Source organism: Rhyacophila brunnea, unplaced genomic scaffold (genome assembly GCF_057557595.1).
Source record: "Rhyacophila brunnea isolate RB1 unplaced genomic scaffold, BYU_Rbru_1.0 scaffold_6, whole genome shotgun sequence".
Classification (NCBI taxonomy): domain Eukaryota; kingdom Metazoa; phylum Arthropoda; class Insecta; order Trichoptera; family Rhyacophilidae; genus Rhyacophila; species Rhyacophila brunnea.
The window spans coordinates 3,243,823-3,366,838 of NW_028233276.1; the positions used below are offsets into that span (position 1 = coordinate 3,243,823).

The 123,016-nt window shown below is 32.3% G+C and overlaps 2 protein-coding genes across 2 annotated transcripts in view; both read left to right on the forward strand.

Annotated features, from left to right (window-relative positions):
- Nucleotides 1-35,110: 35,110 nt before the first annotated feature.
- LOC147065102 (putative fatty acyl-CoA reductase CG5065) lies at nt 35,111-113,076 on the forward strand. Its single transcript, XM_085957111.1, has 13 exons — nt 35,111-35,232; nt 37,884-38,022; nt 88,483-88,799; nt 92,582-92,739; nt 102,517-102,607; nt 103,251-103,396; nt 104,605-104,714; nt 106,264-106,347; nt 107,666-107,774; nt 108,969-109,045; nt 110,174-110,336; nt 111,378-111,635; nt 111,814-113,076. Exons 3-13 carry the CDS (start codon nt 88,596-88,598, stop codon nt 111,974-111,976), a joined length of 1,563 nt encoding a protein of 520 aa, XP_085813237.1. The 5' UTR covers nt 35,111-35,232; nt 37,884-38,022; nt 88,483-88,595; the 3' UTR covers nt 111,977-113,076.
- Nucleotides 113,077-117,766: 4,690 nt separating this feature from the next.
- The window catches only part of LOC147065103 (DC-STAMP domain-containing protein 2-like), a 9,322-nt gene continuing 4,072 nt past the window's right edge, over nt 117,767-123,016 (forward strand). The window contains exons 1-2 of the mRNA XM_085956931.1: nt 117,767-118,009; nt 118,601-118,751. Coding sequence (XP_085813057.1) covers nt 117,816-118,009; nt 118,601-118,751 — 345 coding nt within the window. The 5' untranslated portion in view covers nt 117,767-117,815. The remainder of the gene's footprint in view (nt 118,010-118,600; nt 118,752-123,016) is intronic.

A 123,016-nucleotide genomic window follows, 5' to 3' on the forward strand; every position in this document is an offset into this window, starting at 1 on the left:
AAACCCTATGTAAACCAAGCCATAATATATAATAGTCAAAAAATATTTTATAAATAAAAGAATATTTTTTTTTATCTATTATGGCTTGGTTTAAAACATGAATTTTAAAAAACCAACCGACACCATCTGCAATTTGTACTCTTAGTTCAATGAAAATAAATAAGTATGACTGACAATGTTTAGTGTGCACTATATATGTCAGATCTTAACAGCCTTCCTACATACTTCGCCACTGACACATATTACACACAATGATTCAGATGCCAAACTCCTCCGGAGAAGGCATATACAGTGTGCTCTGTAGTATAAATCTCACCACACTCGCAGAGTGACGACTATATCAAGCCCCACTTAAAGCATTCATATAAGCTCCGGACAGAATTAATTGAAAGGATTAAAGAATCGAATGATTTTATTTGAAACATCTCATCTTTTAAGTTTTGGAAGATTAATGTGTTTCATTTTTAATAACATAACATTGATAACCTTTTTTTAAATGTCAAAGTATCCTAGATGCTATCTTCGGTACCCAATCGATTTCGGAATCTAGACTATCCAAATGAATTTTAAGTAACTATTCTATGATGCAGACAGTTGGCGGGATCGCACCTTTTTATGTAATTTGATCATAAGATTATTTGACCTTTAAACCCTCTGATGGTTTTTGCCTGATAGCCGCCTCAATAAGGCTGGTCCTTGATTGGTGTGCGGTTTTACATTATATAGCTATTACAAAACCTCTATCCGGTGCGGTGTCTAGTGCAGTGTTTCTCAACCGGTGGTCCACAGAACTTTTCTGGTAGTCTGGGAATTTCAGCGTCCAAATGCCTATGCTAAAAATTCCATTAAAATCTTCAAAACCCATGCACCTGCAAGCATTGTGTTTTTTTTCTTAAAATAGATTAATGGTTTTACGTGACAGAATCTAATGCGATCAGACGTTATTATACGTTACTGTATAAATAATATATTTTATTTCTGCGTTAGTCCGCAAAACGTTTTTCCTATTTTGAGTCGTCCTCAAGTGCAAAAAGGTTGAGAAACACTCTCTACAGACTTAATAGAGTCTAATGCACATATTGTATTGTATGTTAATTTTTTACCGAAATATCCCCATATTCCCATACTCTTATGCCTGTGAAAACTACATACATTCAAATAAGTTATTAGGCTTGTCACACCATGCGACAAGAAATTATAATATATACTTTTTAGGGACAATTCAGACATGGGGATATTTGGCAGAGAATGCGGAGGCATCGCACAGCCATTAATCCTCAACGTGATCAAAAAAAAATATATTTTCTAATTAATATGCGTGCATCCCTGGCATCATTATGTCCGAACCATCCCTGGAATGTGCACCTATACACTTACCATTGTATCATGGCTGTGAGTTTCTTGGTGGTGATTTGCTGGATTACACCCCACACTTTCACATATAAATCGGCTCCCCCAACCCCCACCAAAATCCTTGATACATAGGTTGCCGTTTATATTTCGGGAATTGGCAACACTGGTGTTGCTAAGTGCAATTTGACTTCTGTATTTTGAAGTTTAACATTTTTAACGGCAAAAGTACTTAGAACGTTTTAACAAACAAACGCTTTTTATTTTTTTTAATTCATTTGAAAAATTTATCTCGGCCAAAAATGGAATTAACTCGTGAAAATTTTCGTGCGATTATTTTTCACAACTTTCGACGTGGATTATCATGGGAACAGTGCATTACTGAACTTAGTGGTTTATATGGTGACGAAGCACCATCAAAAACTACGGTATATCACTGGTTCAGCGAATTTTATCGTGGTCGTCATTTGCTCACACACGAACCGCGTGAAGGTCGTTCAAAATCGGTTGTTTCTCCAGAAAACATCAATGCTGTGCGTGAACTGACAACGCAAGATCGTCATGTGACATACTGTGAGATTGAGGCATCTCTGGGCATTAATAACACCAGCGTGTATACGATCTTGCATGAACATTTAGGCGTGAAGAAGCTATGTTCGCGATCGATCCCGCATAATTTGACAATCGCACAAAAAAGGCGCGTGTCGATTAATGCAATGAAATGATCAAAAAAATACGATCGAGGTGCTTCAAAAAACGTTTATAAGATTGTTACAGGTGACGAATCTTGGATCTATACGTATGAGCCCGAAAGTAAAGAGCAGTCGACCGTATGGGTCTTCCAAAATGAGCTTAAACCAACAAAAGTTGCTCGCGCTCAAGCACTTCGAAGCAAATGGTTGCCTGTTGTTTTCGAAAAAACGGACCATGCCGCAAATGCGCCTTTAGAAAATCGTAGAACAGTCAATTCTGAATGGTACAGAACCATTTGTTTGCCAGAAGTTTTCGGTGAAATAAGGAAAAGCAACCGCCGGCGTCAAATCATCCTTCATCAAGACAATACGAACTCTCACACATCGGCTCAAACAAGCGCCTATTTGAGTACTCAAAACATCAAATTTATAGGTCATCCGCCGTACAGCTCTGACTTGGCACCAAATGATTTCTTTTTACTCCCGACAGTCAAAGATAAATTGCGTGGTCAACAATTTTCTACACCAGAAGAGGTGGTTGATGCATTCAAAAACCATGTTTTGGAGTTACCTTCTGTAAAGTGGCAAACATGCTTTTCAGATTGGTTCAAACGCATGGAAAAGTGTATAAATTATCGTGGAGAATATTTTGAAAAACAATAAAACTGTTATCATTGATAAAAAAATCGTTTTTGTTAGTTGTTCTCGAAATATAAACGGCTACCCTCGTACTACATAAAGTGCTATAAAATTGCAGCCAAAATGTTATGGTTTCCTATGATTCATGGTAACGTCTAGCCGTCGTAGAAGACTCTTATAGAAGATATTGTCCATTCGAATATTTCTTCTGTGTCGGTTTCTCTTCACTGAAGATCATGGCCCGGATGATTCAACCTTCTGACAAACTCCACCTCAGCTTGTCTCCATCCCACCCTGCAGTCGGCGGCAAGCATGGTCTGTCCTCCTATATGACCAAAAAAAAAAAACTAATATAAATGTAATATGTCTCACAATATAATAATTATAAAAATTGGACATACAACATAAATGTGCACTAACTCATCTATATGGACATTATCATACAAATATTTTGGAGGATAAACACTCTTGTTTCTTGTTGGATTATTTTGTTAGATACTATTTAGTCTTTTTTTATCAATTGCAAAATATTGTATGCTAAATTATATTTTATAATATTATTTTTGTACTTATAATTAATATAAGTGATACACCTTTATATGATAATTTATAATGTAGTTAGAAATGATGTCTAATTATAATATAATATGTAACCATTTATGATATTGTGATGCCTTATTTTTAAATTTTACCAACAGGTCCATTCTAAATTTTAAATTTTAAAATTTGGAATTCAGACTGCAAATTTTGTTTTTGCATACATGTATTTTTTATGTGTTTTCATAAATGTTCAATTCAGCTGGGGGAATAAACATCACTATATCTATGAACACGCTGAATATAGACATAGAGTATACGATTTGTAAGATAATAATGAAATTTGGACATCTTAATTCGTGTATTATTTTAGTATTATCAATGCTATTTTCATAGATATTTTATATATATATAATATATTATAATTCCTCCATTGACAATTCGTGGGGTTGCTGCCAAAAGTTAGTAAGTCATTAATTTAGGTATTTAAAGTTAACAACAGATTCTTCTTCTTCTTCTTCCACGGCGCTACATCCCGGGGTGGGATTTGGCCCCCTCCACAACCGCTCTCCACTCACTCCGGTCTCTCGCCACACTTCTCCAGTTACCGGGTCTTCCTATATGAAGCCAGTCCACTTCTACGGCGTCAGCCCATCTCCTTCTTGGACGGCCTCTGGGTCTCTTCCATTGGGGTAGCCACTTCGTCATGATCCTTGGCGCTCTAACTTCAGGCATTCTCTCCACATGTCCCGCCCATTGTAGTCTTTAGGACTTACAGTATCTTATGATTGTTTGCTGTTCAATCAGCTCTTCCAACTCGTGGTTCATTTTTATTCTGTACTTCCCATTTTCCAACGTGGGTCCAAAGATTTTGCGGAGTATTTTGCGCTCGAAGACAGCTAATTTGTTTTCCTCGTTTTGAGTTAAGCACCAAGTCTCACAGCCATAAGTGACCACTGGCCTTATAATTGTTTTATAAATTAGAAGTTTACTTCTTCGGCCTAGAATTTTCGACCCCACCAGTCGCTTGCAGGCATGCCAGCATTTATTCCCGGAGATAAGGTGGATTTTTATCTCCTCTGCTGTCTTATTTTGGGTATTTAGGCTGGATCCGAGATACGTGAACTTGACCACCCTTAACAACAGATTATGTGTCTTTATATAAAATAAAAATGTACGCTAGAAAAAAAATTCAACGTCATCCGACATATTATAGAACATGGAGATAGAGCACAAATAAATTAGTTAGCATTATGCATGATTTTAGAGAGCATGTCAAACTAAAAATTGCAATTACTCCGTAACATGATTTCGAGACTTACCAACTTTTGACAGTAACCCCACACAATTTATAATCTATTCAATATTATTCCCTCTGAACAAAACTCACCAAACAAACAAGATTTTTAATTATAAAAACAATCTAATAAACTATTTTTTTTATTCAACAAATAATTCATAAGATTTCAAAATGTAACATTCTTTTATTGAACATACATAATACCAGTTATTAATTATTAATCCTTTTTAAATAGTAATTAAATACTCTGCAGTCAACAAGTTAAGGTAATTCAATACTTTTGAAACTAAATTTAAAATACAAAGTCGACTGGCGATAAGTAACGCAATTTAGAAATCGTTTAGAGTATTGTACAGACATTAGTTAAATTTGTCACAATTAGATAGGACACGCTTAGCTTAGTGATCCAAAACACATGGGTTCGAATTGAGCTGGGTGTCGTTTATTTTGTTTGCAAAAAGATTTTTTTATATTGGTTATATTATATTTCTCAGAAATGTTTTCAAATTATTTGTATGTTCAATAAAAATAATAATTATTATACTTCTTTATAATACACATTATTTAAAATAGTAAAACTGATTACAAAAATTAGTGGAACTCTACCAACATTGTCAATTAATTAATTAACACATTTTTTTTAAATGAAATAATATATGGCTAATGAATAGTGGAGCAATAGAAGTGAAACAATTACAAACAACCAGGCTTAACGGGAATCAAGCTCGGACCCCCGGATAAAAATTCAATGCCTTACACGCTGGGCTGCGAGAGCTACATGGTTTATAAACGACCATACTCGTCAGACCTATACACTTAAACCTGAGTGGTCTATTTAGTGGAAATAAGTTTGATGTTTGGACAAAGATTCATCAGACACATATTTAAATATCGTAGACAGATCAACATCTAAAAGGAATGATCATAAAATATAATATAAAAATAAGTTTGAAGTATTTTTCAATTGGTCTACTACCAAATTTTCTTATGCTTTACCTATAAAATGTATAATAACATAACATCAAACCTTCTGACAACATGCGTTGTTTCATGTAATGTAATATATACATTATACTCCGTTTACACATGGATCGATTTACTGCTGACAGTACGTATTATCGCGGCAATAACAAAAAAATGCACATGTAACACGTATTTTCGTGCAAATTGCAAGATAGCATGCATGGATTAAAAAGAGTTCAGAAGCTTCTGAATTTTCAAGCAACAATTGGACTGTGCGATATCTGCGCCTGCGCAGTAAAACAATTGTGGCGTACCTGCCGGTAAAAAAATGAACTACACCGCGCAGAGACCCATTTTGAGGTTAACCTATTTTCAAGACCTGTCAAATAGTAGCATAAAATGACGACATCGCGTCTTGCTTACTCTTGAAGAATGAGATTGGAGAGACAATCAGCACTTATACGTGTAAACAGTTATTATCGTGATCGATTAAAATACCCACTACTTGTGCAAGTAAATCCATGCACGTGTACAAGCGCTATTAGGTACGAGGGTGGGTCAATAATTCCTTAGAAAAAAGCATTAAAACAGTTTTTTTTTTTGTATTTTTTTTTTATTTCTCAACATAGTCTCCTTGGAGCTCAATACACTTGGTTAGACGTTTCTCAATTTTATTTAAACCGTCAGAAAAATAAGTTTTCGGAAGGTCCTCAAAATAAGCATTTGTCCGATCGATGACTTCTTCATTTGAAAAAAAACGTTGTCCACTTAGCCATTTTTTTAAGTTTGGGAAAAGGAAAAAGTCACTGGGGGCTAAATCTGGCGAATACGGTGGGTGGTCGACCAATTCGAACTTCAATTCTTCAATTTTAGCCATTGATCGTAAACATGTGTGAACACGGGCATTGTCCTGATGAAAGAGGATTTTTTTCCTGTTTAAATTAGGCCGTTTTTCTTCAATTTCGTTTTTTAGCTGGTCCAATAAAGATGCATAATAATCCCCTGTTATTGTTTTTCCTTTTTCCAAATAGTCAACGAAAATAATTCCACGTGCATCCCAAAATACAGTAGCCATAACCTTACCAGCTGATTTTACGGTTTTCGCCTTCTTTGGACATGGTTCGCCTTTCGCAATCCACTGCTTTGACTGTTCTTTCGTCTCGGGAGTATAGTGGTGTATCCATGTTTCATCTACAGTCACAAAGCGATGAAAAAATTCATCCGGATTGCGTTGCATGAGCGACAACAGGGCTTTAGAGGCCACCACCCTATTGCGTTTATTGTCGACTGTGAGCAAACGCGGCACCCATCTTGCAGAAACTTTTTTCATGCCCAATTTGTCATGTAAAATAGAAATGACGCTACCTTTTGAGATCCCTGTAACCTCAATTATCTCACTCAACTTTGATCTTCGGTCACTTAACACCATATCGTGGATTTTATTGATCATTTCTGGTGTAGTCACCTCTACAGGACGTCCTGAGCGTGGTTCATCCTTTGTTGATGTACGACCACGTTTAAATTCATTTAACCAGTTATAAATAGTTGCAAGTGAAGGAGCAGATATGCCGTGAACTAAATCCAACTCATTTTTTATTTCCTTTGCTGTTAACCCTTTTATATTAAAATGTTTAATAACAGCTCTAAACTCAATTTTCTCCATTTTTGTAAACAAGCAATTTTTTTTTTTAAATGTACGAAAATAAAAAACAACAACCCGACCAATCTGATTGAAACTTCGCAGCATACTGAATCGGTAGTGCCGCTGCATGAAAACAAACCGCTTACAGTACTAGTCGCGCCACCTGTCGGCTTTTCTAAGGACTTATTGACCCACCCTCGTACTCTAAAATACTGCTACTGCTGTCTGATATGCTATTTTCAAACATACGTATCTATTTTTAGAACTTATATATTTCTTTAATCATAAATTGAATAATAAAATAACTTATTTTATCTACTTTTGGATACATAATTTTACATGATATACAAAAAAAATATATAGTAATCATGAAAACATTTATATTAACCATTGATAGATATGACATTCGCTCACGATGCCACGCGGCTTAAGCATCGGCCTATAACGTCGTGGGTCCCAGGTTTGAATCCTGGGTCGGACAAATAAACATATTCATTTTCAATTTGCGTGAGTCAGAGTAATGGACCTAATAGGTTGAGCAATTGGCTAACATCCATTTCTCGTAAAAACAAAATCTGTTAATACAAATCACTCTGTAGGAACAGATTTTCTGTTTTTATAATAAATGAATGTTAGACACTTACTCAACTTATTAGGTCCACACTAAAAATAAAAATACACACATTTAAATTTTCCAGACCCGCAATTCGAAACTGGGACCGGACTGACGAGTAACCGCTCGTCATTTTTTTATTATCTACACATATTTTGGTTTATATCTCGGCTAGTATAAATACATCTTTTTTCACCTGTTTGACTACGGTGATAATCATATATAGAGTGCCCGGATACATCCTGGAAATTGTACTTTCATGTAAGCATGATATCAAATACCAGGTGGCTGGTTAATGTTTATCGGGGTAGATCTAGCCAATAAATCAATTCTGCGTTAATATGCATTATATTACGGTCCAATTAAGAATTACATCTTATTTGTTTAGAAACATTAAATTCCCCAAACATTCCTAGTAATTTCATTATTCCTAGTATTATCGTTAAAATTTCTAAAATAAAAATATAATTGCTTATAGGTAACTACTTGTTTTAAATCATAAAATAATTATAATAGTAGGTATATTAATAATAATAAAATGATGCTGTGATATTGTTTGTTTATGGCATATTGGACAATGAAGCTTCTAACCCATTCTGTATCAATGTATGGTATTTACCAGTGGCATGCGGTCCATAGATGCTGTAGATACAGAGCATGGCCAGAATTATTTCATAAAATTCTATGAAATTATAAGTATAAAATATTATTTTTGCAGCTCTAAGTATGCTAAATTATATTTTATCTTAAAGTTCTATAAATTAATATTATTAACATTACATAAATATCACACCATACTACTTTGTCGGCTGCCTGCCAAGATTCAATTAGTTACCAAACCTTAACTAGATGATAATACATTCATGCTTATGTAGCAAATAGTAAGTATCTATGTTTTTATTTTGACTGCATCCCTGCAAGCAAAAATCACCGCACGCCACTGGTAAAAAATATGATTATAATGTAACATTCTATAATGGAACAGCAAATAAAATCAAGTTATCGATAAATCGTTCTCTATTTATTGAGTTGATTTTAATTGCATATAATATAGTATTATATCATATAGGCATTTAATGGCCGATTAAGCCTAAAATTTTTCAAATTGTTTATAAAACATTCAATTGATACAGGGTGTTATTCAATAAATAAGTTGCAGACTCTAGGTCGAAAATATTAGGGGTGCTATACAGTATACAATAGTATCTGAAAAATAAACACAAGTAAATTCTACAATATCTAGGGTAGTTCTTATTTTAAAGCCCATATTCATTCCTTGTAATATTATGTACTCTACCTGTTTAAATTTTTAAAATAACATACTCTCATTTATATTAAATTTAGCAAAACCTAAAAGGTTTCAAAATTAAACTAAATCCATTCCCATTAATGAGAATCTTGATTGACGAAATGTCAACATGATGTTGATGACACCATGCTGTGGAATTGAAGGTTGGTTGAAGCAAGTTACGGATATATAAGGATTAAATTAAAAAAATATTTGTATTGAGTTTGGACGTTTTTATTATTAACTGTATATGATTTAATATTTTTAAATGTTGCTTGACTGACTTTCGGAATTATTGAAGAATCCGTCTGAAAATAATAATTTCCTGTAATTATTTTATATAATGACTTCATCCTTGCGGGGGTCGAATCTGAGCTAAGTATATTATTTATTACAATCTGTCATCTCATTAATTTACATTTAGGTCAGTAGATGGCGGCATTCCATTTCCTTCTACACCATCTACATTTTCATAATATTTATTGCCACTGGAAAACATTGATAATATTATTTTTTGTGGTTAACTTTTAATAACAATTGATAAGTATCACTTAAATTTACATTAAATAAATCGTGCGTACCTACCTACTTGTTTACATATTAATTACGTACCTATTTTGAATCACATAATTTATTCATCTTCAAAGACTAATTGTCATGAAGAGAAATTACATCACAATCATGTTTTATTCAACGAATAATTTACAAGATTTTTTTAGTATTTATAAGGACATATGAATGGGTTCAATAAAAGAACATGTTATATCAAACAAATCGTCACTCTATGATTAGTTTGTCCAATCGACAATATATGAAATGTTCAGGAGATGAAAAACAAAGTTATCGTAGTAGATTTTTGGGTTTCCACCGTGAGTCCTTCTTCCTTCTTGACTCGGCGTTTCGGGCTCGTTGCAGAGGCCATTATCAAGAGATGATATGTTTTATCGTAACGATTGACAGATTACTCTGAGCAACGTTTGCTCTTAGCTAATCGGTTTCCTTTTGACATTCTTAGAGCAACGTTTACATTCATATACCTCCATTACATTTTCATCATAAAACATATCATCTCTTGATAATAGCCTCTGCAATGAGCCCGAAATGTCGAAGGAAGAAGGGCACACGGTGGAAAACCCAATAATCTACTACGATAAAAAAACAACCGTGAAAGCCTCAAACATTATAAAAACAAAGTTCCTTACCTGATATTTCCATGCTGGAAGATCTTTCATATTTATTTATTTTACATTGTGAGAGATACATTATATTAGAACATATTAAAAGAATAATCCAGCGATATTATTCATTTAATTGAAAAGGATTTGTATTTATTTAACAGCAGATTTTGCACTTTAGCAGCGTCGCTCCAAAGTCTAGTGATCTGGGATGGTGAGCCATCATAGAGGTATTAAATAAAAAGAGCGGCAAGGAATCGGCTTTCTCATACAACTGAATGAAGCAGGCCAACAATATCCGACAACTTACGAAAAATAGTGACGCAATAAAAAAATGCAGGGAGGATTTACTTCTGTCATTATAGCGTACTCATATAATATAATGTTAACGTGGAAAATTTGCCACAAATTGATTACCAGCCTGCCTCACCATACTTGCCGGCTTCACCATACTTTCATATAACCTGCTGCCCCTAGTGAGCCGTATTTTTAAACGCCAGTCGTCATAAATTACAGAGTGGCAAAAACAGTTATCCAGAAAATATTAAAATTAATTGAGTTATATTAAATACGTAAGCAAAATATTACATAGTTTTTGTTAGGACTATTATTTGTGTATAAAAATTAGTAGGATAATATAGGTAAGAAATATTTATGTGGCAAATAATTAAGCTAACTAAGCTTACGCAACTTTTATTTGTCGGATTTGGTTTTCTGAATTTAATGCTATAAAATATCTAATATACCTACCTACCTAAGTAGATTATAACTAATATATGGTTTAAAAATATTATTTTATGTTTACATTTTAATAAATAGGTTGGTAGGTAATTATGGGTTTCCTACACTCATGGAATTCGGGTCACAGGTAATGGGGCGACTAGTTATCTGGTAAAGGCCGGTAATTCCACTGGGTTTTTTAATTTATGGTATTGCTATTAAATGTGTTATTTGTTACTTAAAATTATCCTATAATTACCTTTTAAGGGTATATAATTATAATGTTTGAGGCTTTCACGGTTGTTTTTTATCGTAGTAGATTTTTGGGTTTCTACCGTGTGTCCTTCTTCCTTCTTTACTCGACGTTTCGGGCTCGTTGCAGAGGCCATTATCAAGAGATGATATCTTTTATGATGAAAATGTAGTGTAGGTATGTGCATGTAAACATTGCTCTAAGAATGTCAAAAGGAATCCAATTAGCTAAGAGCAAACGTTGCTCAGAGTAATCTGTCAATCGTTACGACCAGGGATACCGGCTCGAATATTAGATTTTGCTGATAGTGCCGGAAGCCATGACGTTTTTAACTGTAATCCATCATCCTTATTAATATTTTCAGGGTTTCTATGGATTTCAATTGCCTTCTTTACCTTACTTCTACATTAACATAATAAAATTAAAAAGTTTCAGAAAAACAATTTGGCATAGTAAAAAGTAGGTAGTATTCAACAAAATAACTACCTATTTATCAAAATTAGAGGTATATTTTTTTAAAACCAATAAACACCCACCATAAATAACTAAATACCACTGCATAAAAATACAAAAAGTAAGGTACACATCTAATAATTTTATTATATTTAAAATCAAGACATTGATCAGAAATATGTAAGTAAATAATATATAATATACAATCACTCTGTAGTTCTTATTTTTTGAAAAATATCTCTGTTTCTAATGAAAAATATTATATTTTTTTTAATGATTTCGATGTGTTTATATACAAGAAAATGAACTGCATTAAAAAGTCAATTTCGCCGAAAATGAAGCTTCACCAAACTAATCCTAGAGCGATAAAATGTCAAACTGAGATATCGTTCATTAAAGGCTTTAAATCGAAAGTCAATGACTCTAATCAGGCGTCGGTTTTTGTCTAGCGCTGTTTACAGTGGTCAATGGTCATCCGTTCATCCAGCGTTTCACAGGGGGAGATTTTTGGTTTCCTATGCTCTGTCAAGAGTGTCAAGTCTGACGTGAATATAGACCATAGATAATACATGTTTTTACCATGAACGAAATGGACATTTCTTGTTTTTAGACTGTATGATAATTTTCAATGCTCTATAATGCTTCGACTATTGTTATATTATACTGTTACTATACTATATATTATATTATACTATATGTTATATTATACATATACTTTACATTATACATATTATACATATACTTATTATACATCCGTACCTATATGGCAGAAGCATATAAGTCATTTTTTCGCATTTTACAGGAGAAGGTTTTTAAGGTTTAAAGAAGTGTCACAAATCAGGATATGATGGAAATTGGAGAGTTTAATGTTATTATTATAAAAAAACTAGTATAGTTTTAAAATATATTTGATAAAAAAAGAAAATCAAGTAATTCAATGAGTTATTGAGCATTTAATGACATATGGGGTTTTGGCATAAAAATATTTTCAACATTTTGACATATCATTTACAATATTAGATGTTTTATTATAGGAAAACTTATGAATTAAAACAAGAGCATGGAAATTAAATGAAAACATGATAAAATTAAACTAACAGTGATAATAATATTGGTAAACAGTTGTTTATGAGTATTACTTATAGTATTTATATATAAAAATTAACAGGTAAGTATTTAAATTTATATAAAACGTTTGATAAACTGGATCTATCAATGCAATAAACTGATGAGGTCATCTTTCATAGATTGATTTATTGGCAGAGGACCGTTATAGCATTGCTTAATGTTAACAATGTTCCTTCTTCCTCTTGTCGTACGGCGTAAATCAAGTTGAAGAAATGGGTCATCTTCATGTAATGAATATTCAAATTTTATTAAACCAAACTCCTTCTCATACCTGAACGATCTAATTTTGTTCCAAACGACATTTTCTCCAACTGTATTAATTTTTTTTCGCTTCACCAGTTGATTAGAAAGAAGTCTTGAATAATTGTAAATTTCATCCTGAGACATCTCTTTACCAATAAAAAATTTCTTGCCCCTTACTGTTCTAACAAACTGATACCAATCATGGGGAATATTAATTTCTATGTTGGAAGTTTTCTTGGCTTTTTCAACACGTGAATGGTCAGTGTCACATTCAATTTGCGTATGGCCTGGGAGCAAATATTTATGGTCCATGACCTGGATAGTTGGTGATGTACTTACAAAGTAAGATAGAGCTGCAGTTATTATGTTATTTTTATTTTGTCCCGGACAAGAATCAGAGGATGCAATAACATTTTCAACAGTTGGAAGACTTATCACACAAAACGCTATTTCGTTGGCTCCCCTTGCAGCTATTCCCTCGTGCCACATATAACATGAGGCTTGGTTCGATGTGCAATTTCTTACGGTCAAATTATATGTGTACAATAATTGCCTTTTATACTACACTATACTTGAGTTAAGAGAAGGCGTTGGCAAACACTGCTGCAGGACGAATGCTAAAAAAGCAATTTTACCTTCATATTGGAGAGCTTTGGTCTTATCGTTTTTTTTTTAATTCATAGCCTTCATCTGCCACTTGCAAACTTGTCGGTTTCCAATATTTGTTTTATTTGTAAATCTGTAGCACATTTTAATTTAATATTGTATGTATCATAAGTTTTTCATGTGTTTTTGCAAAGTACTTTAAATATATATCCGGTGTTTTTAAAAATTGAAGCATACATACTATATGACACAGGAATCATATTTTTTCCGTTTGCATATAACAATACATTTCAAACATTTTGGATATGTTTAGCTGCCCAGACAGGTATTCTTTGGATGTGTGACGACGTGAATAATGACTTTCATGTTTAGGAAAGCTTTCTATGTGTGCAGTAACTTCTTCCCGTTCGTTTGTTTTCTTGTTTATGGGATAGTGTTTTCCACGATTATCACTACCTTGTTGTTTTTATTAAATAAAAACAACGATACAATGCAGTTCCACCATGAATTGACAGTTAATAAAATAAAAGAAATTATCATTACCAATAAATCCCTCTGTATTGCTAATTTTATAAATTCAATAAAGACAGCTGCCAAAAAATGCAGAATACCATAGATAAGTCTGCGCATGCGTAATTTTATAATATGCCAAAAGCGTATATGTCAGACATATATGCTTTTGCCTTGTTAGAGTTTGAAATTTTATATTTTGCAAAAACGTATATGTCAGAGATATATGCTTTTGGCTTATTAGAGCTTGACATTTTATGACATGTATTGTTTTTCCAAGTCGTTTTACGAGAAATCTATAGGTTTTAGAGATATATGCTTTTGCCATAACATAAAGTAGGCATTTTTTGATATATTGGCATTCAAATCTCAAAATCGCCAAAATACGACTTATATGCTTCTGCCATATTGGTACGGACATATACATATACTATATGTTATATTATACATATACTTTACATTATACATATTATACATATACTTATTATACATATACATATACTATATGTTATATTATACTATATACTGTTAATGCCGAAATTAAAATACCATCTTGCAGTACTCGGTTCGATCTACGAGACTGCATTGCCAGTTTAAAAAAATCAAAAATTTGACATAGCATGTTCTTTACCAACCTTTCATAAATGTACCTATATCTGAGGTGTTTTCAAAATAAATCATGTTTTAGTAAAAGCTGTCTTTTATTTTTTTCGAATGATTCAGTATTTACTTACCTGTAATTCATGATACGAATAAAAGTGAAAATCCTATGTTTTATTTAAAGTTAACTATAAAAATAAAATTTACATTAATTAGTATAGCTTTAAGTAAATTTGTGTGATTTCATTAGTTTTGTTTTGTAAACCTTATATTTACGGATGCAAATATTTTTTTTAATAAAAATGTTTGAAAAATGTTTTTGTTTTGTTTTATTGAAAACAACATAAACTTCTCCCCTACTAAACAGATCTGGATTTACCAAAGGTACAAAGCAACAACGGACTCCAGAGCTTGAAAAATAAATAAATTAATTCAATTTATTTATTTTTAACATATTGTGGACATTACAAATTATAAGTTTAAGACATTCACAACATGAAATTTAGAAACAAAGAAATATAAAACAGTACTACATAAAAAAGAGATAGATCAGTATAATAGAGATAGATAGTATGTTATTAAACAGTAGAAATATGTACATACAAAAAATATAAATTAGATAGGTACAAGGAAGTACACCGGATGAGTTAAGCAGACCCTATTTTAAGAATTTATAAAACAACGTCCACCTATACTCATCCTCACGTAGGTGGAATATATCAACACCCGAAGCAATTTTGTTGAACATAGTTATCACTCTCCCAATTGGCATTACCAGTGGCAGGTTGGTTCTGCACCTTGGGAGAATAAACAACTGGTGGTCTCTATTTCTAAGATAGTTATCAGGGACACACAGGTCAACACTGCCCAGAATGGCAGAGTTCTCATTTATACCTTGTATAAGTCGAAAAAAATACGTAGCTAAATAAAGATTTCTTCTAAATTGCAGACTGCAGTATGTAAGCATGCCTAAGAGAAAGTCAGTTGGATAAAGCCACGGATAGTATCCATACAACCTCAAGTAAAGGAGTCTCAAGAATTTCTTTTGAACCCTCTCCACCATAAGGCCATACTTCAACTGATGCGGTGCTCAAACAATAGACCCACTCTCAAGTCTGCTTCGAACTAAAGAATTAAATAAAAGTTTTAATACCGTAACATCCGAAAAGACCCGGGAAGTACGCATGACGAAGCCCAACATTTTAAGCGCCTTGTTACAAATGGTAACTATATGGCTAATAAATGTTAGTTTACTCTCAAACCGTCAAACGTAATGCCAAGATCCCTTACAGATGATATTCGTGACAGAACTCTGCCATGCATCGAATATTGGAAAAACAACACTCTTGAGGCTCTGGTAAACGACAAAAGATTGCATTTATCAATATTGAATTCTAGTTTGTTACGCCTGCCCCAATCTAATATAATATATTATTATCTATATCAAGTTGAAGCTGACGACAATCGTCCAAGGTGACAACTTCCAAAGAGACTTTCAAGTCATCAGCGAACAACAACAACATAGCATTTTTATTACCAATGCTATGTCATTTATAAAAATCGTGAACAGCAACGGCCCTAAGTTTGAGCCCTGAGGGACACCAGAAAATGTGTAAAAGGTCTGTGACTGATAAAGGCCGTACGATACGTATTGTTAACGGTTCCTAAAATGACTCCCGAATAGCTTCAAAAATCGATCAGACAATCCAACAAGTTGTCGATCGACTTTGTCAAATGCTTTGTTGTTTTGCAAAATGTGACAGAATGATAGTATTTTTTTTAAGAAATGCATTTTAGTGCCAAAGTCGGAAAGTGATATTTTCTACAAGGTATTTTCTCCATCAATTTATTATGACTACGATCAATATATTTTCATGCTGGTCCTGCGCATCTATTCTATTCACCTGGAAGGCCGCTAAATACTATCTATGGAGTGTATACGGCGGAGCTACGGAATGCTGGTTTGACCTCGAACGAAGCAAGAAGACTGACGAGGGACAGGGATTCTTGGAGGCGCCGCGTGGTGTCCATATTATGCTCTGACTAAAGGGCGTGCATGGAAGAAAAAGAAAGAACAAGAATATATATGTGGTGTTTCCAAAGTTATGTTTGTTCCTAATACTTGTTGATTTGTTGCGCTTACGTATAGAGTGGACGAATTAGTGATGAATGTTGATATTATTTATAATAATAATATTACACTTTTTATATTATAATTGAATACGTGTATTAAATAAGGCTCTAAGTACCAAAAAGTAGTATTGCCTGTAGTTACAAAATACCGAGTCATTGCAGTAAAATTTCATGAAGCAGACCTTTTGAAAAATGTAGTTTTACAGTGTGAAGCAATCACGGCAGCTTCTATAATTTTAGGTATTAAGAACTCGCAAATGTCAACACACCATTGTCAGCTATGTTATACAGGGCTCGAAATGGACCGGAGTGCCGTTCCGGTTCGTGAAATCGGTAAAATTATCGCTCCGCCTCGTGGAAAAATAATTTGACGGTCTAAACTAGATAGGTCATAATATACCAAAAAATCGAACACTAATTTTTATATAGGTAATAACTAAATTTATACTTATGTAATTTGATAATTACGAGTAATGTTAATATCTTCAAAAAATTGTCGAGCGCTCCGGTTCGTTAACTTTCCCATTTCGAGCGCTGATTTTATATTGAATGCCGTTGACCACTGCAGTGCTACTTACACCATTATAAATAAAACACGCCAATGGACTTACAACGTCGACAGGTTTAATAATTTTGCTGTATTTTTTTGACTTGCTTGAGGCACTTAGACTATAGTTGAAGTTATTGGCGTTAGTATGTAGAACATTTTTCTATAAAAATGTCAGTTTTTATTTTTTTGGTACTTAGCGCCTTAATTAATACAAGTATTCATATTACTGAAATCAAAGCTTAAAATTTCCACTAAACTAGTTTCAAGCGGCGCCTGTTGGTTTTCATTCAAACATTTCTCATCACAAAACCACGAAAAATATAAAATTAAAAAATGATATGTTGTATACATTGATAGGTAGGTACTGACATCTCCGTCCATGTCGTGAGCGAGAAGAGGCATTCATCTCCTCGCTCAGTATGATGGTGTTTCACTCACGGATACAGCCGAAAGTAAAGGAGTCTCAAAAATTAGAAAATCTAGACCCTCTCCTCCATAAGGTCGTTCTTCAACTTTACTGATGCGGGGCTCAAATCAAATAACGTATCTCTGGTAACTGCAAGAGACGCGTTCTTCAATGTTTCGATCACATTATAAGAAGAAATCCAAAAAAGCCGGAGAAAAAATTAATCTCTGGTGGCGTCGAAGGGAGGACGTCGCGTGCGTCTTCCGGATGGAGCCACACTATCAAGAAAGCGATTGAACTAACAAGATTAGCGACAGGATATTATTTACAACGCTTGTAAATTTACAGATCACCATCCTCAGTAATAAGTCAAAGGGTATAATAAGAGATAGATACCATCCTGTGTCTAATCTATACTATCAAAGATGGTGGCTACAAACAAACCGCAATGATTCAATTTTAATGCGCCAACTTGCAAATATTTTACCTATAAGAAAGATGCAGACACTTTTAATGACTCGCCAACATAAAATGGAGACTGCCGTTTTTGTTTCCAGAGCCCTCATATATTATAGGTACAGCTGTGGATCTATTTTATACTTATCGACCGCTAAAGTGATAAATATTATCAAACTTAGGGTAGGTTTGTATTAAAGTATTAACACTTATTGTAACAATTACAATAAGTTGGTTGTAATTGTTGCAATACGTGCTATATTTTAACAGCACCTCTTTTGGCTGTGATGAAATTTAGAGCGAGAGTGGCGCACCCAGGGGGGGGGCAAAGGGCCCCGGCCGAAAAACCTGTATTGACATTTTAATTCGGTATTGCAATCCTTAGCTTGAATGGTTGTTCTGTTCAATCGAAATCGATATTATTAAAAAAACTTTTAGTCATCCTTTTTAAATTTTCATACCAATCGGTAGCGTAATTTGCGGCAAGCTGTGCACTGTGACGTCGTCAAAGAGGTATATTTTGTAGGTATCTGTGTACATACCACACGTTGTAAGAAAATTATAAATACGACCGCAGTCGACAATTATTGGCCACACTAAATCGATAAGTTTTAGTTCAAAATTTAGTTCAAATACAATGTTTAAATTTATCTTTTACACGGCTAACCTTTTTCTTTTACCTAAGTGAAACACATGGGAAATTAATTCACGTTATATTGGATAGAAATTTATGATAATCACACTAAGGTGGGTATTGCATTATATTCGAATGATTGAGGTGTATAATTTATCATTTTTAAATGCACGTGCTTTAACGAAAGATTTATATAGGTACCTACAAACAGATTGTATCAAAATGTCAATGGTAGCAACAGGTGATTACTACCTGTTCTACTAAGCCTAGCAGTATGCAGAGGTGTTAAACAACATTATGAAGGCCGAAATACCAGTTAGCCGAATTCCCGAATAGCTAAATGATCATGCGACCCTAAATTTACATTGGCAATAACGACATGCAAATCGTTAAAGTGACTAATCAGCAAATTAATGTCAAACTGTTTGAGGTGAGTGAAAGTCCGTTCAAAGGAAACACTACCGCGCCATCAACGCATAATATATACTTTTTAGATTTAATTCACAATTGTTTTAAAATTCACTACCACATCATCAGGACGCCAAGCCGTCTGCAAGATCTAGCAAGACCGCTGGCTAGTTAGTATAATTATTACTATCCCACCTAAGCCGGTAACAAATTTTGAAAAAAAAAATTTTTACAAAATGAAATATGGGTCAAAATTCATGGGGATATTCGATTCGTCCACCAATTATACACAATGTATTTTTTATGGATTTACCGTTAAATGCCAAGCTTGGCCGGTATTTACTCATAATAAATATGTATCAATAAAATGTAAAATTCACTAGATATTCATTGTATGTAATTTTTTCAACAAAAACTTCTGATATATCTACCTAACATTGTATTATTCCAAGGTCATTTTAATAGTATGCCTACTCCTCATTTCAGTGGCGCTGTAGCACTGCTCAATTTGGCCCTTGACCTCCTCAATCACCTTCCAGCCCAAGTTTTAGTTCCTTATTCCTCTTATCCTTTCTCGACTATACCAACAACTCCGAAATGAGTAAAATGTCTGACACAAAATCATAAATCAATACGATGTGTAATTAGTATTATGATCCTTAGTACGAAGGTGGGTGGGGGCCTATTAGAATCACACAATTACGACAGAAAATAAAAATATATCAAAATATCAGTGACGTCCCGTGGGGGTAGGCAGGTCATGCGTTGCATATACGCGGCATATTGTAAAGGGCAGCAATAATGTCAAAGGACAACGAATAAAAATAGTGAAACTTTTGAAGTGATTTTCCATAGAACAAAAAATGATGTCGCTTTATTACAAAGTATCGGCATTAGAAACATAAAAAATCTTGACGGCATAACTTTTGGTGCCTCCAAACATGTCAGAGCCGATACCTTCCTGAGACCGTGGCAAACAAGAACGAAAGTGATGAGTTTTTTTTTTAATTTCTGCGTTGAAAATTAACGTGTCCGGAAATTTGTACGTATACAATTATTGACCGTATAACACTTCTTCGTGAGCCGTTGTCCTTGAAACATGTATTCGTATAGCATTTATTCAAATGACGAGTTGTTCGTTGAATATTTCACCGTGGAGTATATTATAAGTACGTGTGTTAAAAAAGCGACGGTAGTTTGCAAACAGTAATATTAAAACTATTTAGCTACATTAAGTATTTTCGAAAAATGGATACAGTTAAGGGCCCACATGCTCAGCGTAGGTCAAAATGGAGCTTTAATGGTATTTTTAGAGCATAGCCCTGGACGTTCCTTAACCGTTTTAAAAAATATAATTTTTTTTCGGTTAGGTACATGTTGAAAAAAGCGCGTTAACATGATCTTACTCCCTACTTCATTTATCGTTTGTCAATTTATGGCTACGGCCGTATGTTGTAGCTTAACCACTGGGAAAGGCTAATAGAAATGGCGTATTTCAAAAAAATACTACCACTAAGGAACACGTCGTTTTAAGGACAACGGTTCACGAATAAGTGTATTACGGCCAACTGCATACGCAAAACTTACATGTATCCGAAAAATAATAAAATATGCTGACAGATGAAATGATTCTTGCCTTTCAGATCCAAATGGTTGCAGTCAGATAAGCTAGGACAGTGGTGGCGAACCTATGGCACGCGAGATGATTTTGCATGGCACACGAATGTCTTATTTTGAATAGAAAAAAAACCTATACTAGAAGTAAATGACAGATTGCATTGTGTACAAAATAGCAGATACATACTCTTGAAGAATAAACATTACGTTTAATGTAAAGGTCCTTAGGCTTTATGCTTCACATAATAATATTATCGCACTAACCTCATTAAGTGGTGGGGGAAGCCGTGCCGCGAACCTCTGATTTTTATGGATTCACAATGCTTGAAACTATTGTAGCGAGAGAATGCCTAATCTGATCGGAGCAATTTTTATGTCAATCTGTGCGTAAAGAATCAAACTAAGTAATACAGTAACAACAAACATAACATCTATACAGAATAATGGCTGTAACAAATAATAAACAAAAAGTTGGTGGAGCTTGTTGTACTAATTCTGGCAGACAGATTCAAAACTGGTGTACCGAAATGTATGGCGTAATTGAAAAAAGTGATAAGGCTATATCGTCTCTGTTCTGGCAGAACACACTAACTAGAGAATACTAGTTTTGAGTAATTTGACTTTGAAGTTGTTAAAATGTTTGAAATGGTCTATCATGTGAGTTTATTAAGTAATCGTAAAAAGGATGACTTTAAAATAAAAACTGTTTATTTATTAAGAAGGTTTCCAGACGGTAAAGTTTGAAATAAGGAACATTTTGGTATAACTAACTCAATATGTCAATTTCTCGAATTAGTGTCTTCTGCCAGAACAGTGACGATATGTATGCTATGTTCTATGAGTACTATCTAGAATATCATATTTGTTATAGAATTATTAAAAAAACAATTTTCTCCATGAAAAACTGCTCGGCCCGTCAGACAGTCGAAAAATAATATTTGAGAAATTTTGGCACGCGTACGTAAAAAGGTTCGCCAACCCTGAGCTAGGATAAGCATAATATTCAAATATTAATTCTGAGCTAAGTGAACTATTTGATATTCGATAGGAAAAAAAAATATTGCTGATATATGTCGCGATTTGGAGGAAACAGTTTTCATTCCACAATGAATCAGAATCACTACCACTTCTTAACCGCTACAAAGTCAGCTAGCTCGACCACGGTCAGAACAAAGAATTTCCCAGTGTTTTTGCAAGACAGTTTCATAGACCTTGGCCGAATTCAAATCAGCAATATATTCGATGCGGGTAGACAAATTATTTTCAATAAGGATTTTTTCTCAGTCGGTACGTTTTTATTTTTAAATTATCATCGAATATAGTAAAACGCGTGGGATTAAAATAATATGTTAGTAACAAATCTTCGAGCATGCAATTATTGTTTTTTACGTCGATGAACTTTTCGAGAAGTGATGTCTTCTAAAATTATTATTATCAACCAGACACTAAATCTATAGGTATTGATGAAACTCTTCCTGCTAAAAATCTGTAAAAGGAAGGTACCTATATGGACACCGTACCAACTTTCAAATATAAAAATACATTAACTATTTCTTTTATTCAACGAATAATTCACAAGATTTTAAGAATGTACCATTCTAATTATTGAACATACGAGAAAATATAGGCTACCGCAACTCAATTTGGAGAGGGCTTATGAGCAGGTAATAATTAATATAGTCAATAGTTAAAATTTATCACAATTAAGCATGGCAGTCGTAACATAGTGGTAATAGTGCACAAGGCTCGATACCCAAGAGACTTAGGTTCAAAAAATATTTTTTCTATTGGCTATATTTTCTTATGAGTGTTTTCAGAATTATGTAGGTATGTTTTATAAAAAGACAGATCATTGGTTATGGTTAAATTAAAGCTTCACTGTCAAAACTATTTTTATCTATTTGTATGAACCATCTTCCCACGAACGACACACATAATTTATATATCTTCAAAAATAACTAATCATCAAACAGATGGCCGTATAGTATTAAGGTAAAATTCATGTCTAAATAAAATAATAAAAAAATACCTAATAACAACCAACAGAATACAAGCGAAATACCGAAGAAAATGGATAGGTAAGTAAATTAGAAATACAATCATATCCTATAATAATTCATATAAAATTTTGGTAAGTAAGTATTAACGGCCCACATGCTCAGCGTACGTCAAAATGGAGCTTTTATGCTATTTTCAAAGCATGATCCTGGATATTACTTAAAAGTTGTAGATAATCTATTTACATAATTTTGAAGCCTTATTATCCTTTATATTTATTTTAAACATTTGATGACTGCATAAAGTATAAAGCATAAACGATCTTAACACCACTTTACATGGACGTACTAAAATATGACTATATTCTAAAACATTAGAGCGAGACGTTTAAAAGAATACTATTTTATGTAATAAAAATACTTTATGCAGTCATCAAATGTTTAAAATAAATATAAAGAATAATAAGGCTTCAAAATTATATAAATAGATTATCTACAACGTTTAAGGAATGTCCAGGATCATGCTTTGAAAATAGCATAAAAGCTCCATGTTGACGTACGCTGAGCATGTCCCCCCTTATGTCCCCCAAATATCGGATAATAACTACGGCATTTTATCAGATATTTGATACCAATCAAATTAATGTTTTATTGAATCTAATAAATTTGGAAAATTAATGCTCCATGTAAAACGCGTATTTTTTATCTCAATGCTATACGGCCAACTCTTCCCGGTAAGACAGCTTACGGTGAAAATGTACTACGGAGAAATGTAATATATACGTACAATGTACAATACTTTACATGACTGTAACCGTCTGCCATACGGTTGATCTATTGTGCTGTTAAACACAATGCAACAATATTTTTTACTGAGAAAATAAATTTATAGACTAACTGCTTGGCACTATAGCAAGTGTGGCGTGATGTGAGATTTTCTATAGTAAAATTAGTAAGTAATTATATTTAAATTTAGAAGTGTAATAGTATTATTTCACTATTGTTATTATAACTGACACTAATTTTATGCAAGATTAAAAAAAAACAAACGAATGTGATATCCAATGTCATTGCATACTAACTTAATATTATAAAGATAGTAAGTATGCAATGACATTAGATATCACATTCGTTTGTTTCTTTTTTAATCTTGCATAAAATTAGTGTCAATTTTTCCTAATACTGAATAATTTTAAAATTGGAATAACGGAAACGGAAGTGATTACATAAAAATATCGAAAAATACCACTTATGATTTTAATGTATCTAATACTAAATTTTAAAAGTATTAAATGGTATAAAAAATTAAAAAGAGTAAATCAAGAAATAAACAAAGTAAATGCATGGATTTATTTGGACTCTACGTAACGAAACGTGCCACTGCTACCATCAAACTGTACTGAAATTACATTGTAAAAAAGTACCAACATGACGTATTAAGTCCAATTAAAATAGTAGGTAACAAGTCGAATCTATGAAAATTATTCTTCTAGAAGTCCTAACTTAGAAATGTATAAGAACTACTAACGCCTTACTTAGTAGAAATAATGAATATTTTAAAATCTATTTTTTAAATAGGTATACTTAAAAGATATTGACCATCGCCCATCAGCCATTTACGATGCACAATTATTGTTATACTTTTGTTTACTTCATAATATTATCGTTTACCTTGGTTCAAAAGTCACTCTTGTCTACTTAACTGATAGGTAGGTACGTATAATTGTTCAGAATCCGGTCTTCAGCCAGTTTTCTGTGTGTGTACCCCTGAGGATTGCTGCCTTTATTTAACTCACGTAGGGCGATCATTAATGTATTTACCTTAGTACGAATGAAATTAGTGAACGCGTTGAAACATTAATTCCGTACATTGTGAGATGTGTCATGAGGTAATGCATGCACGGTTTCACCTAAGTTTGATTCTGAAACATGAAAGCGGGTCCTCATTTGGGCCTCTTAAGAAAATTCCCAGCTTTCGGAGTAAGTACCGCACAATAGTAAAATTTCTTAGCAAAAACATGGAATAAGTCAAAGGAAATCTAGAAATGCTGATGGTAATTTATATGGAGTCATCATCGTAACTATCAGTTGATTCACTGCTGGATGAAAGCCTCCCCATACTTCATTCCACTCTTCTCCATTCATATTTTTGCTGCCATAATAAGTTCATCGAACCAGCGAATTTTAGATCGTTCCTGTGGTCGTTTAGTGCTCCTTGGGCACCACTGTATGGTGGTCCAACACATCGGGCCGTCCGACCTAGTCGCCACAAAGGCCAATTTTATTGCATTTAAAAAATAGCTTTATTTTTTATGTCTTATATATCATTTATTTCATTTATTTATGTTAAGTCTCCGTGCTTTTCTCTCCCATGGCACTTTTTATTAAATTACGTCTTTCATTAAACCCAGTCAAAGCTCACTTGACTACCTCAGACTTAGGCATATTATGCTCCTGAGACATTCCCAGGTGTAAACAACCGCCGGTGCTTTACATCCAAACATAGGAACTCGTAATACGCTCGATTAAGAGATATTATGGTACGGGGCGGGTTGGTTTGGAGGGTCCGTGTTTGTGTTATCCAGTGCCTGTCCACTCGCCGAACGACATTCCGACCCATTGCCATTTCATAAGTTACGTGATTCTATCACATATCATATTATTTATTGTCTGCTTACATATCTATTAGTTTCTTTTGTGGTCTTTCCGCGTTATGCCCGCCGTTTTGAGCTATCATCGTTTATCCGCTGAAGTAGATAAATTAATAAACGCCCTTCGTACAACAAAACATACATACAGTCCTACAAACTTATCTAAAGAACGGTCAAAAATGGAACTACCAACTACTATATGGACGCCATATTGGAAACGTCATTAGAATATCAGATTCTGTCCAGTTGCGAGTCTTGATTGGGTAGTTTTCGACTGTGCTCTCCCATCCATTCTTTCGATAAGTTTGTAGGTCTGTACACACGGTTCGCGAACCGAGGTTTTGCTTGTCTGTCTGAGGTGTCATCAATCGATTGTTAGAAAATATTGTTATCTTAATATGTAAATTGGTATTTCGAGTGAGATCTCGGGTGTGCACATCCTTATTCGTATCCTGTTGACAGCGTGCTGACGTGAATCGACTGGGAATGACAACTTCTCACCTTGCAAATTGCAAAATAACAGGTTCGACAGTTGACATGGAATATTATCATCAATACACCATAAACCGGTGGCAGTTACTCCGTTCGAGCACATGGCCGTGAATTTAATATCCGAATATTACAAGGATTTTGTACATATAATTACAATAATTATACGATTATTTTTTATACTACTTTCAGATTCTCAGAAAGCCTCGAAATGTGTAACAAAAAAATGAGTAGATTGCCAACGCCGATGAAAGGAAGTGACCAGATGAAGGAACTCGATCAAGATGGAGCGGCTCCAGAATTCGACAGTGTTCTGCATCGTCAGGCATGGGGGTGATTATGAGAAAGTATGGCTTTACGAAATAATGATTATTTATAATTTTGTTTCACTACAAAAATGACGTTGACTAATAATTATTGTAATAATAAAATCATTATATCGTTGAACCATGCTTAGATTTTGATATAATTTAATAATTTTATGAATGAACTGTTTAATGTGCCCTTTTAACTTTTCGGATGGATTGGGTACATCATTTGCGCCAAAAAAAATAGCCGCTACCTAGATCAGTACTTGTCAAACTAGATGGCCTTGGAGCTCCTGCCAGGGAGCCGCGAAATATTTCAATATTTGAAAAAAATCATAAATATCACTCTCGACTTAAATTAAAAGTGTTATACTTTATCACATTACCGAATCACATCGACTTTTCAACAAATATTTTCCAAATTTAAATGAAGACCAGAAATACAATAATAAGATAAGAACAGCATTTACTAAATTCTTAAAATATCATATTACGTAGGCAGCTCAAGAAGAAGTGGCTGATTGATATTAGATCAGATAAATTCATTGAAGTCGAATTTAATGAAAAAAGTGATGCAGAATTTTGGATAAGGCGACAGCAAGAATATCAGTCAATCGTAAAGGAGCATTGTTAATCGTGACTCCTTTTGCGACAACATACCTATACGAAACAGCAGTGGCGGCTCTAGCATATTTTAGTAAGTGGGGTCAGATGGCGTGAAATATCATATGAAATACATATTATATGTATACCTAATTAATGTCAATCAAGACGTATATTCTATTTTTATTAATATTTTGAATTCTAACATTAATTGTGTGTACTTAAGTGATTTATTTTGTATAGTAGCTGTTGCTTTAGATTCTATAAATAATTCAAAGAAAACATACCTTTTGTAGCTATTACTTCATCTTCATATGCCTCCTGTGTCCGAAAGAGTCTTATAATTAAATTCTACTCTTCTATTTTTTAGTTTGGCGAACCGGTCAATCACTTTGTTGTTGAAATCAGGAACGGACTTGATGAATTCGTCTTCTATTGATAACATGGAAAGCGCATTCAGCCGTTCCTCACCGATTGTATTTCTTAAAGATGTTTTTATACGTTTCAGCGTCGCAAAACACCTTTCTGATTCTGAAGTCGTCATTGGTATCGTGATAATAATTTCTAAAAGTTTGGTGACTTCAGTAAATATCTCTTTTACATTATTCTCGTCCAATGACGCTAAGAGACAAGCGGCGGATTTTACATCACTAGTGAGTTCGTCATGTCCATACAGAATTTGTAATTCTGTTCTTAATTTATTTTTAAGTAGAAATGGATAATATTTAACCGCTATATCAAAATCTTTATCGGGAAATTTTTTTGAAAAATCTTTGAAAAATCTCACATCCACCAATCTTGCAGCGGTAAGATGGTCAGTATTTGAAAATGTATCGCAATGACAACACAACACAACAATGAGATCGTATTCGCATGCTTCTTTCATCACGCGCTTCAAATCACTAGCGGAAAAATTTCTTTTACATGTTAAATCAGCGTAGAGGTCTCCCAATTCATCCGTTTTCTCTCTTATTTTTAATATGGCTGCTTTAAAGTGTGTTATAGCTAAGTTTGCTGAAATATTATCTATGGAAACTTTTTGAAGTTTTTGAAATAAAATGTCAACTTCCGGCATAACTTGCGCGAAAAATGAAAGAAGGCAGCAGAATAACCTATCGTATAAAAGATTTAAGAGTCCACATGCTTCACTTAAAGTTACTGCATCCCACCCTGGATCTTCTTGAAATTTAAAAAAACACTCCCGCATCTCATTCAAATTTTCATAAACAGTGTTTATCATACGCCCAGAAAAATTCCACCTTGTTGCGCTAGGTCTTGGCATCCTCTGGTTCACAACATTGTCTAATAAACAGGTGCGTTTCGTGGACACTGAGAAAAATGATGAGAACCCAGAAATATTACCGAAGAATATTTTTAGTTCCTTGTGTGTTTTCGAACACAGTTGCTGCATTACAAGGTTCAATTGATGAGCGTAACAATGCACAAAATGTGCGTATGGGAAATCAACCTTAATCTGTGCCTGCACACCATTTAAATTTCCTTTCATTACTGCCGCCCCATCATAAGTTTGAGCTATCAATTTCTCGCGATTGATTCCACATTCACTCAGTACTAACTTTATTTCTGCTGTCAGGCCACTGGCCGATTTATCCACTAGTTTAGAATACTGCACAAATCGTTCAGTAACAGTCCCAAGTTTAGTAATATACCTTAATATTATAACATAACCAACTGTGCTTTACAAGAAACATCGGTTGTTTCATCCGCTTGGATTGAAACAAAATTCGTGGTAGATATCTCCTCTTTGAGGAGTTCTCTATATAAATCGTACATGCAGTCTAAAAGCTCATTTTGAATTGTTTTTGAAGTCCCTTTAAATGACAGCGAATTTTCGTAATAGTTTTTTAATATTAGATCATCTTCACATAGTAACTGGAACACTGAGCGAAACGCTCCCGGCTTCAAGGATTCGGAAGTCTCATCGCGGCCACGGATTCCAATTTCGCACGAACCACAAAGTCTTAACACAGAAATTATTTTTGAAAATACATATCTATTTTTGTCAACTTCTTGATTATGGCGTTGAATATTACGCCTATATACACTGTCTAATTTTTCAACAATGTTTGATTTACCAAAAAGTTTTAATGTCACAGCATTTTTCATGTGAGACGACGAAGTTTCGTGTGATGTTAGCCTCTCTGATAAATGTTTTAAATCTGAATAACCAGATTGAGCCCAAACAGTTTCACCACCAAAAATTAAACAAGGAAAACAAAATAGTCTTTTTAAGGATACACTTGCAGTCAACCACGTTTTTTTAGTAAACCATTCCGATTTAAATGTCATTTTTTTTTTGGTTTCACTAGTTCATACACAATAACTAAATCACTAGGTTGATGAGGCCCTAATCGTTTCACTTCTAGTGTATCTTCAAATGTCAATGTACCTACTGAACTTATATTTCAATAAATAATCCACCTCATTCATCATAGTACCTACTTAATATTATTTATCAAAATTATTTTAGTAGGTAACGTGAGATGAAAACTATCTACAAATTTCAAAAATCAAATCTTAATCAAACTTCACAATACCTACTAATAGGGAGTATGTATTAACAAATATAATTTAAAACATATTTAAATAGATGGATGACCGTTAATCACTGACGTCTGACTGGCAAACTAAAACAACTTGTGACATATGTTGTATTATTATAATAATAATAATATGTACGTCAACTTTTACCTAGGTACTAACATTTTTTATGTAGGAGTGGGTATTTCTAGTGGCGACCCTTAGCCAGCACAAATACATGTACAGCGAAACGTGCATATGACGTGCTTAATGCTCTACACAGTCTCATAATTGCATTGCTTGCATAAATATTTGTTTTGATTTGACGGGGTCCATTCCAGACGGTCCCGGCTGCAAGGGAACTCGGAAAGTTCTCAGAACTGTGACCCGACATTATCGTTGTACGTACCTGCTACGTAGGTAGACTGAAGCATTAACAGGGTTGCGCCTCGAAACAAGAATTAGGGATGGGTAAACGGTGCAAATAAAATATATACTTAATTAATTTATACAAAATCAATGTATTATGGTAGGAACGTATAACATGAATATCAATTGAATATTGATTATAGAATGATGATGAGGGGACCGGGGTCTGTCCCCTAGGTACCCAAAGGAAGAGCCGCCCCTGCGAAACAGCATTTTCATTATTATTGGTAATAAAAAAATAAGCCCAGGTCATGTCTTGCAACGGATATTTTCGAGCAAACCCTGCGAAATAGCATTTCAAACTTTGTACCGAATAATTTTTTTTTTTATGTAAAAATATGCAATCAAACCCCCCCTTTCATTAAATTGTTTTTGTAGACTCTCTGTTATAAATTTGAAGCTACCTAATTTTTCTTTGTTTTTTAAGTAAATGTTCTATTATTTTTAATAAAAATGTACCTATAATAATAATTAATGGTAAATAAAGTACTGTTGGTCACTAAAGACTAAAATTTTTGGAGTTAAATTTTTTTCTGATTACGGGGGACGTGATATGAAAGAGTTTGAGAAGGGCTAGAATCTAGTTCTAGATGATAAAAAAAACTATTACATATTATATTACGGAAAACGAAATTAGTCTTATTAGAACTTAGTTAAAACTAAGATTAATAATAAAATACTACTATAACTACACACATTTAATGTACTTAATTAATCAAATAACACCAGCTAATTAGATTTAAATAGAATAATTATTGCTTTAGTCTCTTCTAAAAAGTTAGTTATTTTGTTGGTAGATGAATGCCAAAATGTCCGAATTTTATGTCGAAATTTAAAAAAAATCACATCTGCGAAAAAAATAATACACCCGAAAAATTTTAATATATAAAGTATGTCTGACAAAGCTTAGTGTGCAATATTTATGTCGAATACATTAACTCCACAGCCTACATCCACTACAGCCCCTCACCACTGATGATTACTGACTTTATTATTCGGGAATGAATTAAAAAAGAAAATTATTAATGTACTTAATTAATTAAATTGGTTATAAACTCGAATTATTCATTTCATTTTATTCATATTAGTAGTATTAACACAATGCTTACGGGCCCTTTTAATTATTTCGTAATTAACGTGTTAATTTGCATTTGAAAAGTAATTAGCGAAAACACAATTTTGTGCGGTCCGTAAGCTATGGGTTAAAAGATGAAGATATCAGTTAACACCTATTAGAAAATTTTAGTTTCACCTAATATGTGCTGTTCCAGATCTCGGAGACTCGACGGCCTTCTCTTTTAACCATATTAATCCATCCTTGTCTCTTCACTTGACGCGTGATCTTTAGTTTAGCGCAGGGAACTCAGAATAATTAATGGGAACTGAAATTCCTAACGGGTAAGGATATGCAGGCAGCCAACCTGAAGTAAGAAAGAATATGAGATAAACTTTAACACGTGTCAATAAAACGTCATTCTAAGGTTGTGTTTCGACCTGACAAGTGCTCTCAGTTTTATGTTCATTAAAAATTGCTGTAAGAAAAATCGGGGGAATATGCCTAATGGGGGAAGACGCCAAAGCTCAAATAATTTATTCGTCCATCGCTAGATATCGGTACAGTAACCATTTTTAGGATCTGTCATTAGTACCCATAGATAAGTTAGTACCGGAGAATACATGCTAGGCGTTGGTCGTGTTAAATTTTAAATTAAAAAAATACGCTTATAAAAGCAGGGAAATACCCATTTTTTTGGTGGTACTTTATTTACTCAAAATATTCTCAGCATAAAGATTTGATTTGTTTTATGGTTAAGTTGAGTTTTATTGAATAATACTATGCTTGGCATCAAATTTTACTATTTGAGGTTATCTTGCACACTGGTGTTATTTTATTTCTGTCCTTGGCATCTTACCCCTACAAATGGGAGAAGATGCCATTTGGACTATTTTGGTCATTCACTATCTCAGTTTTTTGTATTTTGCAGAGCCTCATCTTTAATCATTATTACATTATCATTAAAACGTATTTCTGTCATTGAAAAAAATAATATAAAAATTCCATATTGTTGTATTGTAGCATAATTAGCCTTTCTGATGTGAGTGAATTGAGTGATGAAGAAAATTATTGCGCCATTTGCAAGGGATATTACTTTGATAAAGAAGGTCCTACAGTTGATTGGATTGCATGTGTAAGATGCCAACAATGGCTACATTCAACAAGCATGTCCAATCCGGACATTTGCTACCTGCGTACGAAGTCTTAAATTTTTTTTAAGTTTATGGCATCTTCCACCGACAAAGTGGAAGATGGCATTTTTAGTTTTTATATATTTTTTGTATTGTACCAGTTAAATTTTTAAAAGTATTGCTGCTAAATATTATATTCAAGTGTTTTTTCCAATATAACTATGTTTTTATTTTGAAAATAAATATAATATTTTACAATCGTATAAACAATTCGTATTACAATTCGTAAAAATTAGGTGTATTCTCCCGACTTACTTTACATATATTGATATTATTTAATCTTAAATATGTCATGTAATACGTTTGATGACATTTATATAATAACACTTAATATTTTGTATAATTATTCTGTACAATATGTTTTCTGTATTTATGTTCATCAATTTCATATAAATATACTACAAAATTCAATTATGCTCTTTTTCAATAGGTATCTGTAAAATATGTTTCTACCTAATTGTGTGTAAAAGTGTAAATTAAATACGTACTTATGCTAATTTATAAAACGTGTTTAAATAGCAATATCACTAATTTTGATATGTTTCATATTAAATCTTGCTAATGAAAAGTAGATATCAATAATTACGGCTCTGTATTTTATTTCTCTACCTGTAGCAACTTCAGATTTACTCACACATTCATTAAAACCCTGCATCAAATTTTACCGTTACTAGTAGGGATTCCAATCCCGGGATCCCGAGCTATTTTCGATACCTATGAATCCCGGAATTGATAAACATAATCCCGAAACTTTCTGGATTAATTTTTTTATCAATATTTATGGAAAATATAACAGAAAAAATACTTTTAATAACAAATAACTACATTAGAAATAAACTGAGTTTGAATGAAGTTTGATTTATACCCATGTGTAAGTTGCCGATTCATTTTATTTTTTCACATAAATTAATAAAAATGAAAAATTTGGAAAAAACAATGCTTAGCACTAGTAACAAAGTAATTCCACCATGATCTCATACGTTTTACGGCAGTTTCATATTTGGCTGACTAATTAGATTTATGAAGCGGAAAGGCCACCATGTTTGCTTTACTATTTTAAACCTCGCTAACCCATTCATTAAGTCTTTACTATCAGAAATAGCAATCTCATATTAAATTCACATTATTATTTATATTACAATATTATTTACTCCATTAAACTTATGTATTTCCAAGATTGAACGTATACAATATTAACAATAATTATTGTCTCAAATAGTATAAATTATACTAGATTTATTTTTGACCGATTTTATCAATGTTATTTGTAAATATATTTTTTTTATATCAACAATGGAAAAAAATGCCAATCCCGGGATTGTCAAATTGTAATCCCGAAATCCCGGGATCAGAATTTTGGCTTGGGATTGGATTCCTTAGTTACGAGTATAGCCTATGAGAATTCTATTTATTAATCTGTACTGTGGTTTAGTGTTTAGATATTAAAAGTTGGACCGGCTTTCTTTTTTTAGCGATTTCCTTACACTATTTGAGACACTTCTCGAGATGTAAACATAGTAATCGCCATATAAAACGGTTATCCTTGATAAATAAGTAAACAATAATAATTAATCTCTAAAACAGCTACATAATCACTGTATTTATAATAACCATCCGTATTTTTAAATCTATAATAATATACACATTAGTTTCGTCCTTTTTAGAGCATGTGCTTGTAATGCCACCTCGTCGAAGAGGTATCAGTAGGTGGTAGGTAATATTTTATAATAAGTTTGTGAGTCAGCCTACGCATGCAATTATTTTTTTCGCAGTCAATTGATTCGCATAGTCATAACTCACATTTTGCAATTTTATCATTTTTTGAGTCAACTATATCAAGTGATTCGAAAAGCATTAATACTTTGGACGCGGAAGACGCACACGGTGCGTAATGACCCAGCGGCCGATCGATGTAATTAACGTGCATTTTAAAGGGGGCAATTAAAATCTCATTAAGTCTTCAGCAGCGAAAGCGTTAATATACATAAAGAAAAATAGGTAGGTATCAAAAGTCACTTTAAACCATGTGAAAATCGTTGGTGTCATAACTTACATTTTTCAATGAACAATGTGAGTTATGTCACCAAGGCCTTTCTTACCAATCAGTGGGTCTATTCTATACTAATTATCGACCGCTAAAGAGATAAATATTATCAAACTTAGGGTAGGTTTGCAATAAGCTTATTGTAATTGTTACAATAAGTGCTAATACTTTGATACAAACCTACCCTAACTTTGATAATATTTATCACTTTATCACTTTAGCGGTCGATAAGTATAAAATAAACCGACAGGGAGCTCTATTTCTCATAGTGTGCTGTTTGTCTACGGTCTTATGAATATTATAAATTAAAAAAATGTAGATCGACTCACTCACTAATTAATATTCAAGGGAGTTCAATACTTTTCTTCTAATTACAAAAAACAGGCGGCTCTCGTGGTGCAGTGCGTAACGCGCTGGCCTTCCACCCGAGAGTTCTGGGTTCGACCCGGTGAGGACACAATATTGATGTGATTTTCTCAAAGCCTGGGTGTTTGTAATTCTTCAAAATTACTAACAACCACCTTGTATGAAAAAGTAAGGACATGGTTATTAATAATTCAACAAAAAAATACAAAAAACAGTGCTCTGGTGATTTTTTGCGATTATCTCAAAACTCGATTTTTTTAATATGTGCGTTATGACTCTAGGCAAGTCAATTATCTGGATACGATTACAGAACGCACGCGAAGTTAATAATGTAAGATTAGTAAAAATAAAACAAACTAAAGGTCGCACAGTTGTAGATTCGTCAAAAAAAGGATTTACCTTTGCGTACCGCAGTTTGAGAATGCGTAAAAAACTACCGCTGCATACTACCAAGATGGAATATTGATGGACGGATTTGTTTAAATATTGCGTTCACACGAACAATCAGTTTACAGTCACGCGTCAAGGAGTAAGTACGCTTTACGTCGCAGGCCTCCGCACACTTACTCATTATTTTAATACGGAATAGTCGTGCGCGGTACACATTGAATATTAATTTTTGTATTCATCAGAAATTACTGGTAAATGATAAACAACAGAGACCTTGCAGTTAATTTATATTGTTCGTAAAGTAAAATAATTAACACTTTGAATTCAGTAAACTTGGTGGACATAATTATATTAAGAAAGAGGATCAATGTATTTTGCGTACAATATAGTATAGTTATAAAATATAAAATATAATACAACAAGTATAGTTATAAAATCGCCTGAATATCATATGCATAAAACTTAAATCAAACGATGTTGTATTATAGTTTAAAACTTTTGATTTAATAGATGTTTAATCTGAATAAATAGATACGATATATTTTATACCATACAAATAATGCAATTTAAGTGTCTGTATGTGATTTTAAAATAGGTAAGTACCTACTTGCATTTTGATCAGCGTATTCACAATTTTTATTACAATTAGTATTTTTTTATTTTCAAAATTTGCTTTTGTATGTTTGTGTATTCTACTATAACTGAAAAACTACTAAACAAGTATAAATTAAGCTTGCACAGTTTATAGATGTAATTTTTAGAGTTTTATTTCGATATCTCAAGATAAAAAATGTTGTAAACAACGTACGCACTTGCAACAATTCGTCACGACTTGGTAAAGTGGTCAGATAGCAACGGTGGAGTGGTGAGGTGGGGTGAGGGATATTTTATATAGTATAATTATTATTATAATCGGGGAGTTTTTGTAATATCCATATTGTCACCTCATAACAGAATAACTTTATTGATTTTTATGAGAAATTGAATTTAAATTCGATTCAGTGCATGTAAGTGGATTGAAATTATTAGCTCTTATTTCAATAATTCATCATGGTAGTATTCAGTAATTTTGTAAATATACAAATCTAAGCAACTATTAGATATTATCTCAAATTATTTTTTTCGGTACGTAACTGTAGATAACCTCTTTTTTAAATAATGTAGGGAGTGTGGACTATGAAGATCACCTTTTTAACCACCAATCTGCTGGTTGCATTATATTAAATTTCAGTAATATTCGTGAAAACACTATAAATCAAGTTACCTAGTCGTAGTATTGCTGTGACAACTTTATTTACTTTATACACGATTAGTTTATGTTAGTTAACCCATTAAAACTCTGCGATAAAGCAGTGATAGAGCGTTTGAAGTAATGATTCACGGGTTCGAATCACAAAACTGGCAAAATGTACATGTTAATTATATCAATGCGTGTGAAATCCAGTGAAAATACGTAACTGAGCAAATTGCGAATTCCAATCTTTCGTCGTAAAGGGTTTATTTATAAAACGTTCACGCCGTGGACTTCTTCCGTCCACTTAGATAGTCGTTTACCTAATTTTTTTATATTTCAATATTCTAGATAGTTTTTTCATTGATTAAGTATTTGTTTTTTAATAACTCCTTGCAGCTTTAAATTCATTTATTACAAACAAATCGTTCTCTTTTATCAAAGTACCCAATTATCCCGTTATTTCAATATCAGTGATATTATAAAGTACACACCTACATACTTATAGAATAAATACTACACATTATTATGTATTTAAACATTAAAAAAAGTATTGGTTGCCTATCACATACAGCGTTTACCTATGTAATTTATCATTGATCCAAGAAGAATAATATAGACTTCCACAGTTTGGAGGTATCTTCAAATATTTTTTCGGTAATTTGTTATTAGTTATTCACTGGATTCCAATGTGATACTTATGTATTTGTATGTAGTATTCGAACCTATGTACAACACATGCCACAAAAGACAAATCTTTTAGTTTATAAATTCACAGGTATTGAAATTGCGGTGACAATTAAAATGAAACTTTTTACTGTAAATAATGAGCTTAATTAATATATAATACGTCCCCTATGTACCTATATCTACTCGTAGTTCTAGTGTATAGTTAATTTATGATATGTGAAAAATTGGTAATGCAGTTAATGAGTTTTTTTATTTACTCAACCCACACAATTGAAATATTTCATAGTATTGCATTTTGATACCTTGTCAGTGTTATAAAATTTAGCATTACAGTTTCTTTCACCGTTTTGCGAGAAGAAATTAAAGGTTTAATAAATAAAAAATATCCTTTTTTCATATACTGATCATAAAATTCTCAAAGACCATAGATATTTTATGATGTTGTTTTTCACAATATACTAGAGGCGGCTCTCGTGGTGCAGTTGGTAAGGCGCTCGCCTTCCACCCGAGAGTTCCTGGGTTCGATTCACAGTCATGACAAAAACATTTATGTGTTTTTCTCAAAGCCTGGGTGTTTGTGATTGTTCAAAATTACTAACAACCACCTTGTACGAAAAAACAAGGACATGGTCATTAATAATTCAAAAAAAAAAAAAAAATATATCCACTAGACAAAAAAAAACATTGTAGTTGGTAATGAATAATGATGCCAATTTTATAATTACATATTATTTTGTAAATAGGTACTACTTATAATAAATAATGATTATATATTGTATGCTGATAGTTAAATAACTGTACTTATATATAATATCCAATAGAATTTTTATGTTATCAGTTATCACAATATGTATACAGATTATAAAAATATGAGTCAATATATAATTATTATAGAAATAAATGCAATTAGATAAAATAATATATTAAAAGACGCATTAAAAGACTTCTTTACATCGATTTCTTGATGAGTATAATAATTAGTTGATTGGGATGGTAGGTAAGCTATCTATCTATTAAATCCTAAGTAAATGAATAAGTACTATAAGTAGTTTTCTACAATAACAATCCTTAAACGAAGTGCTCTGAAAAATAATGCAGGGATCTGAACCAGAAGTGAACTGTAAGTACCCATTACCACTTTTTTATTATTATATCCATTACTAACATTACTGCGAACTGCATTACTACTGTAGATATATTGGATACCTACATCTAACGACAGCATACGAAGGGTGAAATTTTATAATATTTTAATGATAATTTACATTTCAGATTTTTTAAAAATTAATCAATACGTAGGTATTTTGAATAAACCATACAAAGGAAAATATATATTTTTTTAATTTAAAGATAAAATTATCATTAAAAACCGTTTTTAATATGCGTACATCGGACGGTCTCTTTTATTATTGTTTTAGGGTTGTTTTTATTCGGTATTTTGTATTGTGGCCATAGTGAAACTCGGTTCAATATAAATTTCGATAAAAAAAGTTTCTAATTATACTTATTATTTTTTTGGATAAATCGTTGTTTTTTAAAATGAAATATATTAAATATTAAACTGTGAATTATTCAAAAATCTCTACGCGACCTTGAAAAAAAACGTGAACGCTTATTTTTACTAATTAAAAAATCATAAAATAATAATATGCTCAGGGAACGCATATTCTTTTTATAACAGAATTTTGTAAAATTACTATGGCTTTGGATAAATAAAATTGAAAATTTCATTGAGAGTGTTGAGTCATTTACTAATCTGTTTTGATATAGGTATACCTAGGTACTTCAAAACATTTTAAAATGTAAATTATCATTAAAATGAAATTAATCGCATTTTTCATATTCTGTCGCTAGTGGAGCTATCTTCCACCCTCGTAAAAACGTCTTGCCCTAAGCAACACACGGCCTGCCTATCAGTGGGTTAAATAACTGTAGGGTTAGTAAACAATAATTAGGACGTACCTACATACACATCAAAAATATATATTAAAACAATTTTTGTTCCTTCATTTCTTTCTTCTTTCGACCATATCCGATCCTAATAGGATCATATGGGTCTCTACAGAGTAGAGGTTTTTATTAACAGATTTTGTTTTTTACGAGAAATGGATGTCAACCACTTGCTCAACCTATTAGGCCCTTACAGACACAAATTGAAAAATGTGTACTTGCCAGACCCAGGATACGAACCTGGGACTCACGGCGTGATAGTCCAACGCTTAAACCGTGGGTAGCAGTTGAGAAAAAAATTCTTCCCGTGTAGAATCCACTCTAGTTCAATAATAACTACTATGCGGTATCTAAACTTAAATAAGCTCATCTTTCCGAATATGTACTCATTTTTTAAATGCAGGGTGAGCTTTTCCGAATTCTCACGGAACCGCTGACAGATCTCGCGTAAACCCAGCTGGGATCACTGCTCAATTCACGGTAAGACACGATTTAGACAACTGGAACATGAACATGATAATTATTCGCAGAATACCGATGATTGACATTGTACACCATAAACAATATACATGGTATTTTTAAACTCATTGACCTACACCAGCATTTCCCGAACCGCAACCTTGACAAAAGATTTAAAGATTCGCAACGTGTTGCCAATTGTACGATTTTACTGTAGTGCCATGAATAGAACAGTGTCAATTATCACATTTTAGCTGCGAAATTTACCTTTTAAAATGATAATTTTTGAATAAACTTATTTTCCAGAAGTGTTTTGAAAATTATGTATGATAATTTTTGATTGACATTAATCAGTAGACATCCAATAAGAAAATCAATTCACAGCTCAGAATAGTCGATAAAAGACAGTATACAAATAAAACATAACAGACATCAAAGAACTCATGATATAATTTAGAGTGAAAGAATTCACTGAAAAACCAATAACTTCTACCATAATAGGACTTGCGGAGAATAAGGAAAATTCGGGAAAGCAATCCAGAGTTTCAGAGTATCTATTCCAGAATGATCACTATATCGTCAGTCATATGGGTGACGACGAGGAAGAAGATATCGTCTTCCAATTGCTATAAAAATGGGGTAAGCCAGTAAAATTTATGCCTTCAAAGAGTTGCCACTTTATAACTTTGCACTCCGGCTCGAGGATGAAAATGATGTAATATATTCTAAAAATATTTTTTTACGTATATTATGTATTTATTTTCTGGTTCCTACATTTATATTAATATAAGTGAATAAGATTTGATCTAATTTTATGCGAGGTAATTAGGCAAATAGGCGTAGCTTTGTAGTAAAAAGTGCAAATTTATAAAGCGTATAGGTACTTAGACTTATATTAGTCAGTGGCGAAGAGTGGAGGTAGGCTGTTAAGATCCGATATAAACAATGCACGCTAAACTTTGTTAGTCGAACGTATTTGTTTTTATTGAACTAAGACTACAATTTGTAGAATTTTAGATAGTGTTTGTTAGTATATAAAATTCTATTGAACTTTGCCTAATCTAAGCCATTGTAGATAATGATCAAAAAATCTTCGTTTATCTATAAAATATCTAACATTATGCCATTAAACGAGATATAATTTTAAACATTTTATAGACAAAGGAATATTTTTTATCAATTTAGAATTTTAAAAACTGAGCGATAAATATGTATTCTTAATTCAACGAAAACAAATAATTATGACTGAAAACGTGTGCACAATTTTTGTCGGATAGCCCATAGCATACCTAAACTATTATGGTTTGTTTTAGGCAAGCTTTAATTGAATTATAAAAACTTACAAACACTATTAATTACACACTGTAGTCTAAGTTCAATGGAAACAAACACGTTTAACTGACAAAGTTAAGTATGGATTATTTATGTCAGATCTTAACAGCCTACCTCCACCCTTCGCCACTAATAACTACATATTATATTAATACAAGTGAATATCATTTGATCTAATTGTATGCGAGGTAATCAGGCAAAGGGGCGTATCACTGTTGTAAAAAGTGCAAAAAAGGGCAAAGTGCAACAAAATTATAAAACGTATAGATAGGTACTCTATTAGTATATTATTAGCTTGGGAAACACTGACTTTTACAACGGAGCCCAACCATAATACGAGGGTGGGTCAATAATTCCTTAGAAAAAAGCATTAAAACAGTTTTTATTTTTGTATTTTTTTTTATTTCTCAACATAATCTCCTTGGAGCTCAATACACTTGGTTAGACGTTTCTCAATTTTTTTTAAACCGTCAGAAAAATAAGTTTTCGGAAGGTCCTCAAAATAAGCATTTGTCCGATCGATGACTTCTTCATTTGAAAAAAAACGTTGTCCACTTAGCCATTTTTTTAAGTTTGGGAAAAGGAAAAAGTCACTGGGGGCTAAATCTGGCGAATACGGTGGGTGGTCGACCAATTCGAACTTCAATTCTTCAATTTTAGCCATTGATCGTAAACATGTGTGAACACGGGCATTGTCCTGATGAAAGAGGATTTTTTTCCTGTTTAAATGAGGCCGTTTTTCTTCAATTTTGTTTTTTAGCTGGTCCAATAAAGATGCATAATAATCCCCTGTTATTGTTTTTCCTTTTTCCAAATAGTCAACGAAAATAATTCCACGTGCATCCCAAAATACAGTAGCCATAACCTTACCAGCTGATTTTACGGTTTTCGCCTTCTTTGGACATGGTTTGCCTTTCGCAATCCACTGCTTTGACTGTTCTTTCGTCTCGGGAGTATAGTGGTGTATCCATGTTTCATCTACAGTCACAAAGCGACGAAAAAATTTATCCGGATTGCGTTGCATGAGCGACAACAGGGCTTTAGAGGCCACCACCCTATTGCGTTTATTGTCGACTGTGAGCAAACGCGGCACCCATCTTGCAGAAACTTTTTTCATGCCCAATTTGTCATGTAAAATAGAAATGACGCTACCTTTTGAGATCCCTGTAACCTCAATTATCTCACTAAACTTTAATCTTCGGTCACTTAACACCATATCGTAGATTTTATTGATCATTTCTGGTGTAGTCACCTCTACAGGACGTCCTGAGCGTGGTTCATCCTTTGTTGATGTACGACCACGTTTAAATTCATTTAACCAGTTATAAATAGTTGCAAGTGAAGGAGCAGATGTGCCGTGAACTAAATCCAACTCATTTTTTATTTCCTTTGCTGTTAACCCTTTTATATTAAAATGTTTAATAACAGCTCTAAACTCAATTTTCTCCATTTTCCATTTTTCCATTTTCCACAAGCAATTTTTTTTTTTAAATGTACGAGAAACACACAACAACCCGACCAATCTGATTGAAACTTCGCAGCATACTGAATCGGTAGTGCCGCTGCATGAAAACAAACCGCTTACAGTACTAGTCGCGCCACCCGTCGGCTTTTCTAAGGACTTATTGACCCACCCTCGTATTATAAATATTACTCGTATCTTATGATTGATGGATTTAAATTTATTTCGTCGACTAGTATGTAGTTTAACATAAAGTTTAGCATGAGTGTACCACATCTAAAATCCTTGAACAACTTCTCAGTTAACTTTTCAGTTTTTTGTCTAATCCATCATTAGGTAGTGTATAAATTATTTAATATACATGTGGGTCTGCGAGGTCGCCACTTGTAAAGTACATATTACGGTGCGTTCAAAGATGAAATTCATTACATTACAATGCATATTTGGTACCAATCTAGTGTTTCTTTTTTATAAAGGTCAGTGCTTCAAGTGATAAGTCCGTTATTACGATATGCCTAATCTATAAATGTAATGCACCGTTCTCAAAATTTACTTATCAACCACTGTTTTTGAAATGCCTAAATTTTGGATTCAAACTAGTATGATTTCCTCGTCCGTATGACGGTTTAAAGTGAGTTTAAACATTTATGGATAGCAGATCAGTTTAAAGGAATTATGTAGCTACATTTCAAAATCAGCCAAGTCCACCTTTAGGTATTTTTGACTTTTTTTGTGAATTGCTGAAGAACTACTGCTTTCTAACATTTCTGCATTATCACAATGTGGAATTTATTAATTTTAAATATTCTATACTCGAAATAATATAAACTTTCACCCTTGTGACTGTATTTGAGAAAACAAAAAGCTGTTTTTCTCCTATTCGTCTATTATGGACTTGGCCGATTTTGAAATCTAGCGACACAATCATTAAGAACCCAGAGAAATCTACCGGTGTGAATAGCAGGAATATGATCGAGAATTCTCGAGAAATAATGACAAAACACCCGTTTTCCGAGATTTTTTTCATGAAATTGCAGATTCTCGAGAATTTAAAAATTTTCACCAAAAAATAAAAAAAAGTAATTCATAAAAAATATTAAATAGATTTTTTATGATAAAATCATTCAGAATAATGAAATAAAGAATTCTTTTAACAAAATATATTTCCTTGCATGAAAAGTGTTATTATTGGAGATCAAAATGAATTTACATGTTGATGGGTTTTTGACGTCGTAGTTTCTTCAAAAACTTGTCACATGTCAAAAAACATCAGCCATTCGCACTTTACGGTGACGTCATACATGGACGACCCCTAGAAACTATGAAAATAATAAAATCTCGACTACATCATCGTTTCGATGTTTCTCACTATTGAGGATCATGACTCGTTTACTATAACCTAGTCCTGTCTCTCTGAGGCGAATCGACTAGATAAGTGAGATAAACACACATCACAAATTTGCTTTAATGGTAAAAAAGTTGCCTGCGGCCCTATTTACTTTTAATAATATGATTTAAAGATATTTGGTTGTACGATACAATTTTTAATTGTGTATCAATACTCGACATCTCCATAATTCGTATGGATGTATTAAAATATACAATGAAACACTAAATATACAGATTATTTTTACCACGTACATACTGCCTTTATTCTTAGCGATAGGTAGGGGGCCCCGCCAAAGATCCTAGCCTGGGGGCCCGCTTCACGATGTGGGGCCCATGATTGTGACCATTGACAGACCTACAGCGTACTTCACTTGGTTGGATCATATTGTAGTGCAGGTAGACGAACTTCCTATTCAGTTTCTACCCTTAATTTTTCCACTGGCAATGAGAATTTCAAAATTATTGCTTTCACTTCTGATTTCACTTCAATCATAATAAAAAAAAAAAACAATGAGTTTCCGAAACTCGTCATAAGTTTAATTCCATACTTACGTAAAATCGACGACTGTAAAGTTTACATCAACAGTTCTACTAAAATATGATGTATCTACCTATACATTTATTTATATAAATAATAGATAATTATTGAAGTAGGTTGTTTCATAGAACTCCCTTCTAAAAATAATTATATATGAGTTAGAATATTTCTGCATTCAGATGTTTAACATAACTTGCTAAATAAAATCTGTGACATTATTTTACTTATAAACACATATTTTTATATTACAGAAACCGTAACAGTTTATAACACAAAAAATAATAATACCTAATAATCAGTGCTCGAAATGGACCGGAGCGCACCGGAGCGCCGTTCCGGTTCATGGAATCGGTAACATTATCACTCCGTCTCGTGGAAAAAATAATTTGCCCATCTGAGCTAGATAGGCCGTATATCAAAAATTCTAACACACTCATTTTTATAAAATTTGATAACTATGTAAATATCTTCAGAAAATTATAGAGCGCTCCGGTTCGTAAACTTTTGGATTTCGAGCGCTGCTAATAATACTTCTTACTTAGAGTCATACAGTGATAATATAACGTACATATATCTAATTGTAGTATTTAGAATTATTTTGCACCTTTACACATAATCACACAATGTCGAAATACTCACTGTAGCATACTAACAAAAACACTTTCACACACATTTTTTTAAAATAAGAAGCAATTAAAGACAAATAAATAAAGTCTGATCTTTCGCAGTTGAGAAAAAAAATATGCTCGTTTGCCAGTAGCGTAGTAAGAACATTGTCGATGGTCGGACAAATGCGCACGGGCCATAGGGCGCAGTGATAACTTAGCGCGCCAGATTTAATATGTGCCCGCGGATATTAGTGTACGCGAACAAAACCACACACTTGTAGTGTATTCAATAAGCGCAGACGACTTTAAAAACATTCAACTATTTTCCCTCCCATCTTAAATTTCGATATTAAAGCGAAATTTTTAGCGAATCAATTCGCGGCATTGTGATAATTACATATATTGCAATCGGTAGCGTGCGGTGATTTTAGCTTGACGAGATGTTATCGTAAAATACATTTATACTTTTTATATATTTTTTAAATTAAATTATGAGAAGCAGCCAATGAAATAGTAGGTTATGTAGTATTAATTGCAGAGTACCAAGTAGATATGTGCTATTATATAAGTAACTACCTATACATTTTTATATACAGCTAACAACCAACCAAAAAGTCTTATAAAATATATAACTACAGCATCTATGGACGATACACCACTGACTATAGATAATGTATATTATGACTTCATATTGTTTGACTTTGAACATTTTGCTAAAAGTTACGTTTTGTGAAATTGACGACCTGCTTCTTTTACTTTTTTTTGCTGTTTTTTGCTGTTTTTTGCTGTGTACGCCCTTTAGCTGGAGCATATGGCCACCATACGGCACCTCCAAGAATCATTGTCACTTGCCAGTCTGCTTGCGTCATTCCAGGTCTTTATATAGCTAGCAGATTTCTTGTTCTATTGCTGAATTAGTGGCAGCTCTTTTTCAGCAAAATATTGATTAATACAATATTTATATCATTTTTATTATGAAATTGGGCATAATAAGTTTCCGTTCCGTGACCACGAAACTAAGCTTATAAAACATGAATGAGACACTTTTTATCACTTAAAAGAGCTCTATTAGATTAAAAAAAAACCATACACTTAAAAATAAAACTACAAATAGTCAAAAAATATTATTGAATTTTAATTCTTTGTCACATTTCGTTCCACTCCGTTACCCTATGTCTGTAATGGCAGAGCATTTTTCCTTTAATATTTGAAAAAACCAATTAATGTTCGTTCTGCTATTTTTTTAAAGACAGTAATCACTTTTACTAAATTTTATTGGAAAAATACATCAGTTTCGTTATTTAATAATCAAATGAAAAATAGTTATTGTTCAACTTTTTTTGGGACATTTTCGGAATAGAACGAAATGGTAACGGAATGTAATTTGTAAAGCTAAAGTAACATGTTACCATAAAAACAAATTTTTGTTTTATGAAATTTATTTGAATTTTTTGATAGTCAGATATATATTCAACGTGCGTCACAATAACAGAACGAATCAAACTTAATTACTAAAATAGACATATTTGATAATAAATTTCACAATACTAGTAAAATAAGGTAGGTAATAATTTTGACACACTATACATTACCATAACTTTTATTTGGCATTTATATTATTTGTAACTCAAACAAAATATTTTAAAGCAAATTAACAATATATGAAATAAAATGAAATCAGCAAGGGATTCGGACGCGAGTTCTTAGCGCGGCACGGAGTACATAACTTTTACGAAAGTAATTACAGTCGAACTCGGTTATTACGATCTCGGACATAGCGAGATCTCGGATGTAATAAGGAAACATTTTTTGACATTTGGTTTATGATTTTCGCCATAAATTTAATTTATTCACTGTTATAACGAGCAACTTATCGGATATGCCGAGCTTAAATACTGTTAATGTGTCGACCGTTTAAAAACATTTCGACCCTAAGCAATAAAATCAGATTGGACAGGATGCAGACGGGGCTGGATTACGTTTATGACACTAGTAAAGTGTCTAAGTACCTACCTTATTGGTGTTTCGCCGACAATAATAAAAAAATATCCACGCATATGGTTGAAAAATCCAAGGTTTGTGAAGTCCGTAGGTACCTACCAGCGTTCATAACAATAAACAACTTCTTTTGTAGTTTATGAATGCCATGCTTGTTTCGGGGATTTTACGATGGTTTCCAGATTTTTTATTTTCGACTTTTTGTGTAATGTTACATGCTCATTTAAAAATACCTATTCTCTGATATAACAAGTAATGCTCATAACAAGCAAATTCAGTCGGTCCCATCTTCCTTGTAATAACCAAGTTCGACTGTATATTGTTTTGAAATTGATTTGTATTCATCAACATAAAATGTAGCTATACAGGTTGATTGTAATCAAGACGTACATTTCTGACATTTCGCGAATACCTACAGTTCCAGGTATTAAATCTAATAGGGTACACATTTCTGTTAAACGTGACAAAAAAATACTTTTTATACATTTTTATAAATTTCTATGCCTAAAATGTATGGAAAAGTTTTAAAATTTTGGTGGCGTATAACAGAAAGAGTATGATAGAGCCAGTGACTGTCTCGCAATTATTTCAGTCTGGTGTTTTTTCTTTTCCTTCTGTTGTTTTTTTATCTCTCCATACTTTTAGCTACGCTAGTTTTGCGTATTCAGACATACCACATACTTTTTTAATCTTGGGCTTAATTCTTTTTAAATATATTTTTTTTATATTCGTCATATTTAGCTGGATCGCGTTTTAATCTCTTCCTATAAATTATCATTTTCTGAGCAGGAGTGAGCGGTATTTAAAAAATGAATTGGTACAACTAAATAAAAAAAAAAAATTTTAAAGAGAAAATAATGCATATCTATTATATAGTCAGGTTATTTTCTATATTTTTTAATGAAAATATTTTTGTTTTTCATACGAACAGACAAAATAAAACTTTTTATAATCTATGAAGAACTAAACACACAATGTAAACCCAACTTTATGCATTCCATTTCGTTACTTTTACATTCCACATATACGTTACCACCAATATAGTTTCGGAATGGAAGTAACGGATTCTGTTTCAGTAGTGTTTGAAGTCAAATTTTAGCTTAGTTTTATTGTTAAACCTGCAATATGTTTTATTATATCTGAAGTATGAAACATAAGCTCCACATGTATAGTATATGAAATAGAAATATGTGATTTCTTACCTTACAAATCGTGGTAACAGTAGTGGAACTTCTTAAATGCCCAACCCAGAGAGCAACCTGTTCTGATAGCGATACCGACACACACCAACAATTTAAATTGTAAATGGCGATCAGAGTTACACAAAAGTGTTGCTACATTAAAAATTACATATTTATAGTGGAATTTTTTCGCCGTCATGCTAAAATCGTGGTAACGAAATGTGGAATTTCACTTTTTCAAATATCCTGGGACACACTTCAAACGTGATTTTTATCAATATTGGTCCAAATTTACGGAAAACCTGTATATTTTCCAAAAATATATAATTCAAGCTGTTGAAGACAATACAAATTTAATTTTACACACTCAAAATTAATGACAAAATCAGACTTTGTTTATTTGAATTTAGGTGTGGGACATGGTAAAAACACACTACCTTTCGATCTAAATAATCAATTAAAAATATATACAGGTCAGACAGTTGTATTTAACTGATCAAATAAAGTAAATTAATAAATTTGCATGTTAAAAATACATAACTTTCCAATATTCTATAATACGAGTATAATAACTATGAAAAAATCGAAGTCATGAGACATGCCAAAAACGCAATGTACAAACTTTGGCAAAAATGTCCAAAAACATCCCGTAGCTTCGCAGTATATACTAATATAATATAGTATAGACAGTATATAATTCGGTTGGCTTGAAGTATAGGCAAGCCAGGTTGAAGTTCTCTTCTGGTGTCCACAGCACATATTCGAGCCAGGTGCAACATCGCCTCATCACTCTCAGCGTGATTAGAGACTGCTTGGTTGTCAGATTATCACCTCGATACTCCTAAAGTCATACCACCACACACCCAGTATCCATCGTAACCATCAGTTGTTCTCGAAGTTCAGTATACGATTGCTCTGAATCTTGGTAAGGTGTCATGCGTCCGCATAGAGTTGAATGTTGCTTCAGCCATTCCTATTCGGATAGCGAGCTCTCTTTTGCAAAATGCCAAGTCTCGTGATATGTACGCCTAAGTATTTGAAGCTTCGATATTGTAGATGTTTTTCTCATCGCTAATGCCTTAGACTGCTACTATAAATATATTATTATTATGTATAATACATAAATGGCATTTTATGATCCTAGATACAGCTCTGTTAAAAAATGATCAGGTGTTCTTCACGAGTCCATGAATAAATAATTATGTAATTAATTTCGATTCATACTTGCGTGCGGATTGCATGGTATTAATAATTAATACACCTCGCGGTTATATACATTAATTATGTATTAGTTTTAGTCAAATAATGACACCATAGTATAATCATTTTGTTATACTAGAAATACATATTATTTAAAAAATAATTTATACTCCCAAGATTCCCACGAACATCTCTCATAATTCTGTAAGCTTTACGATACTATATCACAGCCCAAATGATATGCAGGTTCTGCGTGATGATACGCATTCTGTAATTCATATTATTTAAAATCACTATAAATGTTGGCTTAATATTCTTTTATAGTATGTGACTATTTGATATGTTGGGTGTATTAAGTGGGATTCGATTACTTTGTCTAATTCTGTAACCCTTATGTATACTTATATAATCTTTTTGATATTATATAATGAGCAACGTTTGCTCTTAGTTAATCGGATTCCTTTTGGTATTCTTAGAGCAGCGTTTTCATTCATACACTTAGAGTGGAATGCAGAAACATTTGTCATAACTAAAATTTCCTCAGCAGAAAACACTATGCAGAAACATTGTCCTTAGTTAAAAACATATTGTCTATGGTTCACCTCGTCTTAAAGCTTCGTTTGTTTTTTTATTGAAAATAATACCATATTTAAAAATTCTCTTTCCTATAGTTTAGGTAAATTATTTTATAATTGTTAAACGATGACAAAAAACTGCACTTTATAAATACATATTAATGTTTAATTATAATACTCTTATGTTTCCGTTATCAGTCATTATACGTGATTCCACAGGCACCGCAAGATATGTGTCATTCTGGCTGGCATCTTGTATTTCTGCGGGCTTGCGTATAAAAAGTAAAATAATATTCTGCAAGTACATGCCAAATGAATTAACACTATCAATATCCATATTGAGATAAATTGTTAAATGAATTTGACTGTATGGACTGTTTTATAGACACGAAAATTTATTTTGACAGCAGCTGTCAGTGGTAAATGGTACTACAGAAGGGGGCATGTTCATAATAAAAGTAGTCTACGGTTAAGGGTTCCTTAACTCTATAGTCAGTATAGTTTATAGTTAAGTCGTCCTTTTCGGCAACGTATCCTTAAGATCGAAATATTGGATTCTAAATTCCGCTCTTACACTACACTTCATCATAACATATTGCTGCCCCCATCTGGGCCTATGCTAATCCTACAGAACATTTTAAAACACTACAGACTACACAAAACAAATCTCTTAGAACAATTACAGATGCCCCATGGTCTGTACGCAATACTACTCTTCACAGAGACTTGAACGTAGAAACCATTAACGACCAAGTCTTGAAATTGAAAAAAATCTACAGATCCATGACAGCAAACTTCCCAAACCAATCGATCAAAGATCTAAACAATTACGATCCAGCCATCTCCACCAAATTTTCGAGACCACGAGCAATACTACTGTTAAAGTCTTCTTAAGTCTATATTTTTTACCTACAGTAGAAGACAAAAAAAGGCTATTTGGTTCCCTCTCACATCTGCATAGATATAAAAAAATATATTGCGCAGTGCTGACTCCGTCAATTCAAAGGAGAAACCACTGTATGACCACTATTTTTCCCAGTTCCTTGTCTTTTTCATTTTTTCCTTTAGAAGCACGACAAAGAGCCATGCGCTCTACGTTAGTGGGTATACAAACGCTGGGATAAAAGGCCGATTGGCCTTAGTACCTCATATTATACCTATTAATACATCATAAAGAAAGACTCACATGTGGGCTGGTGATATCCTTCATTGAGCATTATTTGTGTTTGGGAAATGAGGACATCATGGCGGCACAATTAGTTTAAAAAGGATGAACACAGGTTTTTGATTTGAAGGGTCCTGCGCAGGGCTGGATTTATTTATACTAAATTATACAAGCATTGGTGATATTACATCATTAATTACAACAGAGAAAATACATTATTATTACGTGTCGATTGTCGTAACACTTTTAATTTATTCGGTGCTGACACTGGGGTTAATTAATTTATGTGGGCACATTACCGGAATTAACACTGAAACAACTGTATCATTGGGGTTTTGCTTGCGATTCGGTACATTTCTTTAACGATTGCGCCGCCCGCGTGGGGTGACGCGAAGCGACGCGTGACTCGAAAAAAAAAATCGGTTGCGTCTTCCTACTTTGGGGATGAATTACTTTCTGATGAATTATTTTCATATGGCAGGGCTTTTCAACCTTTAGTTAAGGATGTTTCGATATTTTTGGTTAGATTACTGATTTGGAATTCGAAACGTTTTCGTGCTAAAGGTTTCGTTTGATAACACTATATATAATTACATTAAATTGAATCATAACATAAAGTATATCTTTCGATAATGGCCTCTGCAACGAGCCTGAAACTTTGAGGAAAGAAGGAGTACATGAAGTAAAAACCCAAGAATATAATACGATAAAAAAACAACCGTTGAAAGTCTCAAACATTATAATAATGAGATTTTTTCATTGGATTTACAATCCAATAATTATTGTCGTTTCCTGTCGAAGTTTTTTTAACCACCCACCAAATCCACGCTCTTGACCCCATTGCAAGTTCAAAAATAAAATAATCTGAATATCATTTAAATGCGGGATTCCAACCCGCAACTACCTTTGGGACGGATATTTTGCCCTAGAAACCAATATTTAATTATATGTAAGTATGTTTATGGCTAGTAATTTTTAATGAATGGTCGTAAGTACCAAATCAACACTATTTTGATTTACTATAAGTTGGTACCTACCTACTACATTCATTTTTATTTTATAAATATTATGTCAATAGGTTTTGTCAATGTTGAATTAAGTTGATTATCGTATATGACAGAATACCAACATACACTTTGACAATGAGTGACGCACGATAATTTGTTTGGGCGTAGTCAAGGCCGCATCTAAGGTGGTTGCCGCCAGGGTGCCAACTCAAAGTTTCCGCGAAATATACAAGTAAAGAAAATAGTTGAAACCTTTATTAATGTATTATGATCAAAATATGAATATGTATAAGCAGCATGGCCCCCACATCCTGAACCGGCCCCCCATGCTAGGATCTTTGGCGGGCCACTCTACCTATCTCTAAGGATAAAGACAGTGTGATGCTCTAAAGTAGCGTTTTCTAAATGGTGTACGCGGTAAAGTTAATGTGTAAATTTACAGTTTTTGTTGTATATTTTAATACATCCATTTGAATTAAGGAGTTGTCGAGAGTCGATACACAATTAAATATTTTATCTTACAAACACATAATTTTAAATAATAACATTATTGAAGAAAAATAGCGCCACAGATGACTTTTTTACGATTAAAGCAAATTTGATATGTGTGTTTATCTCACTTATCTGGTCGACTGGCCTCACCGGGCCCCTCCTAAGCCCGGGTCTCCAGGCTAGAGCGCTGTCAGCCCCCACCCCTTATGTGGGGCATGATAAGCAGGGCTTTTTTTTTAAAACAAAGGTGCCGGAACTGACTTCATGCCAAACTTCTTAGGAAAATTATATTCAAATATCATTTAAAGCAACTTTTCCTATGCCACGAAGTGCATAAAAAATTAATCAAACAAACAAAAATACAAATAAAGAACTAAAGTTGCAAAAAATAAAATTGTAAAAACATCATACTTATACATATTTGAATAAAAGTATATAGCTATTTCCATGGCTCCCAGATCCTGAAGCGGGTTCCCAGTCCAGGATCTTTGGCAGGCCCTCTAGCTATCACTAAGGTTAAAGGCAGTGCGAAGCTCTAAGGTAGCGTTTTTTAAATGTGTTCGAGGTAAAATTAAGGGGATTCAGTGATTCATCAGAATTCAACCAAAAAATGCAATTACACAACCACATATTTAAAAAAAAAAATTACGATTAGATCAAATTTGTTATGTGCGTTTATCTCACTTATCTGGTCGATCCCCTAGGCTAGAGCCCTGTCATCCCCCCACCCTTTGTGGGGCCTATGGTGATTTCCAAATTTCAGTCCAATTTTCCTCTGGCAAATCGTCTCGATTCCTTTTCTTAGTAGAGTCTATGGCCGAATATCTTCCACTGAATAACCACCGATCAACGTATTTCGAAGCATCGAAAAGTATCAAAGGTGATGATCATAAATGCTGAAACTGTTTTGGTCTTCAACTCTTATTGAGGTAATATTCATTTGCAAAAATTCGCGTTCACATTCACAAAATGGTAATATAATTCAATTTTCAGGATATGTCTTTTCATATGGGATGATTCAGGAAAATTAACTTGTACTATGAAAGCGCAAACAATGTTTCATCTAATTGCTTTTGAAACATTAAAAATACCGTGAAAAAAGGTGCCGGAACACCGTTCCACCGCGTTATGACAAAAAAAGCCCTGTGTGTAAGTATATTAAGACAAATTGTGTTGTTATTCTTTATTACAATACGAACGAAACGGTTTTTGCTCTCCATTAAAACAATTCATTATATTAATACCCCTCACATATTATAACTTAATGAATCGGTTAATATCTTGGTTACGTACAAATACATTTTATTTTTAAAACATTTTATGCCTATTATAAACCATTCTATGAACACTTCGAGAGAATGCTTTTCAGTAAATTTGTTTACATTTTTAGTGCATGTTCGGAGATCTTTAATTGTTATGTGCTTATGTTTATATATAAATATCATGAATTAATTTGTTGATTTGCCACCCTTTGATGAGTATCATCCTTCGGTAGTATTCAGCACACATAAGTACTTCATATATTTCAACATTAAATTTAGTTTACGTACTTAATTGAATATATTATAATTTTATATGTAATATTTTTCTTCCTTACCATGTCCGATCCTAATAAGACCATATGGGCCTCCACAGAGTAGAGGTTTTATTAACATATTTAGTTTTTATGAGAAATGGATGTCAGCCACTTGCTCAACCTATTAGGTCCATACTCTGACTCAAAGATAAATTGAAAAACAATATGTGTACATGCCACACCCAGGATTCGAACCTGGGACCCACGACGCTATAAGCCGACCGTTAAGCCGCGCGCCGTTAAAATAAAACACAATAAGTAATACTTTTTATAATATACAATCTGGGTCAGTTTCTTCGGGATAGCGTCAACTAATGTACGACAACATCTTCTTGGCTACGTGAAGGAAGGCGCTGTTGTCGACTAAGTGGGAAGAGCTTGTTGGTTTACAATGGAAGTGCGGTTAAAAATGGGAGGAGCATGTTAGTTCACAGTTTTAATAGGTAGCCAAGAAGATGTTGTCATAGAGTAATATACTACAGAATAATAAATTTATATATCCAAATTGTTCATATTTCATCCAGTTATGCCTTAATTCATATGCATCAGAATAAGACGTAAATGCACGAATCGCTTAATTGGATAACATAATTAAAAATGCAAATTAAAATTCTCACGGGTAGCCATGTGAATGCAAGTGTGGCAATTTACAATGCAATTCTCAACAAACTTTTCTGCTATATTGCTTATAGAAATTTTACTATAATATATCACTCCGACAGTACTAATTTCTTCATGTCGGCATTTTATCTTAAACAAACAAAAAATGTTAATACTTTCGACCGAAGGTACTTGATGGAATTTGAATTTAAATTCTAATGGATTCAAGTTCTGTACTATTCCATTTAAGTCGTTTCTCGCGACCCGGGTTTCGCCTTTCGTCATTTTCAGGCGTCGTGTACACTCACCAAAGGCAAACACACACTGACAACGAAAACTCTTAACTCTACCTTATATAGTAAATCAATACAATAGAGTAGGTAAAAACTCCATTACCTACCTATCTAGTCAGAGGTTACAAAAAAAGAGAAAAAATACAACAAACAAATTATGAATTGTCAGTAAAAACCTAATAAGTATATATATACATCAAAAATCATTAGAATTCTAATGGATTTAAGTTTTATACTTTTCCATTTGAGTCGTTTTTGCGACCCGGGTTTCGCCTTTCGGCATCTTCAGGCACTGTGTACACTCACAAAAAGGCAAAAAAGTACGCCAAGAAAAGACTGGTAAAGGCCAATTTTCTTCATTAATTTGTTTCATTGATAATAAAAATAATAAGCTTACGATCGATGTTCCCTGTAATCCTACCAAAATGTGTCCGCACACGTCATGTTTTCATACCCCGCACAGTCCTCACACTAACTAATAATTAAAAATGTGTGTGTTTGTGGGGGGGGGGTGTAAACTTACAACACCGGGTGACGGGTGACACCAACCCTAGTTATGCCACTGCTCAGATGCGTTGATGATCCACACGCACAATAGAAAAATTAGAGGGAACATTGCTTACGATAACAACTTTGCTTTATCTACAAAATAGTGCTTAATATAGGTAAATTATCAATACCGTCCTACTGATTTTTTCCAAATACCCAGATATAATAAATAACATTAGGTAGGTACATTAAGATATAATATCTTCATGTTTTATCAGTAAACTATATTTTAATACTTAATTACACAACACGTTTTATGGTTGTGTAACCACGACTTTATTGCCAGAGGCAAAATTTATCAACCTAAAGATTAAACTAAACGATCATTATTATCAAATTAGTAGTTAAGTTATCATCACTTAATAACTTACTGTAGATTGTACAAAACATTAAGTATTAAAATGATGTGTACACTTAATGTTTTATTTAGGTACTTTATGTATAATCTAACTGACTTTCTCTTAGATATGCTGAAAAACTGTAGTCTAAAAGTCAGAAGAGATCTATATTCGGCTTATTCCGACCTATGTTTTGACAATGTCTGATTTTAAGAAGATCATATTGGCCTAAACGGAGCGGAGGTTTGCATTAACAGATTGTTTTTTATTTTTACGAGTAACGGGTGTTACTAACTTTTTCTGACTCTAAACACACATTGAAAAATAATATGTGTATTTGCTAGACATATGATTCGAATCTGGGAACCACGACATTACAAGCCGACGTGTTAGCACCTCAGCCTCAGTACTCTACTATTATTGATAGCATTGGCTTGTGTGTCCCTGCTAACTATCTTAGAAATCGAAAACATCAGTTGTTTGATCTCTCAAGGGGTGCATAACTAAATAACCTTCCATTTGTAACACAATTCGGCGGGTTATAACTGTGTTCAACCAAATCGCTTTGAATATTGATATATTCTACCTACGTGAGGATGAGTTTTGTATTTACTCTTATCCTTCTATTCCTTCGTTTTTTTTAATACCGTTTCACAATATGATCCTCTAAGGATCGAACATGGTGATGTAATAAATACATTGTTACATGCATGTGTAAGTGCTGATACATTGGTTGAATACTTTACGCCTCGCCCTTTCATTAGTATTTTAATATACCTACAAATTATTAATTTGCTATAAGTATACAAATCATCATTTTCATATAGTAAATACCCGCAGTCTTATAGGTATGGAATTTTGCTAATGATGGAAGAATCTGTCAGATAATGCCATATGCATCTCTGTTTTATATATATATATATATATATATATATATATCATTAACAGAATACATATTATTTCACCGTAGTAACTAAGTAAGTGATTGGTAACTTTCCAAGAATATAATATATATGGAAAACTTCTTGGAACATTTAAAATAATATCCGCGTGTATATTAAATATTTTTATTATTCTACGGAGGTTTTCTTTTGTGGTTAGGAAAAACGTTTTAGTGTTATTTTTGAGCAATTATTTATTAAAATACTTAGTAATGTCAAATAAAACTACTACGTGATTTGTTTCCATCATAATAATTTGTGTGCATATTGCTTTTGTATGTAAATGTATAATTACAAGGTTTAACCAGGATATTGCATGTTATGTAGGATAAATCGTTTTATTGCTAATATTGAAAAACAAAAAACGTAGGTGCTTACTTACTTTGTCATGATAAATTATTAAAGACAGATCAGAATTAACATACATACGACAATAGACAATACTAATATTTTATGTGGAAATAATATATCTATAAAATGCCCCAGACATGTTTCTAAAAATCTTAATAGGTTTCAGATACTTACCTCACATGACACATATTATGCATTCGAACGGCATAATCATAAAAAAATACAGCAAGTGTGATGTGGTAATTTACGTGCATCACTGTGCTCTGTATGTACGAAAGGATTTTTATAATAATCAAAAACATCCTCAACTGACGTAATCAGTAAGTAGCGATCTTTATTAATTTTTGTGGAATAGGTACGTCATGGCTCCCATATTCTGAAGCGTGTCCCAAAGCCATGATGGTTGACTGACCGCCCTACACACCGGCAAGTTTAAGGGAAATGTGATGTTCTACAGTTAGTAGTGTTCTTCTTCTTCCACGGCGCTACATCCCGGGGTGGGATTTGGCCTCCTCCACAACCGCTCTCCACTCACTCTGGTCTCTCGCCACACTTCTACAGTTACCAGGTCTTCCTATATGAAGCCAGTCTACTTCTACGGCGTCAGCCCATCTCCTTCTTGGACGGCATCTGGGTCTCTTCCGTTGGGGTAGCCACTTCGTCATGATCCTTGGCGCTCTTAGTTCAGGCATTCTCTGCACATGTTTCGCCCATCGTAGTCTTTGGGACTTACAGTATCTTATGCTTGTTTGCTGTTCAATCAGGTCTTCCAACTCGTGGTTCATTTTTATTCTGTAGTTCCCATTTTCCAACGTGGGTCCAAAGAATTTTCGGAGTATTTTGCGCTCTCTACAGTAGTGTTAGCAAAATGGTATTCCGTGGAAAACTTAAGGGCATTCCGTGTATTTTTAAATAAATTCATTTGAATTATGGAGTACTGATTGCGATAATTTTGTGGTAACCAAGTATCGTACGACCCTTCCCCGTATTGGATAAATAGCCACTTTTATTAGACGAGAAACAACACACTAAAAATAATTATAAAATAAAATTCTACACGTGAATTGTCATTTAATTATAATTATGAATCATCATATCACATCAAATTCCATAATACAACTACATATTTTTCTTTAAGTGAAATAGCACCACATGCGACTTTTTTTTTACTAATAGAGTAAATGTGTGGTCTGTGTTTATCTCACTTAACTAGTTGACCCACTACGCCGGGCCTCTTCTAAGTCCAGACCCCCAGGCTAGAGTCCTGTCCCCCCTTTGTGGGAACATTCTATATAATAAATTAAAAACATATAATTAATGCATTTCATGTATAACAATTAACACAATTAAAGTGATGTAAAAATATTATATAATATTCATGTTTTTCAATATATTTAAGATATCGTCAGGGGCTAATTTATGGTACGTTGAGTGCTGGTACAAGTAAACCGTGCTGACAAGGTAGAGCTGCAAAATTAAAAATTCGAATAATGGAAATACGAAAAAAATTGGCAACTACATTTGAAAAATATGAAAATACTCTTTTAAGAATATAGTGAAACTGTATTTTATAAAAAAAATTAAATAATGAATGCAGCACCTACTTAATAACGAAAGATTTTTTTGAGGATTGAAAAAAAAGCACTGTCTTTGAAAGCGTGTCCGGAAATTTGTACGTATGCAGTTCGCTGTATCACACTTCACCATGAAATCTTCCGTCCAATTTCTTTGGGTCGTATAGTACCTACTGAGATAAAATTCATGTCTAATAAATCTTGTTGATTTGCAGGAAGCCACGGCAAACACATTTTGAAAATAGTTGATATACTGGATTATTTGTTAGGTTAGGTTAGGTAAGGTTAGGTAAGGTTAGGTTTTCAGTCTTGAATTCATGAATTTCGCCAATATCGGCTGTGAAAATTGAATTTAAGTTCTTATTGAATCTAATAAAATTTGAGACCGTATAGTATACGGTCATCTCTTTCCGACAGAAAGCTCACAGCAAACTGTGCTAAGGTGAAACCTTTACGTACAATTTACATGGAACCATTTACGTAATGTAAATAATAGTAAAGTTAGGTTAGGTTACGTTTTCATTCTTGAATTCATGAATTTTGCCAAAATCAGAGATGACCTTATAGTCTTTCCGATAAGAAAGCTCACGGCAAACTGTGCTACGGTGAAATGTCATACGTACAATTTACATGGAGCCCTTCGAAAGAGTTTATAGATGATCTCGATTAGGATTCAAAAGAATAAGTGCAACAAAACGAATATTTTGGAACCATTTTTAGAAAGAAATAAAAACGTTACGGAGATACAATTAACATGTATACATACACGTATAAAAATGGGAGCATTAAATATTATGAATATTAATAATTTTTAAATTAAGATTTGTGCAACATTGGAAGTGAAAATGTGTTGAAAATATTTTTTATATTGGTGTAATTGGATATCATAGATATAAAATGAAAATGTCTATCTACCGCATTTATTTGTCATTAGATCTAGAGCATGGGTGGCCAATCCGCGGCCCGCGGAGCAGTGAGAAAATAAAAATAATATCAAATGCTACCGCTAGATGTGCTAATTTCGCAAATTGAGATTCGATATTGGCTCAAGATATTAAAAAGCACCGTGTGTTTTTTGCTGCATTTGTTACGCCATTATCTGTAGACGTGAATTTATTACCCGGAAATTTACAAATGGAACATTGTGAACTATGTTGCGATGAACAGTTAAAGAATAAATTCCATCAGCTTGTTTTGGAAAAGTTTTACAAAAATTTTTTGGACAAGGAGAAATATCCTGCATTTTACAAACATGCTCTAATTATGAATTCGCTATTTGGAAACACTTAGACGTGTGAACAGCTTTTTAGTCGGATGAAGCATATCAAATCCCGAGTGAGAACACGAATCACTGATATGCATTTGGAAAACTGCGTGTAGGAACAACCTCACTCGATATCGATATTGATATCGATATCGCACTTAGTTCTGCCATACAAAATCAAACTTCTCGCCTAAATTTATTATTTTTATATTATTTTGTTTATTTTTTATTATTTAAAAAAAGTCTAATCTAATAAATATGTTTGATTCTGTTTTTGGTTTTATTTTATTAATATATATAATATATATTTCTTTTTTGTTTTGTATTATAAAAAAATCGGTTTTGCGGCCCGGTAGAAAATCTCATTTTTAGAATCTGGCCCGGTTGCTGAAAAGGTTGGCCACCCATGATCTAGAGTCTTAGTATTTTTATAATAATATAACAAATAACAACTCCACTCCTAAAATTATCCATGATACGGGAAATTTTCCAGGACTAACACTGCGCTAAGCATATACAATTACGATATATTTGACATTAATACATAATATTATTTTACCTGTGTACATTAAAAAATCGTTCAAGAGGTAGCCAATTGCCCCATGGGTCTAGTTATGCTATTAAATTAAATTAAATTTATTTGATATGACGTGTGTTAAATATTTTTCTATCAATGAAAGTTTTATCGGCTATTAACATCTTAAAATTATTTATTCATCGTAATATTATAATCATACACATTACTTAATTGTTTACCAGTAGATTCACATAAAATTATTATAATATTGTCACATGTTGTAGGAATGTGCATCGTCATTCAATAAATGAATACGTATATTTTAAAATCCAGATGAGAATATAATAGAATATAAGGTAATTAACAATATTTTATAACATAACAAATCTAGATAATTAAAACCTTTCCAGGCAATAAATTGGCAATTAATATTATTCTCCATCTATGTTGATATTAATAGCATTAATGGCGAATCGATGGTACGAATAAAAATATAGATGCAGTATTATTTATACCTATCTTTAAATATACATAACTCTGAAAACACTCATGAGAAAATAAAGCCAATAGAAAAAATCTATTTCGAAAAAAGTAAGACGCCCGGCAGAATCCAATCTGCGTCTCTTGGGTATCGCTCTCTGAGCATCTAGCAGTGAAGAAGGGTGGAGGTGAGCTGTTAAGACCCGACTTAAATAGTGCATATTATTAAACTTTTTTAGTCAAACGTATTCGTTTTCATTGAAATAAGATTACAACGTGTAGAAAGTGTTTGTTAGTACTTAAAATTCAATTAAGAACTTAACTCAATAAATTCAATTAAGAATTAAACTCTTATGGTTTATTTTAGGCAGGGTTTGATTGAATTTTAAAAAACTAACTAACTCCATCTGCAAATTGTATGATTAGTTCGATGAAAACAAGTAAGTATGACTGACAAAGTTTAGTGTGCACTATTTATGTCGAATTTTAACAGCCTATATCCAGCGCTCGCCACTGGCATCTAGCATATTCGATATAATATCAATTGAGTCATTACAATAGCATTGCATATTATTATTTAAAATTTCTAACACCTACGTGTGACACAAAATTCGGAGAACAATAATAATTAGTGGACTGAGGCTTTGGGATACGCCATCACTTAAACTTGTTAAATTTGTGACCCTAAAGTATTATCTGATATGACGTTATGTCAAGGTTTATCAACAACGTAAAAATAAAGACGTATGTATGACAAATAAGATTGAATACTACCTACCTATACAATATTTTATTGCCTTTCTGTTAAAGTAGCTAGTATTAAATTGTAGAGAAACCTTTTTAAGCGCAATATAGTATTTTTGGCGATAGAGGCAATGAATTTGACAGACAGATAATGGAAAACCGGATAAATGTGCCTCAGATGCCATCATGAGATTCGACAACTTTCTTTTTAGACCAAACCAAACCTAACCTAACCTAACATAACCTACCCCAACCTAATACAGGGGAAAAGAAACATTAATTTTTGTGGAATCTATTTATTGATTAAATTTTAAACGAAATACATATACCTACTTATATATAATGTATATATATATATTTAAAAAAAAACAATTTTTAAGTGAAATCATCAAGGTATAATGATATATACTTTCATTTTTTTTACAATACCGTTATTTTGAAAATAATGCATTTTTTATATAATAGAGTATATAAAATTGTATAACGTAATCACTGCATGTTGGCCATTCGGCGCAAATAACTCAATTTATCTGTTTGATTTTGATAATCATGCAAGACTATTGCCACTCGATTACTAAGTGTCTCATACTTTTTCTTTATAATTTTAAGGCAACCTGTATGAGTTAATAATAATCGGGGTGCTGGACGAAATCAAAAATCACGAAAAAAATGATTTTTTTTGTCTCCTGTAAAAAATTGCACAATCGTAAAACTTATATTGAATTGCGAAAGTTTTACAAGAGAAACAAAAAAAACATGTTTTTGTAGAAAAATGGGTTTTTGTCTCTCCTGCAAAAAATTGCGCAACCTTTAACACTTATTTTGAATTGCGCAAATTTTACAAGAGAGACAAAAATCATACATTTTGCAAAATTTGTGCAATTTAAGATAAGTGTCACGATTGCGCAATTTTTGCTGGAGAGACAAAAAACCATTTTATTATGTCTCTTAATAAATTATTTTTCGGGATTTCGGCCTTCGGGATTTCGACCCAAACTCATCCTAAGCTTGCCGGCAACACCGAGTTAAGTTTATTTGAGGCTTTCTAGCGATTTTTTTTTGACCATGTCCAATCCTAATAGGATCATATGGGCCTCCACAGAGTAGAGGTTTGTATTAACAGATTTTGTTTTTTACGAGAAATGGATGTCAGCCACTTGCTCAACCTATTAGGTCCATACCCTGACTCACACACAAATTGAAAAACAATATATGTGTACTTTGCCAGACCCAGGATTCGAACCTGAGACCCACGGCGTGATAGTCCAACGCTTAAGCCGCGCGGCCACCGTGGGTGTCTAGCGATTAGTAATGCAGAAATTAGGTAAATAATTTGATTTATTATAGCGTATTGAAAATCTGTGCTATTAAAAATCTATCAACATAATAGAGATAGGACAATTTAAATATTAAATTTATATTTTTCTTGAAAGGTCATAGTTATATTCATCGTTGTTCTGTTTTGTCACTGTTCTGTTTTGTCATGTTCTGCTTTGTCATGTTCTGTTTTGTCATGTTCTGTTAGTATTTGTACCATTAGAGGCAATGAATCTGGCAGATAGATAACGGAAAACCATTATAACATATTCATAAACTACATAATAATAAATAAATAGAAAATGTATTAAATATAAGAAAATAGCATAATAAAGAAAAACAAAAACGGCCACGGTCAAATTTAACTACATTTTTGTTGACAACCAAACGCATTACCAATTTCACAATAATGCGTCAATGACATTAAGCTACTTTACGAGCTGCTTGTTGGCGAATTTACAATCTGCCTGTAAAGTCACCCAGTGTCATCATCGAACAAGCTAACAAGCAGATTGTAAACAATCTACCGAGAAAAGTTAAAAGCCGGTCAACTTTACACGCTACACGCCGGCGTGTGGGCCTACTGCGTCTGCGCAGTAGAGCGTAGTAGAGCGTAGTAGCGCCCTCCCGATAAGAAACGAACTACGTTCTGTCAAAACAGTCGCTAGCTTGTTGGCTTCTCAGCGAATGGAAAGTTTTGTGTGTCATCATCATAATCGCAGTAGCTGAATCGCCCAACAAACAGCTCGTAAAGTAGCTCAATGTAATTGACGCATTATTGAGGATGTGGGAAATATAAAATTGTTTAACCTTCACTTCGCGGAAACCCAAATACTCCGGTTACAAGCCAAACATGATAATTTTCTTTTTTAGGAAACCATTAAAATATTTAATTGATGATAAATGCATATTTTTCATTACCACTTTGTTTTATACTAATTATTAGTTTTTAAAACATACTACGCACATTCACGTACACTGCTTTTAAGATAATTATCGTTACTTAGTGTTATTTTATTATTTCACAATACGTATCTACCGATCGTATAAAAAAAAAATTTTGCCTTTAACATTATTTTGTTGGTACCTATGGGATTGTGTATTTTGCATCATTTGACATCTCATGGAAGCTGATCAAACGGGTCCCAATGATTATTAAAATTGTGTGGAACCGACCTACTATACACCTATATATATATTTTTTTTTTAATACATATTAGTTAATTATTAAGACGGTACTTTATTTTATTATCAATAATAATTATAGAATATGAGTTAATACAAAATTACTGTCATAACTTATCTATATCATAATATTTTTTAATATTCTAGCAACATTGGGTTTGTTGTAACAGGCGTTATGGACAGTTTGATGACATTCTCCGCATGCACAATGTCAATGCATTTATTTAGAATGATTTGAATTTAGAACAATTTCAAAATTATTAAGACGGTACTATCTGTCAATAATAGATCATTACATTTTAATGATATATTATTAGGATTTGACGATGTAGACGCCTATTGATTGTATTATTAGCGAAAGGGGTTTTTTACAAATATTTCAACTATTCATATTTTTTTGTGATCCTTGACTTAATAGGTAGGTGATAAAGTTTTTTTTACCTTCTTTATTGTATTAATTTATTATATTATATTAGAATTCATTGTATTAGTTGTCAGTGTGTATTTAACTTTTGGTAAGTGCACATAGTGCCTGAAGATGCCGAAAAGCGAATCCCGGGTCGCAAAAAACGACACAAATGGAATAGTACAAAACTTAAGACGATACATCAGTGAAACGGCAAATAATTTTCAACTATAGGTGCGACGAAATTTATGACTCGCTGGGAATCGGAGAGCGAACGTCGAGCTATGAACACGTCAATTTGTTTCGTGATGGCGACGGGGGTATTAATTCTTAAATCGTGTAAAGATGACTAAAAAAAATACCCATTTACTTGAAAAAGAAAACATGTCAATGAATATATTATTATTGTTACTAATAGAACAATAAACAGAACATTAAATGTACGCATGTTGGATTTATATGACAAATTATATTTCGTTCGGCACGCGTCATTTGCACAATCCGCGCATCGCCTAGCCACGATCTTTTTACACCATGCCTCGACTGAGGTACTTATAGCCTTAAGTGTGAGGCCTCAGTGCCAGCGTTCGGCGCAGCGTTGAGCGTTCTGCGCAACTCAAACGTATAACCGTGTGCGAAAATGTTCGTAGACAATGTCTTTTTTTGGTTATACTTACATTTATACGGTTAAACGTTTGAGTTGCGCATAACGCTCAACGCTGCGCCGAACGCTGGCACTGAGGCCTCACACTTAGAGTAGTGCAACGCGGTATTAAAATATGTAAGTTGGACATAACGCGACAAAAACACAAAATAAACCGGTGAACAAAGAAGCAGACAAGATACTATATGATAGGTTTTTAAAACTGATTAATGTAAATTCATAATTAGACTAGATATAGACTTTTTAGACCATGCCTCAACTGAGGTATTTATAGAATAAACAATCCTGTCAAACTAGCGAACCAAACAATAATATGTCAGAGACTTGATATTATTATGGTGCGTTTACATTAGAATACTACTTCTATCGTGATATTTATGTTTTGTGTCCAACAGTAAATTTTACAGAATTTTTACACCTAGGTACTTGGTGTCTGACATAAATTCACTTATACATAATTCTGAAAACACTCATGAAAAAATATACCCAATAGAAAAAATGTTTTTCGAAAAAAGTAAGACACCCGGCAGGAATCGAACCTGCGTCTCTTGGGTATCACGACCTGTGCATTGACACTTATACTTCTTTAAGGAAACCAGTCTGTACATATCTCTCAAAGGTAACAATTGCGATAAATATTATATTATGTGTTTTTTTTTTATATTATGCCAATGTAACTTATTTAGAGACTTATGTCGTATACTTTCCACACGTTGTGTTCGAAAGACAATATATATCTACCTACATAGTGCCTATTTCACATAACTTTAATAATTATCAAGACCATTTTTCTTCGCTTCATTTAGTATTAAATTTCCCCCATTTATAAAGCCAGGTGAATTTCAGAAATTATAATTTATTTCGAAAATCTGTCACGCATATCGACCGCAAAACATTTATAGTTAAAACTAATTAATGGTGGTAGAGTTTCATTTAAGTCGTAACTTTTATTTCATATTTTGACATAAATGATAAATATTTGCAAAATCTTTCGATGTTGTGGTTAAAACAAGCCACAAGAAAACAGTAATCCGATTTATATTGATATTTCAAAATTAATTTTCATAGCAGCATTCGATTCTTCTTTGTTTAAATTTATAAATTAGTTTGCATTGCAGTTACATTCTAAAGCGGAAACATCAAGGAAGGTGTTCCTTCAAACCACCCTAAAAAATAGAAAGTACACTCTCAGATTGAATTTGCACTCTTAAAAAAGGGTCTGAACGTCTTAGAGTTTAGACTATAGATTTAAAAAAATCGAAGATTTAAAGCGAGATACACAAATATTACCTACGTATACTTATTATTTTGGAGCTTAAAATCTCCGATCTGGGACTAATTATTTATTCATCATAATAGTAATAAATGAAGCGTTTCTTCATTTGTATGACAAGGCTCCAGAAAATTAACTGACCCATAAAGGTACTACTTTTGAAGAAAAATCAATTTGTCTCATAAACTTGTTTCACGGATCATAAAAAAAATATTTCATTTTATTTCATTAGGTAGCTGTGTTTTTTTTTTAATAAATTATGCTTAATTTGGTTATTTTAAATCGCTTCTTACATAATATTTAGAAAGTCAAATATTTATTTTTGGGAGAGCGGCAATTTTCAGCTGGCACCCGGGCGGCAGCAACCCTTCTTGGCCAATATTGGCTTGGATGTAAATATTGCAAGCAACACTGTTTAAAAGTTTATCCTATATTTGTCCACGCTCGAAATTTATATCTTATTACAGCGTCACCTAAAAAATAACACACTTTAGTTTCATCCGGTAGGTATGTGCATTTTTTTTATTTCAAATTAGTCCAAAGATAAAATTCATCGGTATTAGAGTCTCCCACTTACAAATCGTGTAAATTAACCTTGCCATCCATGTTCAGAAAAATTAGACATTTAAAATCTGATTAGATCTGTTATATACTTACATAACTTTGTTATGTCAAAGTAAATAGGTGACAACTAAAAAAATATATTGCATAATTGTGGGTCTAGGCCAGCATGGATTTACTATGATTAATTTTTAAGAAGCCCTTTAAAAAATGTATATTTATTATATAACTATTATGTAAGCAGCCATTTACATATGTTTATTGTGTTCGGTTCAATAATAATGCCTAAAAAATACACCAAGCCCTTCAAAATGTCACGGTTTGAATAGAAATGATATTTAATTTATATGCAACATGATATTAAAATAAAAAGTCGTAAACTTAACTATTTTATTGACAGATAAAAATGCACACGCAGTATTAATTATCTTTTTCTTGATATGATAGATAGGTACGTGTTTAGTAAGGTCACGCTCAGGTGATAACCCAAATGGTAATACCCAAAAAGTCCCCTAACTTACTACGTATCCGGAAACTTGTGCGTATGCAGTTCGCCGTATCACAACTCGACCGTCAAACCTCTTTGGGTTGTATAGTACCTACTGACATAACTCATAATTCATGTCTAAACAAAACACGGTTCTTGTCGGTTTACACTAACAAAAAGCCAGCAGCAAAAAAAAAATTGAAATTGAATTCAATATAGGTACTGGATTATTTGTTAGGTTAGGTTAGGTTTTCATTCTTGAATTCATGAATTTTGCTAAAATCAGTTACGATAATTGAATTAATGTTCATATTGAATCTAATAAAATTGGAGATCTTATAGTTAATAGTATGTAGTCATCTCTTTCCGATAAGAAAGCTCACGGCGAACTGTGCCACGGTGAAATATTTAAGGCTATACTTCAGCTGGGGCACGGTCTAAAACGATCGTGACTACGCGATGACTATGAGATTGTGCAAATGACGCATGCAGAACAAAACATAATTTGTCATAAAAAGTCAACATGCGTTCATTTAATGTTATGTTTATTGTTCTATTACTAATAATAATAATATATTCATTGACATGTTTTTTTTTCAAGTAAATTGGTAACGTTTTGTAGTCATCTTTACACGATTTAAGAATTAATTTCCCCGTCGCCATCACAAAACGAATTGACATGTTCACAGCTCGACTTTCGCTCTCCGATTGCCAGCCAGTCCGAAATTTCGTCGCACCTATAGTTGAAAATTATTTGCCATTTCACTGAGTACCGTCTTAATAATTTTGAAATGGTTCTAAATTCAAATCATTCTAAATAAATGCATTGACATTGTGCATGCGGAGAATGTCATCAAACTGTCCATAACGCCTGTTACAACAAACCCAATGTTGCTAGAATATTAAAAAATATTATAATATAGATAAGTAATGATAGTAATTTTTTATTAACTAATCTTCTATAATTATTATTGATAATAAAATAAAGTACCGTCTTAATAATTAACTAATATGTATTAAACCGTCTTAAGACGTGAACAACTTACTATACTTCACATTTAAAATAGTAGAGTTCTGATAAACAATGTTTTAATTGTATCTAGCTTAAGTAATAATGACTTCCGTAAAGTTTAACGACTCTCACTAGAGTAGGTAATATAACCAATTAAACTCTGTAAATAGATATCATTTGTAAAACGTAATTAAACAAATCGTGTGGTAATAAGTAAGCATGCATTTAACAACGGTTACAGTGATAATTAGTTAGTAACTAAGCGCTTATACGCCTTATACAGTGTATTAAAAGCAACGCTCGAAATTGAATATTTTATGAACCAGGATGTTCGATAATTTTACGAAAATATGTATTTATTTTTATGTAATAATTATGTATTATAATATAGAAATATAATATTTGCCAAGCTTCGACAGTCAAATGGAGTGATTGCCTTTATTAAACTTGTGGCATGCAATATTAGAGCATAATGTTGAAATCGAGGTCGCTTCACCTAATAAATATTATTTTTCCTATAAGTTTCGTATAAACTTATGATACAGCGATGTTGTATCACTCCGGTGCATTCTGTTCAATTTCGAGCTCTGATCGAATGGCAATACTAATTAATTACTTAAGTGATAAAAAAGATTTAATTATCTATTATCATCTACTTCTTTATTCTAAATCTTTTATTTTATGTCAAAGATAAACTTACAATTATTGTAAAAAAATGTTTTTCAAATTATACACATTTATATTTTTATAAAAATCAATGTTTTTTAAAATAAATATAAAAAATATTAAAACGATGAATTAGTCAAAAATCTCTACGATAAAACATAGAAAACTTAATAAACTAGATTTTAATAATAAATATGATAAGATTTGTTTGAACATGTACCTAACCGATTTTTTTTATTTTTTTTTAAACGGTGCATGTTTAAACACGCGCGTTAATATAATTTTACTCCCTACTTCAATTATAGTTTGTTAATTTATGGCTACAGCCGTATGTTGTAGCTTAACCACTGGGGAATGACAAAAGAAATGGTATTTCAAAAAAACACTACCTTATTCTTAGGTCAATAATTATTATAAAGCAATCATTATTCATAAGATGTTTATCACACTTGAATAGTCAAAGACATAGTTTATAATAAGTATCTTTAGAATCATCTTCAAATGTGTTAACCTTGCCGATTTTTTTATGCCGACATTATCAACTGTCTCTACCTATCCCTTTGAGGAGGACGATACCGGTCCAAATTTTAATTAATAAAGCAGAATAAGCACTAGAAAATTGTGTTTTATTTAATTAAACAAATAATTAAACAAATAATTAATCAAATAATTTATATCTTACATCGGACTTGTCTACTATACCGATAACCCTTTTATCGTAAAACTTTTATTGACTTATGCCATGGCCAATAGATGCCAAAGATTAAATAATATCGTTTGACATTGTTATCTTAAACATTTAAACGACATCAGCTGCATGTCATCGTATCGACAACAAGGTTTTTTTCAATTTAATTTGAACATTAAAATTTTGTAATTAGTCACTATCCAAAATGTTGCTTTTGAGGTTAAATGCTTCTGTATGTAGATTCTAAATGACTATGCATTAATGAATAATTTCTGTGTTCTTGCCGTCCACACACCGCACACGCGTCTACGCATTGCATTCCTACCCGTGGCCACGTAACTAAACTACTACGGACGTCCATCATCTTACTTTACTGGTTGGTGCAATGATTGGCGACCTTGGCACGCTTCTGATTGCCGATTACGATTTTCCACATAGCAAATACGATCGTGGATTCTAGGTCTTGTCCCTATGACACCCTTGAAATTAAACGAAAAATATTATAATCACACGGAGATCGAAATCATTAATAACCGTGCTAAACATTTCGGCAATTTTAGAATATTATGCATGTAACATGTAACTAACAGCAATCGTAGAAGTTGGGGCCTAGCAGTGACGTCCTTAGACAAAATGCCACTCCTAGGCAGCGCCAAAATGCCGCCTCATTTTTTATCATCCTTTCATGACCTCAATATCTAAGAAATGTGTTGTATAGATACATTATTAACAAAAAAGATACCACTAAATCCAATTTCAATGCCATCTGTACTTCAATAAACAATATTGCGAATCCACAGTTTCAGATACATTTAAAATACAACTGACAACTTTCAAAACTCGCGAGGGCTTGCAAAAATATTTGGATAAATTATTTATTAGGTACACCCATAATTTAAATATAATTTGCAAATATGCACGTGTGGTGGTCATCAAGGACGTGACGTTCAAGGACTTCGGAAGTAAACTAAACATCGCCCAAAACCCGACAAAAAATACATTCCTGTTAAACCTTTTATGTTAATTAATACATTTTGTTTCCAAGCAGTTTTTAATGGAAATATATTTTCTAAGTTTAAATAGGTACCTATTTCTATATAATATACCTATCTCCTCGATTTGCCGCCCTTCGAGTAACTGCCACCCCCAAGCGACGATCAATCTACCTACCCTCACGGTATGTCATTGGGGCCTAGGTAACCTACACAAAACATTTCAGAGAAAACGCGAGACTTAGAACAACCGCTATTTTTGAACACCCCCTTCGAAATTCAAAACTATGAGTAATACTATATTATACAATTCAAGCCTTTTTATTTAGTTTTCAATATTATTCATTTATTTAGTATTTGACTCGTTTATCGCAGAAAGTTTTTAATTCTTTTCAGTGGGTACATTAAATAATTTTTCTTCTTCTTCTTCGTATGCTGCTCTCGTAGTCTAGACTTAGTGCATAAGACGGAGGCTTTTCATCTGTGGGCACCGAGTTCCATCTCAGTGATGTTACAATAAAAATATGTGATTTTCTCGGCTATATCTAAATTGTACGTAAAATATTTCACCGTAGCACAATTCGCCGTGAGCTTTCTTATCGGAAAGAGATGGCCGTATACTATACCGTCTCTAATTATATAAGATTCAATATGAACATTAATTCAATTTTCATAGCTGATTTTAGCAAAATTCGTGAATTCAAAAATGAAAACCTAACCTAACAAAAAATTCAGTATATCGACTTTTTTCAAAATTTGTTTGCTGCTGTCATCCTGTAAAGTATAAACCGACAAGAACCGTGTTTTATTAGATATGAATTTTTCAGTACTATACGACCCAAAGGAGTTGGATGGTCTTTAACATACGGTCATTAATTTCCGATACAATATTTCACAGTGAAGTGTGATACGGCGAACTGCATAAGTACAAGTTTCCGGATACGGATTTTCTCAGATCATGGGTGTTTAAGATTGTTTTTCTGCTAGTACTAAATACACTCCTGTCATTGGGCCACGTGGCTGTTGTAGTGTTAACAAGAATATGTATATTATACCTATTGCCACAGTATTATTATTATTAGTTATTATTATTCTTCCACACTGACAGATTCAGTCCAAAATTTGAATAGCAAAAAAAATTAAATTATATAACATACGTAATTGAATCCTGCATCTTGTGAAGGGCATATTGACGCTAATCTGTTAAAACCTTCAATGTGACAAATTCATCAAAATGTTTATTATTATTTTCTATTCATTCGCGTAGCTTAAAAACCCATATGTTCTATAATTAACCAATAATAATACATAATTCGTTATTCGTAAAGAAACCTTCGATGTAACGTCTCATAATGTGTGACATTTTCCTCTACTAGCGTTGATCTTTCTTTGGTTATTATGAGATGGGGATTAATTTCGTGCTCTTAGAATTTGTAAATATTTGATGCTAGGCAGAATTTTTCCAATTTATTTTTTGAGTTGTTACCCTGTCAGTCGAAAGATTTTTGAGGATATGTTTATACAACATTATAATCCTATCATCAAGACTTCAAATATCTCTGTGATGTTAACTTTATTCGTTCAGCGTCCATAGTATATTCATGTATAACAGTGTCACGATGGCCGCGCTTAAGCATCGGCATTATAGCGTCGTGGGTCCCAAGTTCGAATCCTGGGTCTGGCAAGTACACATACCTACTGTTTTTCAATTTGTTTATGAGTTGAGCAAGTGGCTGACATCCATTTCTGTTAAAAACAAAAATCTGTTATTACAAAAATCTACTCTGTGGAGGCCCATATTATAATCTTATTAGGGTCGGACATGGTCAAAAAATAAATCTAATGAATATGCGTATTCTTCATATTTTTTATATAAGTAATATCGATTTACATTTTACAGAAAAAAATCCAATATTATTCAACAATCTTAAAATTAGTAACAGCGCGTAGAAGTAGGCAGAGCATGCGTTGCTAAGAGGCAGCAAATTAAGACAGAAATTGCGAATATTATAAACCTACATCTTTGATAACAGATTCCAGGACGTGATTTTTTTTCTGGGGGAAAATTGCTTGCAATTGCTAATAAATTTAATTAAACCCGACTAATAGGGTTTCCATGGAAATAAGCCGAACCGAGTGGTTTATGACGGTCTCACCTTACGCTGAAACCGTTTATTGCCGTAATAAAACTTGTCGAGTGTTCACCCACTTAGCTTCGGATTTGTATATACGGGCGCCGCCGTGTTCCATTATGCTCTATGCAAATAACGGTGTTTGTACATGCGCGCCTATTTGAAACAAGTATTCCTTATATTAAAACAGAAAAATATTTTTTCTCTATGGTCAGTTTTTGATGTCTATGGGCACTTAACTGTCAAATAAATGACAATTTCTCACATTTTGCCGCTAGATATCCCTAGTGGTCCATATATTTTGAACTCGCTATTACATTTACTTTCATATTATTTCTTTTATTTTTCGATTAATACTACATTATGGCCGGATAATCCGAATGCCGAATAAACGTTATTGAATAAATAATCATTACAATAAAAACAAATGAAAGTAAATGGTTATCGTGATAGTATACCTACCTACCATATAATTATTATGCATAAATCGATTCCAGCATAATCATGTGAATTGAGTTGTTCAAAATATTATATTACTTGTATTTATTTGATTTCATGAATCTGCGTCTGATGTGTATTTACTAACGAGACTCTTAAATTTGAAAGCGTCGCCTCTTTTACGAAATTTGCGGCATTGTAGATTAGCTTTATCTACGGAAGCAAAATTTACTACCTAGGTATAAATAAAGCATTCATGATTGAATAAAATAAGCACCAATTATAGAATCAATTGTAAAATAGATAGTACCATTAGACAATAATCAAAATAATACACTGAATCATAATGAAATACGGAAGAAAACAAGAACCTATGACAATTATCAACAAACGCGGGCTGTCAGTTGCGATCTGTCAAAAATGGACTCTGCCGAATTTAGCAATCGGTTTCGCTAAACTTATGGTAGAGGGGCATTAGGTGTTCGGGTTCGGCGAGATGCTTATGTACTAAATTTGGATGAACGCAATTATACGGGCGTATTATATATCTGGCGTAAAATCGCATTCGAAAATTTTGGATGAACACCCTATTAATCGTGTTTGGTACTGTTCGGTTAAAACGGATACAGCGGAAAACGCATTTTGAAAATAGCCGATAAACTGGATTATTTGTTAGTTTGGGTTAGTTTAGGTTAGGTTAGGTTGGGTTAGGTTAGGTTAGGTTAGGTTAGGTTAGGTTAGGTTAACCTAACAAATAATCCAGTTTATCGGCTATTTTCAGAATGCGTTTTCCGCTGTATCCGCTTTAACCGAACAGTACCTCGTGTTTTTTATAAAATTTACAATATGAAAATAATAGATTTTAATAAAATCAAAACTCGATTGTTGTTTTTTTTTTTATATTAGGGGCACCTCAAAATCAATCAGCGCGTCGGGCCTCTACTTCACTAAACGCGCCACCTAATCAGTACATTGACGCTCTGATTACAAACACTCCATGATAACGATCCCTATATTACCAATTATATCAATAAATCAAATTATTCACAAACTTACAAAATAATTTAAAAGTAGAGTGCTTGTAAAACAGTTTTTGTTTTTCCTAAGTATTGTCAAATCGAAGGTTTTATAATGATGCTATCTCTCTAAATTTAATTTAATTAAAATGTAATTTAATTAAATGAAATATTATCAGTCGAGATAAAATAATTAATATTAGTAATAACATCGATAGGAATTAATTATTAACAGGAACAACCCACAACTTATATCATGTTAATGGTAGTATTTCAATACCAAGTGAAATACGTAAATAAACGAGCACTTTGTACGTGGTCAAGTACACATTATATCATAATTATATGAAATGAGGTAAATAATTTAACCAGTTTATAATAATTGTACTTAATTACACATTACACCAGGGGTTCTAAAGTATGCTCGCATATATGGACGGGCATCGACGTACAGAGCTTAACATTCGTAATTTAATTGGAAAATTCGAGTCAAATGATAATGTTGAATGAATTTTAAAATATTATTCATATACCTACAAGTAATAAAATATTCTTCTTCTTCGATGGCGCTACAGCTCAAGTCGAGCCCTGGCCTCCTCCACCGCCGTCCTCCAGCCGGAACGGTCATCCGCACGTCTTTTCCAGTTCCTGATTTTTAGCAGCTGGTTGGCATCTTTTGTAATGTTATCACCCCATCGTGCGTGTGGCTTTCCCACTGGTCTTTCTCCCCCCCGGGTTTCCTTCGAGGTTCTTCTTCGGTATCCGTGACTCAGGCATGCGCTGGACATGGCCTCCCCAGTTTAGCCTCTGGAGTTTTACGAAGGTGGAGAGTTTTGAAAGTAATAAAATATAACATAATATATGTATTACATATTAAATTGTATTTTATTTTCTGTCTCTATTCCAAAGAAAATTTTATTATAAGTGCCAGCCAATTCCCTTCTTTGTCGTGATATCTAAATACAATAATAATAAATGTGCTCTTAATCAAAAACTAGTAACGAATCCCTGCTTTGTCATGATATTATCTAAATACAATAATAATAAATGTGCTCTTAATCAAAAACTAGTTACGAATCCCTGCTTTACACAAACCATTCAAACAGCACTATACGCAAGTATTCATAAATATTAAAGTTATTAATTTCCTGTTGTGCAGTATTATTTTCAATAGGGGTAAGTATACATATTTATTTAGTATATCTTATCGACTATCGTAATTAAAAAATGTATAGGTACCTACTTACTACATTGTACGCCTTTATATTATATTTACTTAATTTTACGATTTTATAATACTACGTTGACATTAGTGTGTATTCATATTCCTATTCTTCGGTAGTAATATCATATTAGTATTATTATCTTCTTAAGTTCCATAAGTAGTGACGCACTGTCAATTACCTACCTAAACCAGTGAGTGGCAATCGATGGAGGTAGGCTATTAAGATTAATTTGACATAAATAGTGCACACTAAACTTTGTCATTCACACTGATCTGTTTTCATTGAACTAAGAATACAATTTATATGCAGATGATGCTGGTTTGTTTTTAAAATTAAATTAAACCCTGCCTAGCCAAACCATAATAGTTTTGGTGTGCTTATGGGTGATCCGACAAAAACTGTGCACACTTTTCCGGCATTCTTGTTTGTTTTCGTTGATTTTAGAATACATATTATATATGGTGTTGGGTAGTTTTTTTTTAATTCGTTAAACCCTGCCACGCCAAACCATAATCTAGAAAAAATATTATTCTATCTATAAAATATTTAAAATTATGTATTGGCAATATTTAATGGCATAATTTAAGATATGTTTATAGATAAACGAATATTTTTACTATTATCTACCATGTCTTGGGTTAAGCAGGGCTTAATTGAATTTTAAAAACTAACAAACACTAAGTACACACTGTGGTTTTGGTTCAATGGAAACGAACACGTTTAACTGACAAAGTTTAATATGCATTATTTATGACGGATCTTAACAGCCTACCTCCACCCTTAGCCACTGACCTCTACATAATTATCTCCATAGTCTACCTACTTCCAAAAGTCAGTCTTCATCAATAGAGGTAAGTTTACCAACAATATCAACCCAAAAGACAGTACAAGTCATAGGACTACTCTAATATACGTAATAACTCTTAAATCAATTAGGCCTATATGAAATGATTTAATCTATTACATTAAAAATATGTTAAATCAATAAAAAATACTAAATATGTTTTTACGTGCGTGTAATTTTTGTTCGATTAGGTTTGAGAATCAGTGAGTGAACAAAATCGAGAAACCCAAGAACCAACTGTTTAAAATTTAAAGAAATGCTGAAGAGTTCACATCGTAATGGCCCCAATGCGATAATTTTAGCAGACGATTAATTTAAAAATCTCGTTTCTCGTTAAGAAATATTCTCACGTACAAACGAACTCATCGTTTTTGTTAATCATCTTAAAGATCCGTTACTTCATAAATTATAATGATTCCACCATTAATTTTGACATTTTGCATATGTTGTCAAGTTCGCAGTTTCTTTTAGTAGGTACCTAACACGTAAATATTTTATTCTTCTTTATAATGGAAAGATGTTATGTCTTTTCAATCCTTATATATGTAGTGAAGACGTGGATATTCACAGAAACAACGCTTGAGGCTTTTAAAATGTGGGTGTATAGACGCATGATCCGTATCAGCTGTAAAGAAAAGGTTAAAAATAATATCGAAGATGAAAAAGACCAAATAAATAAAAATAGGTAGGAATTAAGCGCACATCGCGTTAGTCAAAATTCACATCAACAAAAAATATTCAAACATTTAGAAAATAGTTTTCACATAAACTAAATAATATCAAACAAAAATCATTGTGTGTACTTATGTACGCGCGTTAGAAGTTATACTCCTTGGCGTAACAAAACAAAAACAAAACTTGTGATAACCTAGATTCTTCGACTAGCTCTTAATTATCTTGTTAAATTACACACTCAAGAAAAAGGACCGCTTATTGTAACGCCGTTGGTTTATTTATATACACTTTAACTTATATTACTAAATTATATAATTATTTACTTATCGTTGTTTTTATTTTTAAAGTAACAACTGCAACTATGACGTTTAATAGTTTGTTTACGTAAGGAATTGCAAATGGCCGGCTATAACAAATTCGCTGCCCAGGCAACGGAACAATTCTAAACTATAATATTATACTGTATAATCGTCACGATTGGAGTATCATACTGTAGCGTAATGGTAGTACGTTCGGCTGATAACCGAACAATCAGTGGTTCGAATCCAATCGAGTGCGCTTATTTTTGTGTGAAAAAATAAATTATGTGTTACATGTCACACGGCAAAAATACACTCTAATCTGATTTTCCAAACACGCCTAAAGAAGTATAACTTCAAAAATTACGTAAGTATCACATTTTAATAATATAAGGGAACTTAGTTTTGATAACTAGTCACATAGAAAAGGGAGAAAATCCACAAAGCGAAACAATATTTCACCAAGTTAATAATGATCGGTTATGGTCATGTCATTGCGCGAAGCATCAGATCTGTCAAATAATGAATGGTATTACCTACTGTAGAAATTGTAATAAAATAACAATAATATTATGTATACATACTCATGTTAAAATATTCTTTCAATTAATTTAACCGCAAGGAAGAACAAAATAATATATGTATTTACATCGATACACCTATTAAATTTATTTTTGTGTGCTTTTGTTAAGTAGATATTTTTAAGAATATGTTTAAAAATGTTCTCATACAGGGTTATTGACTATGAAATGTTTAAAAAATTGAACTAATATTTATTTATAAAACATCATAATAATCATTTGCTGGGTCAATCAACTGCTGGACGAAGGCCTCACCGATCTCCCTCTATTCATCACAGTCCTTAGTCCTTATAGGTATGTAGTATCTATTCTCTGTCTAAGTTATGTAAGTTTCATTTTTGCATTTTTGGCTGTATATGTACTCCTGCGCATCTATTATATACACAAGACTGCTTTCGGCCGCTATGGCAGCTGTCTAGGGTAGGTTTGTATTGAAGTATTAGCACTTATTGTAACAATTACAATAAGTTAGCCGTTTAAACAGTCAAAACTGTCTATCTCGCTCTAAAATTTACCACAGTCAAAAGATGACACTGTTAAAACATAGCAATTATTGTAATTGTTACAATAAGTGCTAATACTTTGATACAAACCTACCCTAGATAGCTATCGTAGCAGCCGAAAGCAGTCTTGTGTATAGAATAGATGCGCTGATGAAAATAAGGTTAGGAAAGTTTAGAGAATAAGCAGAATTGGTTCAGTTTTTTTTCAATACATTTAATTTGTCCTTAAGGCCGTACATCAGTTGAGGCACGGTCTAAAAAGATCGTTACTAGGCGATGCGCGGATTGCGGGTCGCGGGTGCAAATGACGCCTGTCAAAAGAAATATTATTTGTCATATAAATCCAACATACGTCAATTTTATGTTCTGTTTATTGTTCTATTAGTAACAATAATAATATATCCATTGACATGTTTTATTTTTAAAGTAAATGGGTAACGTTTTTAGTCATCTTTACACGATTTAAAGATTAATTGGCCCGTCGCCATCACGAATCAAAGTGACGTGCTTCTAGCTCGACGTTCTCTCAGTGAATGCGAGCGAGTCCAAAATTTCATCGCGCCTACAGTTGAAAATTATTTGCCGTTTCACTGATGCGTCACCTTAACGAACAGTTTTACGATTTTGTAGATAAATTAAATGGATCCAATATAATATGTTTTGACCCGTGTAAATCAATCTCAATAAAATCAAAGACTTACATTTTTTTAGTCGTGAGTATTTAAATTGTATAACGGAAACATGACATATAACCTAAGTTTTATGATGAAGCACGAACATCATCAGGTTTTTTTTTAAATCAATTACGATGTTAGCTCTTCGGAGAATTAACGGTAAAATATAAACCAAGTAACTAATCATAATAAGGTATTAGCATGGTATTATAAATAATATTGTGTATACATGACCATCATATTGTATCTTGAAAAGTGACCTCCGATTGTGCCTAAAGCGTAAGCTGTTGCGAGTAATACTGGCGTGTGTATTCCCTGTCTGGCGTATACATATTGTGAAACATGGACCGTTATCAAGTAACATCGGTCGATAGTATTAATAGTATATAATATAGATGTTCTGATTGAAGCGGTTGCATGTAATTTATACGTAAAACATTTAACCGTGGCACAGTTCTCCGTGAGCTTTCTATCGGAAAGAGATGACCGTATACTACAGAGTCTTCAATTTTATTACATTCAATATGAACATTAATTCAATTTTCATAGCTAATTTTGCAAAATTCATGAACAATTAAAACCTAACCTAACAAATCATCCAGTATGTCGGCTATTTTCAAAATTTATTTGCTGCTGGCTTCATGTAAAGTGTAAACCGACAAGAACTGTGTTTTATTTAGATATGAATTTTATGTCAGTACTATACAACCCAAAGACGTTGGACGGTCTTTAATATATGGCCATATTATATTTCCGATTACAGCGATGAGATATTATCAGCGATTGCAGGTACCAAAAAGATCTTGTCAAAGTACGTTTTCCTCCTGATCCACTAAGTGTATTCGTGAAAACTTGATCACCAGCATATTGTGTCATTCTTTGGATCTTAACGAATCGGATAACGATGATGTGTTGAGTATTCTTGAATATGCCAGCATTATTTGGAGTCCTAATAGGTCCATCCACACAATTAAGTTGAATCGAGTTCACAATAGATTTTTTAGATTTCTCTACTTAAGAACATACGGGCTCTTTCCTTATAACAATGATCATAAAATGAAATTCCCGACTCGTTTTCTTCTGGGTATGCTATCAATGCAATCCATGTCCACCCGAAGAGTGATTGCTCTTTTAAAGCATTTTTTTTAATTCTTCGTGGGTTCATTTACAATCCGTATACACTGGCAAATATTAATTTTCATATTCCCATCAATGTCACTCGTAACTCTTACGGTCTTCAAGTTACCTCGTCGCAGGACATAATATGTTATGTTTCATGATACTGTGTATCGTGCGATTAACTTATTTGATGGCACCATAAAGGTTGATTTATTTTTTATTAACTATGTAATGTTTGTGGACGTGTTAAAAAGGTTAAATTTATAATTGTATAATGTTATCATGTTTCTTTAATATTTACATAAACACGTGCTGTCTTTTCTACTTTCTTGTTATATTAGTTGTTATTTGTAATTCAGATATTTTTATAATTTTGTATTTATAATGTAATATGGCGCATTGGCCAATCGCTGTAATGCCGTAATACTCTTTTTTTAAATAAAAAATTAAATAACGTCACCTCATAAAATAGTATAATATGATATATTATGTTCTTATTGAAGCAACATGACCTCAGAATATAACCTGAAATACAAGAATGAAAATATTTCAACCTAACCGACTTTAGTCCAAAATAAACTTTTTTCAAATATCAGGTTGCCATAAAAAAAGTCTCAAACAGTTTAAAATTAAGTAGGTACTGATTTCTCTAACACAATAATATTCGATCTAAAATCTAAGTAGGTAAATGGGTGAGCATATTAAAGATTGCATCAATCAAAATTAAATTGTTATGTTCTTTTAACTGTTGGTGAAATGTAAAAAAAATCGTGGCATTGACTCGTCATTTCATAATAAATTGTAATTTTTATAGCTCATAGAGCACACCATAACAGCAAAAAACTTGATCATACCATCATAAATATTAGATTGTTTATGGTTATATTAACATTGAATTCTTTTTAAGGTTGATTTAAACTAATATAACCATAAATTTATTGAAGTCTATGACCGCTTTATAGAAACTGAGGTTGGTTGAAAAGTAGAGGTCGTAATTTTTACTCAATTCCTTTAAGATAAGCAAGGGGATCTCATTTCTCAAAATACTAACTAGGTGCTAGTACTTTGCGCCGTCAACTTCAAATTCAAAAACGAGAATTACTTTACTAATTGATTCTTGAGAATTCTCGAGTCGAGATAGAATAATGACTGATGGTTGAAAGACATAGTAAAGCAAAATATAATAGTAATTTAATTACGAGCAATTTTTATTAAAACTGTTTAGACCATAGCTTCTCAAACGTTGTAATTCACCGCCCTCTATTCAAAGATATTTTTTCCGCCCCCAACTCAATGTGTCTTTTTACTTAATCAAATAGGTAAAAATAAGATGTTATATTACATGACCAGCCGCTGATTTGAACCCGTAACCAACGGCTTCGTGTGTATAATATAAAAACGACCGCTTAACACACTAGGTGCATAATAAGTATAACAATAATTATATTTAAAATTAAATGAAAATATTCCCTAGAAATTTTCAGGTTATGTTAAATATTCTAGAGCAAATTACCTCGGGTTATATTTGCCAATAGCACCTTCTGTAATATTATGTAAGTATATAACAAAACATAACCATAGTGGCAAAGAATGGAAATAGGCTTTGGAGATCCGGCATAAATAGTGTACATCAAGCTTTGTCAGACATACTAATAATATATTTTCATTCAACTATGTATACAAATTGCAGATCCTGTTATTTAGTTTTTTAAATTCAATTAAACCCTATTTAAACCAAACCACAATAAATAAACTTTTATCTATAAAATATGTAAAATTATGCCATACATAATTTTGGATATTTTAGATTAAAGAATATTTTAATCTATTATTGTTTGATTTAAGGCGAAGTCTTCACTGAGCCTTTTTTAAAGAGGCAGCTAGCGGAAAAATACGAAGCTTGCAATTCAAAATATTTTTTTGATAATGTACAATTTCAACTGTATTAATGAATAAATAAATATGTATCTGAAAACATTAAAAAAAATAAATATTTTAAGTCAAAGATAAACTTACAATTGTAAAAAATGTAATAAAATGTGAATTTGTTGAATCGGACCGCACCCTATTATTACATATATTTTATGGTCATATTTATTATTAAAATTAGTTTATTAAGTTTTCTAAGCATCACTTAAGAGATTTTTGACTAATTCATAGTTTTATTATTTTTATATCTATTTTAAAAAACATCGATTTTTATAAAAAAATATAAATGTGTATAACTTGAAACCCTTTTTATTTATATCAAACACCACCTTCAATTTATATTATTTGTTCAATGAAAACAAATAAGTATTACTGACAAAGTTTATTATGCACTATTTATATAAGTATTTATTTATTTTTAAAAAAAAACAAAACATTGTGGACATAACAGATTTAAATTCAAGACGTTCACGACAACATGAGATTTACATTAAAACAAATATTGCCCTCTAAGAGAGAAAAAACAAATTTAAAAAAGCAGAAAAATAAAATTTCTAAAATAAAATACATCACTAAATATGTATATGTCTTCAGAGAGCGCATTGACTAGTCTTGCACCCTTCGCTAATGGTGCTTGCGCGAGTTCTTGCATTCTACTTTGGAGGTCTCTCGGGTCTTGTGAGAGTATTGTTATAATTGTTATAATACGTGTTAATACTTCGATATAAACCTACCCTAAATAGCTGCCGTAGCGGCCGAAAGCAGTATTGTGTATAGAATAGATGCGCAGGATTGAAAACCATCCCTCGTGTTAAAAGGCTAAAATGTCTATCTGAAAATGTATGTATATTGTATAATATACCTATTATAATATGTATATTGTTACTCTTTTCATTGTATTGTTGTTTTTATTTAATAAAACGCAATTTTTTTTATAGTACTTATTCCACTTTTAATTAATATATTAGGACCGGTTTCGTCCGCTTCAGTGGGTCCCACTGTGGAATAAGTACTATAAAAAAAATTGCGTTTTATTAAATAAAAACAACAATACAATGCAGTTCCACCATGAATTGACAGTTAACAAAATAAAGGAAGTTACTCTTTTCGTTTGTTATTATAATCTTTAATGTACGTCAAACGTTCACACTAATGAACGGTGCACTGAACCTTCAAGAAAGATCCAGAAAATATTACCTAATATTAAAATGTATTATTATTTTGTTTGTCGTTAATTAAATGATTTTCAACAAGTTTTCGTACTACGCACATAACTGATTAGCGTAATTCATATGACCATAATATAAACTGGCCGTGTAAAATACTCGTCAAATTTGAAAATGATTAGGAAGTGGGTTATTAATCATAGTGTTGATAACGTAATGCAACGATTAGTCATTATTGCAACCTGGTCAACCATGCAATTGATAAATTCGACCATCTTATAAAACAGTTGCAGTGAACATATTGTCATACTATATCAGTGACAGTGAGAATTGTATCTCCTTAATACATAGTGCATACATAGTTATTTTATAAGTTTATTATATTCACGTTGCATCGGCGTACTTAGGAACCTATCTAGCCAAACAATCTTCCCGTAAGTATTCAGGTGTTAGCATTTTTTATTTTTTATGTAAAGTTACTTAGATAAATTATCTTTTTTTCTTTTAGTCATATAAGTAAGTATACATCAGTAGCGACGGGTGGAAGTAGGCTGTTAATATCCACCGTAAATAGTGTACATTAAACTTGGTTAGTCATACGTATTTGTTTTTATTGAACAAATACTATTATTTACAGATGGTGTTGGTTAGTTTTTAAAAATAAATTAAATCCGGCCTAAACCAAACCATAATAGTTTTTAGTTTAGCGATACGACAAAATTGTGCACACTTTTTCATTCATACTTATTTGTTTTCGTTGGATTAAGAATTTTTAACAATAGGTATATTACACATACCTATTGTTGGTACATTTTTTTTTTAATTCATTAAGCCCTGCCTAAAATATTATTCTAAAGTATCTTGACTTTTCAGAGAATGCCATTGCTAAGCTCGCTTATTTGTCAAGCGGGGACGCTTAATTGATCCACATTTCCTATCCATAAATTGTTTATATTTTTCGATTGATTGTGTATGTTGCCTAAGGTTACAGTACATTACGGCACCATATCCCTATTACAATTACACTTAAATCTATTGGACGACACACTAATTTCTCAATATTTCAATCACTCGATATGTTATTACCGCACTGTATGCACCTGTCAAACTATTATGAGAGTATAATTTGTTTTCTTTCACGACTCGATTAAAATAAACGATTCCTCCGATATTTAAAATTTGCATTAATACATGTATTTTTAATACGTTTTCTACCTGTTTCTTACTCATCTTAATATATTTTCTCTAATGTGTTACAGAAAATTTAAGACAAACATATACTTAAGGTAATTAGTTTTTTGAGTAGTGTAGAATCAAAATTCACATTCTATACAAATCAAGTTTTGATAAAATTGCAAAACAACCACTAGAGTACAATATTTTTTTGATTCAGTTGTAAAAATACATGTTTATATTATAAGAAAATTAGATTCTTTAATTTAGAAAAAACATAATTTGTAAAACCTCACAAACATGCATATTAGAAAAAAATCTAGAAAAAAATTCTGACCTAGTGGGGTTAGAACTCTCGTCTTTTACTTTCCATGTGAGTACTTTAACCTCTAATATATCCATTCATATAATATGATTACTACGTACTAGTATCTATCACAAATCATAATTATCATAATTTCATAAGTACTATGTATTTAAGGCGTTAAGCCATAATTTAATAAATTATTTATATAAGAGAATATTCTTGGAATATTGTAATTAGTTTATTTTTATGGCCTTTAAATTAGTTAATTAATTAAAATGTACATTTTGGTAATCGGATGAAAAATATTTATATTATGTTTTATTTTAATTGATATAGGTAGTTGTAATGTCTTTCTACCAAGAATTGATAGTTATTCAAGTATTCGATAACGACATTTATCCAAAAAAATGGGTACCATTCATGCAACTATTGACAGGTTAAGAATATTAATAATTGTCATATTGTATACAATATAATATTATTATTGTAATATTATGCACTGTATGTAATATTATTTAGATGAAGCAGTGAAATCGAAAGAGACTTCAACGATAGGTTAGGAAGCAAACCCATGTCACAATAAAAACCATCGTATAACTTAAATAAATACATGTGTATCAACATAACAATAATTATGAATCTATGCAATTATTATTAATTATTCAAAAAATGTTTTTCAAATATTAGAGATAATAATGTATTACATATAATGTTCCCCATAAAATGATATCCATTGACGAACGTACGTTTTATAACGTAAAATTTTAACTCTTCAGTGTAATTTGTCCATTAACTTCTTAACTGGTATTATTTTAGGAGTGTTGTATGATCCCAGGAATTTATATCCATTGATCACAACAGATGAGCTTGAAGGAGTCTCACTCCCGAGCAATTGCTTCTAAATTTTTCACAATCTGCGATTGTAAAAAATCAATCTATGAATAAAAAAGATCTAGGAACTGCAAAATTAAGGGCTGCTTATTATGCATAATATAACATTTCCGTAGATGGGCCTACATTTTTTGATTCTATCTAGATAAAAAAAATCGACATTGCTTGCAGGCATGTATTTGATTGACCTCTGACCTGACATATCTTCTAATGCGATAAATAAATCCTTTTCGGCAGGTCAAGGCCGTAACTAGAACTATATTTTACATCAGAAAGTTGAGAAGTACGGCGTTAATTTGGAGTGGGCTTGTCTGATATTCTAGGAGGTTTGGGAAAGAAGAAACACCCCTCGGTTGGTGCCTTATATTTTTTTTATTATTCAAACGACATAAAAATACAAACGATGAGATGTTACGTACCGCATGTTGGGTATTTTTAAGGGATGAAATTGACCCTCAATGTCTTCTAGCTACGGATTTTTAGTAAGTTATAACTTTTCCACTATATATATGGGTATAAAAGTGACGTCCCATACGGGCAGGTATTCTCATACATTGCTCAGAGGTGAAACATTATGAAGGGCGGTAAATGAAGGAACGGATTATAACTTTTGTGTTAACAGTTTTCTGCCCAAGGGCGGCATTTTGCCTAGAGACGTTACTGTATATTATTTATATATATGCATATATATTGATGGGTACGGGTTTACGTAGGGTGTTGATTTATACTTCTCATTTATTAAAAAAACTGATTCAGGGACATTAAGTATATTTCGTCTGAATAGTAACAATTAATTACTAACAACGCCCAAAAACAGATAACGGTAACTTTCTTTTTGTTTGTTTCGCTGTGCATCCTCGTCTAGCCTTGACCCATTTACAGTTACAATAATATTATCATTATATTCCCAACTCTGTTGATTGGAGGATTTTTGATGGGGGATTCGGGCATTATGATATTTGGTATCAATATATATATGATATATATATCCGAGGAGTTACGTGGTTTTATTTTGTAAAATTTAATACACTATAAAATCATGCAAAACTGCATGTGAATGAATAGTCGCAAATAATTACAGTAAAAAAAAAACAATACTTGATGCCCTATTTACCGAGATAATAAAATTATTTAAGTAAGTATTACAATTGCGTTAGTATTATTTTTCTTCACGTTGTGTGTAGATAATAATTAGTTTGTTGCACGTAATGCACTTTTTTACTTTCACCTGAGTATCGAACAATATGCATTTTATGTCAGCAACTGCCACTATAGCGTTTTTAATGTTTTTCTCATCAATTATCTATTGCCATGTTAATTAACTTGCATTTTTTTATTTATTCAGCTAAAGCTCTCAGGTTGTAATTAGTTATTACTGTACGTAGGATTTTGTAGCGCGCTGTGGCAAATTTTATGACTAATGGTGTTCCATAAATAATTTTACAAACGTTAAGCAAACTCACTCATCGGTGAAAAGTGACTCGTGGTAGATATAAAAATAGAAAATTGAACAAGTTTTAAATACCTATATTATTCATATCAGTGAAAAAACATTTTTATGTGTTGAGTGTATTTTGATAATAAAAAAATGTGACCAACTTCAGCAATAGATTAAAGATTCCAGTGGCGAAGGGTGGAGGTAGGCTGTTGAGATCCAACATTAATATTGCATACTAAACTTTATCAGTCAAATATAGTGTTTTGTTAGTATTTTTACAATTTATATATAGCGTTTATTAGTTTTTAAAATTTAGTTAAACTCTGTCTAACAGTCAAAAAATATTCGTTTATCTATAAAATATCTAAAATTATACCAATAAACCATTCATAACAATATATATTTAATAGATAGAAGAATATTGATAGCATTAATTAACATTAATTAATATCGATCATGGTTTGGCTTAGGCAGGGTTTAATGAAATAAAAAAACGAATCAACACCATTTGTAATATTATGTATTCTTAATTCAACGAAAACAAAGATGTATGACAGAAAAAGTGTGGAGAATTTTTGTCGATTGGCCTATAAATAGCATACTTAATTAAACTATTATGGTTTCGTTTAGGCAAGGTTTAATTGAATTTTAATAACTAAGCAGCACCATTTGCAAATTTTATTCTTAGTTCAGTGAAAACAAATAAGTATAACTAACAAAGTTTAGTGTGTACCTACTATTTATGTCGAATTTTAACAGCCTACCTGCACCCCTCGCCAGTGATAGATTCAATGTATTACAAAAATATAACTTACTAAATAATTAACATTTTTAAACTCATTAATTACTAAAGTATTAATTACGATTAATATGCTTATAATATAAAATTATACCAAATTCTACAGTTTGATTTATTAGTCGAAAGCTTTTTAGGTTCATTATGTTGATAATTTTGTAAAATCTCTATCAAATAATTAACAATGTGTTTATCATTCTTTTACATGTCAAAAGTGTATAATACCAAGCTTCAGTTTACTTATTCTGAGAGCATAACCGTACCGTAACTAATAAAATTAGCAAATATTTGTGTTTGTTTAGTAACTTACAATGTTGCCATAACACAACATTAGGTTGTTTTTTTATAATTATTAAATATTTAATTTGACAAATGATTTGATATGACAATCTAACTCCCATCAGTTTTTTTTATTTTTAAATAATTTAAACTAACTAAGAAAAGAATATTTGTCAAATCACTTTAACTAACTACACCAACAAAATAACTATGATGCATCATTTTGTTTATTATATAATATAAATATTTTATAATTTCAGAGGGCTGATTGTGATAGTTTTCAGTGTAAGTTGCCACAGGTGCCGTATCAATTAAATTCATATAAACAGTGATAAAGTGAAGTGAAACGAAGTGTTTAAAAGGTGAATCCGAAATGGCGGACGGCAGTGGTCCTTCCGAAGTGGCGAAGTGGTTCGAGGGTCGCAATATCCTTGTGACCGGTGCGACAGGTTTCCTTGGCAAAGTCTTGGTGGAGAGGATTCTCAGAGTCTGCCCAGGGAACAAACTGTATCTATTGCTCAGGCCAAAACGCGGCAAAGACATAAAAGAAAGATTGGAGGACTTTTTAAACTGTCAGGTAATTATCCTTTTGACATTATTATTTTTAAGTTTAAATACATTGTATTTTGTATTAACTACTGTAGATAAATTTCTGTTGTAAAAATATTATTAAATGCTTTTGTTTTTAAGTATAATTACACCAAATTATATAGTTTTGTTTTTATTAATCAATATAATGCCATTCAACAATTTGTTTTGTAGTATGTTTTATTAGAAGTTTTAAGTTCTCTTGTAACTTTTACATTTTATTTGATATTTCTCAAATCAGTACCTACATTATTCATTTTATCTTACATGCTAGCTAAAAATGGTGAAGTTTCATAGACAATATTAATTTGATCCCTTAAATTAAATGGATTTAAAACAAAGAGATTAATCTCTTTGATTTAAAACTTCTTACATACCAATGTTCATCAAATAAATAATTAAAAATGAATTAAAGTTTTTATTATATTACAAATCCAATAACCAATAAAGTAAACATTAAAATCATGATGTAACAAGAACAGATAATAGCTGAAACGCATTCCAATCAAATAGGTGATTTATTTTTAGATGTAACTAATTGAGTTTTAAAAATTAAATGGGTTAAAAACTTTATTAAACAGATTCAAATGAATTTAAGTTTTTATTATTTTCTAGAAACTACATAAAATTACAAATTAAAACAAAAGCAATCAGCAGAAATGACTCGGAGTGATATTGTTCTATTATATAGGCACCCACCGAATTTAGGGGGTGGTAATAATTTTTTTCAGAAGTTAAGATTTTTTTAAAATCATATATAATTCAAATGTGAAATTATTTCTGAACTCTTTTGTTATTTTATTATTTAGCCGTCAGCGTATCGTTTTGATGTGTGCCTCTTATCCGTATAATCATTTAGATAGGGTTCATGGAAAATTAACCGCACAGATAACTGACCGCAGACGAAAGACGTTATGTTCACTAATTTATGAATGTTGTATAATTCAGGAATATATACAAATAAAAAATTACTGGTTTCACTCACTTGATTAGCCGTATATTGTTTTTCAATTTGTGTTTGGAGTCCAAGTATCTCATCAAGTTGAGCAAGTGGCTAAGATCCATTTCTCGTAAAAATCTGTTTAAAAAAACCTCCACTCTATGGAGGCCCATATGATTTTATTAGGATCGGACATTGTCAAAAGAAAAAGTTGTAAAATAGAATTTTCAATATCGTGTCCGGATATGTGTACGTATGCAGTTCTTCGTTAAATGTTGTATCGGAAATATTTATTGTCGTATATTAAAGACCGTCCAACCTCTTTGGGTCATATGATAAAGTTCATGTCTAAATAAATCACGGGGTACTGTTCGGTTATACCGGAGGCAGCGGAAAACGCATTTTGAAAATAGCCGATAAACTGGATTATTTGTTAGGTTAACCTAACCAAACCTAACCTAACCCAACCTAACTGAACCTAAACTAACACAAACTAACAAATAATCCAGTTTATCGGCTATTTTCAAAATGCGTTTTCCGCTGCCTCCGGTATAACCGAACAGTACCCGTTAGGTAAGGTTAGGTTTTTATTCTTGAATTCTATGAATTTTGCCAAAATCGACTATGACAATAGACACGTATAGTATACGGTAATCTCTTTCCGATAAGAAAGCTCAAGGTGAAATATAATACAATTTAGATGTAACCGTTCAAAATAATAATATAGATTATTTTGTTACCAATAAGTCCTTAGAAAAGCCGACAGGTGGCGCGACTAGTACTGTAAGCGGTTTGTTTTCATGCAGCGACACTACCGATTAAGTATGCTGCGAAGTTTCAATCAGATTGGTCGGGTTGTTGTGTGTTTCTCGTACATTTAAAAAAAAAATTTGCTCGTTTACAAAAAATGGAGAAAATTGAGTTTAGAGCTGTTATTAAACATTTTAATATAAAAGAGTTAACAGCAAAGGAAATAAAAAATGAGTTGGATTTAGTTCACGGCACATCTGCTCCTTCACTTGCAACTATTTATAACTGGTTAAATGAATTTAAACGTGGTCGTACATCAACAAAGGATGAACCACGCTCAGGACGTCCTGTAGAGGTGACTACACGAGAAATAATCAATAAAATCCACGATATGGTGTTAAGTGACCGAAGATTAAAGTTGAGTGAGATAATTGAGGTTACAGAGATCTCAAAAAGTAGCGTCATTTCTATTTTACATGACAAATTGGGCATGAAAAAAATTTCTGCAAGATGGGTGCCGCGTTTGCTCACAGTCGACAATAAACGCAATAGGGTGGTGGCCTCTAAAGCCCTGTTGTCGCTCATGCAACGCAATCCGGATGAATTTTTTCGTCACTTTGTGACTGTAGATGAAACATGGATACACTACTATACTCCCGAGACGAAAGAACAGTCAAAGCAGTGGATTGCGAAAGGCGAACCATGTCCAAAGAAGGCGAAAACCGTAAAATCAGCTGGTAAGGTTATGGCTACTGTATTTTGGGATGCACGTGGAATTATTTTCGTTGACTATTTGGAAAAAGGTAAAACAATAACAGGGGATTATTATGCATCTTTATTGGACCAGCTAAAAAACAAAATTGAAGAAAAACGGCCTCATTTAAACAGGAAAAAAATCCTCTTTCATCAGGACAATGCCCGTGTTCACACATGTTTACGATCAATGGCTAAAATTGAAGAATTGAAGTTCGAATTGGTCGACTACCCACCGTATTCGCCAGATTTAGCCCCCAGTGACTTTTTCCTTTTCCCAAACTTAAAAAAATGGCTAAGTGGACAACGTTTTTTTTCAAATGAAGAAGTCATCGATCGGACAAATGCTTATTTTGAGGACCTTCCGAAAACTTATTTTTCTGACGGTTTAAAAAAATTGAGAAACGTCTAACCAAGTGTATTGAGCTCCAAGGAGATTATGTTGAGAAATAAAAAAAAAATACAAAAATTAAAACTGTTTTAATGCTTTTTTCTAAGGAATTATTGACCCACCCTCGTATATCATGAAAAATTTTCTTTAACAGTACAGTTTAAAGGTGGTAGTTTTTAATAATATACTTGTGAATTTATTTAAGTACGCAACCGTCTGCGTGATCTAGAGTTGGGTTTCGGGAATTTCCCGACGGGGATTCTCGAGATTTTCGATCCCGAATCTCGAGAATTGAAATTTCGGGAAATCCCGGATCTCGAGAATCTTTTCTCGGGATTCGGTATTTCTTTATTATCAAATATTAATTGAAAAAACGTTTTTCTTTATGAAAAAGTGGACTGAAAACACAAAACGTTCAAAGACTGATCGGGGCATTTAACACAATTAAGCCAACTTCGACTCAAAATGAGCGAAATTTTTGCTACATCAAGGAATTTTGTGTCTCAAAAGCGTACGCGATTGCCAGTCTGTTTTTGAAATTCCATTTTAATTAGTAATGTTTTTAATTATTTTTGTTTTCCTACTTCTATTTTGTTTGTCTTCTTACATCAATAAAAAAATCATATTTTTTTGGAATTTGTCTGTTTTTACACTGATTTTAGGATTTTTACAGGTTTTTTTTTAAATTTCCAGATATTTCGAGAATTTTCGAGAATTCTTTTATAGAAATCCCGAATCTCGAGATTGAGATTTTCTCGGGAAATACCCAACTCTAGCGTGATCAATAATCCGTTACGATTGAGCACGTATTTCACTTATAGATAGATTGCCGTTATTTCAAAAATCGCGAAGTAATTGTCATGGGACGTATACAATGAATATGTAAGTACATTTAATAAATTATCATTACAAAATTATTATTTCTTTGTTATTTTAGGTGTTCGATACATTAAGAAACAATGAACCCGAAAAGCTATCAACAGTCATCGCCATTAAAGCGGACGTGTTACAAGAGGGACTCGCCATCTCTCCCGACGACAGACAAGACATTATCGACAACATATCTGTCGTGTTTCATTGTGCAGCTAATGTCAGGTATGCAATTACGTAATACTATATTCACATAAGAATCGATGTTTTAACAACTTAACAATATGCAACCGCTCTAAAGCATGTTAATACAGACCAATTATCACAGTAGGTATATATCACAGTAATATATCACAGACCGTGGAGATTAATGATTAAAATTGACCAAATTAGTACCTAAAATAAAAACTCTTTGCAGCTCACATCAAGCACAGGGATTGCACTAATTTTCTTGCGAGTTGTACCTACATGCAAAGTTGTGTTTCGGGAATTCTCGAGAGTTTTTCGAGATTTTCGATCCCGAATCTCGAGAATTAAAATTTTTAACATTTCGGGAAATCCTGGATCTCTAGAATCTTTTCTCGGGATTCGGGATTTCTTTATTAACAAATATTAATTGAAAAAATGGTTTTTCTATATGAAAAAAGTGAACAGAAAATACAAAACATTCAAAGACTGATCGGAGTATTTAACACAATTAGCCAACTCAAACGCGAGCGCAATTTTTCATCATCAGGGAATTTTGTGTCTGAAAAGCGTGTTCGATTGTCAGACGCAGCGATTGACAGTCTGTGTTTTTTGAAATTCTATTTTAATAAGTAATGTTTTAAATTATTTTTGTTTTCCTACTTCTATTTGTTTGTCTTTTTAAATAAATAAAAAAAAATCATATTTTTTTGGAATTTGTCTGTTTTTACACTGATTTTAGGATTTTCTAGTTTTTTTTTAAAATTTTTCGATATCACGAGAATTTTCGAGATTCCTTTTCTGGAAATCCCGAATCTCTAGGTTGAGATTTTCTGGGGAAATACCCAACTCTACCTACATATAGTATAATATACCTACATATTATTTACTTACGAAAGTTAAATTAGAGATAATGGAAAGATTTGGAAATAGCCGATATACTGAATTATTAGTTAGGTTAGGTTAAATTAGGTTAGGTTAGGTTGAGTGAGGTTTTCATTCTTGAATTCATGAATTTTGCGAAAATCGGCTATGAAAATTAACGCGGTTCCCGCCTGGCTTCCCTTAAACCGACTTGTACCACATTTTTTTTTTAATATGTTAGGTACTTAACTATAGATTTTCGGTGCTCCGGCTCCGTTCCAGCTCAAGGGTAAAATCCCATTGCTCCAGTGCTCCGTGCTCCTGCTCCGAGTTCCGCTCCAACGCTCTGGTTTCAACATCAGAAAAACTTTATCAAAATCTTCAATAACAATTTTATACTATAGTGCAGTAGGAGACAACGACTTCAGTTTATTTAAGGTTACACCGACTGAAAATGACTATATAATTAATAAATGCTTAGTTATATACATATGATGTCATTTATAGTAACTCGGTACCTACTTATTACAAAAATGGTCATAATATTACACCCTCCTTTGGGTATCATTAAGTCATTTTTCGTTTTATTTTATTTTAACAGTTTTTTTTATGATTTGGTTCCCTTGTGAAAATTTTGCCTGTGTGATAAACCGCCATTGGGTAATTACATTACAAAAATAGGATAGGTTGCCAGGATTTTTTATGCTTTCTTTATTTTTTTAAACAAAGATTCTTGCAATTTCTAATGAAGCGACCTGCACAGTGAAAAACCGCCACTGCTCTTCAATAGTTGTAATAATATTCGTATTTGTTCATTCATTTGCCGCCCTTTATAATGTGTCACCCCTAAGTAGCGCATGACCTGCTTACCTCCACAGGACTTCAATGAAATAATGCGAAGGATAATATTATCGGATTTATTGTGCACTCGCCATGACACAAAAGTATTCCGACATTCAATACTGATTATGACTAGAAAATGCTAATTATATCACGAGATACACGTTGTGTCTGCATTACAGATTCAATATAATGCCAATAAGGATGTCACTGTTTTGTTTGTGTGTAAAAACAACCAGAAGGCTAATGCCAGGTCCGGCTGGAGGCAATAGAACATAATATACATGTTCGAGAAAGTTTGCTGACGTTTGTCACATTAACGGTTTTACATATTTTTTTAAATGTCCACTAACGTAGGTAAATTATTGACATATTTTATAGCAGGGATTACATTTAAATTAAAGCATGCATGGAATAATCCCAACAGTAGACATATAAATTAAGAATATATTACAAATAGTTTGTGAACAGACACAATTATAATATGTTGTGTAATATTTACCTAATTGTTATTCTTGAGTAACGGCTCGATATATATATATATATATATATATAGCTGATATCACTCGGTTTTAGATATTTCCTACTCCTGACTACCCCCATCACCACAAAATATTTTACCACCTTGTTTAAATTACGTTTTAGAATACCCACCTCTTTCGTTTAAAAATAAATATCGGTTTTCTGACGTCACATTTTCATATTTCACATCAATTTTATTTTAAAAAAATCGGTATCTTAACTACCATTGTTACCTATTAAGCATTCATAATTTATTGTATTTAAAATTAAAAGTATCCTACAGTAAAGTAATTAACATCTACATATTTAATTTCCCATTGAATAGAACACGAAGAAACAGAACGGTGACAAAACAGAACAGCGACAAACAGAACACGAAGAAACAGGACGTTGACAGAACAGAATACTGATAAACAGAACTATGACATTTCAGGAAAAATATAACATTTAATATTGAAACTGTAGTAATTCTATATAGAATTTTAATAACACAGGGTTAATACACCGTAAAAAATCAAATTTTGTTATAATTTCAGCATTCCTAATCGCTGGAAAGCTCAATTAAACAGGACTCAACTTGGTGTTGCCGGAAGTTATGTACCTATATCTGTCTTAATCATTCTAATTTGTTCAAAATGCTTGGGTGACTAAGCACAGCGAAATAATGAGTTTAATAATTCTGTAGAGTTATGCAAGATTATCAAAATCAAGCAGATAAATTGAGGTTTTTATGCCAACATGTGATTGTATATTTTATATATAATTATTTCTTTTATAAATGTACGTCTAATTAATACTAATAGGTACGACAAAAATTGATTTTTTATTTTTCTACTGGCTGTTCTGTTTTGTCACTGTTTTGTTTTGTCCGGTTACCCTATAAACGATAATAAAAATTTACTTTAAGAGCGTACTTCAGTGAAACGGCAAATAATTTTCAACAGTAGGTGCGACGAAATTTCTCACTAGTCGCCAATCGGAGACAGACAGTCGAGGTGTCCGCACGTCGATTTTTTTTTGTCATGGCGTTGGATGAAAATATTCTTAAATCGTGTAAAGATGACTAAAAAACTTTACGTATGTACTTGGAAAAGAAAACAAGTCAATGAATATACTATTATTATTAGTAATATAACAATAAATATAACATTAAATGGACGCATGTTGGATTTTTATGACAAATTATATTTCGTTCGGCACGCGTCATTCGCACCATCCGCGCATCGCCTAGCCACGATATTTTTAGACCATGCCCCAACTGAAATATAGCCTTAACAGTATTTACTACCAACTGTCCAGACATGAACTCTTTTTAATAATAATAAAAAAATTGAGAATTGTTATTATGTTATGTATGAGTATAAATAAAAAGGAAACAATGTGGGTCAAAGTAAAACAAACGTTTTGTACCTAGATTCTACGAAGTTAATTTTAATATATACCTAGTTAATTTACGGTGATTTATTGCCTGGAATCGGGCCTGGCGCAGACAATCGGTGATGCCTAATGACAAAGATATCCGCATGTTGTATTTTAAATGCAAATTTCAAGTACAATCACGGATTGCTATTAGACTGAAAAATAATAAATTATTTTGTTATTTGCAAAACGCGACAATAAGGCTTCTGCTTAAACATTCACGACAGTGGACAGTTAGACATTTTTAATTAATATTCGTCATTTATTTTGAATTATCGATTCCAGCACTTGCCAACCTTTAGTGCTTACACTTCCCCTTTATTTACTGATTCGCCAGTGGGTAGGTAGAGATTAAGGATTGCAATACCGAATGAAAATGTTAATACCGGTTTCTCGGCATTTCTTATTGAATACAGGCATTAATACCGGTATTTATTAAACATTGAAAAACAGAGGTAGGTGCTTATCAATATATATATATATAGCTATTAAAATCTTTTTTAAATATTAGTTTATAGCAAAAACCTACATACGTATACATACTACATATTATGTTGATATTTAAATACATTGATCATAATAATTGAAGAAATACTGATTCTTCACAAATAATTTGAATATATTGATAATTTTAACTAAAGCCCTCAAAAGTTCATCAACTGCAAATAAGTCCGGCTGCAGGAAAAGCTTCTTAAAGTAAGTCAAAGCTTGTACATTCATCAATAATTGAACATTTTTGTCACAGATGTTTTATATTTGTAAATAATATTATGATAATTCATCGCGACAACTACTTATATAAATATATATTTTGATGAAATTTGTTTTATTATTTTTTCACCTCTGTTGGATTCACTCAATATATTTTCATTTTAGCAGCACATAACGTATAATTCATTTTCAAAAACGTAAACGAGCATGCTTCTTTCTTAATACCGAAAATTCCGGTATTTTGGATTTTTGAAACCGATATTTCGGTATTGATAAATACTGGAATACTGATGTTGAAATACCGGTATTGCAATCCCTAATACAGATGTTATATCAGTATGTATATTACGAGGGTGGGTCAATAAGTCCTTAGAAAAGCCGACAGGTGGCGCGACTAGTACTGTAAGCGGTTTGTTTTCATGCAGCGGCACTACCGATTCAGTATGCTGCGAAGTTTCAATCAGATTGGTCGGGTTGTTGTGTGTTTCTCGTACATTTAAAAATTGTGGAAAATGGAAAAATGGAAAATGGAGAAAATTGAGTTTAGAGCTGTTATTAAACATTTTAATATAAAAGGGTTAACAGCAAAGGAAATAAAAAATGAGTTGGATTTAGTTCACGGCATATCTGCTCCTTCACTTGCAACTATTTATAACTGGTTAAATGAATTTAAACGTGGTCGTACATCAACAAAGGATGAACCACGCTCAGGACGTCCTGTAGAGGTGACTACACCAGAAATGATCAATAAAATCCACGATATGGTGTTAAGTGACCGAAGATTAAAGTTGAGTGAGATAATTGAGGTTACAGGGATCTCAAAAGGTAGCGTCATTTCTATTTTACATGACAAATTGGGCATGAAAAAAATTTCTGCAAGATGGGTGCCGCGTTTGCTCACAGTCGACAATAAACGCAATAGGGTGGTGGCCTCTAAAGCCCTGTTGTCGCTCATGCAACGCAATCCGGATGAATTTTTTCGTCGCTTTGTGACTGTAGATGAAACATGGATACACCACTATACTCCCGAGACGAAAGAACAGTCAAAGCAGTGGATTGCGAAGGCAAACCATGTCCAAAGAAGGCGAAAACCGTAAAATCAGCTGGTAAGGTTATGGCTACTGTATTTTGGGATGCACGTGAAATTATTTTCGTTGACTATTTGGAAAAAGGAAAAACAATAACAGGGGATTATTATGCATCTTTATTGGACCAGCTAAAAAACAAAATTGAAGAAAAACGGCCTCATTTAAACAGGAAAAAAATCCTCTTTCATCAGGACAATGCCCGTGTTCACACATGTTTACGATCAATGGCTAAAATTGAAGAATTGAAGTTCGAATTGGTCGACCACCCACCGTATTCGCCAGATTTAGCCCCCAGTGACTTTTTCCTTTTCCCAAACTTAAAAAAATGGCTAAGTGGACAACGTTTTTTTTCAAATGAAGAAGTCATCGATCGGACAAATGCTTATTTTGAGGACCTTCCGAAAACTTATTTTTCTGACGGTTTAAAAAAAATTGAGAAACGTCTAACCAAGTGTATTGAGCTCCAAGTAGATTATGTTGAGAAATAAAAAAAAAATACAAAAATAAAAACTGTTTTAATGCTTTTTTCTAAGGAATTATTGACCCACCCTCGTATTACAGAGGCGACGGATGGAAATAGGCTGTTAAGATCCGATATAAATAGTGCACATTAAGCTTTTGTCAGTCATTCGTATTTGTTTTTATTGAACTAAGACTACAATTTATAGATGGTGTTGGTTATTTTTTTTAAATCAATTAAACATTAAGGGGGATCCTTATACCAGCAGAGGCACCTAGCGGAAAAATACGAAGCTTGCAATTTGAGACATTTTTTTGATAATTTACAATTTCAACTGTATTAATTAATTTTATAAATAAAAATGATTTCAAATTATACACATTTATATTTTTATAAAAATCGATGTTTTTTTAAATAAATAAGTATAAACAATATTAAAACGATGAATTAGTCAAAAATCAACACAATCAAAAATTGAAAACTTAATAAAGTAAATTTTAATAATAAATATGACCATAAATATAATGTAATAATAACGTTATTCGTGACATAAATATGTAACAAATACACACCTTTTTACAATTATTGTAAGTTTATCTTTGACTTAAAAAAAATCTTTTTAATGTTTTCTGATACATATTTATTAATTATTAAGGTTGAAATTATAAATTATCAAAAAAATGTCTTAAATTGCAAGCTTTGTATTTTTCCGCTAGGTGCCTCTGCTGGTATTCTGGGGTATAAGCATCGCCCTTAAACCTTGCCTAAACCAAACCATAGTAGTTTTGGATTGTTATGGGCGATTCGACAAAATAGTGGACATTTTTTCATTCATACTAATTATTTGTTTTTGTTGAATTTAGCATAGGTACATATTATACAATATTATGTTGTAGGTTAGTTTTTTAAAATTCATTAAGGCGAAGTCTGCACTGAACCTTTTTTAAAGAGGCACCTAGCGGAAAAATACGAAGCTTGCAATTTGAGACATTTTTTTGATAATTTACAATTTCAACTGTATTAATGAATAAATATGTACCTATCTGAAAACATTAAAAAGAAAAATATTTTTTATTTTAAGTCAAAGATAAACTTACAATTGTAAAAAATGTAATAAAATGTGAATTTGTTGAATCGGACCGCACCCTATTATTACATATATTTTATGGTCATATTTATTATTAAAATTTAGTTTATTAAGTTTTCTAAGCATCACCTAAGAGATTTTTGACTAATTCGTAGTTTAATATTTTTTATATCTATTTTAAAAAACATCGATTTTTATAAAAAATATAAATGTGTATAACTTGAAATCCTTTTTATTTATATCAAATTTTATTTATGTATGGTCCTAATATTGAAGCTTGATTTGATATAAATAAAAAGGATTTCAAGTTATACACATTTATATTTTTTTATAAAATCGATGTTTTTTAAAATAAATATAAAAAATATTAAAACTATGAATTAGTCAAAAATCTCTTAGGTAGAAAACTTAATAAACTAAATTTAAATTATATATATGACCATAAAATATATGTAATAATAGGGTGCGGTCCGATTCAACAAATTCACATTTTATTACATTTTTTACAATTGTAAGTTTGTCTTTGACTTAAAATAAAAAATATTTTTTTTTAATGTTTTCAGATACATATTTATTCATTAATACAGTTGAAATTGTAAATTATCAAAAAAATGTCTCAAATTGCAAGCTTCGTATTTTTCCGCTACGTGCCTCTTTAAAAAAGGCTCAGTGAAGACTTCTCCTTAAACCCTGCCTCAACCAAACGATAGTAGATAAAAAATATTATTCTATCTATAAAATATCCAAAATTATGTATGGTTTTATGGTATAATTTTAGATGCCTATTTTATAGATAAACGAATATTTTTGACTACTATCTATCATGAAGTACTACCATCTGTAAATAAAATTGTAGACTTAGTTCAATGAAAACAAATACGTATAACTGACAAAGTTTATTGTAGACTATTTATGTCGGATCTTAACAGCCTACCTCCACCCTTCGCCACTGGTATATTATGTTCGTTATAATATCCTACTCAACACATTATATATAATATAATCTACTTTTCCACAAAAACTTCTGTAGGTTTATCTACTCATATAATTGTTTATTTATTTATTTGAGTTTGTTTGTATTTAGGCACAAATAGTGAGATGATTTCTAAGAATATCCTCAGTTTTTGGTGTAGTACAGAGCATCACGCATAGACGTTCCTTGGAAAAGTACCGCCCTTAGAAAAAAATAAAAATTCCACCCCATTTTTTTTTACTAAATCGACTCAAATTAGTCTGTTTATACAATCTCTTCGGCATCTAGACATTTTTAACTCTTTTCCATAGCAGTAATGTATTATTTAATTATTTATATTTTTGGATGAGCAAAAAATGAACATTATCGATTTATTTCTAAACATCGTAGGCGTTATTCAAGGATTTGGGAATGTCTCTCATCATTTAGTTGGCGCAGCCCTCGAAATGGAAAAGTTTACGAACCGGAGCGCTCGACAATTTTCTGAAGATATTTACATAGTTATCAAATTTTATGTGTATTTTATAAAAATAAGTGTGTTAGATTTTCTATTATATGACAGTCAAAATATTTTTTCCACGAGACGAAGCGATAATTTTACTAATTTCACGAGGCGGAACGGCGCACCGGTTCATTTCGGGCCGAGTTGGCGACAGATCATTAACAGTAAAATTGCATTTATTTCTCAAAAAAATATTTGGAGACTCATTTTTATTAAATTTGCCGCCATTGGAATAACTGCCTTACCCCTGGGGACGTTACTGGCATCGTGTAACAATATGAAGAAGACACTCACGTTATATTCGTGGTCATCAATGCATTATTAAATATATTCTCACCCCATTACAATACATAATAATATAAAAAATCTATTAGGTAAATATATACAAACTCATAAAATATCTAGTCTTGTATTGGGGTTTATTACTGACCAATATGCTTTAATTGGGCTTTCTTTAGAGATTACAAGATTACATTTGTTACGTACATAAATGTCAAACAGTGACAACTCATGAAACAATATACCTATAAATGTACCTAAACAAAAGAAGGTTGGAATCAAGGAGTTGGAAAAAAGAAACAAAACTATGTCACATCTAACACCTGCACAAAAACTAACCATAATAGTGCCTGTACGCGTGCATGGATTTACTGGCGGCAATAATGTTTATTTTAAACTATCATGACAATAACTCTTTACACGTAAAAGTGCTGACTGTCTCTCCAATTCATTCTTTAAAGAGTGAGCGACACGCGATGTTAACATTGTATGGTACTATTTCGTACTAGTATGGTACTATCTGACAGCTACCTACTGAAAATCGGTCAACTTGAAAATTCGTTTTTTTACCGGCAGATTCGCCACTATCGTTCTACTGCACAGGCGTAGATTGGAAAAAATTTCCTGTCACATGAAAATTCAGAAGCTTCCAAACTTGGTTGATTCATGTATGCAATCTTGCCAACTGCAGGATAATACATGTTTACCCATACATTTTCTTATTGTCAACAGTAAATCCATGCACGTGTAAACGGGGTATAAGTGCGAGTGAGAAAGCATGTGTATCATCTCCTATGTGTTAGAGTTAATATATAATACATATGAATGAAGGAGTTAGATTTAAGGATGTGAGGCCGGGTGACGAATGTGCGTAGGGCAAACACTGCGAGTACTTACCTATGAGTTGCTGAAATATATTATAGTTTTTGTGTAAAATATAAAGTTTTGTAGTAAATACGTACTCTGTCTCTTTAATAATATTGAGGTCACATCTTTCAGAGCAGTGTTACCACCTCTAAAACTTTCATAAACACAATGTCAATATTTTTCACCGACATCTTATGTTTACAGGTTCGACCAGACATTGAAGGGAGCAGTTACAACAAATACTCTAGGAACGAAAAAAGTTCTACATCTAGCAAAAGAAATTAAAAACTTAGATGTAAGTATTTTTCGTTGCAATAAAATTGTGAAAAATAGACACAGAATCAACGTCAAGTGGTTTCTTCTAAATTTTCTGTACTGGAGACATCTAATGTTTTTTTTAAGAAAACCTTTATAATTAAATTAATAGATGTCTCAAAGTAGAATTATTCAAGGTTCGGTTCTCAGCTATATTTAGTAATGTGAGAAACTTTCTCAACTACAGAAGAAAATTATCATAATTGTTATTGGATAACATAGGTATCCAATATTAATTATAGTTACATCAGGCAACATTGTTTAGGCAAAGCTGAGATAATTATTAACGGTTTTAATGTTTTGCCTTTTCTTAAATACACAATAAATTAACAAAATGCAACTCAATTCAAAACAGTTTCATAATAAGATCAATGAACATTTTTAATACATTCAATGTTATGTGTTCTCGAAGAAGTTGAAGGTTTTATTAATAGATGGCAGTCATAATTATTTTTTAGATTGTTTGATCATTTTCCCATAAAAAAATATTTTAATATGGGTAGATACTTGTTTACCATGTTATTATCACCAAGTACACTCATACTTTGGTAGTAATTTACTTCATTTTCCAATATTTATATATAGTATCATCTTCTATGATTAATTTTAATTATATGCCACAGGTTTTTGTGCATGTTTCCACCGCATACTGCCATTGCAACAGAGAGGTGTTGGAAGAATGTTGCTACCCGCCTCCTCACAATCCTGACAAGATAATCGACATAGTGTCCTGGATGGAAGATGAAATGCTGGACTCGATCACACCAAAGTAAGTGGGACAATGTTCTCATAATTATTATAAACATTATGAATTTCGATACTACCCTATTCTTAGATTATTATGTACATCATGAAACGCCGCGACCATACATAAAATAAATCGTTTGTAGATTGGATAGATGTCAGCGCTCGAAATGAAATAGTTTACGAACCGGAGCGCTCGACAAATTTTCTGAAGAAATTTACATAGTCATCAAATCGTATGTGTATTTTATAAAAATAAGTGTGTCAGATTTTCTATGGCCTATATAGCTCAGACGGTCAACATATTTTTTCCACGAGACGGAGCGATACTTTTACGAATTTCACGAGTCGGAACGGCGCTCCGGTGCGTTCCGTTCCATTTCGAGCCCTGATAGATGTTAACAAAAAACATGACACTTCCGTGTTACCTACTACTTTTGAAGATGAGTCCATAAACATATTCTACGTAATTTTAATTGGAAATGCAATATATGGATGAATAGTGTTTTACCCAAAGCATATAAAAATGTTAATATCGTAACATTAAAACTTTACCATAAAGATGACATTTGGATATATCTATCCCTTTGGCTGTCGATTGACATTATTACAAATAATTTGAAAGCTGGACTTCTAGACTTGAAAGATGAATAAATTCTTAAGGCTATATATACTTCAGCTGGGGCACTGTCTAAAACGATCGTGACTACGTGACGTGAAGATTGTGCAAACGACGCGTGCAGAACAAAACATAATTTGTCATAAAAATCCAACATGCGTCCATTTAATGTTAAGTTTATTGTTCTATTAGTAATAATAATAATATATTCATTGACATATTTTCTTTTTCAAGTAAATGGGTAACGTTTTTTAGTCATCTTTACACGATTTAAGAATTAATTCCCCCGTCGCCATCACAAAACAAATTGACGTGTTCACAGCTCGACTATCGCTCTCCGATTGCCAGCGAGTCCGAAATTTTGTCACACCTATAGTTGAAAATTATTTGCTGTTTCACTGAAGTACCGTCATAATAATTTTGAAATTGTTCTAAATTCAAATCATTCTAAATAAATGCATTGACATTGTGCATGCGGAGAATGTCATCAAACTGTCCATAATGCCTGTTACAACAAACCCAATGTTGCTAGAATATTAAAAAATATTATGATATAGATAAGTTATGATAGTAATTTTTTATTAACTCATCTTCTATATTATTGATAATTTCAGATTACTGGGAGGTCTGCCGAACACATACGCGTACAGCAAAAGTTTGTCGGAACATTTCGTCTCATTACATGCCGAGCATTTCCCAGTGGTCATTGCCAGACCATCAATAGGTAATAATTTACAATAAAAACATAATAATAATTATTCACAACGTACTACTAAATGTATGATTCGAGAGATATAATATAAGTATAATCAGGTACCAAATTAATAAAGATAGAGTAATGTTTGTATCTGCTGTGAACATTGATATACTACTGGATGAATCATATGCTTCTTAAAATGACGCGCGATTTTCAGCGAGTCGGCCTTTGTTAAAACTTACTGAGTAAGCCCGGTCTAGCTTGCATCTTACTCTAACTAATAGTCAGCGCATGACGACTTGCTCTGTCTGTTTTGCGTTGCAGCCACCCTTAGGTTCACTATTCCAAGAACGCAAATTTAGTTTTACAGCCAGGGCAATACGGGTGAAATTCGGGAATCCATGTTAAGGGTCTTAACGCATTATACCTACAAGGAAATGTTATAAGACGATATTCGTTATATCTTTTGTGGTACATTTTTAAAATGACACTTGTATGGGAACTGCTCATCTAGTAGTATATCAATGGCTGTGAAATAGTCACAAAATATTCACTTCTTAATTGATATTATGTTGTGGATTCAATTCCCGCCTTTAAAAAGTATTTATCGAAGAATGGGTAACTATAATTTCTCAGAAGACACATATTCTATTATTTTAACTGGTTCTATGCCTTCAGCGAGTTTTCTCACTCAATGAGGCCGTGATCAACAAGCCGCACATACAAATTTCGTGAGTTATCTCGTCCGACTTTAAAAATTACTAGTCACTGTAGATTGATTTGCATAATCTAAAATTAAATATTATTATATTATATTATTTGAATAATAATCATGAAAAAATACTAAGCAACAAATTATCGGTATTACAGCGATTTTAGTAAGAGCTTCGCTGTCGTCGTTAAAAATCTGCGGCTTGTCAGATACTGCCATAGTAATATCGTGAGACGTAGAATAGGTTAATTCAGTGGCATACAAACAAAAAAATTAATACAATATTTATTATATTTTTATTTTACAATAACTCAAATTATTTAAATGATTTTATCGAAGCACTTTCTGATTTTATTTTTCATTTCATATAATTTCACCAAAATAAATCTTATAAATTATCATACAACCACTAAGTCAGCTGAATCTATTGACAATGAAAAGAATAAAACCATAAACCATTATAGGTCATAAACTTCTTTCATTTTTCAAACATACAGTTTTGTTTTTCTGGTTATGTGTAGGCTAATTACTAGCCAACGTATTTCATTGTATGATACACATATTCCTTTAAGATGTTACTGCTGGCTTCCATTCATTAAAGTTGCCAAATAAGTTATAATAATCTATGAATTTAGTTGAGACAGATTAGTGTTACTGTACATAATTTAAATATGCCAACAAACCACAGAAATCCAAACGTACAAATACCTAGATGCCCTGAGAATTGCATCATCATCATCATCAGAACATATTCATGCCATACACGGATATATTGTCAATTTGCTTGATCGAACATTTTCTTATACGTGAAGGTGTTTTGTTAGGTACGAGTAATAATGAGATTATCATATTTCTTGATTTTAGTAATTGCATCATTACAAGAGCCAATGCCTGGATGGATAGAAAACCTCAATGGACCTACGGGACTTATAGTTGGCGCAGGAAAAGGTATGTTGGTTGTACAAAAAGAATAAAAAAATACCGATTAACGTTGTAATTCAACAATACATAATATTTCAAAACTACATATTATATATACTAGTTTATAATATCTAGTATTTTGAAGCATTTACAATCTCATCAGTGGAACCAGCTGGTGACAGCCAGCTATTTCGCTAGACATTTATATCCAGATTGGTATCCTAACCACATAGTGGATTTTACACCGTTTCACCGCGGAGCATTTAATTACTATTTAATTACCACATTTTAATAACACGCTAATAATATCTAATGGCCCCCTAATGAGGGCATGGGAATGAATAATATTTTTATGATATAATGAACGCACCTGATTTATATTTTTTAAACATGGTATCATCCAAAATGAAATTAAAATGGTTCAATTAGATAATACATCAATTTAAAGTAAACGATCTATCTCACTGAGTTAATAAAAACCAAGAGCTATTAAGTATATATGGATTGACTTTTTTAATGGACATCACATGCAAGAATCTTACATTGACGTAGGTATGTCAATCGTTTGAAGGTAAAACTTATTACATAAGATTTTGATAATTCTTTGATAATAAGGTTTCAACATAATTCTTCATTTTTAAATAAATATTTTTTTCTTTATTTGCATTAAATGTATATACAGTATAACCCCTATTTTACGTTTTTTAAGGGACTGAAAAAAAAAACCTAATTGGAGGGAAAATGTAAAATGGGGGGGGGGGGGGGTATTGAAAAAAGAACATTTAAATTTTATGTTTCTAAAAAAATAACGTTTTATTAAAAAACAACATTCAATTAAAATTATTATTGAAAAATCGTTCGAATGTCACGACCCAATCATCGTCAAGCGCGTGTAACTCGCATATTTTGAATATTTCCGACGTAAATCGCGGGAAAGAAAAGCGTCAATGCGGGTATTAAATGTACTGAAATACATCGGGACTGAAAAAAATACACGCAATTGCCGGGAAAACGTGAATTCCGGGCACGTAAAAACGAGGTTATACTGTATTATAATAATAATGAAAGAATACAAAAAAGGCTATAAGATGTTGTATTACTATAAGAGACTATTGAAAAAGAGTATTTGTCACATGACTTTTACTTGGCACATGTTTGTTAGTAAAGTAATCGTATTTCTACAGTTTGGCTAGGCTTTCGGCAAAAATTTTGTATTCTTTGATAATTTTTAAAGAACTACGAAGAAATAATTTCCAAAGCCAATTTTATTTTGACCATAGCAAGATAAGATAAATATTCGATAATACTAGCATATTCAATAATATTCATTGATTTTATTTTTCAGGAGTTTTACGATCAATGCATTGCAAGGAGCATTTTCTGGCTGACATTATGCCAGTCGACGTTTGTGCCAACGCTTTGATTGCCTTAGCATTTAAAGCCGGAACAATAAAGTAAGTCCAGAACTGAAAATAATAATTGTGTTATAGCTTGTACCATAATATTATGTCTCCAATTAAAGCCAATATTGAAGTAAACGAATTTATAAATAATTTTTATTTCTTTACGATATTAACATAACATGACAGTCAATGACGACTGGTAGTTTCAATAATAATTCTTTGGGTACACAAAAAACCTACTGCGTTTGAACCATTGATATACTACTAGATGAGCAGTTCCCATACAAGTGTCATTTTAAAAACGTACCACAAAAGATATAACGAATATCGTCTTATAATATTTCCTTGTAGGTATAATGCGTTAAGACCGTTAACATGGATTCCCGAATTTCACCCGTATTGCCCTGGCTGTAAAACTAAATTTGCGTTCTTGGAATAGTGAACCTAAGGGTGCTGCAACGCAAAACAGACAGAGCAAGTCGTCATGCGTTGACTATTAGTTAGAGTAAGATGCAAGCTAGACCGGGCTTACTCAGTAAGTTTTAACAAAGGCCGACTCGCTGAAAATCGCGCGTCATTTTAAGAAGCATATGATTCATCCAGTAGTATATCAATGGTTTGAACGAAAAATTGTTTTTCGATGAAGAAAATTTGCTTTGATTTGCTACTAGAGTGAATAATGTAATATCATTAAACAATTCAATACTCAAGTAATATCCAACCACAGCAAGATAAATAACTGTTAATTGCATTAGACCTCATGGGGCTTAAAATGAACTGCTTTACATGTATATTCCTTAAATTAAAATGGGCATACGGACAAATTAAAACCAAACCCAAATCAAACTAATCGCTTAATTCAGTAACCTATTATCACCTATATAAAAACATGAAAAATGTCTCAATCTTTTTGTGATGCATATATTTTTTACGCTGTAATAAATATAAGTATAATAAATTCCTTCACATACAGTCAGTCATAGCAATACTCACGCACCCATTCATTTTATTATTATTAACATAATAATGCCAAACTATAGTTAATGCTGCGATAGATAAGTAATGACACTGATGAGTTATAGATGTTAATTATCAGGTGTAGGTACCAATGTCATATTGTATTAAGTGATGTTTCTTTAATAAAATAATTGTAAGGAGTGCTCTGCACTTGTGTGGCTTTAGAGCAGCCGCCACTGATGTAAACACATTTTCTCTTTCAAACTAATATAGTTAATCCTTTTTCAGATCAAAGGAGCCAACCGTCTGCAATCTAACAGAATCAGGAGTAAATCCGATAACATGGGGCAAAGCTTTGGCACTAGGTAAATTAATACACTAAGGCCATCCTCCCACGGCGCAACTGAAATCTGATGGAACTGGTTTGTGAAGGAACTCATAAACTGACCAATGTGATGCTTCGCACACGGCGCTACTGAAACCCAGTTGAAATAATAATCACATAACCTCAAACTATCAAACTGGACTGTCAGCTGTGTTGTACACAAACTGACAATACGCGCGCTGCAGCGTTTACAATTATGTTATTTTAATTTTCCGATTAATATTTACTTTTGACGTCTCTGGTTGTTTTGGTTTTTACGATATGACGCTAGCGGCTTTACGAAGTGCTACCAATTTTGGTAAGAAAATATGATTTTTCACCGAAATCTAATGATGTTGGTACTACTGTTTTACGGTGACTGGAAACTTCAGAGACCGCGCGACTAGCATGTCGCATCTCTTCGCGACCGTTTTGAAGCTGAGAGATTCCAGTCTCGCCGTCAGCGAGCCGCCATTGAAATACATTAGCTAGATACTGGCTGGAATTTTAGTTTCAGTTCCGACGGACATAAGTTGCGCCGTGGGAGGATGGCCTAAAAGCTATTTGAACTAAAACATACCTAATATGTAATAGATTAAAAATATTAAAAACTTGATTTTTCATATTTAAAATCTTTTTGTAAGGCAAAGTGCAGTACTATTATATTTTTACTAGGAGCATCTAGCGATAGACAAAACATGCAATTTAATTTAATTTACTTATATATCAAAAACATTATACATATTGATATATAAATATTTATTATAAGGTACAGTTCTTTTTCCATATTTTCTTTTTAACACTACAACATGACATGAGCCACAGTTAAAATGTAGTATTAGCAGCTTGATTCGATATAAGTAAATAAAAAGTATTTCAAATATACACATTTTTATTTTTAAGAAAAATCTTGTCAAATGAATTTTTACCTTTCTTTTTCACATTATATAACAATATTTATGTTTTTCTTTGAATCCTTAAAAAGTATATATTTTCCTTTCAATGTTTTCAGATATGAAAAGTATAAATTATAAATAATTTTATTAAAATACATACTTAGTTGTTGCCAGTTTTAAAGCTGTTCGCACTATTATTAAATTATACTTATTATATATTGATTCATTTTCAGGCAGAAAGCATGTATATGACAATCCTTACACAATGATGCTGTGGTACCCAGACGGCTCCATAAAATCCAACTTGCCACTCCACATGTTTTGTGTGATTTTCTTCCATTACATCCCAGCGTACTTCATCGATTTTATACTTCTCATGTTTAGACAGAAGCCATTGTGAGTACAAAATTCATTTGTTTTATGTTTAGTATTATGTATTATACCCCGTTTACACATGCATGGATTTACTGCTGACAGTACGTATTATTACGGCCATAACAAGAAAATGCACGTGTACACGTATTATCATGAAAGTTGCAAGATTGCTTGCATGGATCAACAGAGTTCAGAAGCTTCTGAATTTTCACACAATAATTGGTACTTGCATGGTGGGTGTGGGTGGGCTCTATGAAGCCCATGCTCAAAAGTTTAATTTGTTACTCCTAAACAGTGGATGACTCTGTGTACACCTAAGAAAATAATGTATCAATTTAGTTTTATTATCCAAGGAATATAATACGTATTTATCACAGAACAGATATAATATAGAAAACCGATAGGCTATATTCAATACGCCGCATCTTGATGTAGGGTTTTGAATGTGTGTCCTACGAAAATGAAGCACGCATTATGCACGTGCAATAGTGTGTGTAATATACCAACATTAAATCAGCGTAAATGCATAAACCGAGAGCAGTTTTCAGTATTCGACGTAAAACGTATTCTTGACACGTGTCTAAGTTTAACCCGGATTCTTCCTTACTCGAGTCGGTTACCTGCTATCGCCTTACCCGTTATGTATTTCAATTCCCATTATTTCTGAGTTCCCTGGTATTTAAAAAATGTTAATGCATATACCCGTATTTAATTCGAATTTGCAGCAATATTGAAGCTACAAAATTCGTAATTCAAAATTATTTTTTGTCTAGTAGCAATGTATTATATTGTTATGATATCGGCTAGGTATAATATTTGAGGTATATACATATTCTTATCACAACATGTACCTAAGTAATGAAATGGTATACTATTTGAAAGTAAAAATAAATATAGTAGGATATGTGCAGGCAATGTTACAGAATGTAGTTAATGGAATTTGGTCAACTTTGTAGAATGTGAGCAATAGTACAGGGTGCCAGAATTAGATGAAGAAAATAGAAACCTATGCAATACTGTATATTTAACGGAATTATAACATTTGTATTCGTTCTGTTACAGCTTAGTAAATATTCAGAAACGCTTATCCGGTGGCCTCGAAGTCCTTCAGTACTACACACTAAAGCAGTGGATATTCAGCAATAACAATTACTTGGCAATCAATGATGAACTGAAAGGATCTGACAGGACGACACTATTCACCGACATGACCGCTGTCAACTGGAATGACTATATGAAGAATTACATCTTGGGTGCGAGGCAGTATTGCTGCAAAGAATCTCCCGATTCAATTCCAAGAGCGAGGAAACTGATCAACAGGTAAATAAAAAATCAATCTGGAAATCGTATTTTTTTGCTCAGTCTGCTGCACTACTTGGAATTATTGTTCACGGTACTCCACGGCGCCACGGCACACTATTTGAATGCAATAATAATGCATGTAATAAACATTTTGTAATGCTTTATAATCCCAGGATATTTTTTTATTCAATTTCAGGTTATACTGGGTAGATCGTTTCTGCAAGTTCACATTTTTTGCCCTTGTGTTTTGGTTCCTGTGGTCATATTCAACAGTGCTTCTGTCAACGGTAGAGGCAGGCTTAAGTTCAACTGCTATATTTCTACAATCAGCACCCTCTAATGATACATTATTCAACTAGAGATGCAAATACTACAGAATCGAATATATTATTTTCACTAATACTTCATTAAAATGTGCTTTAGAAGATAAGTTATGCAGAGATATTGTTATAATATTTTATATTGTGTAAGTGAGTTTCCTTAATATTGTTTGTAGACTAAGAAATTAATGACAAATTACTTAGAATAAGATAACACTAAAATTTATTTATAATATTGTTATTTGTTTTTATTATTTTAATATAATCTAGTTATAACCCCAATTAAATCTCACATGTTGGTTAATAATAATCAAAATTGATCAGTTTATATTATTATTCATCAAAGTATGGTAGCACAGGATAAAAATAATAATATTAAATCAAGTTACAATAAAATTGACTCTCAATTTACCGTGGTCATGTTAACTGGATGGCCATTAACCCAGGATGAAATAAAAGGGGGAAAAGATTTACCATTAACAATGTTTTCATACATCAATTTCATAGTGGGTGAGAAAAATACTTTTAAAATAAAAAAGTGCTACAAGTGATTCAATAGAATTCTCTGGAGGGAAATACATGTTATGAATGAATTCTTCTATCGGTTGGTATCCATTCACTCTCAACCTTTGCTCAGTATCGAGTAGAGATGTTAACAGCGCTCTAAATGGAAAAGTTTACGAACCGGAGCACTCGACAATTTTCTGAAGATATTTACATAGTTATCAAATTATAAAAATAAATGTTAGATTTTCTATTATATTGCCTATTATCTAGCTCAGACAGTCAAATTATTTTTTCCAAGAGATGGAGCGATAATTTTACCGATTTTACGAACCGAAACGGCGCTCCAGTCTATATCAAGCCCTGGGTGTCAATGTTAAAGTATCGCAATGTATGGCATTAAGATTATTATATTTCAATTTTTTTTACAGAAAATTATTATAATCCTGGTAATAGTTACGTAATAATAATATTTGTCGTTATGATACAAGATTTTTGATAGAAGAATTGGCTACCTATTATCTTTTATTATTTTCCCTAAAATCGAAAATATTGAAGGTATTCCGGGTATTTAAAATAAGTCATTTTATAATTTTTTTCACTAATATAACTTGATGGAAAGACATTGTAATAAAAATAACACTTAAATATTATTGCATAAGTATTATTTTTTTTTGTACTTATTCCACAATTTTATTTATCCACAAGACCGGTTTTGTCCTTGAGACATTCTCAATTGAATTTAAGTAAATTAAAGTAGTAATTTATGATGGTTTTTAATTTCTTTTTATCTTGACAATGTGTTTTTTATTATTTATCGGCAGTTTCTTCAGTTATTAGTGACATATTATCTACTATAAATCCTAATAATAATTATTATATAATATAGATTATAATACCATTCAGTGTAATAATATAATTAGTGTATATACAATAATTAATATCTCTAAGACTGTTTTAGTCCAAAATAATATTATTCATGTGTGATTTTTTTCTGTATAATGGATATACATACCTATTATTAATTGTGTACTGAGATTTTATTTCAATAAAGGGTAAAATCAAAGAGATAGTTTTTAATCTCTTTGGGTAAAATAGATTTGAGTTTTTAATAAAATATTTATTAACACCAAGAATAGAAGTAAAATGAATCCTACAACCTATTGAAGTATCTATAAGACAAAAAGTATCAACAATTACTTGACATACCTACCTACCTAGTCATTTATAATGACCATTATCAAACCCTGGATAATTAATTAATTACTTTTCTCTATAAATACCCATATGTGTAATTATAAATACTAGCTGAGCCAGCTGGTGGTCGCCAGTCTGTCTCGCTAGGTCTTGCAGACGGCTTGGCGGTGTTAGATTTTAATATAATTGTGAAGTATGGATAGATGGCACCATAGTTTTCCCTTCGGGATGGGTTTTTTATTCACGTCAGACAGTTTGACATGCTTCGCTGATTTGTCAGATTTACGATTTGCAAATCGTCATTTCCAATATAAATTTGTGCTCATATGCGTAGTCTATTCAGGAGTCTGGCCTTCACAATATCGTCTTACACCACCTTAGGCTGCTATGCCTAGCAGAACAGCTGGCAATCGCCGATTGCTACCACTGACATTTTAATTTTAATACAATATATCTGAAGGTATGTGCAGTTAAATATGATAAATAATTATACATCTCAATCATTCGAATTTAAAGCAATATATTATGCGATTATCATAAATAGCGATCCAATATAAGGTGATATTAATCTCCTTCGGGTCCCATTGAGATAATAGAAGAAGGTTAGCAGTATAAAAAATAAATTTAAACATTATTTTGTTTCATTGTCTATAGAAAATAAATGCTTGCAGCCATAGAATAATATTTAAAAAATCAAAATTTGAATTAAAAATTAACCTTAAACAATATAGTTTCCCGGTGCGGGACATTCATATTGAGATAAATGTTGATAAATAATGAAGCAATACATTTTATATCTGATAAGAATAGGAATTTATAAGACCTAAAGATGTGGAATCAGCTTAAAGAGGCCTTCATCCAGCAGTGGATTGATACAGGTTGATGACGATAATGACGATATAAATGGGTAGGTATATAAAATCACAAATTTAAAAAAATATAGCAGTTTAAATGACCAAGAAGAGTAGAATTAGGTTGGGATAACTTTCATCCAGCAGTGGATTGATCTTGGTTGATGATGATAATGACGATATTATGAATGGGTAAATATAATATCAGCAATTTTGATAAATCTAGCAATTAATATGACCGACAGAAATTCAAAAAACTTAGAGAGGCCTTCATCCACCGGTGGATTGATTCAGGCTCATGATGATAATGGAAATATAAATAGATATAATATTGTCTCTGTTCTGGCAGAACACACTAACTGGAGAATACTAGTTTTGAGTAATTTGACTTTGAAGTTGTTAAAATGTTTGAAGTAATGTGAGTTTATTAAATAATCGTAAAAAGGATGACTTTAAAATAAAGACTGTTTATTTGTTAAGACAGTTTCCAGACGGTAAAGTTTGAAATAAGGAACATTTTGGTACTAACTCAATATGTAATTTTTTGGAATTAGTGTCTTCTGCCAGAACAGTGACGATATAATATCACCGATTTTGATAAATACAGCAATTCAAATGACAGAAAGGAGTAGAATCAGGCATAGGAGGGCTTTATCCAGCAGTGGATGGGTTCAGGTCAAAGATGGTAAGGACGATAGAAATAGGTATAATGTGTAATATAGTAGTAGAATCAGGTTGCGGAACCCTTCATCCAGCAGTGGAATGATCCTGGTTGATGATGATGACGTTATGAATATGTAGATAAATGTAATATCACCAATTTTGACAACTACAGAAATTCATATGACAGAAAGGAGTAGAATGAGGCTAGGGAGGTCTTTATTAAGTAGTGGATTGGTTCAGGTCAATGATGATGATGATGACGATATGAATATGTAGATAAATATAATATCACCAATTTTGAAAAATACAAAAATTCATATTACAGAAAGGAGTAGAATCAGGCTAGGGAGGTCTTTATTAAGCAGTTGATTGATCCTGGTTGATGATGATGATGATATGAATATGTAGAAAAATATAATATCACCGATTTTGATAAATACAGAAATTCATTTGACAGAAAGGAGTAGAATCAGGCTAGGGAGGTCTTTATTAAGCAGTGGATTGGTTCAGGTCGATGATGATGATGATGACGATATGAATATGTAGGTAAATATAATATCACCGATTTTGATAAATACAGAAATTCATATGACAGAAAGGAGTAGAATCAGGCTAGGGATGTCTTTATTAAGCAGTGGATAGGTTCAGGTCGATGCTGATGATGATGACGACATGAATATGTAGATAAATATAATATAGCCGATTTTGATAAATACAGAAATTCATATGACAGAAAGGAGTAGAATCAGGCTAGAGAGGTCTTTATTAAGCAGTGGATTGGTTCAGGTCGATGATGATGATGACGATATGAATATATAGATAAATATAATATGACCGATTTTGATGAATACAGCAATTCATGACAGAAAGGAGTAGAACCGGGTTAGGGAGGCCATTATCCAGCAGTGGATTGGTTTAGGTCAATGATGATAAGAATGATAGAAATAGGTATAATATCACAAATTCGTTAAACCGATAGTAGTAGAATCAGGTTGCGGAACCCTTCATCCAGCAGTGGATTGATCCTGGTTGATGATGATGATGATAATGATGACAATATGAATATGTAGATAAATAACATTAGAAATTCAATACTGTCAAGAATAAAATCAACGTAGAGAGGCCTTTATCCAGCAGTGGATTTATTGAGGCTTGTGATAATAATGGCATTATATATAGATAAGTAGATAATAATATAATATCACTGATTTTGATAAATATAACAATTCATGTGTAAGTAAGGAGTAGAATAAGGCTGATGAGGCCTTCATCCAGCAGTGGATAGGTCAAGATTGATGATGATAGGGACGATAAAAATAGGTAGATATTATACAATATCACACATTTTGATAACTATAACAATTCGTATTAATTTCTTTCATTGTTTGCAATGGCAACTTTGTTAGTTTAATATGACTATATTGTGATCTATGGAAATTAGTAGCCTAGGTAATTATTCAATAAAAAAAAGAGTGCGTGAACAGCCACAAAGAAGTATTTTAAAAAATCAAATTTGGAATATCACGTTATCTATGAAATGGCGGACAGTGGCGGACGCGCCTGTCAGAATATATTATTATTTACGTAGTAAATTGTACCAAGATTATGGTTTTTTCACCAGAAAAAAAGTGCGCCAATGCCTACATTACGATATTTGAATAAAAATAATCGATTCCATTTGTCAATAAAGGATTAGAAGGTCTTAAACGACGAAGACGTCATTCTACTGTGCGTTAAAAGAAATATGGCGAATCGTATACGGTATTTGAGAAAATATCAGATATAAACGTTACGTTTCTGGAAAATCATCGGATATTTCTCAAATTTGGTCAATTCAATCGGTAGATAATTCGGTAGCGCACACATCGAAGTGAAGATGTAAAAATATCAATATAATGTCGCTTAAATGAGCCGTTGGTGCGTTTTCCAAAATCTCTTAGGATAATAATATATAAAGATAATTTAAATGAATAGTATATTAAAATACTAATAATATGAGTAGATCACTAGAAAGTTTAAATCCTTTGGATTTTTATTATTGATAATTAAAAAAATCTTGAAGATTTTGATATGTATGCTGGACTACAACGCCGTGGGTCCCAGGTTCGAATCCTGGGTCTGGCAAGTACACATATTGTTTTTCAATTTGTGTCTGTCAGGGTATGGACCTAATAGGTTGAGCAAGTGGCTGACATCCATTTCTCGTAAAAAACAAAATCTGTTAATACAAACCTCTACTCTGTGGAGGCCCATATTATGATCCTATTAGGATCGGACATGGTCGAAAGAATACAGTATACAGACTGTGAAAATTAATTAGCCATACATAAATAAATAAAAAAAAGTTATAATGATTTTCTTCCATATTCAAAATATAATATGATGAATCTGACATTAATATTACAGTAATAACAATATGAAAAAGGTGCAAATGTCAATAAAATAAGAGATCACAAAATAATGTATGCCTGATAAATATTGAATAAGCATTACCTATTGTAGTTGATATAGTCATTATTAAAAATACTAAAAGTATTTAAATCAACGTCATAATGGATTCAGATGGCAGTGAGGAAACTTTCAAATGTAACAGCTTTCAAAAACTAAAAAGTGACTCTCAAGTCAGTCAAAAAAGACCTACAGCAAAAAGTTTTATACGCAAAATGAAAAACAAGGGAAGTATTCATAACTGGATGCTACGAAGCTGTCTATATGTAATATGTGGTTGTATTTTCACATATTTCATTTTTGCTTTGATGGTATATGAGTTAAGCATGTCTGTATTGGTATCAGCAATCCTATGCACTCTATTAGGAGTCATTTTGGTAATTGGAATGGTTTTTAGTGAAAATTTTAGGTGAGTTTACAAGTTGGCGCTAAGGAAATTGGTAAAATGAATAATATCTTTTCATAATATTATGTAATCATATATAGGTCATAATATAAATCAAAGCTTATTCTTCATAACAACTGTTATCATGGGATAAGTATTCATTTTATATTTGTTGATAGAACTGGCATTTACGTGGTAAAACTATACCTATTATGATTGTATAAGAGGCTAGCAACTGGGATTCTTGGAAGCACCGTGTGGTGTTCATATGCTCACCTACGAAACTGACTTGAACTAAAAAAGAGATTTAATCTTAATAATTAATAAAGTCTATCATCTATTTGAAAAAATCAATAATTCAATTGGTCATAAAAAAAATAACATAATCGAGTTTGGAATTTGGACTACTATTAGAGAGATTCATGTGATCTTTATTTATTACAATTCACACGATGGAACTTAGTATCAACCCTGTCAATCATATTCAATCAAACACTTGATGATGAAGTAGGTACTTGTCATTTAGGACCACATGAGACCCGCAGACCTCGGGTTATGCATCACTACTCTAGAACAAGGTTTCCTATAACGTCTTTGATCATAATCCATTTCCAGATGTTTAGTATGCTTGACTTTACCCCAACTGTTCTCAAAGCGTGGCAGGCAAGCACTTTTGGCATATGCTCTCATAATAACACTAACGGGGCCTACCAAAAACACTATAATGAACATTGGCAGACTTTCAGAATCTCTGGTATGCAACCGGGTTAGTATAAAACTCTTTCTATATTCATGCCAGATGTCTCTTGGTCCATAATCTCAAATTATTTTGATGGAGCTGATGTTCCTGGTGATTCTTTAACGCTGTTACGTTTAATTTTTAATCGGTAAGCAACGAGTAATTACAATAATGAATTGATCTGTTGACTGAGGTTTACTTTATCAGAAGAAAAGTCTGTTACATAAATTGATGTGATAGATTACAACTGGTTAAAAATTATTATTTATAGTTGATTCCGAAAATAACCGATGATTTACATAATATTCATCAACGATTCACACAATATTACTATGGCAGTATCTGACAGGCTGCAAATTTTTAACGACACACATTGAATGTAGAGCGAAGCCTTACTAAAATCGCTGTAATACCAATAATTTGTGGCTTAGTATTTCATAATTATTCAAACAGATGTCACTGTGTGTTAATTTTTTTAGATTATGCAAATCAATTGACAGTGGCTAGTAATTTGAGTTTAAAGACGGACAAGACAACTTGTGAAATTTGTATATGCGGCCTGTCGACCTCGTCATCATAGAGTGAGAAAACTCGCTGAAGGAATAGAACCTTTTAAACAAAGATATATTTTAATAGTTGCTTTATGATTACTATCAGAATTCAAAATGTGCAAAAATTGTGCACTCTATGAATGATTATGTATACTAGGTTTCTACAACTCTACGACATCTTTGCCTGCAGTCCTCGAAGATAATAATATTATGTATGTAGCGTCCTATATTTACCTTTGGCGAATAATACTTTCTTTATTTCTCTTGAAAATTTTGAAAGAACGATAAATTGAAGACCTTTTATAGTCTCACTTTATTCACCTAGGTGCTAGACCTATGAATGCACACAAAACCTGAAAAATAAAAGTGTATACCATTATGATCTTTGTGTAGTAATATTTTGCTTTCTTAGGAGCAACTAAAAGAGGCCGGTCACGATTTGAAAAAAGCGATTGAACAGCCATTTTACGCCATCAAAGACTCGCTCAGCAAGATGGTGACGTCTCTACAAGAAAATATTAATAAACTTAAAAGCAAAATTAATTCAATTGAAAATGTGGTTAAGAAAATTAGTAAGCATTTTTGTTCATTTCATTTAAATAGCTATTAATGCAAATATGTAGATATTTGACTAAATTCATGGAAGCAGGAAGTAGATGTATTTTTTGGCCCAATCTTTTCTATCCTGCAATATATTATTACAATGGTAGTACCTGACAGATTGTGAATATTTTCCACACATGTTGAACATCAAAAAAAGCCCTTAATATAGCGGGATATCGATATTTTTTTACTATGTTTATGGCTATTCCATTGTCATTCCAAAAGATGTTTAGGTATGTTAAATATTTTAGCAAATCCAAACACAAAGCATCCAAAATACTCAATCTTGGCTAGTAAAGGAGTTCAAAGTCGAGCGCATACATGCGCTAATTTTGTTTGGCTGCCCTGACAGTCAAGAAATTTATTGATATATTTATTAAATGAAAAGAAAATTTGGTGATCGAGGTACAGTGATAGATAGAGTAAAGATAACATAACATATGAAAATGCAGAGACAGCGCTCGATCGGTCACATGCACATAATGCTGTAGGAATTTTCAGCAAGGCCGACTATGTATGCATCCCTTGAGAGAATTGAACAGCTAAACTGCACCACAGGAGATTTAAGGGTACTCAGTCTAAGAAACTGGAAAGCGTCAGTCTGCACTGAATTGCCCTGTTTGGAAGAAGTTTCTGAGAAGGTCAAGGAGAAATATCAAGGGTTTTAATGTCAGAAATGATGATTATAACTGTGATTGCATTACATTGTTGGTATAATGTTGCATAACGATGGTGCAGATCACAAACCTTCTTAGTCAAAAAATGGGATTTTACAGGGGAAGGTTTAAACTGATTTATTTGATAATGTAAGACTTTTATTAAAAAAAAAATATCCAAAGTCTAATGTTTTTGTGTTTTCTAATGATTGTATAATTTTATTTATAACTAATATAAACCGTATTACATTTATCATGACATAGAAGTATTGTGCACTCAGATTTGTTGAAATATTTGACAAAGGAGGTTTTCCTTTACATTACATTTTATGAGAAAAGCAAATTAGTTTTATTTAAAAAATAATGAAACACTTTGCGTGACATAGGAGTTAAATATTGAATGGCTGCATAATTAATTAATAAATAAAAAATAATGTATATTTAACTAATGTACATGTTTTTAAATGACCAAACATAAACAAAACAGAATCAAACCACACTATGTTATGTATGAAGCTTTTTTTTTAAATTCTAACATATTTAAATTATAAATGTGGTAAAGAGTCATAAAAATGGTGACAGTCCTTTGGATTTGGACATTTTAGTTCCTGAAGGTGCTTGAACTTGTTGGCCGATATTTTTATTTGAACCATGCAATCTTGGATAAACAATTGGAACTGTTATGATCTTCGGTCGTCTCGGTAGCTCTTTAAGATCATGACTAAAATTAATTGTGTACTGGATTTTCCCATTTGGAAGGTAAGCCAAGTGACACAACGTTAACAATTGGATCCCCTTTTTTGTTTCTAGTCTTACCAACGTGTATCGAAGTCACTAGTCCATTATAGTTACTTTTTTTATTATTAACTATCAATAATTCATGGTGGAACTGCATTGTATTGAATTTATTATAATGGTTGTATTGAATCAATGCAACATTATAGTTAAGTAAAACATCATGAGTTACATAGTGCGCTCTATAAGGAAATGACATATTTATGGCTTTTCAAGTAGCCACTGCATACTTAGATGGCAGATAAATTTCCCTGTTCTTCAATTTTCTTTCGATTGCAGCATGTAAAGAATCTCCTTCCATTTACGTGTGTCCAACTTCCAAGTATTTTTGAGTAGGTAATCTCGAATTGATATTTTACTGCCAATTCGAGGAGTGCATTAACTTTGCAAGAATATTGTTCTTATTTCGATACACGCACCCATCGCTCAATATTTAAATGGACTGGTTTCTAATTTAATATGAGATTCGTTAGGTGATTAATCAAGAGATGAAAATGTCGGAGCTTCTAAGTCTTCTTATGAGTGAACTTCATCAAATGTACACTGTGATAATGCCTTATGTATTTGATGTTTCATTACATCTATCTTTGTAAACTCAATAAAGACCCATTTTCTAACGAAACATTGGTTCAAGAAAGAGTGTTAATTGATCCCTACGGCAGTAATGTGACTTCATTCTTGGCAGTGAATCGATAAATTCTGCAGCATATCTTTTCTTAGTATCAACATTTCGCTCATTGTCCTTGCACTGCTGGTTTTGGTATCCCGTGAATGGCATTCTTAGCCCAATTTCTAGCACTCTAAACTCGTATGGTGAAAGTTTACAGAACATTTATCGGAAAACTTCTTTTCTTTCCTCTTTTATCTTTAAGTGGTAGTAATAGATATACTCCCTTCTACATACATCCAGAGCTCTTACATAGCTTCTGATTGGGGTCTATACAATCTATTAGTAAAGAAACGTATGATTTTCTCTGTGGACATGACATATCCAACCAAAAGTGGTCGAAATTCCCGAGTTTCTTGAAACACATGCTTGTGAGATGCAACGTGGACCAAGCTTTCGTTTGTTTTTATTTTTACAGTATGTTTTTTTTACTAATATTGTCTCTAACTCGGTCCGGATATTCCTGTTCTTTCACTCTATTATTTGCAGATATATTTCGTTTCCATGCACTTTGCTTTTGTTTCTCTTTACATCATTGATAATATATGCCTTCCTATTATCTCAGTCGATAGAATATTTTCATTATCTTGAACAGAATCTGAAAGTATAGGTTTGTACATACCGAAAATTCTTGATTTTTATTTGCTTACAATGCTAATCGCATGATCTTTCTACTTCAGGAACTCATTATTTGGGTTTATATTATAAAAAACATAGACCTAAAACCCATTTATCTCTAATAAATCTTTTTGTATATAGTTTTGCTTGTAAAACTTCATTGATAGCTTCATACAATGGACTGATATAGAAGCAATGTGCAGCAACTTCACATCATGTAGGAGGTTTGTGCAGCATAATACGATGAACATGACATAGGAGTTTTAATTAAAAGATCAATAAACTGGGCTATATTTCTCTTTGACATATGAGGTAAAGTTCAACAGATCCGTTAAATTTTTGTTGATTTTTTGATACCATAAAGTCAAAATCGAAAAATTTGACATAGAAGGTTTGTGATCT

Coding starts and splice junctions, on each gene's coding strand:
- LOC147065102 (XM_085957111.1), top strand. CDS start 88,596: ATGGCGGACGGCAGTGGTCCTTCCGAAGTGGCGAAGTGGTTCGAGGGT. Junction 88,800..92,581: donor AGGACTTTTTAAACTGTCAG/GTAATTATCCTT, acceptor TTGTTATTTTAG/GTGTTCGATACATTAAGAAA. Junction 103,397..104,604: donor CTGGACTCGATCACACCAAA/GTAAGTGGGACA, acceptor TGATAATTTCAG/ATTACTGGGAGGTCTGCCGA.